Source organism: Sycon ciliatum, chromosome 13, assembly GCF_964019385.1.
Source record: "Sycon ciliatum chromosome 13, ocSycCili1.1, whole genome shotgun sequence".
Classification (NCBI taxonomy): Eukaryota; Metazoa; Porifera; class Calcarea; order Leucosolenida; family Sycettidae; genus Sycon; species Sycon ciliatum.
The window spans coordinates 14755731-14880730 of record NC_088655.1 but is presented as its reverse complement, the minus strand read 5'-3'; the positions used below and the strand labels follow the sequence as shown (position 1 = coordinate 14880730).

Sequence of the window (125000 nt, the reverse complement as noted above, 5' to 3'; positions counted from 1 at the left end):
ATCCACTAGCGAAAACGGCATCTCACTTTGCCGAAACATCTCAAGTTCTCAATTGATGATGTAATTGATGATGTAATTGATGATGTAATTGATGATGTAATCGCATAACATCTACCGGTATAAATAGGTGTATTCATTACAGGCACATGCAAGACCAATTTTGGTTGCGTGCTGGACGTCCGAGATTCACTGCGATCTGTGACATCAGGTTAACTGCGTATTGACGTCAAGAACAGTGATGTATACAACGAAATACGCTGTCCCTGACGCTATATCAGCTACCCACCGTGGTTTATGTGGTTATGGTAGAGATCGTGTCGTTCAGTGGATATAAATAACTTGATTTGGGCAATTTCTAAGATTATTCAGTGATCTAAGTGCCCGGTGTATTGAATGCCATAAACTGTGTTAAAAAAATAAAAATATTAAAAATAGAGTCAAAAGGTCACATGTATAAACTTTTTTTTGTAGGCCAGGCTAGAGTTATGCATACCGAGACTATAATAATTATATCATGCGATTTGGAGAAAAAAATGGGTCTGTCCGGGATTTGAACCCGGGACCTCTCGCACCCTAAGCGAGAATCATACCCCTAGACCAACAGACCAACTACAGAAATTAGCTTGCTTCCATCATGCTTGATCAAAGTATGCAAGTAGAATAAAGCAGGCAGGAATGGCAAAGTGCAGCATAGTGCCAGCATGCTCATTAGGTCTTGACAAATTGCAAACTATAATAATACTCACTACATGTACTTGAGCGAATGGAAATAATAGTACTGATACGCAAATTGTCCTGCCACTAATTTTAGTGCAGTTCTGAGTCCACTTTTCGAACCTGGATTTTCTCTGGCGGATATTTCTGCAGTGACCAGCCACTCAGCGTATCTCTGTGATATGGTTGTCCAATAGCCTGAGACTCACAGCGATACAGCCATCCAGTCATACATCAGCCATGTATGTAAACAGCGGCTATGCCTTTCTGCGGTTGAACAGTGATCGTACCCGACCGTCGGGCGTGACCGGGCTTCAGAACCAGAGCGATGTGGTGGGGTCTGCTTCCCGAGTGTCCTGAACGTGTGCATACACACACACACACACACACACACACACACACACACACACACACACACACACACACATACACATACACACACACACACACACACACACACACACACACACACACACACACACACAACGCCAGACAGATGCATGTACAATGAGGCAATGACAAAGTCCGAGAAAGATTGACTTACTTTCACATACATAATACATATACTTCAGTAATACAGTAAGTCATGAACGCGTACTCTACTGCTGTGCGCAATGCTGGATAGGTGGCCACATAAACCAACCGCATTCTACATGATAAAATGGTCATCATGTACCGTGCTGTTCCGAATGAAATCCGATTGTATGAGTAAATACCATGCAAGTGAATACCACGCCAGGCGCTGTGTAGCTCTAGCCTCTTAGAGTCTAGACGTGCGAACACTGGGATGTCCACTGGTGCAGGGACGGTGCAAAGTTGACTGACTTGATCAGATGTCATTCGGAACAGCACGGTACACGATGAGAGAACTACAGTCAACATCGCAAATAACGACTGCGGATATAACGACAATTCGCGAAAAAACAACAGAATGTCCATGCCCAGAGCAAAGTCACATTCAACTGTAATACATATAATGAGACTTCGGGTATAAGGACACTTTTCCGATGCCTGGCCGAGTGTCGTTACAAGCAAAGTTGACTGAACCCCACGGGCAGGGTACATAGCGAAATCAATACCAACAGTACATACCATTAGCAGGTCCTGGTCAGTAAAGTGGAGCAGGCTCAACTCGTCTGTAATGATGTAGGTAGGTGAATATTAGCAAAGGTGTTTGCTCCCCAGACCGGAACTCACGCTTTTCCGCCGACTGGACTTGACACTTGAGCGCGAGCTCCGGTGTGAGGAGCAAATGCTCTTCATGTGTAATCATTCCCGAAGTCGCTACCACTACCTCGTATTGATTTGAATATTACCTTTGGGTATTCTCAGCTGTAGAGTAATGCGTCCATTGCGTTGTTTGTGTGGCAGCCGCTCAGGGTTTGCAGTCTCGGCAGCATTGTTTGTGTGGCTGCCATCCATGGGTTTCCCGCCGGCATCATCAGGTGGATTCCGATCATCACTTGATGATTCTCTGCTGTCACCATCAGCACTGCTTTGATGAAGACCTTTATCTTGCTTAGCTGGGCTGCTAACTATCCTTTCTCCTTTCTTGTTCGCTTCATCTGAATGCGATTCAGCTTTCTTTAGGGCCGGTTTGTTTGTTCCTCCAGCTGGGCGAGTACTGCTTTTGTCTTCGTCGGACCGAGGTGTCCTGTTGTCTACATCAGCTTGAGGCTTGGCTTTGTCGGCATCTTGGTTAGGAATGGGTTTGTCTGCATCTTGGTTAGGCATGGGTTTGTCTACATCAGGTTGAGGCTTGGCTTTGTCGGCATCTTGGTAAGGAATGGGTTTGTCTGCATCTTGGGTAGGCATGGGTTTGTCTACATCAGGTTGAGGCTTGGCTTTGTCTGCATCTTGTTTAAGCAGGGGATTGTCTGCATCTTGGTGAGGCAGAGGTTTGTCTCCATCTTGGTTAGCCATGGGTTTGTCTGCATCTTGGTTAGGAATGGGTTTGTCGACATCAGGGTACTGACTGATTTTGCTTCCATCTGCTGGAGGTTTCTCTTCGCCTCCACCTTGGTACGGTGGTTTGGGTTTCTTTACCTTCAGTGGGGGAGGTGTCATTTCGTCCCCATCTGGATGAGGCTTGGTTTTGTCTCCATTTGACTTTTGTTTGGCCTTGCCTCCGTCTGGCTGAGGTGCAGATGTGTCTGGCTGAGGTCCAGATGTGTCTGGCTGAGGTGCAGATGTGTCTATATCTGGCTGAGGTTTACTTTTATCGCCATCTGGTTGAGGTTTACTTTTATCGCCATCTGGCTGAGGTTTAGATTTGCTTCCATCCGGGTTTTGTCTGGTGTTGTCTTGATCTGGCTGACGTTTCGATGTGTCTTCATGTGGCTGAGGTTTTGATGTGTCCATATCTGAATGAGATCTTGATGTGTCTCCATCTGGCCGAGGTGTGCTTTTGTCGCCATCTGAGTAAGGCTTGGATTTGTCACTATCCGAGTGAGATTTAGATGTGTCTCCATCTGGCTGGGGTTCAGATGTGGCTGTATCAGACTGAGGTTTAGATGTGTCTCCATCTGGCTGAGGTTTGGTTCTGTCTCCATCTCGGTTTTGTTTGGTGTTGTCTCCATCTCGGTGTTGTTTGGTGTTGTCTCCATGTGGTTGTGGTTTTGATGGGTCTTCATGTGGCTGGGGCTTTGATGTGTCAGTATCTGGCTGAGGTTCGGTGTTGTCTCGATCTGGCTGACGTTTGCTTTTGTCTCGATCTGGCTGAGTTGTAGGTGTGTATGGATCTGGCTGACGTTTGCTTTTGTCTTGATCTGGCTGAGTTGAAGGTGTGTATGGATCTGGCTGACGTTTGCTTTTGTCTTGATCTGGCTGAGTGGAAGGTGTGTATGGATCTGGCTGACGTTTGCTTTTGTCTTGATCTGGCTGAGTTGAAGGTGTGTATGGATCTGGCTGACGTTTGCTTTTGTCTTGATCTGGCTGAGTTGAAGGTGTGTATGGATCTGGCTGACGTTTGCTTTTGTCTTGATCTGGCTGAGTGGAAGGTGTGTATGGATCTGGCTGACGTTTGCTTTTGTCTTGATCTGGCTGAGTTGAAGGTGTGTATGGATCTGGCTGACGTTTGCTTTTGTCTTGATCTGGCTGAGTTGAAGGTGTGTATGGATCTGGCTGACGTTTGCTTTTGTCTTGATCTGGCTGAGTTGAAGGTGTGTATGGATCTGGCTGACGTTTGCTTTTGTCTTGATCTGGCTGAGTTGAAGGTGTGTATGGATCTGGCTGACGTTTGCTTTTGTCTTGATCTGGCTGAGTTGAAGGTGTGTATGGATCTGGCTGACGATTGCTTTTGTCTTGATCTGGCTGAGTGGAAGGTGTGTATGGATCTGGCTGACGTTTGCTTTTGTCTTGATCTGGCTGAGTTGAAGGTGTGTATGGATCTGGCTGACGTTTGCTTTTGTCTCGATCTGGCTGAGTTGAAGGTGTGTATGGATCTGGCTGACGTTTGCTTTTGTCTCGATCTGGCTGAGTTGAAGGTGTGTATGGATCTGGCTGACGTTTGCTTTTGTCTTGATCTGGCTGAGTTGAAGGTGTGTATGGATCTGGCTGACGTTTGCTTTTGTCTTGATCTGGCTGAGTGGAAGGTGTGTATGGATCTGGCTGACGTTTGCTTTTGTCTTGATCTGGCTGAGTTGAAGGTGTGTATGGATCTGGCTGGCGTTTGCTTTTGTCTTGATCTGGCTGAGTTGAAGGTGTGTATGGATCTGGCTGACGTTTGCTTTTGTCTTGATCTGGCTGAGTTGAAGGTGTGTATGGATCTGGCTGACGTTTGCTTTTGTCTTGATCTGGCTGAGTTGAAGGTGTGTATGGATCTGGCTGACGTTTGCTTTTGTCTTGATCTGGCTGAGTTGAAGGTGTGTATGGATCTGGCTGACGTTTGCTTTTGTCTCGATCTGGCTGAGTTGAAGGTGTGTATGGATCTGGCTGACGTTTGCTTTTGTCTTGATCTGGCTGAGTTGAAGGTGTGTATGGATCTGGCTGACGTTTGCTTTTGTCTTGATCTGGCTGAGTTGAAGGTGTGTATGGATCTGGCTGACGTTTGCTTTTGTCTTGATCTGGCTGAGTTGAAGGTGTGTATGGATCTGGCTGACGTTTGCTTTTGTCTTGATCTGGCTGAGTTGAAGGTGTGTATGGATCTGGCTGACGTTTGCTTTTGTCTTGATCTGGCTGAGTTGAAGGTGTGTATGGATCTGGCTGACGTTTGCTTTTGTCTTGATCTGGCTGAGTTGAAGGTGTGTATGGATCTGGCTGACGTTTGCTTTTGTCTTGATCTGGCTGAGTTGAAGGTGTGTATGGATCTGGCTGACGTTTGCTTTTGTCTTGATCTGGCTGAGTTGAAGGTGTGTATGGATCTGGCTGACGTTTGCTTTTGTCTTGATCTGGCTGAGTGGAAGGTGTGTATGGATCTGGCTGACGTTTGCTTTTGTCTTGATCTGGCTGAGTTGAAGGTGTGTATGGATCTGGCTGACGTTTGCTTTTGTCTTGATCTGGCTGAGTTGAAGGTGTGTATGGATCCGGCTGACGTTTGCTTTTGTCTTGATCTGGCTGAGTTGAAGGTGTGTATGGATCTGGCTGACGTTTGCTTTTGTCTTGATCTGGCTGAGTTGAAGGTGTGTATGGATCTGGCTGACGTTTGCTTTTGTCTTGATCTGGCTGAGTTGAAGGTGTGTATGGATCTGGCTGACGTTTGCTTTTGTCTTGATCTGGCTGAGTGGAAGGTGTGTATGGATCTGGCTGACGTTTGCTTTTGTCTTGATCTGGCTGAGTTGAAGGTGTGTATGGATCTGGCTGACGTTTGCTTTTGTCTCGATCTGGCTGAGTTGAAGGTGTGTATGGATCTGGCTGACGTTTGCTTTTGTCTCGATCTGGCTGAGTTGAAGGTGTGTATGGATCTGGCTGACGTTTGCTTTTGTCTTGATCTGGCTGAGTTGAAGGTGTGTATGGATCTGGCTGACGTTTGCTTTTGTCTTGATCTGGCTGAGTGGAAGGTGTGTATGGATCTGGCTGACGTTTGCTTTTGTCTTGATCTGGCTGAGTTGAAGGTGTGTATGGATCTGGCTGACGTTTGCTTTTGTCTTGATCTGGCTGAGTTGAAGGTGTGTATGGATCTGGCTGACGTTTGCTTTTGTCTTGATCTGGCTGAGTTGAAGGTGTGTATGGATCTGGCTGACGTTTGCTTTTGTCTCCAATTGGCTGAGGTTTCAATGTATCTGGCTGAGGTTTTGATTTGTTTCCATCTGGATGAGGTTTGCTTTCGTCTCCGTCTGGGTTTTGCTCGGTTTTGTCTCCAACTGGCTGAGGTTTTGATGTCTCTCCATCTGGCTGAGGTTTGGTTTTGATTTCATCTGGCTGAGGTGTTGAGGTGGCTCCGTCTTGGTGTTGTTTGGTTTTGTCTCCATCTGGCTGAGGCTTTGATGTGTCTGTATCTGGCTGAGGGTTAGATGAGTCTCCACCTGGCTGAGGGTTGCGTTTGTCTCCATCTGGATGTTGTTTGGTTTTGTCTCCGTCCGGCTGAGGTTTAGATGTGTCTTCATCTCGCTGAGGCCTTTTAGGTTGTCCGTTGTGATGGGAGAGACTGCCTTGGTCGGTGGTTGAAGGCGATCTTGGATCTGTCCCGTCTTCGCCAGTACCTATTGTTGCTGGAGCCACTTCTAGTGGCTTAGTAGTACCTGTTGATGGCGGAGTGACTTCCAATGGCTTGGTAGTAGCTGTCCCAGTAGGTCGAGTGAGATTAGCTGAGGCGATCTGTAAACAGACAGGTCAATCAAATAAAGTTACTTTAGAACGAGTCAGGTCTCGTCACCTAGGCTACCACCAATTGGCGACTTTCCCACCCAGGGCTTATCAGATATAAAGGCCCCCTCGAGAATGATAATTTTACTACTCTTTGATGACGCAATCAGGACATTGGGTTCATTCAAAGCCTGCTGAATAATTACAACGTGTGATGTTTGGGTAATGGGTGTTTCCGTGTGACCGCCGCAGTGCTCTGCACATATTTTGCCATCGTAAATTCGCAGGGAGGGAGAGGGAGAGGGAGAGAGAGAGAGAGAGAGAGAGAGAGAGAGAGAGAGAGAGAGAGAGAGAGAGAGAGAGAGAGAGGGAGGGAGGGAGGGAGGGGGAGGGGGGGAGGAGGGAAGGAGGGAGGGAGTCTAATTAATAAATGTTGCCAATCAAAGACCAACGCTATAGCCGATACGAATCTGTACATGAAGAATTGACGATGTGTGTAGATCTACTATGCAGTCATGTAGAACGTCGTATAATGCCATTTTTGGCCTCGTAATGCTTTATACTGCTCGTAATGCTCCGGGTGGTGTATAATGCTCGATATAATGCTGGCATTATCCGCCGACACCTAGAGGGAGGGAGGGAGGGAGGGAGAAACTCTAATTGTACTCTATAGTCTGTGCTACAGCGACAGGGAGGGACAGAGAAACAGGATGGAGATCGAGAGCATTGCTCCGTATTAACTTACATGCCCTGTAGTTTCTGGGTTGCCATCAGGTGTTCCCCTGTGTCCTTCCGTTCGGTTTGGGCGTGATGGTGGTGGATTCTTCACTGCAATCGTGCCCACTGGACGTTTTTCAGGATGGCGAGAGCCTTCTTTCTGTATGTGAGCTCCACTGCCAGCTTCGTGAGAGCCACTGTGGCCATGCTTGTGTTTGCTCCCTGTGCCGCGATGCAGTTTCCCTGATGGTGGTGATTGTTGAATAGCCTAAACAGCAGTACATGTACACGCATGCCCGCCTAATCTGATCAGCAAAGAGAAGATAATATCCTCTGCATACAATGATGCATATGAATAGCTGGAAGGCAAAACCCGATAAATCTTTTTTCATCATTTTTCGGGATATGGCCAAAAGGATTCATTTCATTCGCGTACAGGGTCGGTCAAGAACCACCTTTCTGCTTCCGTGGAACGCCACCACCCCATGATCAGGCGTCAGATGCGGCTCAGTCCTAAACGGTGGGGAGGATAGATCAGATCCAACAACCAGACTGTCTATAAAGATGCGGTTAAAGAAAGAACTCCGGTTATTGCAAGTAAATGCCATCGGGGGAGGGGGGGGGGCATGTCTAACGTTTGGAGCAGCCACCTTCTCGTAGGATTACTGCCGAAGCCGCAATATCTCAGCTATTGTTATGGAGTTTTTAAAGAAGAAAAAACACAATACACTTCGCTTACATAGAAAGCCCAGAAACGTCTCATACCTTGTGACATGTATGCGATAGCAGTGCTACACCCACTGCCCAAAGTACCAATATGTCTTTGAGCGATGTGAACAGAGAAAGTAACTGGGTGTCTTGAGATACACACGCCACCAGGAATCCGATTAGACCTCCGACACTGCCTGCGGACACGGTCAGCAAGGATCGCTGCCCGAGCGTCGCAGCGCCTCTGTCTGTAGCGTATAGTGCGCTGGTGAGACCTACACATTACACACGGACACACATACACACATACACACACACACACATACACACACGCACATGCAGACACATACACGTACGCACACACACACACACATGAACATACACATGCACATAGTGACACACACACACACATATGCACGCACACATACACACGCACGCACACGCAATAACTCGCGGCTGGCACTTCATGACAAGTTGTCTCATCATGCATAGTCACCAACTGCATAAAAAAAGTATCGTGTTACGGGGAAAAGGGTAAAATTCTGACAGGCATGCCACTTACATAGAGATGAGAGCGCTTCATTAGTCCCGAAAGGAATGAGAGGGAAAAAAGAAGGAACAGATCATCAATATCAGATTCCGTGAGGAAGACTCAGCAGTCTTGCCGATGCAAAAAACACCCCAAGAGACGACATGACACTCAACTCAAGAGGAAAAAAACGGGAAAATGCATTGGCCGGGAATCGAACCCTGGCCCCCCGCGTGGCAGGCGAGGATTCTACCACTGAACCACCAATGCGCGCACACTCTTGGCATCAAAGATGTGACATAACATAGCACCACTGCACAGTGCACTCTCAATAATACAATAATAATGATGCACTCTCGGTGAGTTTAAACACTAGCGACGTCTGTTCTGAGTCTTCGGACGGGTACGGGGATCCCCCAAGACAATCTGAAGACTCAATGATATCCATTACTAGGAGATTCACGCAAACTACTTCTACACTCAGTTGGGTTGTGCGGAGCCTAGAAGTAGTGGTTATAATTATGTGTTTGCGTGTTTTTCCAAGGATTTTCACCCTCTAATGCAGACATTTGCTCATTACTTTGCGGAGGCCAAACACTTTGATGATAGGAGGGTAAGAAACAGTAGCCTAGCCGTCGACCTCATCATCATTGGTTTAGGTCAAACTGCCAGTGCTCCACATGCGCTCTCTGCCCGACCCGATTGACACCAGCAGTTAAATTCTAAGTCGTTGTTGATACCTAGGCCTGGGCGGATAATGCTAGCATTATAAGTAGCATTATAGTGTGCGATTAGCAACGAGCATTATGCTAGCATTATAACACTACATTTCCACAAAAGTGGCATTATACTCAAATTATGAAAGTTTTGGCCACTACAAAAAATGGACCGTTACATGCCTTGCACATAGAACTGCACAACCTCCATAGGATTGTCCAAACTAAGCCATTTTCCATACATACTATTGCGGTTTTGCTGGCGTTATGGAGCAATAGCAGCATAAAATTAGAATTATGATCATGATTTTCTAGCATGCCGTCTACGTAGAATTACGAAACGTGCACAATACTGCCCAAGCAAGCCATTTTCCATGCTTACTACTGGTGAATTGCTGGCATTACATACATGTAGGAACAGCAGCATGTTGGGCAGACCCGAGGTTCAGTTGTCTGATGATTGCCTAGCGGCATGAAACTCAGAGTTACAACCAACCTGAACGTCCTCCGCTGAGTCTGCTATGTACTAAGCTCTGTCTCTGACATTGAGCACTCTCTGTAGCTCGGGGATCAACGGATTTGATTAGGAACAGCAGCATTATAAGTAGCATTATGATACAGTTTTTCTGGCATTGCCATTAGCATTATCCCGCAAAATAACTAACATTATCCGCCCAGGCCTATTGATACCACTTGTAGTACATGACTGTATTGACTGTTACAGTGTATTGGTAAAACGTATTCCTCCGTACAGCTATTTCGGTCATATCAATCAATCTCTTCAGTGAAGGTTGTAAGAATACCGCGGGCTGAATGTTCAGACTTGGGGCTCCAGCACAGTACTGCGAGTCTGCGAGCAGTCACGCGAACAGCCCGCACGGCATTTACTCCCTGTACTCACGCACCATGGTACCACTGTAGTCTCATAATCTTATGCGACATACATGTAGCTATCTTTGTAGGAGTCACACTGCTGGTGTTACTAATTTTTGACATCTCCATGCCATGGTGCTTTAAAAGCTAACAGTGTCGATAAACACAGTACACTATCCAGCCACGCTTGCAGGAGGGATTTGACTCCCGTGGGGAGGTCGATCGCTGCATGATCGTGGGAGGTCCTCTTAACGATCTTACTACTCCTGGTAGTGTTCTTACTACTCTTAGTAGTGTTATTACTACTCTTAGTAGTGTTCTTACTACTCTTAGTAGTGTTATTACTACTCTTAGTAGTGTTCTTATTACTCTTAGTAGTGTTATTACTACTCTTAGTAGTGTTCTTACTACTCTTAGTAGTGTTCTTACTACTCTTAGTAGTGTTCTTACTACTCTTAGTAGTGTTATTACTACTCTTAGTAGTGTTCTTACTACTCTTAGTAGTGTTATTACTACTCTTAGTAGTGTTCTTACTACTCTTAGTAGTGTTCTTGCCGTTGCGAGTATATGTATTACCGTAGACGTCGTTGCTCTTTACCGTTCTCCCTCCGCTTCCCCTGAATTCCTCGGGTGCCGCTTGAATGGCGTAACATACTTCAGGGAAAGCAGCTGCTTGCGGACAGTGCATCATTAATTATTCACTTTATGTTAATGCTTCTCCTAAGGAAGGACCACGCCCGAGAAATCGGTGAATCTAGGCTGATGTTTGCAGCACAGAACTACAATGCTGACAACTGAAATCCGACCCCTGAGCGGTGCGTTCACATTCTAGCTGTCTCTGTTTCGTAGTTTTACGATCCCGTGTTGGGTCTTTGCGATGTGAGCACACCGCTCAGGGGTCGGATTTCAGTTGCCGGCACAGCACTATGTGTGAATATCTGGACTGAGTCACCCGTGACAGTAATCATGGTAATGTACTAAAAACGTCAGTCCAAACCCTCACACCCTGTCCCTTTCGTGCAAACGTCAGGTCAGTCTCGTTTAACCAAGTTTTCCGGAGTTGCCCATGCTCAGGGCGAAACAGTTCACTGTTTTACACTGAGGAGTGAATATCCCAGGGTCCTCTCGCGTGATCACTTGCATGCAGAGCTGTGCCAGTAATATTCGATCTATTCGTTTCACCTAAATTGTAGGTAATGTGTAGCTACACGACTACACTCATCTCACGTCACAAGTTACTGTATGTGTTGGAACTTGCACGTTCTTGCATCACCTTTACCGCGGTATCTTACACATTCTCGTGGTTTTGCACTAGCGGTTACCCTCAAGCGCAAATCAATGCGCTGATTTTCTTCTTTGTTTGTCAGCTATTATTCGCTGAAAGAGAGTGCTCCTCAGATATTCTATCCATTCAACATTATCCGAATGTCTTCCGTGATGATGAAACATAATAATCATGCCGGTCAGAACCAGCTGCATGAAAGAGTATCTGTATCTGTCCCTGTATTGGAGTCTGTTTGTCGATGGTTTGGTTGCCGTGGTCGGCTGGAAAGCACATGCCGTTGTGGCGAGAATATAAGGTCTCAGAAAACTGCACCGGCCGGGAATCGAACCGGGCCATCTGGCATGGCAAGCCAGGATTCTACTACGGAACCACTGATGCATGCGTTCACGGACACGAACGGACAATGTGAGTTTGTATACCGTATACAGTACAGGTTTCTGTGGTCAATGTATGTGACAGAGAGACTACCGTCAGCGCTCTAGACACATCGACAGGACTGCATGTCCTGGCGACGTGTCTAGGAGATGATTACGTGGAGTATGCTTGGGTTTGCTTCATTAGTACAACGTGTCAATAACTGCATGAAGTACGCCGTCGCGTCAATCGCCATCAGCTATAATGCCCTGTCCATCCGATACTGCAACAAAGATTATTAGCAAGATAACCAAGGAATTCCGAAAGAGTGCGATAGGAAGGTGTATATCTCCACGCGTAGCACAATCGGAGCCTGAGCTGGTGCTGTATGTGCATGTCTCCCATAGTAGCGGTCCACCTTCTAACCTTGTAGCTGGCCGCTTGGTACTCGGTTAACTGTTCGATATGATTTTTGTGTTTCTCAACGTATAGTCGGTCGTAACGCGGACGTGCCAACTTTACTAGAACTTACTTACCCTAGTGGGCAAGTAATGTTAACGAATGACCACACATGTGGAAGATAAACCGTGCTGGATAAGGCTGCTCTTCTGAGTTTCATGCCACTGTGGCAATCTTCAGGCAACCAATGATGTCGGGGTGGCAACCTATTAACCTGAGTGGGCTTGTGTTTGTTTGTATGTGTGTGTGTTTGTTTGTATGTGTGTGTGAAAGCTCTGCATTCTGTGCATTCAGCACTCTTCCATGCAACCGTTGCCCCTTTCCTGATGTACATGTACAAGATGCCAACACGCTCACTATCGTAGCGGTACTCACAGAAGATGAAGAGCAGAATACTGGTCAGCAGAGCCCACATTGTCCAACAGCGGTCTCCCAATGTAGCTGAGCTGATCCCTGGAGCATATGTAGCAGAGTTTGCAAGATTTCGAAGATCTGTCGTTGTCCCGATCGATCCGATCGCATTACCAGAAAGCTCAGCTTTACTCTGCTAAGAAAGCTGTGTCTGAACAAGCTGAATAACCTGAAAGCACATCTTCCTGGTCTGCAACATGGAGGCTTGCATAGTTGTACGTGACACCCAGAGACACAACACTCTATCTTTCCTCTCCTTGTTGTGGTGGAGACTGGCTTCATTAGTCGGAAGAGTAGGCAGCAGCAGTGGTCGCCTGTTCAGTACAGGGCGGAGAGAGCATAATTATGGTGGGGAGTTTGCAAGCATGGCTCCGGAGTCCTGGCTCCCTCAGGATAATTTTGACCGATTGGTCTTGTGTCCCCTGTCGCACAATACTGGCATTACATGTACACGGACTAGATCATACATGTACATGTACTGGAGAACTGTGGCAAGAAAGTCATGTGCGCATGGGTAACAGCCAACAGTGAACACGTACAGTATCCCTGAGAAGCGCTGGTGTAGGTTGGGTGAGTGTTGATTACGAAGACGAAGAACCAACACAGTTTCCTGCACAGACACGCACGTCTCTTCTCCCTGCAGACCGGCAAGAGTCATTTGGACGACAGAGAGTATTGTTGCGGTTGTGGCTGCTGGAGCTGCTGTCGTAGATGCACTAACCAGGCTGTAGCAGTGTAGGGGGATGTATAGGACGCGTGGCATCCGGGACACTTCGGGATCGTCCCAACACTCTGAATTGCCCACACTTCCACAGCTGCAACGTGCAGTACTTTAGTAGTATTATTGGTGATTTGTAATTTTGTATTGGATTCTCCAAAGGCCCTCGCCTATCGAGGGGTTTTCACAATACCAAAACGGTATGCAAACTGGGAAATAAGCTGAGCGGAGAATGGGATCATTGGGATGTAGACATACCGGTAGTGTTGAGCGAAGCTCTGACTTCTAGACTCCCTGTGCCGAAAGGCGGGGTGGCCAGTGGCCACTTCCCTTTACTTGTCTAACTCCCAAGACGAAAATGACACAATCATGTACTTGATAGTAGCCGACTGGTCGAAATAAAAAATAAATAAAAAAGCTCAAGTAAAACATCCACTGCCTGTGGTCCGGACAAACAGTGTGAATCCCATGCCATGGCTATGTTATGGCAGCCGGTTTTGTTGTGCTTGATGTCGCTAGCGCTCGAGCCCGTCGACATGCAATTGCAATGAGTATGATGTAAGCAGTGGATACGACAGGTAAAGCACACTTAACAGCACGTGACATTTGGTCACAAATCATGCATGATCATGATCAGTGGTCTACATGACCTGTACAGACCAGTATGACTCCCTAGTCAGTCCAGAGTCCAGTGCTTCGTGGTCGATGGCCGCGCGTTGCTGCTGCAGGTTGACTTTTTTTAGTCAAAGATGAATCGTTTGTTGCAGTTTACTCTGGCAGCCTGTCCGACTTCATACCATTTCTGAAAGCTGACCTGCCATCTCGTGACTCGGAGGCCATGTTCAGTCCGGCCATGACCCCTTCGAGTGCGAGCTTGTGGCGGACATTTGACGTTTCATTGAAGGTTGGGACGATTATTCAAATCGTCAACAGCACGCCACTATGCAGCCCTTTTCTCTTGTACCGCTACACTGCACCAGACGCGCATCCCGCGCAAGAGTACTTCGCTCTCACCATCCTGAAATTTCGTTATTTCTGGATTCGGCTGAAGGGAAGCGCTTCCGGCAGCACGTTCCCAGCTCCAGTGAAGCCTGAAGGAGAGAAAACCGGCTCGCGTTGACGGCGGTGGTGGTGGTGTGCAGTTGAAAATGGAACGTTCCTTGTCGCTCGCTGTGCTCACAGGTAAGTAGAGAGCTGTCTGATCGATGTCGCTCTCGATGCAAGTCCAGTTCCCATTCAGTGACCAACATTCAGACCTGTATGTATGTAGGGTGTCATTCGACTGAGACCATTATTTTGTCCACGAACAAATGGTTGCGGAGCCTGGTTTTCCTTCTGCCTTGTCCTGTAGTCGGTACTAGGCTGTCCCAGCGGTTGCGCGCACCAATCCGAAACAATGAAGGCAAAGCTCGAAGGTCCGAAACTATTGGATTTCTCAGTCTATTTGTCACGCGTACCGCGTATTACTGTAATGTATAAGTACGGACTTAGTACAGTCAAACCTCGTTAGGACGAACTTCAAGGGACCGAACAAGTCTGTTTGTCTTATCCGGAGTTCTTCTTATCCAGATCTGACAAAAAAATTGATATGCATAATTATCATAATAATTATGGTTTGTATTTATGTGAAGGTGCATGCTGTGGCAAATGTAAAACATTTTTTTAAAGTACAATGTGCAATGAATTCATGACAGCATTACATCCGCCTTGTAACATGTTTTGCCAGTACAAGAGGCCTCCACTATCGGAAAAAAGTACAGCCAGCGTACGCACGGGGACCGAAAGTTCGTACTACACGCTCAGGGTTCTAGCCAAAGGGGGGAGGGGAGTAGGGGGCGCAGCCCCCCCCCCCTCCTACTCTGTTTGCACCCCCCCCCCCCCCCCCTGTGAAAATGTGCTGCCTCCCTACTCATTTTCCTATTTTTTTGTTTTCATGCCATTCAATGAAAATGCAGTCGATACAAAATGCAGTCGATAGTCAGTACTAGAGGGTTCATAAGGGCACATTTGCCTGGGGTGAAGGCAGGTGTTCGCCCTGTACGTTGCATTTCGATTTGGAAGACAGTTATTTTGAAAATGGAAAATGGGTTACTGGGTACCTGTTTTCCCTGCCCCCCCCCCCCCCCCCCCCCCACACACACCCTACTATTTTGACCTGGCGAGAACTCTGACGCTGATTTTGTTCAAATCACGCTGGAAATTAGTTCGTCTTCACGAAAGTTCGCCGTACAGTGTTCGTCTCGTAAACGAATAATTTTGACTTGATAATACGATGGCTGGCCAACCATAGGGTTGGCCCTAGTTCGTACTAAAGGAAAGTTCGCCTTATCAGTGTTCGTCCTGACGAGGTTTGACTGTACATTTGTTACGCAAACTAAAATGTACTTGTACAAACTTGAAAGCTGACCAGTGAAAGCCGCTCCCATGATGAAAGCAGCGCCGAGTTGGACTGTACACAGCACAGCCCTGTATCTTGCGAAACGCTATCATTGGAGTCACACACTCAAGATGGGAAGTTTCAAGTTGACCCTATAAAGTTGAGTGGCAACACACACTAAGGGGGCGTTAGAATTGTCTTCATCAACTGTTCGAACAAATTTTAAAAGAGATTAGTTGGAGTGTCTCAATAGAACGGTTTCTATCGTTTTAGATTTTTTCAGTGATAAGGATGTCCGATCAGATCGACCATCTCGACGTACATGTAGCTATTCCAAACTCTTCGGAACTAATCCACCTCTCCCATCGGATGAGGTTGTGGACTTTCGAGGAGTTTCATCTATCTGAAGAGGCCAATAAGAAGCCAACTGTTCAGAAAAACGAAACTCCTCGAAAAGTGAAAGAGTGACAATTCGAACTGGCCCTGAGTGGTCTCTCCACTGCAAAACATCATCCTTCTCCAAACAGTCTAGCTTGGTAGGTCGGTGTAGGCTGCGATATTCATGATGGTGAATTTCAAGGATCGGTACAGTACTAGTGTGTTTCTATGAATGGTACACTGAGCATAATACAGTCAAACATTGTGGATGACCATTGTGAGAAAAATGTGCTATTCGCGAGTCGGCATTGTTCGTGAAGCTGAAAGTGTGCAGTCAAATGAGCACTAGCTCTCAGGATTGTGTTGTTATTCGCATGTTGTTGTTAAACCCGAGATCGTTATTTGGAAGTTGACTGTTCATTCGTACCGTTTCTACTGAGTGCTGAGTGCCTTGTGGTGTACCGGTCATGGATACTTCATTCAATCATTGGTTCACTGCAAGTATATTGTGGCGTTTGTCAAGTGAATGCATGCCTTTAGCATCCGGTGCTACACCGGACAAGCGTGTTGAAAGAACGCAAACAGCTTGTATGCTTGTAGCATTGGCCATTCAATACCAACACGGTCATTTTAATGTTCACAACGCAACTATCTTGCGAGTGTCTAAATTCTAAAAGCTACCTGGTACTGTGACCTCGCACTTTATGTACACTCAGACGTCGCTTAACCGCACATATCCGTTTTCCACAAAAATATCCGGATAGGCGAGGGAACTGGTTATGTTGGATACGCATGGCATATGCTGTAAATCTGTAACTGGATATTTTCCGCCGGATGGCGAGGGATCCGGATAAAAGAGGACCGGATAAGCGAGGTCGGACTGCATAATACTTTTTGTTCATTCAATAGTTCTAGCCTATTGTGGAGCTGATGACTTTCTAACAAATTACAATTTAGTGATCGGCCACTGCCCTCTACCCCCCCCCGCCCCCCCCCTCCCTACGCACACCGTGTACCATGAACACACAAACAGTCACACACCCTAATGCAAAATCGCTGTAAATAGGTCTTTCATCTTAATCTGTATGTTTCTCTGTGTGTGTGTGTGTGTATGTGTGTGTGTGTGTGTGTGTGCGCACGCATGTGCGTGCACGTGCGCATGTGTGTGTGTGTGTATGCGTATGTGTTTTATATATGCGTGTGTGTGCGCGTGATTTTTTGATGCATTCCGGGATTCCTTTTGGTCTATCAGTACTACTCGTGGCTTCAACGCAAGCACAGACATTACCCTCCGGTGAGCTTATTACACTCTGAAATCAAAAATCTACCTGTGTGTCTACCTGTGTGTCTGCCTGTGTGTCTACCTGTGGGTCTACCTGTGTGTGTACCTGTGTGTCTACCTGTGTGTCTACCTGTGTGTATACCTGTGTGTATACCTGTGTGTCTACCTGTGTGTCTACCTGTGTGTCTACCTGTGTGTCTACCTGTGTGTATACCTGTGTGTCTACCTGTGTGTCTACCTGTGTGTCTACCTGTGTGTCTACCTGTGTGTATACCTGTGTGTCTACCTGTGTGTCTACCTGTGTGTCTACCTGTGTATATACCTGTGTGTCTACCTGTGTGTATACCTGTGTGTATACCTGTGTGTCTGCTTGTATGCTGCTATGTTCGGATACCTTCAACTATACAGTACACCAGCTGCTCTTTTTCATGTTGCTTGCCCTTCTAGACTTGCAATTTCAGAATGCTTGGCCTCATTCCCTTCTCTCACATTGGTTTGGCTTTATAGCGGCCTAAGTTAGGCACACTTGAATTGTTTGCAGGCAACCTGCCTACACTCAAGAGAGCACTGCATTTCGCACAAATCCATTGGTATCGTTAAAACGTTTCGGTCTTTATGACCATGATCAGGAAGTTAGGCATGTCTCTTTTAAACCATGTATTGTAGTTCTTTGGAATAGTTTCGCTTCTTGTTCCTTTAGAAAACAATGCTGGGTGAAGGTATGCACGTGTGTATGTGTGTATGCTTGCATGCATGTGCACGTGTGTGTCTGTGCATGTCCATGCATCTCCCCAAATCTCTCTCTTTCTCTCCATATCTCTCTCTCTCTCTCTTCTCTCTCTCTCTCTCTCTGTCCCTCTCCCTCTTCCCCTCCCTCCCCCCCCCCCCTCTCTCTCTCTCTCTCTCTCTCTCTCTCTCTCTCTCTCTCTTCTCTGCTTTTTTTGTTATTCACAGGATGTTCGTGCAGTGCCTCAGGCCTTGCAACGTACGCGTTCACCTTCGACGCTGACTGGATCAACCCGTCACCACCTGTGGGCGCACATTGGTCCTGGCCCATTGGTGCCGCACACTCACCGTGCACAGTCGTATGGAGAGATGGTCAGCTGGCCAGTGCTGGGGTGAAGCAAGTAGCAGAACTGGGCTCCACCGGTACCATTCAGAATGAGTTCACAGCTGCCAAAGTTCTGTCCACGTTCCGAGGGGATCTGCTTGGCAAACCGCTTGGCAGCACGTCTCGCTCTTTTACCGTCAATAGGTAAATTTATTTGAATGTGTGCGAGGGGGCTGGGGGGGGGGGGGTGAGGGATTGGGGGGGGGGGGGGGGGGGTGTGAGGGGGTTGGGGGAGGAGTATGTGTGTGTGTGTGTGTGTGTGTGTGTGTGTGTGTGTGTGAGAGAGAGGGGGTTGGGGGGGGGGGGGGGGAGGAGTGTGTGTGTGTGTGTGTGTGTGTGTGTGTGTGTGTGTGTGTGTGTGTGTGTGTGTGTGTGTGTGTGTGTGTGTGTGTGTGTGAGGGTATGTGTGTGATGTGTGTGTGTGCGTATGTGTGTGTGTGCGTGTATGTGTGTGTGTATGTGTGCTTGATGTTATTCACACTGCATGGACCAACGGAACGGTTCCCCAGGATTGGCGGGATGCCCAACTCGTCCCGATTCCCAAAAAGGGTGACTTGACCAACTGCAACAACTGGCGCGGCATTGCCCTCCTAGATGTCGCTGGCAAGGTTTGTGGCCGTCTCATTCAGGACCGTCTCCAACTTGTCGCGGAACAAGAACTTCCAGAATCCCAGTGTGGCTTTCGCCCTGGTCGCGGCTGCGCTGATGCCATCTTTTCCATTCGCCAGCTCATCGAGAAATCGTACGAGCACCGTCAGAAGCTGTTCTGTGTCTTCGTAGACCTGAAGAAAGCATATGATTCCGTACCACGCCAAGCACTCTGGCTAGCATTGGGGAGGCTAGGCATTCCTGAAGGGCTCCTCAATCTAATCCAATCGTTCCACGAGAGCATGCAGGCAGCTGTGCGCGTCGGTGCCAGCACTACCGAGCCGTTTGCGGTCAACAATGGCCTCCGTCAAGGCTGTGTGATGGCCCCAGTACTTTTTAATCTGTACTTCGGTGTTGTGCTTGAGCGGTGGGCACAAATGATGCAGGACAGCGACCATCCACCTGGCATCCCCATCCAATTTAGCATCAATGGCAACCTTTTCTCAAAGCCCGCTCGCCAGTCTACTGCCGCAATCATCAACGACATTGAGTACGCAGATGACGCGGTCTTGCTCGCTGAAGACCGCCCTGGTGCTGAGAAGTGCCTTGAAACATTCTGCACGGTTGCCTCTTCCTTTGGCCTCTGCGTCAACGCTGCTAAAACGAAATTTCTCGTGGCAGGTAGCCAAGTCAACATGCCTGATAGAGCCGATATGAACGTCAACGGTGATACTGTGGAGCACGTTCCATCCTTCATTTATCTGGGGTCCGTCGTGACACCGGATGCCCGCTCCTCTACTGACGTCAGTCGCCGCATAGCTGAGGCTTCCAAAGCCTTTGGAGCTCTTCTTCCAGTCTTGTCGGATCGCTCGCTGTCATTAGTCAGTAAGCGAAAGCTATACGTGGCCTGTGTCTTGTCCATTTTGCTGTACGGCAGTGAGTGCTGGACGCCCTTGAAAGCTGATAGTAGACGTTTGGATGCCTTTCATCATCGCTGCATCCGCACAATATTAGCCATCCCTCGCAGTCAGCAGCAATCCGATCGCATCACGTCTGCGCAGTTACGTCGTCACTGGGGTGACCCAGTGCCACTCTCTGTTAAGATGCGCCATCGTCGTTTAGAGTGGCTTGGTCATGTGGCTCGGATGTCGGAGGACCGTGTCCCATTGCAGCTGTTGTTTGGTCGTTTGTTGGCTGCGCGCCCCTTCTGCGGTCCCAGGCGTAGGTGGAGAGACGTTGTGGCTACTGACACGAAGTCCATTCCAAACTGGTTTGATTGCGCACAAGACCGGTCAGCTTGGCGAGAGCAGGTTCTGGTTTTTCAGCCTCCTCGGGCAGTAGAGAAATCCGTACTCTGCTCATCTTGCAACCGGGCTTTCTCTCGTCCTCAAGACAAGGCACGGCACAAGTGTTTGGCTGAGCGCCAACTTCCCGTCCACCAACAGCGTGGTTCAGCACAGTGCGTCAGTTGCTGCCGATGGTTCCGTAGTAAGGGTGGGCTTGCAGTTCATCGCTGCCAGCCTGCACTCCCTGAACATGCAGATACGGCATTGACGGCGTCTCTCGCTAGTTGCTGCTTCCAGCATTGTCAACGCTGCAATCGCTGCTTCAAGTCCCGGGCTGGTTTTAACCGCCATAACTGCAACCGTGGAAAACGTCTTGCTGCAGCCGATAGGGAATCACTGCCGCTGATCTGCATGCATTGCCCGAAACGTTTCCGACGACAGCAAGATTTGACGAGGCACCAGAAGTCCTGCCAATGACGGTGCACTCCAAACTCTGGCCCCCTCCGGGGGTGACATTGCCCAATGGGCAGTCATGCTATAGTAGTAGTAGTATGTGTGTGTGTGTGTGTGTGTGTGTGTGTGTGTGTGTGTGTGTGTGTGTGTGTGGTGTGTGTGTGTGTATGTGTGTGTGTGTGTGTGGTGTGTGTGTGTGTGTGTGTGTGTGTGTGTGTGTGTGTGGTGTGTGTGTGTGTGTCCATGTGTTTGTGTGCGTGTTGTGTGTGTGTGTGGGGGGGGGGGGGGTGTTTGTCTGCATGTACTTCAAAGTATGTATGCATGTGCGTGCGTGCATGCGCGTGTGTCGTTCTTATCTACCATATTCTCCTGACCCCTGTTGGACCCACTTGGCCGGCTACTAACAGCCAGTGCATTCCTGAGTACTTTGCTTTGATGTTCGTGAGTGAAAAAGAGAGGAAAGACCGCAAAGTAAGATTTCACTAGCCAGGGAACTCCTGTTTAACAGCGATATGTTGTGGTCCTGGAAGTCAACTCTTCAGTCTGGGAAGTTGTTGCGTGTGTCTGTGTGTATGTGCACATGTGTGCATATGTGGATGTGTGTATGTTTGTTTATGTGTATCCCTTGCAGGTATTATCCACTTGTATCTGCACTGTCTATGATAGCTCCATCTCCGGACTGGTTTGTTGGTGTGGACTCCTTCAGCCTGTGCTCCGGATCCACATGGACAAGCTCTGCTACGATTCCTCTTTATGCCTGGGATGCTGGTGAGGCTTTTCGTCTGTGTCTGTGTGTCTTTGTCCATGTCTGTGTGTGTGTGTCTGAGTCTGTGTCCGTGTGTCTTTGTCCGTGTCTGTGGCTGTGTCCGTGTGGATTGTGTAAGGGCATTGTCCAATCATTGAGTGGCGTAGCTCTCTAAAATTGCAGTACCTATGGGCATGCTCTGACTAGCCTCCCCTCCCCCGCATGTAGAACTGCTCACAGTTATGTCATGACATATTCACTGGGTTGAGGGACATGTGCAGACGGGAAAAGTGTGAAGAAACATTGACTGTCACCACCAGGAATCGCACCAGGAACCTTGACTTAATGCCAGCGATGCTCTTACCACCAAGCTATGGTGTAGCTGTCATCCCAGCAGAGACCGTTCAACATTTTTCTTCAGACTTGACACAATTTATGTCATGTTTGCTACTAAATGCTAATCTGTTGTGTGTCCACATGTGTATGCATTGTTTGCCTTACAGGCACTGACAGTGGTCTGACGTTCGGGGCGGCCAACCTACCCACATCGCCGCCTGAGAACATTGCTCGTCTGGCCGGCGCCAGGGCAGCAAACACTAATTTTCAGTCCGTGCTTCCTGCCGTGCCTCTGGGCAACTTCACGTTCCGCTTGTCATCAGTCGACAGTACAGCCACTGGTTAGTATAAGTCTTAGGCTGATACAGAGCCACATACGCACTAGCAAAGAAGAGGACCAAGGAACTACAAGTTACGCTATAATGTCTAGTAACACCACCGGTTACTTGACAATCAGCTCATGCGATAACATTGCATAGCTCTGTAGTTCCTTGGTCCTTTTCTTTGCTGTAAATTAATCCTTGGCTCTCTATCCGAGTCTATATATAGGTACTAATGTTCACCTGTATTTGTACACGTGCAAACATGTTCATTGCCCCATCCCGCGAACAGGATTGCAGGCAATCTTTTCTCATTCAATGTGTGCAGCTCAGACTGCCTGTTCGTGAGACGGAGGATGGAAGTACTTACTTGGTCCGACTCACCAAAAATGTGTGGTTATCTTTACCTTGTATTTTCTCTTACTGCCAATGGATGGAGCTGCTCCAGTCCAGGGTACTTGAGATAGTACAACCACTACCAACAAGCACATGCATCCCTCGTTATTTCTGACAGGCCTTTGCTTGTTGAGCGCGGCACTCCAAATACCACGAAGAGGTCTGTGTTTTTGGTGTGTACTTTTTCAAGTACAACGAAAAAAAAGAAGAAGAAAAAATACTAAATACCAATAGCTGGCTCGGAACCGCCAACGTGATGGGAGGCTCATGTTGATCAATTTGTTGTTGGTATTATCCGAATGGAGTTCTAGACATTCAAGCTTAGTCTATGACCCACTATACAGGACCTTAGGAGGGCAAAGGAAATGCGGCATTTGACAAATGCCATGACGTGTGCATACCGGTCACTACGCTTTTAAACAGCTAACAACGATGCAATTCTCTTGTACAGGCTGGTTGTCGAACGCCCCAAACCACCTTATGCCATCATAACTACCGGGGGAAAACTACGCATGTTCAACATTCCGGACCCGCTCCTCGTACTTCCTTCGTTTTTCCTGCTCATGCCTATGGTAGATAGTGGCCAGTGGTGCAATGCGGTTTGAGGCAGCATGGGGGTAAACCTGTACATCACTGAGTGTTCGCTCGAAACGACTGCCCCGCAATCCACTCCACTTTGCCATACGATATCTAAGCTTTTCATCCATCTGAAGGGATGTTTTCCTACTTTCTTCTTCTTGCTCATCATCATCATTACAGTGCCTTCTGGCCACATCTCGCCAACATCTACCAAACTCCATACGCTCAACAGTTTTTGTGCACACGCACATGTTGTTCAGGCGTCAGGGGCCCAGCCTCCCTGCCCATCCGACCCGCCACACACAACAACGAAACTGAACTAAGAGTTCTATACATAATTTCTTGACAAGACGGAGACGGACAGACAAGAAGACCGGACACGACGAGGTAAACTGAAAACTGAAGAAAAAGACTAACATTATTGCAGCATATGAGCATGCGCACAAACAAAACACAACGTATGACAATGACGTAACGTTACTTGGATCATGTACAAACTATACCTGCAACCAAAACCCGTCAAATATGAGTCAAAGCAGAACGCAAAACAAACCAAAATAAACGAAAGGACCACAACAAAAATAAGCCATGAAAAGTTTTTCTACCGATACACAACAACAGTGAACACCAACATCCATACCCATTAGTACGGCTTCATTTATCTTCCTTGCCGGGATAAACTTAGCGGGTCCGAGCGACAGCAATGCTCTTGCCTCTGGTGTCATCACACCCTCCACCTCGTTCTCAACCCCACTACCCTTGCGAGTCCGTCCAGTCTGGAGTGTCATCATTCCCTCCACCCCACTCTCAACCACTACCCTTGCGGGTCCATCAAGTCTGGGAGGTTCCTCTCTGGGGTCGTATTTTCTTTCCTCTCCCCTATGAGCATATTCTCCTTTCTCGTCAACCCTGCGCCGTCATCCCTCATCACGCTGTGATACATCTGATTGGCATGACCTAGCAGCCATCCAATGCATGTGGCAGGGAGTTTTCGATATAGTTGTCCCAGGGGTTGTTGGCGCTGTCTCTTCAAGCTATTTTAAATGGCACGCTACTTCTCCTCAATGAGCCTGATGGCCGCATATGTGAAGGATAGCTATGCATGTCATTCATGATCATTACGTGCATGCTGAATTGAAGTCGACATTTTTAGGGGGTGCACCCCCCCCCCCCCCCCCCATGCCCCATGCGAGCTACGCACTTGTAATTAGTTGCTACCCATGTGTCTAGGGAGTGGTTGAACCATTCTCGGATCCTGCTACAGTCAACTCCACTTATAAGTTATAACAAACTTGCATATAGCGAATTTCATGATATAGCAAACCGTTGTCCATGTCCCAGTTTGAACCCACAATGTAAATGAACTTCTGTTATAACAAACTTTGGCTATAAAGAACTAATTATCCTGCACAAATAGTGTTCGTTATATCAGGAGTCGACTGTATATACAACACTGTGCAGCCAAGTAATTGTAGACGATCTAGCTGCACTTTTTAAGATGGAGTTCGTACGGGGAGAAGCGCAGAGAATGGTATCAGAGAGCAGTGAGATGGTCTCTCCTGCACTGATATTTTTAGATTTTGCTACAGTGCAACCTGTGTAAGGCGACTGCTGCTCAAGAGCGCTTAGGGATGTGGTCACTGTGTACAGGTGTGATTTCCGTATCCAGTGTCATGTGACTGGAAATAGCACTGGTCACTGCAGTGGTCTTCTGGGACAGGTGGTTGCCTTGTCCAGGTTTCACAGTGCAATAAAACCTGTCAAGGCGACCACTCGGATAAGGCGACCACCTGTCCCAGAAGATCACTGCAACCAGGACCCAAGGATGCTATTTCCAGTCAAATGACCCTGAACAAGGAGACCACCTGGAAACAGGGACCACATTTTGAAGGTCCCTTGAGTGGTCGTCTTAGACAGGCTCAGTTCACAGTATATGAATGCGGAGCTAGGTAGCACAATAAGCTCGAAAGGATCTGAAGATCATGGCAATAGATATAACAGCGTGTCCATGCTTAATTCCTAAGAACGCTCATATCTCGCTTGTCTGGGCAGTCCGGGACCAGGTACTCTCCGCAACTCCGAGTCTGAATCGCATGCATTTCAATAGGGAAGGGGCAGAAGTCTGGCGTATGACATAACTATCCTCACACAAAAGGTAAAAGAGTAGTAATATTTCAACTACAACTCAATGACAGGGTGCCTCGCAGACAGACTTGCCCAGAACTTTGCGGGTCTAGATACGAGACAGAGATATGAGTGTATAGCCCTGGAGTGATCAAGTTAGGATCAATGTTGCACACTCACTACTCACTAGTATTGTGCAAAGCATACAGGCAAGTTCTCGCAATCACACCTCCCCCTGGCTATGTTTATTCCTTTCCATAAGTTACATGACTTTTTCAAGAACTTCTGTTCTATTCTGTTGAGCGTGTTTGTGTGTGTGTGTGTGTGTGTGTGTTGGTGTGTTTGTGTTTGTGTGTGTGTGTGTGTATTTGTGTGTGTGTGTGTGTGTGTTTGTGTGTGTGTTTATGTGTTTATGTGTGTTTGTTCGCATGTGTGTGTGTTTGTGTGTGTGTGTGTGTGTGTGTGTGTGTATGTGTGTGTGTGTGTTTGTGTGTGTTTGTTCGCATGTGTGTGTGTGTGTTTGTGTGTGTGTGTGTACGTGTGTGTGAACGTGTGTGTGTACGTGTGTGTGTGTACGTGTGTGTGTACGTGTGTGTGTGTGTGTGTGTGTGTGTGTGTGTGTGCATGTGTGTTGTTGCAGTAACTGATCCACAGTGCTCGATGTGCATTGCACCAACAACTCAGCCACTGCCCACCACAGGCTCCCCGACAACAGCCTCCCCGACAACAGCCTCCCCGACAACAGCCTCCCCAACAACAGCCTCCCCAACAACAGCCTCCCCGACAACAGGCTCCCCGACAACAGGCTCCCCGACAACAGCCTCCCCGACAACAACATCAGTGATGCCTGGTGGTGGCTGCCCACAAGACTCCATTCCGTTTGGCAAGTGTCCCACGCTGTGCAATGTCTCTGATCCCACATACAATTGCTCTCAAGGGCAGCTGTGCTGTGCGGACAACTGCGGGGGTGCGAAGTGCACGAAAGCTTGTCCAGTGCTTCGGTGTTCACCGTGTAGTGCATATGTATATGATAACAACTCCTGTCCAACATGCCAATGCCAAGGTGAGTAAGGGTGCGACACTCACAGGCTATGACAGGCACTCATGTGACCATATCCAGACAGGCATAGTGCGATGGTCTAAGACTAGCGATGTCAGGGTAAATTTCTGTTTTGAGAATCGGGCAAATATTGTAATACCATCCGATTCCTGAAGACAAGTAGAGTATACTGGCAAAGTTTGAAGCAAATCGGAGCAAATATAGTGGACTTATTCCAGTTTAGAGTGCACGGGGTAAGCGCCGCCATTGTCGAAAAGCACCATGCCTCACTGTACACAAACCAGATCTCACCACGGCACAAAATCGGTCTTGACAACAGGGATCGCGGCTCATGAATAATCTTGCGCACTGTACAAAATGTACATACCGTAGCTGTACTGTTTTTTTTGTTGTTGCTGCAAACTGTTGGAGAAATTCAAGAAGACTGTTGAAGAGTAGCCGAAGTGTAAGTTGTGATTTGGCCATTCTCCGAGACAAGAAGAGTTCGACAAGTAGATTAGGATCCTGGTGGTGGTCCGCTTTGAACTTCATCAGTTCTAACACCAATGCATTTGAAACGTTTCCGATCATGCTAGGCAGGGGCTTATCCTGCAATAGCTGCTCCTCCTTGAGTCTGTCGCATCCCCTGCTCACAGTGACCGGACCCCGAAATCACTACGAGCGGCGACTGAATATATAGACGTGTGGCCTCACGACAAGCCCAACACAACCCAGGGGCCAACCAATATAGCTGGCTTGGTCCAAGTAAGTTCAACCCCACACGATCAACAGACAAACAAAGACTGTTAGATTTACGTTGTGAGTAGTATCAAATCCGAGCTCAAAGTAAACGAAGACAGAGAGCTGAGACCGAGTCTCGACTGCTAGACTAGACTAGAGTAGACTAGACTAGACTAAAAACTGAACTGAAGTAAGAAAGAGAATGAGAGCTTCTTTTATAGGGTGCTTCAGAGATATATGGCGTGATCATTGCGAGGTAATTCCAGGAAATAGCAGAACAAGTCAAACCGGAATGTGAGCAGCCAGTCAGCAGAAATGCAGAATATATGTACGGTGATCATTCGAGAAGAAAGAGAAAGAAAGACATCGAGAAAAGAAAGACCAAATTGGGACGTGGGGAGCCCGCTCACCCACGTCAGAGTACAATGTGAGTATATGAGGGTCACGTTGGGGAGCCCGCTCACCCAACGTGCCATAGTTCAGCGGCTTCTTATGGTAAGTTCTGCTGCATTCTTGGTCTTGCTTGCGTGATACTCTGACCTCTTGCGCGGTGACGGTTTTGGTTCTTGCACACGTCTCATGTCTTGCACTTAGCTCTTGTTATACAATGTCATATTAGTCTTGGCTCTTTGCACGAAGCGCCGAGGCATCGTGGAAACCTGTAGAACGTCGTAGTGACGTGGTTTTGCACAAAGCCTGGAGTCGCATTTCCAGGAAGTGAAGCACTTCCAGGAAACGTACAACGCGAGAACCTACCTGACCAGGTTCCGGCCTTGGATCACATGACATGTTATGCCAAGAAGGCATGTCACCTATGTGGGAAAGCGCGTGTCGCTCAACCTACATGCTAAGCACGTGGGACAAGACACTGGCCAAACCACATTGTCCCAAAAGGGCATGACAGCTCAGCACAGAGCTGCTCACTAGGTAGATCCTGCTGTCACAGGACTATCAGGCAGCAGTAGTCACGTTCAGGGACGTGACAAGTCCAAGACTCGACAAGACATCTCCACCGCCGGTCCCTTTGCTGGACGAACACTCATGATGGCGTTGTATCCAGCAATGGAGTACCTGTCGCGAAAAATACTACAAGTCTGGTGCGCGGCGTGATACGCCGGTGAAACTTGGCAGCTAACTAAATTGGACGACGGGGAACACGATGGAACTAAAATCAAACCTGTATCAGGCAGTGCAAGAGATGAAAAAGGCGACTGAACATACGCTACCTTGTCGGCGGCCATACTCCCAGCTCTGAAGGCGCAGCGCGCCCGCACGAACGCGGATACGAAAGTTCATCTTCTATTTTCATGGCAATAGTCACAACCAAGCTTGTCACTGACGTCTTCAGGACACATTTGAAAATCCCGCGTGCCAAGTACTGCACGCACTAGCCGCGACTGGCGTTCTGCCGTACTGGCCTTTTGTGCCATCATTTCAGCTGGTTGCTGGGGAATCCAGCGACAAGCGTGGAGGTCACGTGGCACGGCACTCTGACATCGCTACTAAGACCATGATTGAGAAACGGACGGTACCATGTTCAAGTCCTGCTAGGATGCAGAAGGATATTTTCCAGGCGTGGATGGGTGGGTGCGTGCATGCACGTGTGTTGTTCTACAGTAAAACCTGGTTTAAGCGACCACCCCACGGTGCAAGGAAAAGCGGTCGTTAAAGCCAGGCGGTCTTTAGAACCATGTCCCACAGTGTCTGTATAGAACTGTCGGTGCATGGAAAAACGGTCGTTAAGAGCAGGTGGTCGCTAAACCCAGAGGTCGCTTACACCAGGTTTTAATGTATAAGAAGGTAGTGAAAGTATCGATCGATTCGATTGCTATGGAAATCTAAGTGAAATGGTCTTCTCGTTTGTGCTTTCTCGTTTGTGCTTTATGCATTACTGTTCTATGCATTACTGTTCTATGCATTGCTGTTCTATGCATTGATGTTCTATGCATTGATGTTCTATGCATTGATGTTCCATGCATTGATGTTCTATGCATTGATGTTCTGTGCATTGATGTTCTATGCATTGATGTTCTATGCATTGATGTTCTATGCATTGATGTTCTGTGCATTGCTGTTCTGTGCATTGATGTTCTATGCACTGTTTGTCACTTGCAGCAGCCACGACACCACCACCAGTATCTACTACAACAGCAGTAGGATATCAGATTGGTGGAGGATGTCCTGATGTGAGCACAGGTTTTGGAATATGTCCAACGAATTGTGACGTAGATGCAAACTGTACTACAGCAGGAGAGTTATGTTGTAAAAATCAATGTGGAAGTTTGCAATGTACTGCAGTATGTACACTACAACAATGTCCTGTCAAGTGTGCCATGTACACTTTGGATAGCAGAGGTTGTCAAACATGTACTTGCATTGGTAAGTCTCAAACATCCTGCAAACTGTGCAGGCTCTAAATTTCTCTTCTTTGTCTCAGACCATTGTTTCATCCGCTGTCATAACCTCTTACCTGCATGACACAGCTATTCTACAGTGCCCATTTTGTCCAAATCATATCGATAGATTTGTTCCACACCCTCCCTACCATTATATTGACATGTCAGCAGATGGGTTTCTGAAATGCAGTACGAAAATTGTGGTTGAACATGACAATTTGATGTTGAGTTCATCGCTAGACACCTGACAAAGTGTGAGGCCGTAAATATTCCTAAGGCCGACCCGTCGCACCGGCTTTGGAGGTGGGTGGCCATGGAAGGCGGTTCGGTGGCCCTCACGCGGGAGAAAATTTCAAAAATTGAAGCCAATTGCAAGAATTTCCGGGCATTTGGTTCATTTTCAGTGAAACTACAATGAAAGACTCTTTGATTCTGCAAAAAAAAACAAGAAGATTCTACGATTGGGGACAAGGATTCTTCATTGTTCACCACGTTTGCGCTGAGCTGTGATCATCTCGCTTTGTTACAGTGTGCTCCAAAAGAATCGGCCACAAAAGTGGAGTGGCCTCAGCCGCCCCAGACCCAGCGGCTGTGACGACCTTGTTTGGGCCTAGTGCATTGTGGGCAATGTCCAACCAGCCTGTAGAGTTTCAATTGAAGTCTTCGTTCCAAAGTCTGAAGGAGATGTTGCACTGTCTCTGCTGCATAGGATTTAATCTAATATGTAGTTATTGTATCACATCGCTGGGCCGTAGGAAATGTCCTTGCCTGGTGTCCTGGTCGTGACGGGAATTTATCTTCGGACTTTTGTTTCCTTTTTCCATTCCCTCAAACTAAGGAAATGAATCCTGATTTTCCATATGATGTTGTTTGTTCCTTGCAGCAGCCACGACACCACCACCAGTATCTACTACAACAGCAGTAGGATATCAGATTGGTGGAGGATGTCCTGATGTGAGCACAGGTTTTGGAATATGTCCAACGAATTGTGACGTAGATGCAAACTGTACTACAGCAGGAGAGTTATGTTGTAAAAATCAATGTGGAAGTTTGCAATGTACTGCAGTATGTACACTACGACAATGTCCTGTCAAGTGTGCCATGTACACTTTGGATAGCAGAGGTTGTCAAACATGTACTTGCATTGGTAAGTCTCAAACATCCTGCAAACTGTGCACGCTCTGAATTTCTCTTCTTTGTCTCAGACCATTGTTTCATCCGCTGTCATAACCTCTTACCTGCATGACACATAGCCAGCAATCGCATGTCATCACGTACATTGAAAATCAACATAATTTTGCGAATCGACCTTTTTTTCAGGATCACTTTTCAACGAGGACGAAGCAAAGTCGGCCGAACGAAGCCTAGAGGAAGAAAATCACCCTCTCCACTTCACCATCACGATACTGACATAGATACGAGATGAAACAACTAAAAAATCCACAAGAAAACTGTACGGCCGTCATCGCGCTGACTTAGGTCTGACTTTGGTCTGAGAATTTCTATCACGATCAAAAATGTACGAGGAGTACTGAAAAATAAGCCACAGACGTACCTTTATCGCTGTCTACTCCTTTTTCAAGGCACAAAAGTCGACTCTCCACTTTCAAACCAGGAACCAGACATACCAGTGGTCCTTTTCAGCTGCTCCACGAGCGCAGGAAATGTTCACCAAGGGGCGCAGAGCAGCATCCATTCCAGAAAAAGAGCTAAAATACGAGTGAAACTGCATGACTGAGTACATGAGTACATGTATGAGTACATGCAGAAAATAGTCAATTTAGGCGTTTCTGCTCCAAACAGCAACAAGCTTCGACTAGAAACAAAGATTACACCAAAGGATCAAACAACAACCATTTTCTGCAGTTATTTTTGCAGATGGCTTCCTTGTGCTTGGCCCAGCACGCCAAAAATCACACCTCGGAGGAGTACAAAAATTACAACTCTCAGATGTCCTCGATTGCTGGCCATGATAGCTATTCTACAGTGCCCATTTTGTCCAAATCATATCAATAGATTTGTTCCACACCCTCCCTACAATTATATTGACATGTCAGCAGATGGGTTTCTGAAATGCAGTACGAAAATTGTGGTTGAACATGAAAATTTGATGTTGAGTTCATCGCTAGACACTTTACAAAGTGTGAGTGGTAAATATTCCTTTGGCAGACCCGTCGCACCGGCTTTGGAGGTGGGTGGCCATGAAAGGGGGTTCGGTGGCCCTCACGCGGGAGAAAATTTCAAAAATTGAAGCCAATTGCAAGAATTTCCGGGCATTTGGTTCATTTTCAGTGAAACTACAATGAAAGACTCTTTGATTCTGCAAAAAAACAAAAAGACCGGGGACACGGATTCTTCATTTTTCGCCATGTTTGGGCTGAGCTGTGATCATCACGCTTTGTGAAAGTGCGCTAAAAAAATCGGCCTCAAAAGGGGGGTGGCCTCAGCCGCTCCAGCCGCCCCGGCTGTGACGACCTCGTTTGGGATTAGTGCAGTGAGAGCAATGTCCAACCAGCCTGGAGAGTTGCAATTGAAGTGTGCATCTTAAAGACGGAAGGAGATGTTGCACTGTCTCTGCTAGCATTTCATCTACATGTAGTTGTAGCTTATTGTTATCACATCGTTGGGCCATAGAAAATGTCCTTGCCTGGAGTCCTGGTCGTGACGGGAAATTTTCTGCGGACTTTTGTTTCCTTTTCCATTCCCTGAAACTAAGGAAATGAATCCTGATTTTCCATATGATGTTGTTTGTTACTTTCAGCAGCCACGACACCACCACCAGTATCTACTACAACAGCAGTAGGATATCAGATTGGTGGAGGATGTCCTGATGTGAGCACAGGTTTTGGAATATGTCCAACGAATTGTGACGTAGATGCAAACTGTACTACAGCAGGAGAGTTATGTTGTAAAAATCAATGTGGAAGTTTGCAATGTACTGCAGTATGTACACTACAACAATGTCCTGTCAAGTGTGCCATGTACACTTTGGATAGCAGAGGTTGTCAAACATGTACTTGCATTGGTAAGTCTCAAACATCCTGCAAACTGTGCAGGCTCTAAATTTCTCTTCTTTGTCTCAGACCATTGTTTCATCTGCTGTCATAACCTCTTACCTGCATGACACAGCTATTCTACAGTGCCCATTTTGTCCAAATCATATCGATAGATTTGTTCCACACCCTCCCTACCATTATATTGACATGTCAGCAGATGGGTTTCTGAAATGCAGTACGAAAATTGTGGTTGAACATGACAATTTGATGTTGAGTTCATCGCTAGACACCTTACAAAGTGTGAGGCCGTAAATATTCCTAAGGCCGACCCGTCGCACCGGCTTTGGAGGTGGGTGGCCATGGAAGGCGGTTTGGTGGCCCTCACGCGGGAGAAAATTTCAAAAATTGAAGCCAATTGCAAGAATTTCCGGGCATTTGGTTCATTTTCAGGGAAACTACAATGAAAACTTTCTTTGATTCTGCAACAAACCAAGAAGATTCTACGATTGGGGACAAGGATTCTTCATTGTTCACCACGTTTGCGCTGAGCTGTGATCATCTCGCTTTGTTACAGTGTGCTCCAAAAAAATCGGCCACAAAAGTGGAGTGGCCTCAGCCGCCCCACCCCCAGCGGCTGTGACGACCTTGTTTGGGCCTAGTGCATTGTGGGCAATAGTCCAACCAGCCTGTAGAGTTTCAATTGAAGTGTGCATTTCAAAGACTGAAGGAGATGTTGCACTGTGTCTGCTAGCATTTCATCTACATGTAGTTGTAGCTTATTGTTATCACATCGCTGGGCCATAGCAAATGTCCTTGCCTGGGGTCCTGGTCGTGACGGGAATTGTTCTTTGGAAGTTTGTTTCCTTTTTCCATTCCGTCAAACTAAGTAAATGAATCCTGATTTTCCATATGATGTTGTTTGTTCCTTGCAGCAGCCACGACACCACCACCAGTATCTACTACAACAGCAGTAGGATATCAGATTGGTGGAGGATGTCCTGATGTGAGCACAGGTTTTGGAATATGTCCAACGAATTGTGACGTAGATGCAAACTGTACTACAGCAGGAGAGTTATGTTGTAAAAATCAATGTGGAAGTTTGCAATGTACTGCAGTATGTACACTACAACAATGTCCTGTCAAGTGTGCCATGTACACTTTGGATAGCAGAGGTTGTCAAACATGTACTTGCATTGGTAAGTCTCAAACATCCTGCAAACTGTGCACGCTCTGAATTTCTCTTCTTTGTCTCAGACCATTGTTTCATCCGCTGTCATAACCCCTTTCCTACATGACATAGCTTTTCTACAGTGCCCATTTTGTCCAAATCATATCGATAGATTTGTTCCTCACACCCTCCCTACCATTACAATGACATGTTAGCAAATGGGTTTCTGATAGAAACATTGTGGTGGAACATGACAATTTGATGTTGAGCTCATCGCTTGACCCTTTGCAAAGTGCGAGGTGGTAATTAATTCTTTGGCAGACCCGTCGCACCGACTTTGGAGGTGGCCGGCCATGTAAGGGGGCTCCAGTGGCCCTCCCGCAGGAAACATTTCAAAAATTGAAGCCAATTGCAAGCATTTCCAGGCATTTGGTTTCTTTCCAGTGAAACTGCAATGAAAGACTTTTTTTGATTCTGCAAGAAACTAAGAAGACACTTTGATCGGGGACAAGGATTCTTCATTATTCGCCACGTTTGCGCTGAGCTGTGATCATCTTGTTTTGTTAAGGCCACGCCGTTTTTTTCTATGTTTCGCGCCACCTTATTAGATGAAATCAATGAGGGAGGGCGAAAAAAATAAAAAAGCCATCCAAAAAAACAGTGTTCGTGCATTGCATTTGTGTACAGTGAAGCGACGCGGCACTGTTCATGTACATGAATACATGAGTGTATCCCCTCTGCCATGCTTGTGGTCCAAACACAGGCGGCATGATGATTACACTTTGTACTTCGGAGCTTCGGCTTCGAATGTGACAGTGTGTTTGGCCTCAAATCGCTCTAGTTTTCCATAAATTCCCACACACTGTCACATTCTTCACCTTCAGGCACTCCTCGTGTAACCCCGATTCCATGTCGGACCCTGCGGGTCCTAGCGGAATCTACGATTGTGTGACTTGCGGCCCAGCTTATTACACACACATGTATAATTATGTACATGTGTGTGAGCAAGAGTTCATAACCCCCAAATATATAAATATGGGGGTTATGAACTCTTGGTGTGAGCTGAGTACAATCATGCGATAAATACATGTGCAATACCGGTATGTATGATGTAGAACAAATATTTAATTGATGTCATGTTCCTTTTTTTCCCCTTTTTGGTTACAATTACTTACTTACTTACTTACTTTCTTACTTACTTACATTTTCCGTTTTTCTGGGTTTGCATTAAATTTGTATTGCATTTTGACAAAAAATTGTTCCGTTTTTTTTAAACTCCGGCTTTGAAATACATGCGCGCGGGGGACTCGAAACACAAGATAAAAAACGGTGTGGCCTTACGTGTAGTCCGAAAATATCGGCCACAAAAGTGGGTTGGCCTCAGCCGCCCCAGCCGCCCCCAGGGCTGTGACGACCTTGTTTTGGCTTAGTGCAGTGAGAGCAATGTCCAACCAGCCTTTAGAGTTTCAATTGAAGTGTGCATTTCAAAACCTAAAGGAGATGTTCCACTCTCTCTGCTAGGATTTCATCTACATTTAGTTGTAGGGTATAATTGTTACCACATCGCTGGGCCATAGCAAATGTCCTTGCCTGGAGTCCTGGTCGTGACAGGAATTTTTCTTCGGACTTTTGTTTCCTTTTCCATTCCCTCAAACTAAAGAAATGAATCCTGATTTTCCATATGATGTTGTTTGTTCCTTGCAGCAGCCACGACACCACCACCAGTATCTACTACAACAGCAGTAGGATATCAGATTGGTGGAGGATGTCCTGATGTGAGCACAGGTTTTGGAATATGTCCAACGAATTGTGACGTAGATGCAAACTGTACTACAGCAGGAGAGTTATGTTGTAAAAATCAATGTGGAAGTTTGCAATGTACTGCAGTATGTACACTACAACAATGTCCTGTCAAGTGTGCCATGTACACTTTGGATAGCAGAGGTTGTCAAACATGTACTTGCATTGGTAAGTCTCAAACATCCTGCAAACTGTGCAGGCTCTAAATTTCTCTTCTTTGTCTCAGACCATTGTTTCATCCGCTGTCATAACCTCTTTCCTGCATGAAACAGCTATTCTACAGTGCTCATTTTGTCCAAATCATTTTCATAGTTTTCTTCCTCACACCCTCCCTACCGTTACATTGACATGTCAGCAAATGGGTTTCTGAAACGCAGTACAGTAAGATCGGGCGCCGAAGAACGCAGGGGCTCGAGCGCAGCCTAGGAAAGCTCTTAAATTTTGATTCTAGCCAGACCGTTCTTATTCACACGCGCGCGCGCGGCGAGTCGAGTGACGTCATGACGTTTGTCATGTACATGTATGTACATGTACAGTTGTGGCAAGTGAAATCCGACACTTGCCATAGGGGACAGCGCCACAACTGGACATCAATGATGTAATGCACTGCACCTAATTTGTACTATAGAGCCGTATGCATCCCAAACAGATCGAAGGGTCACACCGTAGATACACACAGTTCACAAATATGGTACACATAAGGAGTATTGGTATCTAATCCCCATTAATTTTTGCCAGCACCTTTTGAACCTTGACTGTGATGAGCACGAGTTTTGTCATCAGACAGATATTGAAAGTTGTATGTAACACATGTACTGTACGTATGCAGGGCTGCAGGGGCTGCAGACTGCATGGTGCAGTCCCCTATGCCAAGTGTCGGATTTCACTTGCCACAACTGTACATGTAGTGCAATGTAGTACATGTACTTCTAAACTAGTGGGTGTCGTAAATGCGAATGACTGTACATGTAGCAGTTACTGTTTACACGTGTACATGACATGTACTCACCTCCCATACATGTACAATGTAGATCTACGTACAATGTAGATCTAGTGTTCTTAAATCTGATAATTCTAGCCTGGACTGTTCTTAAAGTTTGCCGGTTTTCCAGCCTGGGTGTTCTTCGGCGAGGTGTTCTTCGGCGCCCGATCTTACTGTACGAAAATTGTGGTGGAACTTGAAAATTTGATGTTGAGTTCATTGTTAGACCCTTTGCAAAGTGCGAGGTGGTAAATATTCCTTTGGCAGACCCGTTGCACCAACTTTGGAGGTGGGCGGCCATGGAAGGGGGTCCAGTGGCCCTCCCGCGGGAGAAATTTCATTCAAAAATTGAAGCCAATTTCAAGCATTGCCAGGCATTTGGTTCATTTTCAGTGAAACTACAATGAAAGACTTTTTGATTCTGCAACAAACCAAGAAGATTCTACGATTGGGGACAAGGATTCTTCATTGTTCACCACGTTTTCGCTGAGTTGTGATCATCTCGCTTTGTTACAGTGTGCTCCAAAAAAATCGGCCACAAAAGTGGAGTGGCCTCAGCCGCCCCAGACCCAGCGGCTGTGACGACCTCGTTTGGGCCTAGTGCATTGTGGGCAATGTCCAACCAGCCTGTAGAGTTTCTATTGAAGTGTGCATTTCAAAGTCTGAAGGAGATGTTGCACTGTCTCTGCTAGGATTTAATCTAATATGTAGTTATTGTATCACATCGCTGGGCCATAGCAAATACCCTTGCCTGGAGTCCTGGTGGTGACGGGAATTGTTCTTCGGACTTTTGTTTCCTTTTTCCATTCCCTGAAACTAAGGAAATGAATCCTGATTTTCCATATGATGTTGTTTGTTACTTGCAGCAGCCACGACACCACCACCAGTATCTACTACAACAGCAGTAGGATATCAGATTGGTGGAGGATGTCCTGATGTGAGCACAGGTTTTGGAATATGTCCAACGAATTGTGATGTAGATGCAAACTGTACTACAGCAGGAGAGTTATGTTGTAAAAATCAATGTGGAAGTTTGCAATGTACTGCAGTATGTACACTACAACAATGTCCTGTCAAGTGTGCCATGTACACTTTGGATAGCAGAGGTTGTCAAACATGTACTTGCATTGGTAAGTCTCAAACATCCTGCAAACTGTGCAGGCTCTGAATTTCTCTTCTTTGTCTCAGACCATTGTTTCATCCGCTGTCATAACCTCTTTCCTGCATGACATAGCTATTTTACAGTGCTCATTTTGTCCAAATCATATCGATAGATTGGTTCCACACCCTCCCTACCACTATATTGACATGTCACCAGATGGGTTTCTGAAATGCAGTACGAAACTTGTGGTTGAACATGACAATTTGATGTTGAGTTCATCGCTAGACACTTTACAAAGTGCGAGGTGGTAAATATTCCTTTGGCAGACCCGTCGCATCGGCTTTGGAGGTGGGTGGCCATGGAAGGGGGTTTGGTGGCCCTCACGCGGGAGAAAATTTCAAAAATTAAAGGCAATAGCAAGAATTTCCGGGCATTTGGTTCATTTTCAGTGAAACTACAATGAAAGACTCTTTGATTCTGCAAAAAAACAAGAAGACGGGGGACACGGATTCTTCATTTTTAGCTATGTTTGCGCTAAGCTGTGATCATCACGCTTTGTGAAAGTGTGCTAAAAAAATCGGCCTCAAAAGGGGGGTGGCCCCAGCCGCTCCAGCCACCCCGGCTGTGACGACCTTGTTTGGGATTAGTGCAGTGAGAGCAATGTCCAACCAGCCTGTAGAGTTTCAATTGAAGTGTGCATTTCAAAGACTGAAGGAGATGTTGCACTGTCTCTGCTAGGATTTCATCTACATGTAGTTTTAGTTTATTCTTTTTATCACATCCCTGGGCCTTAGCAAAATTATAATTAGTGTCCTTGCCTGAAGTCCTGGTCGTGACGGGAATTTTTCTTCGGACTTTTGTTTCCTTTTTCCATTCCCTGAAACTAAAGAAATGAATCCTGATTTTCCATATGATGTTGTTTGTTACTTGCAGCAGCCACGACACCACCACCAGTATCTACTACAACAGCAGTAGGATATCAGATTGGTGGAGGATGTCCTGATGTGAGCACAGGTTTTGGAATATGTCCAACGAATTGTGACGTAGATGCAAACTGTACTACAGCAGGAGAGTTATGTTGTAAAAATCAATGTGGAAGTTTGCAATGTACTGCAGTATGTACACTACAACAATGTCCTGTCAAGTGTGCCATGTACACTTTGGATAGCAGAGGTTGTCAAACATGTACTTGCATTGGTAAGTCTCAAACATCCTGCAAACTGTGCACGCTCTGAATTTCTCTTCTTTGTCTCAGACCATTGTTTCATCCGCTGTCATAACCTCTTACCTGCATGACATAGCTATTCTACAGTGCCCACGTCAGGCGAAATTACTCGTCAGTCGGCGACACGCATTTTTCACAAAAATTTGCTTTTCACCTGCTGGGAGAGTATGCGTGTACTCGAGTCTCAACCTGAGCACGTTTGTTTCTCCTTTTTTCAGCTCCAGTATAGCTTTTTTTTCATTGCAAAGCCGTCCTCGATTGTTGTGTTCGTTGTTCAAACGAAGTGGACATTCAATCATGAAGGCAGAGGACATAGGAGCCTGATTGGAGTTTCTTGTGGCATAGGACGGCCACACAGAGACACTTTGCGATTTTCTGAATATAAAATACCGTACGCACGATGCTGAGATCATTTTGTGCGATATCAAATTGTTTGTGATCTACCACATCGAGCAGAACGGGATCCAAACACAAGCTTACCGACGGTTAGGCTGCCGACCTGACTGGATAAATGATCCCTGGCTTCACCAGACGCCAGAAGTCGGACACCATGTCCTTTGCCGCGACGTCCATCTCCAAAAAGAACTCCATCTTTGTCGCGAAAAGGCTTGAAATATTCAATATTCAACCGAGATTCGCGGACTCGCGCTTTCTCGGATCGATTAATTTCCTGTTGGAACAGTTGCAGGGCAGCTTCCCGCCACTGTTTCAACAGGCGATGGCTCCAAAGCATGCCTGGAACAAGCCATATCGAGGTTGCAAGCCACCCCTCTCAGCAAAAAATTCGAAGAAATTCGAAATTTCAATGGTGGAAGATATACTATAAAGAGAATTTCAAAAAGTATGTTTCGCGGAACGATCGCTCAACCTACGTCATTCAAACTTTGCAGGATGGTTCAGACGTACATGCTAGGCATGGAACCACAGGCGATGATGCCATAGCTGACACACAGAGTAACACACACAGCAGATTCGTGTGCACAGATACTAAATTAGTGGACGTCGTCATCTTCTTCCCGCTGATCTCGAATGTACTATGACGTGCTATTTCGCCTGACGTTTTGTCCAAATTATATCGATAGATTCGTTCCACACCCTCACTACCATTATATTGACATGTCAGCAAATGGGTTTCTGAAATGCAGTACGAAAATTGTGGTTGAACATGACAATTTGATGTTGAGTTCATCGCTAGACACCTTACAAAATGTGAGGTCGTAAATATTCCTTAGGCCGACCCGTCGCACCTGCTTTGGAGGTGGGTGGCCATGGAAGGCGGTTCATTGGCCCTCACACGGGAGAAAATTTCAAAAATTGAAGCCAATTGCAAGAATTTCCGGGCATTTGGTTCATTTTCAGGGAAACTACAATGAAAGACTTTTTGATTCTGCAACAAACCAAGAAGATTCTACGATTGGGGACAAGGATTCTTCATTGTTCACCACGTTTTCGCTGAGTTGTGATCATCTCGCTTTGTTACAGTGTGCTCCAAAAGAATCGGCCACAAAAGTGGAGTGGCCTCAGCCGCCCCAGCCCCAGCGGCTGTGACGACCTTGTTTGGGCCTAGTGCATTGTGGGCAATGTCCAACCAGCCTGTATAGTTTCAATTGAAGTGTGTGTTTCAAAGACTGAAGGAGATGTTGCACTGTCTCTGCTGCATAGAATTTAATCTAATATGTAGTTATTGTATCACATCGCTGGGCCGTAGGAAATGTCCTTGCCTGGAGTCCTGGTCGTGACGGGAATTTTTCTTCGGACTTTTGTTTCCTTTTTCCATTCCCTCAAACTAAGGAAATGAATCCTGATTTTCCATATGATGTTGTTTGTTCCTTGCAGCAGCCACGACACCACCACCAGTATCTACTACAACAGCAGTAGGATATCAGATTGGTGGAGGATGTCCTGATGTGAGCACAGGTTTTGGAATATGTCCAACGAATTGTGATGTAGATGCAAACTGTACTACAGCAGGAGAGTTATGTTGTAAAAATCAATGTGGAAGTTTGCAATGTACTGCAGTATGTACACTACAACAATGTCCTGTCAAGTGTGCCATGTACACTTTGGATAGCAGAGGTTGTCAAACATGTACTTGCATTGGTAAGTCTCAAACATCCTGCAAACTGTGCACGCTCTAAATTTCTCTTCTTTGTCTCAGACCATTGTTTCATCCGCTGTCATAACCTCTTACCTGCATGTCATAGCTATTCTACAGTGCCCATTTTGTCCAAATCATATCGATAGATTTGTTCCACACCCTCCCTACCATTATATTGACATGTCAGCAGATGGGTTTCTGAAATGCAGTACGAAACTTGTGGTTGAACATGACAATTTGATGTTGAGTTCATCGCTAGACACTTTACAAAGTGCGAGGTGGTAAATATTCCTTTGGCAGACCCGTCGCACCAAGTTTGACGGTGGGCAGCCATGGCCCGGTGGCGGGTTCCGGCGGCCCTCCCACAGGATTCTTCATTTTTCGCCATGTTTGCGCTAAGCTGTGATCATCACGCTTTGTGAAAGTGTGCTAAAAAAATCGGCCTCAAAAGGGGGGGTGGCCCCAGCCGCTCCAGCCGCCCCGGCTGTGACGACCTTGTTTGGGATTAGTGCAGTGAGAGCAATGTCCAACCAGCCTGTAGAGTTTCAATTGAAGTGTGCATTTCAAAGACTGAAGGAGATGTTGCACTGTCTCTGCTAGGATTTCATCTACATGTAGTTTTAGTTTATTCTTTTTATCACATCCCTGGGCCTTGGCAAAATTATAATTAACCCTTTGCCGGTCTAACTCAATGTTTGTGAGGGGTGGTCACGCAAATACAGGTACACACAACCAGCAATAACTCAAGAACCATGTGATGTAGGTATGGGTAAACCATATATTTTCAAAATCTGTAAGCCTGAACGCGTCCAGAAAATTCAAATATGACTAGGTCCAGGCAAGGATAGGGCCCATGGTAGCTGTTGTGTATCACTGGCCGATTATCTATGTCAGTCCATAACACACAACAAGAGCTTCGGTTGTTGTAGCTTGACTCTGGTCAAGGCTACGAGAGATCATTTCAAGTAATGAAGTCGATGATAAGAAGAAATTCGGCAGCTCTTTCACCAACCGGAAAGAGCTCTTTGTTTCGGGGGAAAACAGCAGCAACACCATTACGAGCACACTGTTACCAAATATGAATACTACAGAAAAAAGGTGAGTACGGTGCTGGCCCAATTCGGCACTAGCACCCCGAAGAGAAAATACAGCGTACAACAATACAGTACGCATAGCAGATTTAGGCGCACGATGCGCAAATAAGGAGTTGATTAGATTATTCTCGCGATTCGCGACAGTAGCCCTTCAAGTTGGGAGGAAATACAAGTGCGAATGAAATACACGCATATCACAGCACGAAGGGCATACCAAGTTCGTGATGGAGCTGAAGTCGTACGATAAACAATCAGGTAAGGGCTACGTCTTTACAAGGAATGTAGGCTCTCTACAATACCGCCATTGAACACCAACACCTCGCCATCGGCGGTACGCCAGCAGCAGCAATTCCCATTCCACGATATCGCAGTTTCGGTTTGCTCATCTCAGCGCTGCTCGCGTCAGATTCACTCTCGCTCAGATGAGTACTCAGGCGCGAGCTTACGCATGTCGTGATTCTCCCGGCCAGGCGAATCAGCTGATCGCACCTGACGCGTCCTTGTGACAGTCGCTGTCGCCGTGTCGGCAGCAAGAAGGCTTCCTCTCTGTTTGGAGAATTTTGTTTCTTCATTCGTGGACGATATATTTTTGAACTAGCAGGACTCAACGGAGCTCCTTTTCTCAACACACTACACTGCAAAACCTCCCGGGAGATCCAGCCTGGACTGGTGATGTTACTGCTCTCAGAACGCTTGTCAAACACGGCCCAAAGAGATGCACTCGCATTCTCGAAATGCGCGCATGGCGGATGGTCGTCTTTTCCAATTTCAACAAACTTCAGTCGATCGATACGGCAAAAATTTGTATGGAAAGCATGGTTGTTTTGTACATCGTCGGAAAGCCTTGGACCCCAGCTACGCGTAGAGCGCCATTTTAGCTGTCTCCTAGCAACAAGACCCCAAAAAATGAGGGCCAAACGTACCGATACTATAGTATCGATTCGCTTATCGTAGACCGGTAAAGGGTTAATGTCCTTGCCTGAAGTCCTGGTCGTGACGGGAATTTTTCTACGGATTTTTGTTTCCTTTTTCCATTCCCTCAAACTAAAGAAATGAATCCTGATTTTCCAGTGTGCTCCAAAAAAATCGGCCACAAAAGTGGAGTGGCCTCAGCCGCCCCAGCCCCAGCGGCTGTGACGACCTTGTTTGGGCCTAGTGCATTGTGGGCAATGTCCAACCAGCCTGTAGAGTTTGAATTGAAGTGTGCATTTCAAAGACTGAAGGAGATGTTGCACTGTCTCTGCTAGCATTTCATCTACATGTAGTTGTAACTTATTGTTATCACATCGCTGGGCCATAGAAAATGTCCTTGCCTGGAGTCCTTGTCGTGACGGGGTGTTGTTCGTCGGACTTTTGTTTCCTTTTTCCATTCTCTCAAACTAAAGAAATGAATCCTGATTTTCCATGGATGTTGTTTGTTACTCCCAGCAGCCACGACACCACCACCAGTCAGCAGCAAACCACCACCAGTATCTACTACAACAGCAGTAGGATATCAGATTGGTGGAGGATGTCCTGATGTGAGCACAGGTTTTGGAATATGTCCAACGAATTGTGATGTAGATGCAAACTGTACTACAGCAGGAGAGTTATGTTGTAAAAATCAATGTGGAAGTTTGCAATGTACTGCAGTATGTACACTACAACAATGTCCTGTCAAGTGTGCCATGTACACTTTGGATAGCAGAGGTTGTCAAACATGTACTTGCATTGGTAAGTCTCAAACATCCTGCAAACTGTGCAGGCTCTGAATTTCTCTTCTTTGTCTCAGACCACTGTTTCATCCGCTGTCATAACCTCTTTCCTGCATGACATAGCTATTCTACAGTGCCCATTTTCTCCAAATGATTTTCATAGTTTACGTCCTGACACCCTCCCTACCGTTACATTGATATGTCAGCAGATGGGTTACTGAAATGTAGTAGAAACATTGTGGTAGAACATGAAAATTTGATGTTCAGTTCATCTCTTGACCTTTTCCAAAGTGCGAGGTGGTAAATATTCCTTTGGCAGATCCGCCGCACCGACTTTGGAGGTGGCCGGCCATGTAATGGGGCGCTGGTGGCCCTCCCGCGGGAAAAATTTCAAAAATTGAAGCCAATTGCAAGCATTTCCAGGCATTTGATTTCTTTCCAGTGAATCTGCAATGAAAGACTTTTTTTGATTCTGCTAGAAACTAAGTAGACACTTTGATTGGGGACAAGGATTCTTCATTATTCGGCACGTTTGCGCTGATCTGTGATCATCTCGTTTTGTTAAAGTGTGGTCCAAAATAATCGGCCACAAAAGTGGGTTGGCCTCAGCCGCCCCAGCCTCCCCGGCTGTGACGACCTTATTTGGACTTAGTGCAGTGAGAGCAATGTCCAACCAGCCTGTAGAGTTTCAATTGAAGTGTGCATTTCAAAGACTGAAAGAGATGTTGCACTGTCTCTGCTAGGATTTCATCTACATGTAGTTGTAGCTTATTTTTATCACATCGCTGGGCCATAGCAAATGTCCTTGCCTGGAGTCCTGGTCGTGACGGGAATTGTTCTTCGGACTTTTGTTTCCTTTTTCCATTCCCTCAAACTAAGGAAATGAATCCTGATTTTCCATATGATGTTGTTTGTTCCTTGCAGCAGCCACGACACCACCACCAGTATCTACTACAACAGCAGTAGGATATCAGATTGGTGGAGGATGTCCTGATGTGAGCACAGGTTTTGGAATATGTCCAACGAATTGTGATGTAGATGCAAACTGTACTACAGCAGGAGAGTTATGTTGTAAAAATCAATGTGGAAGTTTGCAATGTACTGCAGTCTGTACACTACAACAATGTCCTGTCAAGTGTGCCATGTACACTTTGGATAGCAGAGGTTGTCAAACATGTACTTGCATTGGTAAGTCTCATAGTTACTCGGTAGAATGCTATGTTATTTGGTCTTTGTTGTTATATTTTCTCGAGGCACATTCAGTCTCATTGAGCCATATGTTTGTGACGTTCTAGATGCTGGCTCCAAGACCGTTTGCAACTATTTTCTGGTGAAAAGTGGCTTTATTCTTGCAGGATACCTGAGCAGATGCGTGTGTGTGTATATGTTAGCTTGTGTACCTGTGCCTGTGTGTATGTGTGTGTATGTGTGTGGGGGTGGGGGGGGGGGGGGGGTGGGGGGCGTGCATGCATGTGTATTGTTCTATGAGAAGGTAGTGAAAGTATCCTTTGCAAGGCAATTTCTTTGGAAATCTAAGCATTGTTGTGCGGATTGTAGTTATCCCGATACCACTAAGGAGAAACAAACAGTCAGGAGATTACTGTTAGTGTTGCTCTTGTTACACTTGTCAATTTTCTTTGGTTTATGACGAAGGTTTATGCGGCTTGACCCCAGGGGGTGGTGCCGGCATTCCCACGGGGATGCGGATAACTCGACCTCCAGCCGATTCCGATTCTCACTCGAGCCGTGAATTTTTTTAACATTAGGCCATGTAAAATATATTGATTGTTTATCGTCAGATTTTCCCGAGAAATCGGGGTGGACGGGAGGTTTTTAATTTTATTTTTATTATGCATTTATGGCTGTAGGGCAGGTGTTCGCAACCCCAGAGGATAATGGAAAGTGGAACAACCAACGTTACATAGAAAAAACGAAGAAAATCAGGCAGCTTATGATCAGTTTCACTTTTCAAGCCCATAGCAACTAAGTTATGGTTCAGTCTGTGGACTTGACCTTCGAAAATCTACGGCCATGCCGATTGGAGGCTGTAGACCACAGTACATACAGTACATTTACCAGTAATAAAAAATATAATAATTCGGCGGGGAGGGTGAAAATTTGGGGCAGGCGCGGACGATAAACAATCAATTTTTTTACTTGGCCTTATGTTTTATGACGAAGACAAATGAATAGAGTGATTTAGCACAAATTTCTGTCGCACATTTTCGCCTTTCAATTCCATGTCTGTGTTCTTTTGCCTTCGTCTTACTGATTGTCCTCATATTCTTGTTGCTGTAGCAACACCACCAACCACTAAAGCAACAACTGTACCACGAACTACCCAACTGGTGGCTCAAACAACTGCGATTCCAACATCAAATGTCACTATTGGTGGAGGCTGTCCCAAACAATCTGGTGGTTTTGGAATTTGTCCTTCTAATTGTGGTCCTAGTAAACCTTGTACAACAACTGGTGACCAATGTTGTGCAAATACATGTGGTGGTACAGTTTGTACAAAGCCATGTGCAGTGTTGACTTGCTCCAGTTCATGTACGGCATACACTAATGATGTACTGGGATGTCCAACATGTACTTGTGTTGCCGGTGAGTTTGAAGAACACACAGCAGTTGAGGAATGCTAGCCTCAATTCGTTTCCCAACAGTTCCAGTTGATGAAATGGGATGGTTTTGATTTTGTGCTCCTCTGGAGAATCCTTTGAAGTATAGTAGAACGTCGATTATCCGGGCGCGTCAACTATCCGGATGATCGATTACCCAGATTGCCTGGTCGGACTGTGCAATTTAAAAATTAGCCGCTTTTTCGAGGTTTTTGCTGATATTCCGCACTCGGAGCATTATTCCAGCTATGCACAAGATGTATTACAACAGGTTTGAGCTAAAGGTATAACGATAGTGCCATTTTTAGCGGCTGGAATGCACCTAGCTCCTGTTGTACTGCCGCTAGAATGAAAAAAAATGATGAAAACATGCGGGAATAGGCATGTTTTAGATGGACGTGTGACTGCTCCCTTATCCGAACATTCCTCTCATCTGAACCTCCTGTAGACTCTGGCGGCCTGCGCCCCAAAGGGTGCAGATAATCGGCACTCTACCGTACGTCGAACGGTCTTGATCCAAGGATGCTGCAAAGAGAGCAGCCATGAGACTTTCACTTAGATATCCATCGATTTTGGACACTCCAAACGATGTTCTAGCAATCTAGGTTTAGCTACACGAAATCAAAACTGATTCCTCAAGGTAATATTCCACACCTTTCTGTCTGTGCATTACCTCTTTCCTTCCTGGCCTATGTCATTGGGCTTTCTGAGTTTCCAGAGAATGTGTTCAGTTGGTAAACATTTGAATGGCCAGCTATAAATGAATGTATTCCTATTTCACTTCAAGTCAACAGATTTTCTGGATACATGACATGTCGGGTATACCGAGTCTCATGAAAGTATGAAAAACATTACACTCAACAGGCATGTCTGTCAGAGTACAAAACAACCTCCTCTCACATTCTCCTTTATCGTGTTACTCAAACTGAATTGATTTGTACAATTAAAACAAACAATTAAATAGTTATGAAGTTATGAAGTTCTAAGTTCAATTTAAATAGTTTGCAGGCAATCTGCCTACACTCAAGATAGCACTGCCTTTCGCACAAATCCATTAGAAGTATCGTAAGTGCAAGAAGTGCAATGAACCTGTATGAAGCGTCCTTCAAGATTTTAATACAACTATTGTTTTTGAATTGAATTGTCCGTGAGTTTAACTTTTTTTGTGTTCCTCTTTGTTGTGTCATAGTTGCAACCACTCCAGCATCCACCAAACCTGCCACAACTGCAGCTGTTACAAAGCCAGCCAGTACACCTGCACCACAAACTACCCAACTTGTGGCTCAAACAACTGCAATTCCAACATCAAATGTCACAATTGGTGGAGGCTGTCCCAAGCAATCTGGTGGTTTTGGAATTTGTCCTTCTGATTGTGGTCCTAGTAAACCTTGTACAACAACTGGTGACCAATGTTGTGCAAATACATGTGGTGGTACAGTTTGTACAAAGCCATGTGCAGTGTTGACATGCTCCAGTTCATGTACGGCATACACTAATGATGTACTGGGATGTCCAACATGTACTTGTGTTGCCGGTGAGTTTGAAGAACACACAGCAGTTGAGGAGTGCTGGCATGAACACATTTCACTTTGCAAATTTGCGAAAGTAGAACATAGTGGATTTGTGAACACGTCGACTGGTCTTGATGAAAGAAGCCTATGAAAAGACCATTTTGTGAGATCTTTTTCAAGATGGGTATCTGCTCATTTTTGGGGTTTCCTATGAAATCACATGCTGGGATGAGAAAGAGCATTTGGAGACTAGTTTAAAAATATGAGTATTATTTCCCCGGAATGCTATAGACAGCATGCTGTTTTGGTCATAAAGGCCTCATCAGTACAGCTACGAGCCTTAGAAGTAAGCCGAGCTGCCAGCCATGGCGCAAAGGTGGCACCACAGACATTTAGTTAAGACAACTCGTTGCTCTAGCGCCAGAGTGCTCAAATTACAAAAGGTAGCGAGCGAAGCACATGCAACAGCACAAAACAGCGAACCGACGAGATTGTTCAAGAAGACGAAAGTCGGGGAGTGGGATACCCAATCACTCATGAGTATAATTTATGATTATTCCCGTAGCTGTGCAGAAGGTGTTACTTCATTAGCCCCATCCCTCACACAAACAAGTCAACAAAGAGGCATCTTTGGATTGAGGAGTGCTGGTTTCGAAACAACTGGTTTGAAGCTCAAAGTAGAGCTGTTGTTAGCTCAGAGCAGAGCTGCAGTTAGCTCATAGCAGAGCTGCTGTAAGCTCAAAGTAGAGCTGCGGTTAGCTCAAAGTAGAGCTGCTGTTAGCCCAGAGTAGAGCTGCGGTTAGCTCAAAGTAGAACTGCGGTTAGCTCAAAGTAGAGCTGCTGTTAGCTCAAAGTAGAACTGCGATTAGCTCAAAGGTAGAGCTGCTGTTAGCTCAAAGTAGAGCTGCTGTTAGCTCAAGATAGAGCTGCTGTTAGATCAAAGTAGAGCTGCTGTTAGCTCAAAGTAGAGCTGCTTTTAGCTCAAAGTAGAGCTGTGGTTAGCTCAAAGTAGAGCTGCTGTTAGCTCAAAGTAGAGCTGCTGTTAGCTCAACGTAGAACTGCAATGCTAAATGGATGTAATATAGCGCAAGGCAGAGCCGCAGCAAGTAGCTAGATAACACCAGTTGTGAGAGTGGACCCATGAAACCAGCACTCCGTTAGCTAAGCACTATTGACGCACAGCAAGGGTCAATTAATGTCAGCACAGGCAAGCATTGCGCAGCTAGAGTTCAGTAGCTCATTACTCACCCGAGTTGGGGATCATGGCACCCATGACACGGCAGCAAGCCGGGACGATAGCTGGCGCTTACCGCTTGTTGTAGTCCGGATGTAGCATAGACACGCATCGCTCTTTCCACTGACCTGCCACTCGGAAGGAGTCGGGGGCACTGGCCATAGCAGTGGTGGTGGCTGCACCAACGTGGACTGAATGCCTGGAGTAGTTCTACTGGGATGGTACACCGGCCGCACAGACAAGAGACCGTACTGTTACTGTGAATGACTGCCTGGTCAGCTGCTGTCTGTTCGAGAGTACGAACGAGAGTTGCTCCGGTCCCTCGCGACGAGTGACAAATGGGTAGCTAACCATGGCACGGACCGGGCAGTACGGCGGTACAGACGGGCCAATGTCACTAGTAATGCCTTTACCGAATGGGTCCGTCTTGGATGAAAGCAGGAAGAGTTGCAGGCGTCCGTCACCAGGGGAGCTAGTACAGCCCCGTGTGACGCCATTAGTGAATTCGGCACACAGAAGAAATCCAAAGAAGCAGCATGGCGGCTTGGCAGAGCAGCTTGTCATGGCCATTCAGGATACTACTTTTCCGGCGTGTATCCGTCAGGTGTCGTAGGATTGGCATAGTTATAGGAAGGCGAGGGGTGAGTACAGCCGTACCATGGCATCGCTGGATTCCCTTCAACACCCTCTTCAGAAGCCACACATCTACTAAGGGGCCGGCAAACCCATTCTCAAGATGGGCTTTACGCACCACACTCACATACACAGATACAGTTCAGGGCACACTGATCATACTTGTAGTAGTTCACGCATGAATGTGCGTCCAGGAACGATGACTCGGGCAGCAAAAGCGAGCTTCCCCAGGAGGGACTCGAGTTGACGCTGGCCAATGCTGCGCTCGCTGATAGTAGCCATGAGTGGCGCATGGATCTCGGACAGCTTGTCCTCTGGTGGCCGAGCTTCGTGGCGCTCGCAGTCTAGGACAATACCAAGGAAGGTCAATGGTGGTGATGGCCCTTCGAGCTGGGATGGAGCAAAGAGGAATGCCGAGATACATGAATGGCCGGAGGGGGATGGTGAGTTGCTGGTTGGCTGCAGCCAAACCAGTGGAGATATCGAGAAAGTCATCGAGGTAATGAAGCCGGTGATCTATAGCAAATTCGTGCTGCATGATCCAGTTGACCGAGGCCGAAAGGCACAAAGCGTTCGTAGTAGTAGGAGCTTTCCCAGCGAAGTCCTGACGCCGGACTGGGATCTGCCGAAATGCACTGCGTACATCGAGCTTGGACAAATACACAGGCTGTGGGCATGACATGATGATGTTGATCGCGTTGTCAATGCTCGCGTAGTGCAGAGAGAGCGGCTCGGCAGGAATGCTGTCGTTCGCGCCGGTGTCTTCCGGACTAGACAGATGGTGGATCATTCGCAGCTTGCCGTTCTTTTTGGGGGTGGCACCAATACCAGAGCGGCGCATGAACTGAAATGGAGGTGACGAAAATGGGCCTGTGGTCTCGCTGCGGGCGCAGGAAGCAGCTAATTGCTCGGCTATAAATGCCGAGTGAGTGAAAGCCGAGGGTAGATTATTAGAGAAAACCGATATGTCGTGTTGGCCGGCAGATCCAAGAGTAAAGCCACGGCGCAGGCCATGGAGAACATACGCAATACATGATTAATCTGAGTGGCTACGTAACAGGCGGGCAAAGTGGTCAGCTAGCAGTGTGGTGTCTGCAGAGTGTATAGGAAAGAATCTACGTACCGAGTCAAGCGATTCAGTAGCCATTCTGCTAGGAGCGGCGGGGTGGGGGATTGGCTCCGCGCTGCTGCTGGTTGCACATGATGCATGGGTGGTCCTTGCCACACTGGCTGCAGGTGTGGGAGAAGCGGCACGACGACGAAGAACAGCGACCTCCATTGAAGTTGCGGCAGATTTCTTGGCCGTCGCTGGTATGGTTGCGACCACTGGAGGTAAATGCGCATTTTGGGTGTGCATGGCCTGTGAAAGCTATCTGCCATAGGTTCACGTCGATGGTGTCCAACCTCTTCGTGCCTGGTTACTGGGCCACGAGCATCCGCAGCTGGCGGTCGTACTCTAGCCACGCGCTTGGGAAGAACTGGCGGTTAGCAGTCAGGATCAACTGCTGGTACGCAATCAGGTCAGCAGTTCAGCAGTGCGGTGCAGGGCAGCAGCCGTGATAACAAACATGTATGTGGTCTATGCCTCGAGCCGGGTACCTACATGACTGTATAATTATCGTGAACCTTGCGACGCACCTGCTTCGCGTCATCCGACTCAACGATATTCAGCTGGCTATCGTTATTCGGGCTGTGCACCAGTCGCGGAATGTTGGGCCGGAAGTGTGCAAGAATTTCAGGCAACAAACTTGAAAAATCTACGAACTCCCCTCGCAAGATACTTTCTTGCACAGCCTTGGGCACAGCTGGTGCAGGTGGCTGATCGGGTGGGTTACATGAGCTTGGCCTGGCGTAGTGGCGGTAGCAGTCGCATTGCCTTGGCCTTGGGTGAGGAGCGGCACAATGCTCTCCGATAATAATATAATGGCGGCCGACAAAGCCGACTACACCTCGTCCCGTACGAGAGCGCAGATTGTTGCTTACAAGTACTAGCACAGCTAGTACACCAGTAACGTCTGGCGCTAGCCAGGGTCCACACAGCTTTAATTCCCGTAGCTATGCAGAAGACGTTACTTCAGTAACGTCTGGCGCTAGCCAGGGTCCACACAGCTTTAATTTGGCGTTTGTTTGTTTGTTTGTTTGTTTGTTTGTTTGTGTCACACTTGGCGCTATCCCGTATCTGTCCCGTACCGTACCGTACCAGCACAGAAAGCTGGCCACAATATTATTTGTTTGTTTGTGCCATCAGCATGCCCGGCGCTATCCCATACCTGTCCCGTACCATCAAGAGTACGGTACCATCAAGAGAATGAGTATATATACGAAGTGTATGGGGGAATGCATTCAGGCCGATAGTGCAGTAGCATCTTGTGTGGATTTGTGTGCGAGGCCGAGATCCCACTGGCAGGCTGGCTGGGCCGCCTGTCGACCAGCCCGGGATTCGCATGTAGGCCGATAGCATAATAATTGTAACGTATATAGATGTATAGCAGGGATTCGTATTATGTAAACGACTCCCTGCTGTATAGGGAGATTTTCTGGAAAGAAACACGAAGTAGGGAGACGAGGAAATGCTATTAGAATGGACTTTAGTTGCCGAAGAAAAGACAGGATGCGTCAGCAAAAACATACTTTGTAAGAGAGATCCCGTCATCTCCAAAATAATCCTGAACGGGCGAGTCAGCGCCGGTCACAGGAAACGTCGGAAGAGAGATCCCGTCGACTCCAGAACGTCCGTGATCGGCATAGTCAGCGCCGGTCACTAGGGGTGTGCGGATAATGCTCGAAAAGGTGGCAGATTCTGCTCGAAAAGCAGTGAAATTGGCAGAACCATACAAACCTTATGGCGGGCAATTCCTCGAATTCTGCTCCATTTCTTTATCCACATACCAAACATGCATGAAACTTACACGAAAAAGTACCGAATTCTGCCAATTTTTCTGCCGGAATTATCCGCATATGCCTACCGGTCACAGGAAACGTCAGGACAGATAATAACTTCGACTCCAGAACGCTAGCCAGGGCCATCACAGCTTTGACACGTTACATGCATGATAAGCAAGCAAAAAAGCATAGCGTAGGGCCCTGAGCTTCCAAGCTCTCTCGTTTGGTATGTGTTTGTTTGTTTGTTTGTGTCACGCCTGGCGCTATCCCATATCTGTCCCATACCGTACCATCAAACATAGCTGTCCACATACAGCTGGCCGCAATATTCAAATAGGGCTTTCAAGTGCAAGATCATAACGTGAAGCAACTTGGAAGAATGAGTATGAATGCGAAGTGTATCGGGGGAATGCATGTAGGGCGATAGTGTGGGTTCGAATCCCAGGTTGTGCCTGAAAAAAGGAGAATTGAAAAATTTATAACATCCCTATGCTTTTTTTGCCTAGGTCATTAAGGCGGTAGATGGTGTCGTATTACCCTCGACCGTACCTGTCCCGTACCGTACCGTACCATCAAAGACGGCTGGCCACAATGCATAATTCAAATAGGGCTTTCAAATGCAAGATCATAACGTGAAGCAACTTGGAAGAATTAGTATGTATGCGAAGTGTATCGGGGGATGCATGCAGGGCGATAGTGCGGGTTCGAATCCCAGGTTATGTCTTTAAAAAAAAAGGAGGAATTTATAAGAATTTATAACATCCCTATGCTTTTTTTGTCTAGGTCATCAAGGCAAAAAAAGCATTGCGTAGGGCCCTGAGCTTCCAAGCTCTCTCGTTTCAGACATTTTGGTCCTGTTAGCGAAGAGTGCAATGGTTTGATCCCAAGCCACTTTAGTATAGCATTGTCTGATCAAACACATTCCTGCATTAGGTTATACTTTTATGAATTGGGCATTTCCCATTTGCTAATCTGTAAGTGATTTCAGACAATGTAGTGAACTGTCTTTTCAATGAGCCAGCTAAATATGTATCGTGCCCATAGCCAACATCCAGTTGGTTCATTGCTATTGTACGCATTTCCCTACATCTCTACCATGTGGAAAAGGCGTATTCGGCGGTAATTGGTTCTGACTTTTCCGTCTTCTTCTCTTTGTTGTGTCATAGTTGCAACCACTCAAGCATCCACCAAACCAGCCACAACTGCAGCTGTTACAAAGCCAGCCAGTACACCTGCACCACGAACTACCCAACTTGTGGCTCAAACAACTGCAATTCCAACATCAAATGTTACTATTGGTGGAGGCTGTCCCAAACAATCTGGTGGTTTTGGAATTTGTCCTTCTAATTGTGGTCCTAGTAAACCTTGTACAACAACTGGTGACCAATGTTGTGCAAATACATGTGGTGGTACAGTTTGTACAAAGCCATGTGCAGTGTTGACTTGCTCCAGTTCATGTACGGCATACACTAATGATGTACTGGGATGTCCAACATGTACTTGTACCGGTGAGTTTACGATTTAGTTTTGGTTTCCTCTCGTAGCAGTATGCATGATTAAGTAAAGCAAAGAAGTGTCTAGAGACCGTTTTGGGCTGTGTATAATTGTGTGGGAGATGAAGTAGCTACAGTGGAGTCTGCCCCTGAGGAAGAAAGGTGTGTAGAAACTTGTGCTATAGGAGAACGTCTGTGTTCCCTATTTAGTCAGCAGTGGGATAGATGGCTGGGTCTGGGTCGACCTTGTCATTGCTCATCAGCAGAGGTCAGATTGACTGGCCGTACTGCCCTACACGAAGCCTAGTAACCACGGCAACATTTCACATTGACTCTGTCTCAAAGCATGAAAGTCAAATTTCTCTGACTCTGGGAGGAGACGGTGAGCTTTGCAAAATGGCAGGTTACTTTGACACTAGTTATGCGGAAAAAGATCAGACCGTGGCTAGACTAGACTAGACTAGAGCAGGCTAGACCCTGAGACCAGACTAGACCAGGTTTATATAATACATTATTATTTAAAATCTTGTAGGACGCATCACGCAGCTTCAAAAGTAAAAAATTAGTTGTGAGCAACACTGGCTCGCGCTCAAATCACTGCTTTTCACCAGAAAAATATTATATTTCAACGTTTCGGTCATGAAATAACCATCATCAGGAATGAAGTGGGCACACCGGTTAGGATGGGTTAATAAATGAGGAGCGCTGCGAACTGATAACAAATCACACCTGCATGCACTATGACGAGAGAGAGAACAAAATATATAGTTGCTTGTGTTATTGAACTCGGATAATGAGCCGATATTATCCACGGCTGTAACAAGATTGTGTTATTGCTTGTGTTAATATTGCCATAATAACATCCTGGTCTTGTCTTTCATTTGTCTCATTTGTGCTTGAAATTGTGAGCGCAACTATACATGGCTAAAAGGATTGGGCAAGACTTTGATGACATACTCACGGAATCCAATGGTTTGGGCAGTGATAGTTGTCATTATCAATGTGCATCTTTGCTTTTGTGTGTGTGTGTGTGTGTGTGTGTGTGTGTGTGTGTGTGTGTGTGCGCGCGCGCGCGCGTGTGCGCGTGTGCGTGTATGCGTGTGCGTGTGTGTGTGTGTGTGTGTGCATGTCTGTGTGTATGTGTGTATTTTCTCCACTTCCAGTATTGACAACTGCACCACCTACCAAACCAGCGACAACTGGACGAACTTCTACCAAACCAGCTACAACGGGACGAACTTCCACCAAGCCATCGCCCCAAACCACTGTTTCACCCACGACGACGCAACCTTCAGCCACAACACCGGCCAGCCAGATTGGTGGTGGATGCCCTGTCGTGCAGGCTGGTTTCGGCATCTGCCCCACAGACTGCAGCCGGGATAGTGACTGCACTACGGCTGGACAGCTGTGCTGCAAGAATCAATGCAGAGGTTTGGTGTGTGCTGCGGCGTGTGCCAGACTGACCTGTGCACTGGCCTGTGCTACCTTTGCTACTGATACCAGGGGATGTCCTGTGTGTGCATGTTCAAGTAAGTCATGCTGCATGTGTCACACTTGCTGTTGACTTGCCTGGAATCATGATCAGAAAGGAACTAGTCACACACCTACACGTACTTTTAGCTATTAGGTATGTCATTGCGATCCAGGAGAGAAGGGTTACATCAACGGTAACCTTTTCTTTTTTTATTATTCAAGTTCACAGAGACATGGAATGTCGCATGTGAACTCAGCTTTTGTAAAGGAAAGGCGCTTGATATTAATCTATTCATCATCGTTATCGCCGAAGTCGAACCAACCTCTTCTTCACATCTGACTCTGTTTGCCTTTTTCTCGGTGTGTCACCAGCTGCGGCTACAAAGCCCTCTACAACACAGGCTACAACTAACCGCCCTACAACCGCGCCTAGAACCACTGGACCAAGAGCAACAACGGGAACAAGCACCACGAATGCAATGACCTCCGCAGCTGGCCAAAGCAGCGGAGCAAGAACAACGGGAGCATCGATGACAACTGCGTCTGGGACGATTGGCACCAGGATGCCATCAAGCCCGTCAAGCTCAGGTCCTCAGGAAATGACACCCAGCATGTCTCGCCGCACTACAAGAAGTAAGTTGGCAGATGAAGCACAAATTCAACTAGTTATGCAGAAAACAAGCTCAGATGGCGTATCCTTAAGTGCACTGCAATGATGTTGTTCTAACTATGGAAAAGAACAACTTACCAGGCGCTGAAGTTCTATCTGTGTCACTTCTAAAGCATGCTCTTTGGCAGCACATGCGAGTAATATCTGCTCGGTGACACATCGTCGCAAAGTGAATAATATTTATACAGCTGTGTTTTAATGAATGGAATGTGTAAGATAACTTATTGCTTAGCAACTGGTGGTTTTTGTGGACATTCATAATAGCGTAACTTGCAGTTCCTTGGCCCTTTTTCTTCTATAACTTATTGTGTATGTGTGCTTTGTTCACTTCCTCACATCACAGTACCCGTTGGAACGAGCGCTTCAATGGCACCACAGACACCGTCTCCAACAACAATAGTTACTGAAGCAACTAGGCCGCCAACCACAATCCCTGAAATGTGAGTTATCCCGCGTTCATGGTCAGCAGGTTGCGTCTAGCATCGCTGCGACAGCCCATGGTCAGACAAGCACACAGACTTGATTTTGAAGGAAAATCACGAAATTCTTGAGCTCTTCTATTTCTGGAAACTCATTGTGTTTGTATAATTCCATTCTTCAAGTGAAAATTTGGAGTCAAAAAATCAACGGTATGGGAAGTAAAATTATGGCTAGGTCTCTTGAAATCTAGATGGATTCTACATTGCGCAGAGTATGGATTAAAAAATAATTATGCCGGTATATACCGTTACGTCTGCTACAAACGCCCACCCCATTTTGCAAGATCTGCTGGCCTGTACGCACTGACCCCATGCACTGTCACCCCTACTGAACGAAAGTGCATCTCACACCGTAGCGCGAAGAGCGCCTTGCTACGGTAAACTATGTCTACTGTCCTGGATTCAAAATTTCTTTGGGCACTAGCTACGAGCTAGCTCGCAATGATTTTATGATGTTGGTTGTTTTTTTTCGCAAATCCAAACGGGAGTTCCTTCTGAACAACAAAGTAGCGAAGAACAGAGTCCTGCAGGAACCAAATACACTTCTGACGGTGTTTCAAACCATCATTTCCGAATAGCACAAAGGCAAAGGGTTTTCTCGAGCACTTCCGAGTTTTCAACAAGTTAGCAGCGACTTTGTAGGTGTAGCTTCTGTGACATCTCCTCTGTTCGACTTGCAACTGCTGGGACCGGTCAAGTCGTTGAATGACACTTCGTCAGAACAATCATCGTCCCGTTCTGAAAGCGCGACATTGTGGCACTGCAGAAATTTCATAATTTGAAAACCAGATGGATTCTACAGCATTACCACATGGAGAACGAAATAATAACAAAGACGACTCATTTATCGAATGAAAGGAAATCTCAACAGAAGTTTTTCTTTGCAGCAAGATAATGGCAATCGCTTTTGCAGAGCCTCCTGGTAAGACATAGGCAGTTTGTAGTCATTACAGTCGTTCTCGTACGCATTCGACCTTCATGCCAATTTTCTACAACTATATTGACCTGAAAAAGACGAAAATAGTATGGACCCGCTGGGGTAGACGTTTGCTGCGAAGCGGGCGTTTGCAGCGGACTTAACGGTATATCGTGGCCGTTTCCGAAGGTAACTCATGATGGACGCTAGCACCCGATAAACCTAGCGGCAGATGCAGCAGGGATCTATCGAGTATGGGTAAATAACAGGGTATAGATTGGCATGTAAAACCCAATCCTGGTGGCTGGTTTAACCCATTCTGTGCCGAGGATGAGTATACGTTTCCTGTTGCAGCTACAGCAATTGGCTGTAGACGAGTATACTCATCCTGCAGAGTATATGTACTTCTCGAAACAGAACACAGAATATGATGCCACGTTGTGTGTAGATGGAAGTCAAGGCACCGGGTGGATTTCCCTGGCGTAGTCTTGGTTGCTTTGACTTTCATGTACGTGTTCACTTACACATGAACTCCCTTCACACCCATCAGATCAGATCAGATCAGATCAGATCAGATCAGATCAGATCAGATCAGATCAGATCAGATCTGGCCATTAAAACAAGGAACATGAGGTACATGAAGAATGTTTGTGCATACGTTGGGGGTGGGGGTGGGGGTGGGGGTGGGGGTGGGGGGCCATGGCGCTATGCCGGGTTGTCTTCCCTATGAATACAGACCCTTTTCCTCTTGAATCCTGGCTACTCAAGCCCACACCACAATACATTCCATGCAGCTGTGTGTTTTTTCTGTCTAGTTTGAGTACTAGACTATACCATAGATTAGTGGTAGAGCATTGCTGGCCGTAAGCAAGGGTCTTGTCCCCGGTTCAATCCGGTGGTGACAGCCCGCAAGGCCCTTGTCCCCAGTTCAATCCCGGTGGTGACAGCCCGTGCAGTCCAGACTTTTCCCGTTTTCAACTATCTCAAACGTTTGAGTAATACTATGAGTAGCATCAGGCTATCAGGTGCGGCGTCATTTCCTCTGTGCTGCGATGATGAGTCCACACAGGGCGAAACAGTTCTGTCCGCAGATTGAGTACTATGAGTAACATAAAATTTAATGTTTGTTCTGACTCTTTGGTCTCACTCTGCAGAGCTATCGGACACGATGTGGAGGTCACTCTTGTCCTGTCAATAGGCTCAGCTGCCGCTCTAGATGGTGTTAGCACTCACGAAGATGAATTTGTCAAGTGAGTAACGTGTACTGAAGTACCGCAACCGCCCAGCCTTTTCATGCATCCAAGCCTTGATGTTGTGCCTCGTGCTAGCTGTCGGTCTGTTTTTCTTGACCCTTGTCGTGTTGTCTATTGTTGGCTGTCCCCTTCCCGTATCCATTCAGCATATGCGAATCTGCGGGCATTTATCATGTAGAAATTGCTGACATTGCACCGGAAATGCGATTAATAATAATAATAATTAGCGTTGTGAAGAAAAGGCATTTTGTAGTACACAAAGCATACACACCATGTCCACTTGTCAGGCTTTTCTGCTCCAGTCCATTTCAGTGCGAAGAGCTGGAATGCGAAATCCGCTAAATCAGTTTCATCGCTTTTTGGAAAATGGGTCAAAACGGATTCATTTTATGGGTGGTTTATATCTGATTCATATTCGAGAACCAGTTTTGAAATGCTTCTCGTCACATTTTGAATGTGATAATTTGCCTGCTGGCACCCCCAGACGTTTTGTTTACACTGAGCTGAAAACTGATTTTCTCATATTTTGTCCCTTGGCATTTTTTGCCCTCCAACTCTTCATATGATGAACAATCCTGCAGATCAGGTGTCTCGTATCGAGTGTATATTCTTCAAACGGACTGTAAATGTGTTTGATTCGTAATTGAAGAATACTGTCACCATGATTGTTGCCATGACAACTACTCCGCCCATATCCAGGTATCTGATATACTGCATCGTGTGACTTTAGGCCTGCCGTCATCTCTCTTTCTCTCTCTCTCTCTCCCTCTCTCCCTCTCTCTTTGGTGCCTGTTTTGTTCTTGTACATTCCATGTGCAGGTTTGTTATTGCACAACTGCAAACCAGCTACGGTCTCTCAAGTGAACAAATCGACGACGAAGGCAAGGTACTGAGGAAGGTTGTGTTGTGCTTGTTTGAAATGTGAAATGTGAAATGTGAAATGTGTGATGAAATGACTACAAACAATCCTCTATCTTCTACAGGGGCATGACAGGGCAGTGGGGAGTGGAATAACCCGAGGGTCCGGGATGTCCCACGGGGCAAACACATCGGATTTTTCATCCAACAGGGCAAGTTGTAGCACTCTTTTATTGCTTTTTTGGACGAATTGTGCGGACCATCCTGCTGGCCTGAACGGAAGGTGGGGAAGACCATGTTCGGACTGGTCGTACCCTGCTTCTAGTTTCCCGTAACTTTGTTATTGTCAACCAGACGATTACCCAACCCACTGCACTTGTCCATCACCATTTCATCTTGGGCACCCTGTAAGAAGACCTTTTAGGGTCTGTTGGGAATGCCCAAGTAAAATAATAAAATACAATACAATAAAAAGAAAACGGACCAAGGAACTACAAGTTACACTATAATGTCCACTAACACCACCAGTTACTAAACAATCAGCTCATGCTATAACATTGCACGACGCTGACCGACCGTACTGACGTTCTACAGGTAACTGGCAATCAGCTCTAGCACATCTTGGATGCGCACTCCAACAGCCTTCCAACTTGGAATGTTTTAAGTTATAGAAATAACATATTGTCCAATGGTCTTGCCAGTATCGTCATCGACATGCATGAACATCCGCCAACGTCCTTCACAGCTGAGACTTTCAGCTCGTGTTTATCTTGGTTGCGCTCACCTTCCCCTCCTTATGTTATTTCTATAACTTAGAACCTTCCAAGTTGGAAGGCTGTTGGAGTGTGCATCCTAGATGTGCTAGGGCTGTTAGCCAGTTAGTTGTAGCAGGGGCGTAGGAAGCAGTTTAATATTGGTGCGGCAAAATTGTGAGAGGGGGTCCGGGGGTCCTCCCCCAGGATGTTTTTGAAAATTGGCCCTAAAAGGCCATATTAATGCTACAGAATAATATGAGAAATAAGAATATGCATGCTGATGATACACCGCATTGTCGATGTAAAACATTGTACCTGTACAAGAGTCGACAAGCCATCAACAAGGTTGAAATGTAAAAAATAAATTTAAAAAAATCGAAAAGTATTGGTCCGGCGACCGCCGGGCCTGCCGGAGTGGTTCCTACGCCCATGTGTAGAACGTCAGCACCGTCGGTCAGTGTCGTGCAATGTTATCGCATGAGCTGATTGTTTAGTAACTGGTGGTGTTAGTGGACATTATAGCGTAACTTGTAGTTCCTTGGTCCTTTTTACTTTTTATCCTTGGCTCTCCATCCGAGTTCATTCTTACGATACAAATACAAATACAATACCATTGCGGCAAGTAAATTGGCTAGTGGTGGAGCAAGCCGAGGAGTTTCCCCAATCTCTGAGCCTGTTTTAGCTTTCTCTCAACATCCACTCTCTGTACACTGTTCTGTGTGTGTTGTTCATGTTGATAGTTCAAAGTCTCCAGCAATACTGCTGCAAGTCACACGGTGCAAGTCACTGTCACCATGAAGGCTACCAGCAACCAGGACACTGCACCGTTTGAAGTCGCAAGCCGTATACAGTCTGATGTAAGTCTAAGCAATCATTTCACTGCGTTAGTTTTCCCGAGCTGTTTCCGTGATTTGCTCCGTTGTCTTTACAACATTGGCAACTTGTACGCACCCAGTGCAGAACTAACATGACCCAGCATCACAAAACAAGTACACATACACGCGCACGCGCGCGCACACATACACACACACATACACACACATACATACACACACATACACACATACACACACATACACATACACACATACACACACACACACACACACACACACACACACACACACACACACATACACACACACACACCATTGACCATTGGACGCCCATCGCCAGAGGCGATGATAGCGATGCTACAGCAGAAGCCATAGCAACTTGTGCTGGGATTGCACCATTCAACAGCTTGCAAGGCTGAAGAATTGACCACCACTATTCAGCCTGGTCTACACCACACAGCTTTGAAGTGGCTTTTTTCTGGCCAGTGAACCCCTACTTTTTGGTCTTTTTTTCTTCTTTTTTCCCGCACACACATCACACCACATACTCCGGCATGCACTGGCTGTTGGTAACCACCCAGGAGAATGAAAGAAAAGTCAGGAAGAGTCTGAGAAAGAGAAGAAAGACGTGTGTGACCATAATCGTCGGGAATCTAACCCGCAACCTATCGATTGGAAATCGCTGCACATACCACTGCACCATATGGGACACACACACACACATACACACACACACACACACACACACCTTTGAACTTTGACGCCCATCGCCGGAGGCGATGATAGCAATGCTACGGCAGAAGCCATAGCAACTTGTGCTGGGATTGCACCATTCAACAGCTTGCAAGGCTGAAGAATTGACCGTCACTATTCAGCCTGGTCTACACCATACAGCTGCTTGAAGTGATTTTTCTGACCGGTGAATCCCTATTTTTGGTCTTTTCATTTTTTTCCCGCACACACATCACACCACATACTCCGGCATGCACTGGTTGTTGGTAACCACCCAGGAGAATGAAAGAAAAGTCAGGAAGAGTCTGAGAAAGAGAAGAAAGACGTGTGTGACCATAATCGTCGGGAATCGAACCCGCAACCTATCGATTGGAAATCGCTGCACATACCACTGCACCATACAGGACACACACACACACACATACACACACACACACACACACACACACACACACACACACACACGCACACATACAATCTCACAATCCTTGCCAACGTCCAGATGAATCATCTCAGTGACTACTTCAGCACATCTAGTTGCCTTGCCTTTACCACAGACAATATCCATATTCCTTGCTGTCCACAGTAAAATCTGTTCACGTGCTCAACTTCCGTAGCTACAAAGCTGAGCTTTGCACGCACCTACACATTCCAACTCACTGTTCTTTTGTCCAATGAGTGGCTGGACTTCAATGACAAGAACTTTACTTGCATGTGAAGCTTTCTGCCTATTTTTGAAAGTACAGTCAGACCTCGCTTATCCGGTCCTCGTTTATCCGGATCCCTCGCCATCCGGAAGAAAATAGTTGGTTACCAATTTACAGCATATGCCATGCATACATACAGTATGTGTGTTCGATTATCCGGTTCCCTCGCCTATCCGGATATTTTTGTGGACAACGGATGTGTGCGGTTATGCGAGGTCTGACTGTAGCACTTCCTCTGCTTCGAGATGTGTGTAATCACGTACAGTCAGACATCGCTTAACCGCACACATCCGTTTTCCACAACAAATATCCGGATAGGCGAGGAAACCGGATAATCGAACACACATACTGTATGTATGCATGACATATGCTGTAAATTGGTAATCAACAATTTTCTTCCGGATGGCGAGGGATCCGGATAAAAGAGGACCGGATAAGCGAGGTCTGACGGTATCGTAATAGTGATCTGTTTATCATTTTCTTTCTTTGCATCTAGGTTGAAAGTGGCCGGCTCACTCTAACAAACTTTGAGGTAGGATCCCAGTCCTATGCAGTCCGTCCAGCGCAAGCGTCCACACAGGTCACTGATGATGTCTATGAACCAGAAGAGTCCAGCTCCAATACAGGTGCGTCCTGGGTCAATCACTTGCGTAGTCTTGTGTGACACATGCTGCTGGCCAAGACTGTCTGTTGTAGCCGATCATTAGATTCCAACCATGTCAGGGATCTTTGCAAAAGTGTTTTGCCGTCCCTGGAACGAACATTGTTCGTTTGGGGGGGGGGGGGGTTGGGGGAGAGAGGAGGTACGAGCCAATATCACAAGTCGACCAACACTGTACATATGACATGTACATGCATGCGATTTTCGTCGTCCAGCATAGCAAGCTGTGTTTGTTTCTGGGGAGGGGAGGGGGGGAGGGGAGGGGGAGGGGGTCCGAGTACGAAATGAACGATGTCCGTTTCATGGAAGACAAACAACTTTTGCTAAGACCCCATACTACTGCAGTCAAGTTCCAATACCCAATGTACAACGCCTATGCTTTTGCATAGCTTATGCACAAATGTCTCACTCAAGAACAGTTTACAGGTTTGTGAACCAATGGCTGTAAAAAATAATGCCGAAATCTCTCTGCAGATATCTCCATGTACTTAGTACGTGTGTGTGTGTGTGTGTGTGTGTGTGTGTGTGTGTGTGTGTGTGTGTGTGTGTGTGTGTGTGTGTGTGTGTGTGTGTGTGTGTGTGTGTGTGTGTGTGTGTGTGTGTGTGTGTGTGTGTGTGCATGGATGAATGTGTGTGTCTGCTTGCACATGTGTGTACCTGTGTGCGTGCCCACGTGTGTGTATGTGTGTGTGTGTGTGTGTGTGTGTGTGTGCGTGCGTGCGTACGTGCATGCGTGTGTGTGTGTGTGTGTGTGTGTGTGTGTGTGTGTGTCGAATATATGCGTGCGTAGGCGCTATTGTCGGAGGAGTTATTGGCGGGCTTTGTGGAGTGGTCGGCTTTGTAAGCCTAGTCTACTACCTGAGAACAGTGAGTGCAGTGTATTCCATTGCTATATGCAGTGGGACATTGTATTGTTCTATGCATTGGGACATTGTATTGCGCTATGCATTGCTACACTGTATTGTTGCATTGCATTGCTACATCGATTGCTACATTGTATTTCTCTGTACATGGTATTTCTCTATACATTGTATTTCTCAATACATTGCTCTATGCATTGTTACATTGTATTGTTACATTGCATTGCATTTCTCTATACATTGCTACAATGCCCTGGTGCCCTGAGAATGTCCACGACTGTGTTTCCATTGCTTCTACTCTGCTTACGACCATGGCGACTAGAGTCTCATCTGATGATTTGCTTAGCAAGAAAGGAGAACGGGAACAAAGTTAAAGCACACTCTATCTTCAAATATGCCATGCTGTCTGTTTTGTCTGTTGTACCCCTCCCCCCCCCCCTCCACCCATCACACACACACACACATATACACACACACACACGCACACGCACACACACACACACACACACACACACACACACACATTTTTGTTATTACCGTTTCTGCTAATATAATTGTATGTAGTCACTTACTCATGCTCTCTGTGTGTTCTACGTAATACAGAAGGGAGACAGTCGCCATCGCCATCGCAAGGGATCCATTCCCGTAAGTCACTATCAATGTGTGATCACATGTATTTCTAGCTGTAACGTATGCTATAATACTGCGCCAACATTTGGAGCAGCCATCTTCTCAAATGCTTGTGGTAAAGAATTTGCTCATCGTGTCTCTGGCCGCTAAAACTGTTTTATTCCTATCATTATCCTCATGTCTCAATCTCCTTCACTACCATGGTCTCACACTGCAATGGAGATTGAGACATGATTAATTGGCTGCAGGGGAGCCTCCGCATAGTGAAGACGGTATTATTCTCGTGTCTCGTTTGGAATGTGCTTCCTCAGATGAGATCTCCCACGATTTCCCAGTCAACAATGACCGGCTCTCTCCAATTTGAAGCGGATGCGATCACCAACGAAGGGGCCACGGATCACGCCACTGTATAGGCACACAATCTAACATATGAGGTTTTGTGCTGTGCACATGCGTGTGTGTGTGTGTGTGTGTGTGTGTTTGTGTATGTGTGTATGTGTGTGTGTGGATGTGTGTGTGTGTGTTTGTGCGTGCGTGTGTGCGTGTGTGTATTTGGATGCGTCTGTGGTAGTGTTTGTGTGGCCGATCATTGCATCTGAAATGCAGTCCTGGCCGGCAGTGATTGCCAGGATCGCCTTAGGAGAACACTAAATGTTTGGCTGTTCACTATAGATCAAGCCACGCAATAGTCATCCTCCCTGCATTAGTGCATATGCGTATCGTGCCTGCTACAGAGTAAAGCCAGCCATTCCTATCGACAAGAATAGAACTTGCTTAGCTAAAGCTGGTGCAATCCGTTTAAAAGAATGTATGCATATTCTCTAAGACAATTTCACTCGGTAATGTTCTATTGAAATGCAGACAGCACTTTAATAGCCAGAACTGACATACATACATAGATTATTGTTGTGCACGTGTGTTTCTCACTGCAATTGCATAGCCGGTTGTAACACGGACGTGCGAACTTTACTTCTTTTCTTACGTGTGTGCTTGCGAATGTGAGCGAAACGATTCTACTTTGAAGAAGATAATCATGTTAGCGTAACGATATGCACCTGATCACATCCATTGATTTTAATATTATGAGGTTTATGTGTAGTCACATGACCTCAACTTATGACATCATGATCTGGATTTGGATTTCTATTCAATTGCAACTCAATTCACAATATTTTAATCTAAGCAAAATCAAATTTCATTCAGGGCAATTTGTTTATGAAGCAAAGAACACTGCGTAAAAACATTGCTTGCTCTGTGCATCAAGACTGCACAACGGACAGTTATTACTAGTAAGGTGTACGTGCGGGTTTTCCTGATGTGGGCAGTGGTAGAGATCATCATGTGCTGTCGGGAACCCATCATGCGGCGTTCACCAAATTCTAATTTGAGGGTGGAGGGGAGGGGGTTATAGTTTTGGCCATTGTGCAAGGTATGAATGCTTTTTAAAGCCTTCCAAGCTACCTTCTGAATCTCTCCACCGTGGCCCTTCCAAGGGAGATCCACTTGTCCGGATGTTGCGGACTTGATGAGTAACCGTCACAGACAACTTACTTCAAGTTCCTAGTGCCAGTGCATGTGTGTGTGTGTGTGTGTGTGTGTGTGTGTGTGTGTGTGTGTGTGTGTGTGTGTGTGTGTGTGTGTGTGTGTGTGTGTACACCCGCACGCATGTGTGTGTGCGTGTGTGTGCGTGTGTGTTTCTGGTGGGGTCCCAATTTGGGTTTTGCAGGACCTGGACTCCAGGCCAGGTCCAGGGGGATCGCCCATGCATGGTCATAACTACAGTGCTGGCAACTGAAATCCGACCCCCTTGGCGGCGTGCCGCGCCGCCAAGGGGGTCGGATTTCAGTTGCCAGCACTGCAGTATTGTAAAAGTAAATAAATTATTAATTTTTGTGAAACTGACACTGCTAAAATTACGTCTCCTTGTGAAATGTAAGGATTGGAGTAACTTCGAGAATTTTCACCTTCAAGTGCCAGTTTGCAATAGAAAGTCTCTCCCTTTTTTACATTGTAGTCTCCACTCTGTGATGAATATGCATCGCCCCAGATACATGACATTGTAGTGTATGCAGAAAATGGTGTGTACCTCATCCAGCCTAGGTTCGTAAGGATTTTAGTTGCAAATTGCTCATGACGTTGTCGGAAGGTCTTTTTGACGGAACGAGCGCCTGAGGACAGCGACGTAAACAGAGAAGAGTTGCGTCGGAAGTGACTGCTACGGTAGGCCGGGCTCGCCGCAGTGCTAGTGTTCGAGAGTAGTCTACTAACAAGTTTTTGTAGTATAGTAGGCGGCGTTGTGCAGTGCCATGCCCGCTCGACCCCAGCAACGGAGAGGCGCTGAGCAGAGAGCAAAAACACTATGGCTAGCTGTGCCCGAACTCGGAATGTCCTCGCCAAGCACACTGGACACATGTCTAGTTTCGTCTCTTGTTCGCTAAGGCAGCTAATAGTAGTACTGCCGGGACAGTCAGTACAGGTCATGAGACTCATTGCATGCACTGGGCCAATGATTCCGCTAGGTATGCTCTCCGGAATTCCATTTCGGAGGTGTTGACTTTCTTAGCAACTGCACTGCCTAAGGCAAAGAACCGCCACTCCAGGACGTCTTTGGATAGCGACGAATGGGGAACGTCTTTTCGTAGAGACCTGGCTGGGAGCACAATGTCATACACTTGTAGGTAGGCATGACGTGAAACTTGCCTCTACTGTGTATTTCATATTGTTTTTGTTTACCACAAGCACAGTTGCTCAAACCTCATAATTTGATAAGTATGAATTTGTATCATTCAAGCTCTTGTACATTGGCAATAACTGTTACAGTCGACTCCTGATTATAACGAACACCATTTGTGCAGGAGAATGAGTTCTTCATAGCCAAAGTTCGTTTTAGCCGAAGTTTGTTATAACAGAAATGAACTTACACTGTGGGTTCAAACGGGGACATGGACAATGGTTTGCTATAATATCTATAAAATCTAATATTATCACAAAATTGGCTATAATTATGCGAGTCCGTTATAAGTGGAGTTGACTGTGTACACACTCATTAGAGTAATGTTTGTATCACACTGCAGGACCGTAGCACCCTGTCCAGTCAGGCCTTTTCGGGCCATGCCGGTCCGGGCCTAATCTTGCAACACATGACCCACCCAATCTTGCAACACTTCCCAGACCTAATCATGCAACACTTGACCCACCCAGTATGTGTAAAACCGGTTTTCCGCCACTGATGTTCATTAATTTTACTGTCAAGTATCTAATTTGGCCCAACCACCTGAAATCTCGCTGCTACAACCCAGACTCAGCCAGAGTGACTGTAGGGGTATCTTACAAAATGATCCACAGCTTCGAAAAATCAATTTTTGTTCCAGGAGGGGATACCCCCTCGTACCACTTCCTGCAGCCCTATGCTGCCCCTGTGCAGGATATGCATGCTGGTCTTGTATAGGACATGCAGTGATGCATTTCCACTGATCATCTCTGTGTAAATGCATGCTAGCTGAAGCTGGGTTGGTGGGTATGTCGCTAGTTGCACTGAGCTGGGTAGGTGGGTGTGTGGAGCAGGAAGATACCCTGACTTTCACATGAACTGAGGGGATCAGCAAGTCTGAAACATGGTCCATCTTTTCTAGACTTGGTGTGCCGGTCCGGCGGACCTGAAGTACACAAACAATTGTCAGCATACCTCCAAATTACGAATACTGTTAAACACGTAATTTTCGGTGTAACTTTAATTTCGGCGATTTCGGTAGAGAAACCAGGCACCTAAATTTAAATTGCACCCAAAAGGCACTAGAGTATGCACTGTATGTGAAGGGAATGCTGGTCACCTAATTCGAAATTACACCTGAAACCTGGCAGGTCCCTGGCACCGAAATTCTGATGCACCTAAAATGACATGTTTGACAGTACTAGTAAGTGAACACACAGGACGTTCATGTCGAAACCAGTGTTCCGGAAATGTTTCTTGAAATAATAGCTGTGCTGTTATGCGCACTCAGGAGCTAGGGGGTGCAAAAGATATGATGCTTTCAGAAGGTAGGCTGGACACACAGAATAAATGGGCAACCGACATAATGGTAACCACAGGGAACTAGATCCGGGACGACGACGTGAGGATTTTGCAAACCGTTGCAGAAGCGAAACCCTCCCTCACGTTCACATCACAGTTGGAACCTCTTGCTTGCATATCAGACATGGTGACCATAATGGGAACCATCACTTGTGGCCTATAGTTGGTTTGGAAGTAGTGAGGAATACTTGAAATGGAGAACTCCATCCAGGGTCCCAAAGTTACACACTGTGTGGGAAAGGTTTGTGTTTTCGGAAAACTTAGACTTAGACTTAGACTGCATACTGTTCACATGCAAATAAAGGCCAAATTGGCTCAGCATCTAAATGTTTATGGTATCTGGAATGTGAAGAGTCTTCCGGACTACCTACTGAAAGTTACGCGTATGTGTGTGTGTGTGTGTGCGTGTGTGTGTACATGTATGTGTGTGTGTACATGTATGTGTGTGTGAGAGAGTGTTCGCGTATGACGTGGTTTGCTTGGCAGGAAAAAGTGGCAACCAGAAGAGCCGGACCAGTGATGCTGGGATATCTTCATTGGAAGAAGGCTAGCTGTATGGCGGCATAGCCAGAAGGTAACATCTCTATTTGTAGATCATCATGGGAGAATCTCTGAGATCGTTAAGTGCGTGACCATAGTTTGTATACCTCTGTTCACCTGATATCTCAAACCAAGTGGAAGCCTGACGGCCATTGTTGTTGGCTTTGGTGATTCACTCTTTCTTCCTTTTCTCTTTCCCTGTTTCTCTCTCTCTCTCTCTCTCTCCCGTTCTCTTTCCCTGTTTCTCTCTCTCTCTCTCTCTCTCTCTCTCTCTCTCTCTCTCCCGTTCTCTCTCTAACTTAGCTAAGTTTCCTCCAGACTGAGACCCAGGGTGTTGCAAGCATCCATAATTGCATGTATGCTGATCGTCTCTGTTTTGCCTGTTTGTGTTTCTGCAGGTTGGTGAACAGCAGCCATCAGCAAGCCAGCAAGAAGCAAGCCGGCGAAGAAAATTCATGCGAAGAAAATTCTACAGTATTAGCCATCCCGAACCCCGACCACCATCCCCTACCAGAAAAATTACTTTTATAGCCTATCCTGCCTCTGAACTTCACACCTGAAATGATTGGTCAACTACCCTCAGCCAATCAGAGTTGAGCTAGTGCCTGCTGGCCTGTCATTAACGGCAGGCGCTAGCTCTCACACCTCGCAGTCTGATCCGTCTGATGATAGTTTAGCAATCACTTTCCTACGGAACAACTAAGATGTTGACAGCTTCACAGTAAATGTTGCTTCCAACACCAGTTGATTGTCGTGATTTTGAGCATCCACTATAGATGTACTTCAAAGTACATTGTCCCACCTGGGCCCCACCACCCCAGCCAAACGTCATGCACACTCACAAAGCACAGGGAAAGGGAGAGGAGGAAAGCAGGAAAGCAAGAAAGCAAGAAACGATGTTCAAAGTACATTGTCCCACCTGGGCCCCCACCACCCCAGCCAAACGTCATGCACACTCACAAAGCACAGGGAAAGGGAGAGGAGGAAAGCAGGAAAGCAAGAAAGCAAGAAACGAACACAAAAAAATGATAACAATAAAATGGCTAAGTGGGAAGCATCAAAAGGTCTGTGGCTGACAATAAAATGGCTAAGTGGGAAGCATCAAAAGGTCTGTGGCTGAAGGCAGGAAAACTTGACTGTGGCCATAGAAAGAAATAGGCAAAGCCAGTACGGTACTACCAACAGCAGCTCACAAAGCAGTGAAACAGCTAGTGGAGAGGAGGAATTCATACAAAAAAATGCTCGAAAAAAGTGATCACACAAGTATAGGGCAAGACTGGCAGCAATGCAATCATAGACACCATGGAGAGCATATAGTTGCTTGTCTTTGGTCAAATCATGGGCACAAAGTAATACAAGATATGCACAGTCCACTCATTTTAAATGTTTGTATGCCGCGATATAGAATTCCAGACCCACTTCCCACGGATTCAGGGTCTGATTCAGGGCAAGACAAACCTCTCAGGGCATAGAAGGAGAGAGCAGGGAAGGAGAGCAGTCAGGACATAGAAGGAGAGAGCAGGAAGGAGAGCAGTCAGGACATAGAAGGAGAGAGCAGTCAATGAGCCACGCAATCCCCAGCGGTCCCCGCCATGTGCCTGTGGATTGTCGCTATGTGTGTTTCTGAGCAAACACAGGCGACATTGCGGCTACAACGCCAACTTGCTGCTAAACGGGTGGCTGACATACATACAGTGGCCTGCCTTTAGAGGGATGTAGTCGCTGGCTCATCTGCAATGTTTCACTCCTCAAGTCCTTTCTCCCTGAGAGACTGATCGACTGAGCCGGCACTGCAGGGAACAAAGTACAAGATACAGAGGGAGTGATAGAAAAATATTCTGTGACCGACGGTAAAAATAGAAGCCTTCGGAATGACCGAGAGCGAGGTGGAGAAATTTGTTCAAAGCCCATTGGCTTTTGCAAGTCTTGAATGATTGAAAAGGAAACTGTTGTGTGTTGATTATGTGAACATAAATAAAATAAAAAAATTCGACGGGTTCGCGTACCGGGCAGGTCAAGAACAAGGAGTCGTACAACTCCCTGGTCAAGAACCACCTAATGAACATACACTAGCCGAAAAATCTTGTATATCTAGAACGGTCAGGAATGAATACATTTCTCAATCATGCTCCTTTGGATGATTTTATCTTTTTTCTTTCAGTGATTAGTGTAGTCCAGAGCCCATTTGAAGAGGTATGGTCAGGAATTTCTTAATGTGTGCAAGCTCCACTGCAGCCACTTCATTACCTGGGAAACCTTACACACACCATCTTCAATCCAAGCGGTCTCTTCGCTGCAAAGTAAAATAATTATCTCAATCGAAAATGTTGTCGAGATATTGTAATTTGCAGCGAAGAGACCGCTCGGATTGAAGATGGTGTGTGTAAGGTTTCCAAGGTAATGGTCAGGAATGAAAGTTCAAAAAGGATGAAAAAATAAATAGATTTTGGATCCTGAGATTTGAGTACCGATACACGTCACCTGTGCCAAGTCAGCCAAATCACACTATGGCGTATACGATGGGCTAAATCAGTTTTCCACAATTGATAACTTCTAGTCCAGGTTTGGAGAGCGAAGGAGAGAAAGAGAGAGAGCATAGTCGAGCGGGTGGAAAGGAGACCAGAGGACAGAAGGAGAGAGAGAGAGAGAGAGAGAGAGAGAGAGAGAGAGAGAGAGAGAGAGAGAGAGAGAGAGAGAGAGAGATAGAGAGAGAGAGAGAGAGAGAGAGAGAGAGAGAGAGAGAGAGAGAGAGAGAGAGAGAGGGGGGGGGGAGGAAGGGAGGGAGGGGACAGTGGGAGAGAGCCAGACAGAGAGAAAGAGCTGGAGAAAGCCAAACAAAGCGGCAGCGAGCCACAGGGGGCCATATCGAGTGGAGCAGGAGGGGAAAAGACCAAGAGAGAGCAACAGAAAGCCCCAGAGATCAGCTCAAAGAACTAAAGAACCACATATACTCACATACAATGTTACTTCCACAGAGAGCCAGACAGAAAAATAGTACTCGAAGCCATAGAGAGGCCGCAGAAGGAAAAAGAGATATCCAAGAGACAGAGAGTCAGAGAGGCGCAGACGTAGGTGGGAGCTACGGAGGGCCGCAGAAGGAAGGACCTTCGCCAGCTGACCATACATGCAGCTCAGATCAGCGATGAGATCTGTGGGTGAGTGCCAACTGCAATCAATAGCAACTGTGACGGGCAGCCCTGGAGCACCCCCACCCCCACCACATACACACATGGTTTACCGACCATTCACCGAATGACAATTCACCGAAAGACACTTCACCGAAAGACACTTCACCGAAAGACAAATCATCGAATGGACAATCCACCGACTGGACAATTCACCGAAAGACACTTCACAAAAAGACATTTCACCGAATGGCTATATCACCGACAAGACAGCTCACCGAAATTCTACTGTAAATTGTAATGACTGGTTCGTAGTCAGGCTAACTTCACCGGCGCTGAGTTTTGCAGGGCTGAAATGCTGGCACTGACGTACTGCCACTACTGGCGCTGGTTGCACGTTATGTGGCAAATGTACACTGTACAGTCAGACGTCGCATAACCACTGAGTGCATGTGTCGGGTTTGCGTGCAAAAATTACTACATTTCCACGGTTAAGTTGTGACCAAAATGACCGAACTGGCAAGCACAAAAATTACAAATATGGAAGAATAGCTCTGAAAAGCAGCGAGTTTTTACTGAATCAATCCCTTATTCCAATCATCACCACTGGTAAGAGTAAAACACTGTGTTAGCTGGTTGAAACATCAACAGTAAGGGTTCATTTTAGTACGTTTTTGGGTGAAAAATATGAGACAATCAAAACCGTAATGATTAGCTAGATCCATCGCTTTTTGGTATAATCGTTTCAACCCTAGTAAACATTACACAAACGTGTAAACATTACATGGTCAATGAAATCCGATAAAAGCTCTGTGGTAGCGAGGTCTGACTGTATATCAACCAGCCTTCTATCGTCAAAAATTCAAAATTCTTCAACGTTGTGGAGTGATTGCAACATTTTCGCTGCTTGTCTATTGTTCTTCTTTGATCTGCTCACCTCTGTAGACAAATGGAGACCTCCTCGATAGGCTTAGTGGCCTCTGGGGAATCCTTGAAATATATTTAAAAATCCAAAATTCTCTCCGTCCTTCTTTGTTTTTTCTTTCTTTCGGTGAAATGTCTGTTCGGCGAATTGGCCGCTCGGTGAACTGTCATTCTGTGAGTTGTGCATTCGGTGAAATGGGCATTCTGTGAACTGGGTATTCGGTGAGCTGTCGTTCGGTGAGCTGTCGGTCGGTGAACTGTCGCTTGGTGAACTGTCGTTCGGTGATATGTCGGGATACCCATTGTTTCACGTTTCACTCGCCCCTGCCGTCTGTGTATGTACATGTACTTGTACATGCTACGACTCCCTGGCCGGCCTACACGTAATACTGTTAGGTCAGGGCCGTAGCACCTGGTGCGGCAGGTCCTCCCATGGCCGGACCTTATTTAGAAAAAAGTTGACCCACCCAAATTCATGCAAAAGGGTGTTTTTTTAATATTAAACGTTCATTTCCTGTCAAGTACTCCGCTTCGCCTGACGGCACCTGAAATCCCAGCGCTACTGACAGCCCTGTATAGTGAACTGTATGATTGTGCAAATGTACTGTAACAGTGCAATACAATGATGTCATGTACACACAATCTCTTATTGCCTATTGGCGATGGTGCCGCCATCGTGAGAATAAGAATTCAAACACATACTGTGACATAGACATGACTAGTAGTACCCCGTACCTTATCCCCTTCCAGGTACTAGGTCATCATCCATTCAACTTCAGACTACATGTATATCGGTCGCGCGGGCGGAAATCACCTTGTGGGCAATCAACTCGGCAATAAGGTCATCATCCACGACCACCACAATCTCCTTTGTATCTCCGCATGGCTCGCTGCATGCGGCGCACTTAGCAGGCGGACGGGACGCTCATCCATACCATAGACTAGTCCTCCATGGTCACACATGGACCCGCAACTCCCTAATGCCGCCAGTCACTCAGCGATAGATGCGCACTGCACTCCAGTAACGACCGCTATCTGAGTCGTCTGTCCAGTCCAGAGCTCAAGACTCTTAGCGGTTAGCAGGGGGTAGCGCAGAAACACACTCAGCTAGCTCGCGAATAGAAATTAGAATGGCTTAGCGGAGTCCAGTGTACCTGGTGTACCGCTGCCAAGCTACATGTAGTATAGTACTGTAGTAGTGATGGCGGCAATCAAATCAAGTAACTGTTACTCGTAGTATACCAGTAAACTCGGTCTCCAGAATTTTTTATTACATTTTCGACAGAATACTGATACTGGTGTCGTTGCAAGACCGAGCCGGCGAGCAAAACCTAATTCCAGAGCCGGCGAATCCTGACCAGAACCAAAACAAGTCATCACCGTCAGCCTACTGTCAACGACGCTGCCGCCTGGCCTGGGCCAGTGCAAGACTGACGTAGCTTGTCATCTGCTCGAACAGCACTAGCGGAAAGGCTGCAAAACTAGAAAAAGGGTAGATCTACAAGTACTAGCAGCATCAACAGACTCAGTAGTCTTCGTTCCAACAAAAACGTTACATGAGTGGAACTAGAAATGCAGCGGAAGCTTTTCAATAATAAGTCATGCCGGTCGTGACGATAATAATATTTTTACTGCCACATATCGTAATCATTCGGCATGGGAAATCAACACTCGGTAATCCCCGGCCGGGTAGATCTACCCAGGAACAGCGCTGATTTGCACCTAAGTCCTTTACTTTCCAGTTACCTGGTTACCATGGTTACAGTATCATGACAATCATACTTCATATTCATTGTGCTGATCTTCTGTCCCCGGGGAAAATTGCGATTCCGTGGCCGCGTTTTTTTCCGCGTTTTCCGCGATTTTTTAAAAGACCGCATTTTCCGCGATTTTCCCGCGTTTTTTGAACTTTTTTGTTGCTCTACACGTACACACAGTGCACTGTTCGGTCAGCAACGTCTCATCGTGGCGGCTTTTTCCTCAAATATGACGAGTGCTTACACCAGAGACTTGTAACTGATTGATTTCACTACATACTCACTGAAAATTGCCGCACATCAATATTATTCACCGCATATTTACCGCAAATTTACCGCAAATTATGCCATATTATGCCGCGTTTTTCCCCGCGTTTTTTGCGATTTTTTTCCGCAATTTTCCCCGGGGACAGGATCTTGCAATCGAAGGGTGTGATGATTCGTAACAGAGCCTTTGTTAGCTGCACAGACGCCTAGCGCTGAAGTGATCGTCAAGCTAGGGCTAGTTCGGTAGATATCTTTCCAGGACTGGGGAATACTACATGTACTTAGGGAATGATATTTAGTTGTTCGCTTTGCATAACAACTGCGTAATGAGTGACCGTGGAGAGAGTCGACCTTGACTGTCCGCATTCAAGCAAGCTTCCTTTCGTTTTCTGGGACTTCTTACCGAAACATAAGCCTCCCCCCCCCCCCCCCCCCCCCCGACTACAACAAGAGCGGGTACGGGGTATTTATCTTTATAGTGGAGAACGTTACTACCGGTATACTCGTTAGAGGTTGAGCCGGAATCTTCTATTTTTTCTTCAAACAAAAAACAATTTTAAAATGTGACAAGGAAATCCTGCATCCGGTACGAGTACTACTAGTACTCGCTCGCTAGAAGTGATGGCAAAACAAGAAAAAAGAAAAAAGTCTTCTACCATTGTAAATAGGTGTGTGTGTGTGTGTGTGTGTGTGTGTGTGTGTGTGTGTGTGTGTGTGTGTGTGTGTGTGTGTGTGTGTGTGTGTGTGTGTGTGTGCGTGTGTGTGTGTGTGTGTGTGTGCAGGCAGGCAAGGGAGAGGCGTGCGTTCCTTGCCGTCGAGAAAATCGAGTCGCGCTGAAAAACTAAAACGCACATCACATGCTCGCAGCAGGACAGCAGCTCAGGATCAGTAGTAGGCGTGTGTGCGCGGCGGTGGGGGTGAATGTAGCAAATCAACGCGGGGAACAGCTGTGTGCACGGCGAAGATAGCATGTACATTTGCATTACAGGCTTTACTGGCCTGCGTACACGTCATGTCAACAAGTAAAACAAGTATGTAGAAATCACAGCACTCTTTAAAACAATCAACAAAAAAATCCATAGAAAACATTTGACATAATAATTATGTTGTTGTAGTTGTTGTCATTTATCATTTTGGACATGAACTGTTAGCGTGGTTCATCACTGTGCCTGCACGGCCCACTCATCCCCGCTAGTACTACCCCGCTAGTACTACCCCGCTAGTACTACCCTGCTAGTACTAGGACTAAGAGAAATACTATTACTACAACAGCTCATTAATACGTACACATACATAATAAATTTTAAAAGCACAGAGAGGGAGAGAAAAAAGAAGCCATGATTGAACAGCAGAGCCATGATCTAACAGCAGGTACAGCAGGTACAGATGAATAGCATCACTGTATAGCAGAATTATATTACGTGAAATCTTTCAGGCCCTATGATGGCGGCTCAGAGTTGAAACTTGGCGGATTTTCGCGCAGTTCAAAGCGTTCGGACATCAAGAACTGATTGATCAAAACAAACTGAAGAGTTGACAGGAGAAGAAGGGCGCGTACGTGTAGCACTGTCTTCGTGTGATACTACCTTCTTGAATGTGATCGGCCTGAGGCTAATGGTGTGAACCGCCGCCCAATGATGAACTTGTATTCATATCTCACGGATCTGAACAGACAAGAGAACAGACAAAGAACGCATGTGAACAGACAAGTACCCGCACGCACAGACACACACACACACACCCGTTCATGCATGCATGCATGCACACGCACAAACACACACATACACACGCATACATACACACATGCACACATGCACACATGGACACACACACACACATACACACACACACACACACACACACACACACACACACACACACACACACACTGGTCTACAGCATTCTTACGAGAGAGTCTAGGTCGAGCGCCGGTGGTGGCAGTGGCAGGATGCTGTGCACCAGGAGGAGGCAGCATACTCACTGGCCTAGGTAGACCGGGTAGATGATATCGTGACGGTGCGTAGCTAGGTAATGCTTGACCAGCAGCCGCTACTGGTACTGCATGCTGATAACCTGGACCTAGCAAGGAGGGTCGTGCACCGCCCCGGCCAAGATTGCCTGCTGCCAAATAAGGATTCGCCTGCCGCTGCGTAAGAGGAGAGTAGGCACCAGAAGCAGCAGCAGTAGCAGACGCGTTCCGATGTGGCAATGCGTGCATTCCCGGCATTGTCATTGCCTGAGGAGCAGCGTGTCTTGGACCTTGTGCTGCTGCTGTTGCATTATGGTATTGGGCATAGTATCCAGGAGGTATGGAGCTGTCGCGGTGGTCTCTTGTCGATAGCGACGATAATGATGGTGTTGGGAATGGTTGTGTTTGTGCGTGTGATGCCATATCACTGCTGGTACGTCGCTGCTGCTGCTGCTGCACTGTCTGTGACCGGGTCTGAGGTCTCCTTTGCTGTGCCTGTTGTGCTGACAGTGTACCGTCTTGCTGCTGCTGTAGCTGCTGCTGTCGCTGCTGCTGCTGTTCGTTTTGTTCATGTGCGTGCGAGGAACTATCTTGCTGCTGCTGCTGCTGCTGCTGCTTGGGGTGCTGTGGAAGATCATCCTGCTGTGGTGCAATTGCCGGTGCCTGCTGTTGCCGCTGGTGACCAGGAAGCGGTTGCTGCTGTTGCTGCTGCTGACCATCGGTTAGCAGTGGATCGCTGGAAAGCGCAAGCTCATCTAACTTGCCCAACACAGCCCTGTGCTCGTGCGCAAGATCACACAACTGGTCATGATCCTACAGATGTAAATAAACACATACACACACACACATATACACACTTGTACTTGTACTTGTTGCTCACTGCCAAAACTGGTCACGTGGGTCTCCCCGGGAGAGGGGAGAGAGACTCAAAAGGAATCTTGGAAAGATGACTCAATTGGCTATTGAACCGCCCAACGGCCGACACCCCCTGAAATCCCCAAAACTCTGGGTGGACTTGAAAATGATCCCACTTATGGGCTCACCACACCTCAGTAAGTGGGTGAGGACAAGGTGCAGAAAAAGGATTGACGGCATCAGGGTATCCGTCCTGGGATCCAACTGCAGGTACCCCTGCCCCCAGTGAAGGTAATACTTGCTACTAGTGTGGGTGGCTAAATCAGAGTGGATCTGATACAAGCTTCACTAGCACCATGATTACACAAGAGTTAATCTAGCCAGAAGTAGTCCATGATTAACAGGTATGTATACTTCAAATAGAAAGTATATGAACCCTGAAACCAACAAAGGTGGTAGGTACAACATTACACCTTCAAGCAGCCGAGCCCGTTGGCAACAGACCCAACACTATCCGGCATAAGTGTACCCACCAACCGAACTAGCTGGCACACACACACGTGCACACACACACACACCACACGGCATATCACATGTATCAAACATATGCAGGTTGAACAAGCACCGTGAAAGCCAACGTGTACTTCCGTAACAAACATAAAGCACAAACATTAGACAGGTTATCGCCATGGAAGCCTATGGGTCACACATGCATACTTGCTGCTTGCCTACAAGACTATCTGTCAATCACGTCACATGGCTCAAGCGTAAAGCAAACAATACAGTGGGAACAGCGTACATATACGAGGAGACAGTCGGCACCGCTAGTCAATGTCGTCGGGCGTGACTTCCTGTTCTGTTGTGAACCTCACGATTTAACCAGGCGACTGGTGTACGCATGAGCACGTGACCGCTTACTCGCCCGTGTTCAAATGGGAATAAGGGCCGAACGCTGCATCGTAGCCTTTTCGGACCAAACCAGTCGACGCAGCGTCCAAAAGACATATGAACCAACCGCGGTCATCCATGCTTTTATGAGACGGAAACGGCGCGTTTAGTGACATTTTGCATACAAATCCCCATCTAGAAGGGCGCAGTCACTCAGTTTCGGTGGAAGTGGCGAGTTCGATTGGGAATAAAGGAGGAAGGGAGCGTCTCAGGTTCCCACGCCTCTGCAGATGATTGTGCGCCTTTGGAGCTCGCGGGTGTTGATATAGAGTGTGTCCCCAACTTTAAGTACCTAGGCTCCATCATACAGTGTGGCGGGTGATCGTCTTGCGTAGATGCTCGTATAGACAGCACTTTACGGGTTTGTCGTGCATTGAGGAGTTCCGTTTTTAACAACCGGCACCTGGATACCCACATCAAGAGATGCGTGTTCAACGCTTGCGTGATGTCGCTATTGCTTTTCGGCTCCGAGTGTTGGACACCTCTCCAACGTGATTTGCAGCGCCTGTCCGTGTTTCACACGAGATGTGTGAGGTCGATTCTTGGCGTATCCCGTTCACAGTGCTGGAGGGATCACATTTCCAACGTACAACTGTTGGAACTGTGGGGTGATCCCGAGCCTCTCAATATCAAGGTTGCGAACCGCCGGCTGGAGTGGTTGGGCGATGTGGTCCGCATGGAGTCGGAGAGGATGCCGCGGCAGGTCCTATTCGGGACAATACTTGCTTGTCGCCCGGCCCATGGTCCTCGGCGCCGCTGGAAGGACTGTGCAGTGTCCGACCTCAAGTCCCGTGATGTATATGATAGCTGGTATGCAACTGCACGGGAGTCTCGCGCCGAGTGGCAGTCAGTGTACACCTCCACAGACGCTGATGCATCTTCTTCGCACAGCGGCCTTAGGGATGCGGCTGCTGCACACAACTGCTCTGTGTGCAAGAGGTATTTCTCGCGCCCCCAGGATCGTGCCAGGAACAAGTGTACTGTAGAGCGTGCAAAACCAATGAATGAACAGCGCGGAGCATGTTCGTGTGATCGCTGCGGCCGTTGGTTCTTGAGCCGTGGTGGCCTTGCCCGTCACAAAAGTGTGGCTCAGTCCCCAGCCGCAGTGGAACCGTGTTGTGGCGCCCACTGTGCGTCCTGAGGCCTCTGCTTCCGTTCGGTCCAGGGCAGGAATAGACACCGCAGCTCAGGTTCTCCCCCGGTCATACGCCAGTCTCGTGGTAACAGTCGTAGGTGACCTGAATCCTGGCGACCTCTCGTTGTTTGTGTCCCGTATGTCGTGGGACGGCATTCTCCACTTCTCTCTCCGTTGCCACTCTGAGGCCCACGTGACCCTTGTGGCAGTGGCTCGACAGGACAGGACAGGCGTGTGTGTGTGTGCATGTGTGTGTGTGTGTGTGTGTGTGTGTGTGTGCATGTGTGCATGTGTGCATGTGTGCATGTGTGTGTGTGTGTGTGTGTGTGTGTGTGTGTGTGTGTGTGCGTGTGTGCGTGTGTTCGTGTGTTCGTGCGTGCACATGTGTGTGGGGTGGGGGCACATACAGGTGCGTCAAAGACTTACCGCTTGCTGGAGTGCCAGCAGGTTTCTGCGATCAGCGAGGTGTTTAGCTTGCCGATCCAAGACATGACTCATTTTGATCAGAACCTGGACAAGTTGCCCTGGGTTAACCACAGAGTCAGTCATACTTGGCACAATGCCTAACTGACGCATTACCCGCTCCTTCAGAAGCGTAACGAGATCACCGATGTCCATCATAACGTGGTTCTCCTGGCCGAGAATTGCACGCAGATGATCTGTATGTGCACATGAATGCACACACGCACACACGCACACACACACACATGAACACACACACACACACACACACACACACACACACACACACATGCACACATACACACACACGCATACACACACACGCACACATGCACACCCACACCCACACATGCACACACACATGCACACACACACATGCACACACACACACACACACACACACACACACACACACACTTGTACTTGTACTTGTTGCTCACTGCCAAAACTGGTCACATGGGTCTCCCTGGGAGAGGGGAGAGAGACTCAAAGGGAATCTTGGAAAGATAACTCAATTGGTTATTGAACCGCCCAACGGCCGACACCCCTGAAATCCCCAAAACTCTGGGTGGACTTGAAAATGACACCACACCTAGCAAGTGGGTGAGGACAAGGTGTAGAAAAAGGATTGACGGCATCAGGGTATCCATCCCGGGATCCAACTGCAGTCACCACTGTCCCCAGTGAAGGTAATACTTGCTACTAGCGTGGTTGATTAAATCAGAGTGGATCTGATATAAGCTTCACTAGCACCATGATTACACAAGAGCTAATCTAGCCAGAAGCAGTCCATGGTTACCAGGTATGTATACTTCAAATAGAAAGTATATGAACCCTGGAACCAACAAAGGTGGCAGGTACAACATTAAGAGAGCATGTCTGAGAATACCAAAGTATGTGTGCAAGTGGATCTCTCCGATTTCGCTCAAAATTTGCAGGTAGGTTCCCTTTGGGGTGTGGATCGATTATGCAAAGCCCTTGAAAAAGTTTCTGAAGGGAACCTTGAAATTTGCATACCCCTCAAAAATGGCCGAAATATCACATTATTTATGGGTCTAGAAACGAGTCACGCCACAGCGTATACGAACAAGCTATGAACAAAACTCCATCAAGCCAACATTGCCTCACCTTAGAAGAGTTCCTGGAGCAGTACCGCTTAGCCACGCCAGCATCCCAGAAGACGAGGTCCATCACCCCCTGACGCCACAAATGATCGTCTTGAAAATAGCCAATTTACAAGCGCTGGCAAAACAGCCAGCTACGTTCTCAATTGGCCAGAACTATACACCGGCAGATAGTAGAACACCTCTTCTAGCGCTGAGGACATGTCCCCCATCTTCCTTTTGGGGTTTTCTTGAAATAAACTTTTTTGAATTTTTCCACTCGACCATGCTGAAATACGGCCAAAGTCATACCTGCGCAGGAAAGCTCGCCACTCCGCGACGTCTCCTCAGCAATTTCTACTCCAACACTACTCCCAAGGCCGCAGAACAACATGTAGTGTTGACTCTGACAAGGAAAAGCAGCGGTGATCACTTGTCACTCCAAACGACAAGCTTCTCCTTGCGCCACCAATAATTTTTTGTGCGACTGTTGCTGAAAAAGTGACTGAAGGCCTGAGCGCAGTTTTTGAATTTTATTGCAGGATGCACGGTGAAATCACGTGCCTTGTGACGCAAGAATGCCAAGTCGCGTGGCCCACGGCTCACGAGATTTCAGAGTCACCTTTGTCAAGTGCGCTTGTTACTCACCTTGAACGCCCGTTGGTCTGGAAGTGATCACACTTGTGTTGTTACGGCGCTCAAGAACACGCTGACCGTGTTGTAGGCCTACGAACCGGGACTTTCCCTGACCATGTAGGTCGAAGACCAGTGAAATGATGATGAAATCACATTCTTTATGATGTAAGAAATCTCTCATGCAGTTCACGCGACAAGTGCGTGCAGCCAGTGCATGCTTCTCGCGTGCCAGTCAACACAAAGGGACCGAGCTAGTCGCTTTCGTCGAGCATCGACATGAAAACAAGGGACTTTTACTGTTGGACTATGTTCGGGATTGCAGGAGGTAAGTGTGAAAGACGAATAACTCTCCATGCTGTACGGGGCATATTCCAACGGCTTGCTGCCATTGCAACACTCCTAGGACAGTTTGTGGGGGTTCTCAGCAGTTCAAGCAGGAAATGAAGCTCATCTTACCTCTGCCATCATGGTCTGTTCCGAGTAGCGTTCCAGGCACATTCGCGATCGATGGCCGCGTAACGTGATGCAGGAAGCGTCATCCTACGTCACAGAGCACGCGATCTCACCGTGCATCTTGCAATAGAATTCAAAAACTGCGCTCAGGCCTTCAGCCACTTTTGCATCAACAGTCGCACAAAAAAATATTGCTGGCGCAAGGAGAAGCTTGTCGTTTGGAGTGACAAGTGATCACCGCTGCTTTTCCTTGTCAGAGTCAACACTACACTTTGTTCTGCGGCCTTGGGAGTAGTGTTGGAGTAGAAATTGCTGAGGAGACGTCGCGGAGTAGCGAGCTTTCCTGCGCAAGTATGACTTTGGCCGTATTTCAGCATGGTCGAGTGGAAAAAGTCAAAAAAGTTTATTTCAAGAAAACCCCAAAAGGAAGATGGGGGACATGTCCTCAGCGCTAGAAGAGGTGTTCTACAATCTGCCGGTGTATAGTTCTGGCCAATTGAGGACGTAGCTGGCTGTTTTGCCAGCGCTTGTAAATTGGCTATTTTCAAGACGATCATTTGTGGCGTCAGGGGGTGATGGACCTCGTCTTCTGGGATGCTGGCGTGGCTAAGCGGTACTGCTCCAGGAACTCTTCTAAGGTGAGGCAATGTTGGCTTGATGGAGTTTTGTTCATAGCTTGTTCGTATACGCTGTGGCGTGACTCGTTTCTAGACCCATAAATAATGTGATATTTCGGCCATTTTTGAGGGGTATGCAAATTTCAAGGTTCCCTTCAGAAAAATTTTCAAGGGCTTTGCATAATCGATCCACACCCCAAAGGGAACCTACCTGCAAATTTTGAGCGAAATCGGAGAGATCCACTTGCACACATACTTTGGTATTCTCAGACATGCCCTCTTAAACCTTCAAGCAGCCAAGCCTGTTGGCAACATACCCATTACAATCAGGTATAAGTGTACCCACCAACCAAACTAGCTAGAACACACACACATACACACACACATAGAGAAAAAACACACGCACGCACACACACACGCACACATGCACGCACACACACACACACACACACACACACACACACACACACACACACACACACACACATAATGACACACCAAGTCACCTTCAACATTAGCATCAGCATTCCACGTCGGTGTGGACATCTCATCACCGCCACTGCCATTAACAGCAGTAGCAACACTAGAAGACGGCTGCGGTGGCGCTGGCTGATCCATCGGCGGCAGCATCTGATCATAATGAGTAGAGTTGACACCTGTGAGCGAAGGGTCACCACCCTGGTGCATCAAGGAACCTGCGGACGACGACGCATCGCCGTTGTTGTCGGGCGGCGGCGTTGCCTGCATGGCCTGTTGTTGTTGCATGAAGCCCTGCGGTGTGAACTCAGCGGCACTTGTGGACAGTCTGCTGGGCACCGGGCGCACACCGCGCTGAAATTGATAATCCTGCTGCTGTGCAGATAAGGCTGCTGCTGCTGGTGGCGGTGGGAGGCCTAAATTCCCTGACAGTTCAAGACTGCTGTCGTGGAGAATATCACCCAGATCATCCAGTATGTCCCTTTCCGGAACTACTGCCACACTGTCAACAAAACACAGCACACACAAGCATCCGCACATGCACATACATGCATGTATGCACATACACACACGTGCACACACACACACACACACACACACACACACACACACACACACACGCATGCACACACACACATTTTTTTTACTGAATACCACAGAACCATCAGATGCTGCACAGCGGGGCGGTGGCATATTGGATATACACACGCATTCACGCATACACACACACACACGTGCACACACACACACACACACACACACACACACACACACACACACACACACACACACACGTGCATACCGCACCATTGAGAGAGATGGAGAAACGGGGTAGAATAAAGTGAGGGGGACCTCTGTTCATAGACCTCGGACCACCTTCGGGTTTCTTCGAGGCGACTGCTGAGCGTTTTCTGATTTTGATAGACGTTTTGATTACATGTTCTAGACTCGAGCAAGAACTCACGGCATTACAATAATTTGGGCAATTTCATGCATGATGGATTACAATCTGTCAAATGTGATTCGTAAGGTTCACGTGTAAAGGTGTGACGAGAAACTAGGGTAGTCCAGGATAATCCGGGGTGACCCGGGGTAATCCGGGGTAATCCAAGGGTAGTCCAGGAAAATCCGGGGTAGTCCAGGGGTAATCCGGGGTAATCGGGCTGCGCAAATACCGCATTTGCTGGAAAATAACGCGCACCTGAGCATAATGCACATCTCTCTTTTTTTGCCAACATCTTGGCAATTCAAGGTACAGTCAACGACTGCGGATATAACGACAATTCGCGAATAACGACAGAATTTCCATGCCCAGAGCAAAGTCCCATCTAACTGTAATACACATAATGAGACTTGGGGTATAAGACACTTCGCGAATAAGAACACTTTTTTGATGCCCCGCCGATTGTCCTTAAAAAAGCAAAGTTGACTGTATATCCGGAGTATAATGTGCAGCTGCTAGATTGGAAACATACCCAAGGTCCAGTGCCACTTCTTCCACTTTAGACTTCATAAGCCAGCCATCTGCTAGCATGTCAAACAGATCCTCAACCTCCCAGCCAACCAGCACACCTGAAATACGTGCACACATGAGCATGTACACACACGTACACACATACACACACGCACACACACACACGCATGTACACACACACACACACACACACATGCACGCACACACACACACACGTACACACACGTGCACACACACACACACCCAGGTACACACACAACAGGAGACAAAAGCAAACAATTTTACACACATGTTCCATACAAGCCAATCTGGAGGCTTGAGATCCGTGGACAACGAGGCTGAATTCCCTTGATTTAGACCGTTTTCCCTGGACACCAGTTTTTTTAGCGCATCCATCATTAGCAGATGTATTTTTGAACTCAGATGGAGAGCCAAGGATTATTTATAAAAAGAAAAAAGGACCAAGGAACTACAAGTTACGCTATAATGTCCACTAACACCACCAGTATCTAAACAATCAGCTCATGCGATAACATTGCACGACACTGACCGACGGTACTGACGTTCTACAACTATATTACGTTATCGCACGAGTTGATTGTTTAGTAACTGGTGGTGTTAGTGGACAATATAGTGTAGCCCAGAGACCGAGCAGAGACCGAGCAGAGACCGAGCAGAGACCGTTTGAAGAGTGTTGTGAAGATGTATGGATATAGTGGATGGCTACAGTGGAGTCTTCGCATTTTGAGAAACTTGTAGTTCCTTGGTCCTTTTTACTTTCTATAGATGTATTTTTTTCACTAGTTTGAGGGAAGGACACAAACGGGAAATGTATTTTTATTTATTATTTTATCTAGTGCGCGCTACTGCATGCTGTGTCACTACTTACAATGGATCTAGAAGTTCAACCAACCACTGAAAAAGCGTCATAAAAGGAGAACTTCCATTTCAAAAGTTCCATCTTTTAATGCCTGGACTTTCGCAGGACATCCCTGGACTGTCCCGGGACAAACACCCTATTCCCTGGACTGTCCCGGGACAAACACCCTATTCCCTGGACTGTCCCGGGAAACCCTGGACGGTTGTGTTGTATGGTGTTGATGTGTTGATGAGTCCAGTGTGGTACAGGAAAATGGACGTACAGTCAACTTTGCGTATAACGACACTCGGCCCAGCATCAGAAAAGTGTCCTTATTCGCCAAGTGTCGTTATACACAAAGTCTCATTACCGTATTTCCCCGATTAAAAGTCGCACTCGATTAAAAGTCGCACCGCCATTTCCAGGTTTGAGCAATATTGTTGCGATATATTCACTTCAGTAGTAAGTCATGCTCGATTGTAAGTCGCACCCACTTTTTTACCCTGACTTTTAGTGTAAAAAGGTGCGACTTAATACGGTACATGTATATACAGGTAGAATGGACTTTGTTCTGGGCATGGAAATTCTGTCGTTGTTCGCGAATTGTCGTTATATCCGCAGTCGTTATTAGCGAAGTTGACTGTATACATGAACGCATGCTCACACGCATACGTCTGCACTAGTGCACATACACACACACAAACACACACACACACACACACAAACACACACACACACACACACACACACACACACAAGCACAAGCAAAGCAGGAGTGCACTAACCCAATATCTGATGATAGTTGAGAGGGTAGAGCTCCCGAACATCAGGTTCCAAGTAAGCCCAGAACATCCTCTTTCGCTTCTCGGGGTCTGCCGCCCGAATCATTTGTATAGAGGCTTGGTTTCTGAACGAGAAATCAGACATAATAGGCATGAGCCCTTGCAGAAGCGAACATGCAAGACATGTGTGTAGCATTATGGGGAGGGGAGGAGTATATGTGTGTTGGGTGCATGTGTGTGTGTGGGGGGGGGGGGAAGGGGCAGGGCCAGGGGCGGGGGAGGGGGATTGTGTGTTGGGTACATGTGTGTGTGTGTGGGGGGGGGGGGGGGAGAGGGGGTGCATGTGTGTAGCATTATGGGGGGGGGGAAGGGGCAGGGGCGGGGGAGGGGGATTGTGTGTTGGGTACATGTGTGTGTGTGGGGGGGGGGGGGGGGGGAGCATGTGTGTAGCATTATGGGGGTGGGGGTGCATGCGTGTGTGTTGGGTATATGTGTGTGTGTGTGTTGGGTATATTATGTGTGTGTGTCGGGGGTGTGTGCATGTGTGAGGGTGGTGCATATACAGGGGGTGCATGTGTGAGGGTGGTGCATATACAGGGGTGCACGTGTGTGTCGGGGAGGGGGGGGGGGGAGGAGACTGCTGCTGATTCCAATAATCACATCTCAACAAGAGTAGAAGGTCGCCAGCCTCCTCCCAATGGAACGTGATATCAAAGAGAATATTACTATTAACCATCGTTACGATTACTACTAACCATCGTAATATTACTACTAACCATCGTAATATTACTACTAACCATCGTAATATTACTACTAACCATCGTAATATTACTACTAACCATCGTAATATTACTACTAACCATCGTAATATTACTACTAACCATCGTAATATTACTACTAACCATCGTAATATTACTACTAACCATCGTTACGATTACTACTCACCCAGGTAGTGTGCTGGCCCGTGGAAGATCTCTAGGCTGGCAAGTAGCAACAGCAGTAGGAACCGACAACAGCAGCGCCAGCAGCCACACCACCACCACCACCACCACCACCACCACCACCACAGCCAAAACCAGCAGCAGCAGCAGCAGCAACAAGAGCAACAACAGCAGCAGCAGCAGCAGCAGCAACAGCAACAACAGCAGCAACAGCAGCAGCAACAGCAGCAACAAGAGCAGCAACAGCAGCAGCAACAGCAGCAACAGCAACAGCAGCAGCAACAAGAGCAGCAACAACAGCAACAGCAGCAGCAACAGCAACAGGAACAGCACATAAACAAGAAGGATGTGAGAGTTTTGATGATTGAGAACTATTAGCCTAGTACTGATTTGGGGATGCTGTCGTTATCATTTCACTTGCAACTTGAAACGTGATTGGTGTCACAACACCATAGACAACCCGAACATAAAGATGTACGAAATCGGAACCATCCACTAGTTCACCTAGTGTGCCAACCGCACCGCCAATGTGAGCTATGGGGACGTTCGAAATGCTGCTCTTTGGCACGCACAGCCAGCTCTAGTACATTTTTGAGTTTAGATGGTACACAGTCCAGGACGTTTTTATGCAGGGTTGGTATCATGATATGTACTTTGCACACTTCGGCTGGAAAACGTCACAAACTGAAGAACAATCCAGGCTAGATTTGCAGAATTAGGAACACATGTACTGCTTTGTATGTGGTGTGCTTGCATGGCATGATGCTCTCCATGATCGTGGAATATGAACAAAGCGACTAGCATTTGAACATTTTAGAGAACAATGGCAGGCTGCGCCTTGAGTCCCTCCGTTCTTCGGTGCCCTATACTGGTGTGACTAGTGTAATAAAGACATCGGTTGGTTACCATGGTTACAGCAGGATTGGATGAACTGCAGCCTGAGAGCTGTGCATGTGTTGCATGGTTCAACAAAACAACTTGCAATGCTGCACTGCAGAACAAGTCGACATTCAACTCAAAATATGCTACAGAAAAAAAGAGACAGACAGACGGACACTGAGAAGGAGAGAGATAGGGACAGCGGCACGGGGGGGGGGGGGGAGAGAGAGAGAGAGAGAGAGAGAGAGAGAGAGAGAGAGAGAGAGAGAGAGAGAGAGAGAGAGAGAGAGAGAGAGAGAGAGAGAGAGAGAGAGAGAGAGAGAGAGAGAGAGAGAGAGAGAGAGAGAGAGAGCACCATCATACTTCACAGACGATAACATTAGAGCAATCCTTCTCACCATGTACTCCGGGTCCGTCGCATTCGCAATCATGTCACTAGATTAGACAACAAGAACATGAAATAAACAGGTGTGTGCACAGACACACAAACACACACACACATACACACACATACACACACACACAGAGAAACACACACACACACACACACAGAAACACACATACACACACACAGAAACACAGAAACACACACACATACACACACACACACACAGAAACACACACACACACATACACACACACACACACACACACACACACACACATACATACACATACACACACACACACACACAGAAACACACACACACAGAAACACACACAGAAACACACATACACACACAGAAACACACACACACACACAGAAACACGCATACACACACACACAAACACACATACACACACACACACACACACTATAATCTGCAAGTGCATAGCAAAGCCTGTTGAAGAAATTCGCAAACAAAGACACAAGGATCAAATCTCTCATTCAAGCACGGTTCTTAGAGAGAGTGGCACTCAGGCAACAGAAAATAACACCACCGAAATATATCTGGCACATGAGGAAAGAATGCCAGATACTTCTAAATCCAGACCAGGGATTGTGGGTAAAGAATACATGTACCATACACATACCACAGAAATGCGGGCCCTGGAACATGAGAAAAGAACACCCATATCTACATGTACATTACCTCATTGTCTCGTTGTCAATGTCCAGTTCTCCCAGTCACATACACATCAGTGCACACTGCCACACAATGCCAGCACTATACTACACTACACTGAACTCTGAGACTAGACTGTGTCTTTACTCCCAGACAAGGCTGTACTACTCTGAGACTAGACTGTGTCTTTGCTCCCAGACAAGGCTGTACTACTCTGAGACTAGACTGCGTCTTTACTCCCAGACAAGGCTGTACTACTCTGAGACTAGACTGTGTCTTTACTCCCAGACAAGGCTGTACTACTCTGAGACTAGACTGTGTCTTTACTCCCAGACAAGGCTGTACTACTCTGAGACTAGACTGTGTCTTTACTCCCAGACAAGGCTGTACTACTCTGAGACTAGACTGTGTCTTTACTCCCAGACAAGGCTGTACTACTCTGAGACTAGACTGTGTCTTTACTCCCAGACAAGGCTGTACTACTCTGAGACTAGACTGTGTCTTTACTCCCAAGACAAGGCTGTACTATTGTAAAAGCCATGTTCATAACGAAGTGTTAACTCTAACGAGTTAACGAGGAGAAATCTGTCGTTAAAATAGAAATCGTTATACAGAAATCGATACAATACTGTTGCTATTGAGCGTCGAGAATGAGTAAGAATCGTTACCTTTGGTACACGTAAACCAGTCAATTCTAGGAAATCGTTATAAATGCGCACCGTTAGAATAATGGCTTTTACAGTACTCCGAGACTAGGCTACACTGCTCTATCTCTCTATGTCTCTCCGAGACTAGGCTACACTGCTCTATCTCTCTATCTCTCTATCTCTCTCAGACTAGTCTGTACAAGTACTACATGAACACACACAGACACACAGACACACACACAACAACAACAACAACACACACACACACACACAAACAAACACACACACACACACAGACACACACACACAGACAGACACACACACACACACACACACACACACACACACACACACACACACACACACACACACACAGCAACCGACTACAACCAGGAGGAATCTTCTCTGCAGCTCACCTCTTGCTAAGCATTTCGCATCAAAGCACCCATCAGACAGCATCACAAGTTCACAAGCCTACCAACCACCGGGCACACATGTTGGCAATGGAATGACGCTGAACTATGCTGTTACTATTTGTAGTGGAAAGTGCCTGGGGTTACCCCAGGGGAGCGCTAAAAGCTGTCGTGCTAATTTAGCACAGCAGATAGAGAGTAGTCACCCGGCATACAATGTATACTCCCCCAGAGGTCTGAAGTAGGGCTGAAACAATTATACCGATAAATCGCATATCGATCGTTAAGAGTGCAATCGATAATCGTTAGTGTTCAAAACGAGTGCTAACGGTTTTTTATGCATGCACATCAGTGACAGTATTCTAGCCCTTGTACTCCATCCGATAGTGAAGACGAGTACAATCATGTACTTCTAAGCGCAGTAAAATTTATTATTGGCTTTGAAAGAGATCGGGAGAGGAGACTTTGTCTTTTCGGTTCATTTGTGGGAGAGGTCGGAGATAAGAGCAGTTGCCAGCGAGTGATGACAAGATACTTCACTCTAGAAACAACATGAAATTTTCTAGTTCATGTTGATAAATCAGCCAGATGTCAACAGTGCGGAGCCACAATTATGTACCGTAGCAAAAGGTATCGTGGAATTTCTTCATAAACTGGTGTTCGAAGTACACGGGTAGAGCAGACAAGAATCGACAAACCAATATATCGATCGTTAATGATATTGGTCGATCGTTAGGAGTTATTGAATGATCGTTTCAGCCCTAGTCTGAAGACAAACAAAGGTCTGAAGACAAAGGGTGATACTGACAGACAAGGTAAAGGTGTCAACAATTCATAGTGACGTGATGGGACAAGTACAATCAGTCGCAGTATCTTTGTTTTTGTGGCACGTGCAATAACTAACTTTTCTGGTGTTAGACTGACTGCTGTTTTTTGCGCCCCCCCCCCCCCCTTTTCACACGTGCTACATGTTCCTGTCCCAGCCATGAGCGCGTGTCGTTATCACCTGACCTTGTTATCACTTTTGTCACTTAGGGTATGCCACGCTTCTATGCAGAATGAGCGCAATTGCGCCAATTTAGCCCTGTAAAGATCAGTCTATTCTTATTATTCTTTCATTCAACATATGCCTCCACTGATGAGCTCAGGAGGAGCGAAGCAGCTGTCTGGAGGGTCATTGTCATTAGAGAGGTTCTGCTATACGTGAAACGTAGAGAAATCACGTAGAGAGCAGGTGTCTGGGTTAGAGTCTACGGCTTCGCGTGTTTTGGGTCCAAATTTCTACGCGGAGATGAGGTTCTCTACGTTGTGGCACACGCAAAGAAAATGCGTACGGATCTGCTGGGTAGCATTCGAGTGCAGGCAGAAAACTGCCAAATGTGGAAGGGGAAATTCCCAGTGCACATCCCACGTGACTTCTCCACGTGAAACGGAGAGCAGAACTGGATTTCTTTACGTTACGGGAACGCGAAGAGAGTTTGTTTGTTTGTTGTTTCTTCATTTTACTTCACCATATGAACAGGCAAGAGTTCGCGTGATTCTTTGCGTCGTGTTCCCGAAACGTAGAGCAGAACCTCACTAATATCAATCTATATACCGGAATTGTCCTTGCTGTGGTGATGGTGATGTGAGTGCAGAGTTTGGATCGGCCAAGAGCGCAATGTGGTGGTGTGGTGGTGTGGTGTGTTGGATTCCATAATGGCCGGGTCGTCGCTACTTCTTCTGTAACAATATTGTGCAATAAAATGCAGTGTAACAAGTCAGCCATTTGACTTACTGCATACTGGAAGTCTTCTCACACAGAGTGGCAAAGTCTTCGTTCGTGTCGCTGTAGAACCCAGCTAAGCGGCTGCTGCGCGTCAAGAAGTGATTCCAATGCCCTCTGTTGTTGCCCACGGTGATCAGCGTCATGGCGTTACCAACGACAACCAGCCACTCTTCGGCACGTGTCACCAGCGTGTTGAATATCTGCGGTGGAAAAAAATAAAAAGACACACAAAAAGACACTGTGTACAGATGCTCACGCACTTTTACGCGTACACACACGCGTGCACACATATGTTTGCACGCGGTCATGCACGCACACACATGCACGCATGCGCGCACGCACGCACACACACACACACACACACACACACACGCGCACGCACACACACACACACACACACACACACGCACACTCACACACACACACCTGGTCCTGATAAAACACTACCATTACGGTCACGTGTACCCTTGCGGGGCCGACAATATGGAACGGCGAGCGACGGCAGCCCGCTGAGAGAGAGGTCAGGGACTCAGGAACCATGTTCGAGAGAGCCATCTCTGGCAGCTATATGATCTGGCTTATCATCGGAAACGATTCCTCTCACGGCTGCCGCTTGAACTGGTCCATCATTCTCCACAACAGAGCGAACACTCCATGAGCCAATGCTGAGAGTCGTTCCAAGTCGTCGTCTTCGTGCGGTAGTTTGCTCCACTCGCGGGCTTGCAAGGCCTCGCGAAGGACTCCGAGGTGGGGGCGACGAGGAGAGTGTCGGCATCGTAACTATACGACCACACACACACATACACACACACACAACACTCTACCCCTGAATTACAACGGAAGAGAGTGGTTATGTTTGAGAACGCCTCGTTACTACTTCAACACAGTGCTGCAGCACAATATTAGAATGTAGCCTAAAAAAATCCATCGTTAACTCAAGAAACCTTACTGCGGTGTTATTTCTTCTCCGCTCTGTACTAGAGGAATAAAAGATGGACGTGTGATGGCAGGGTGGTTAAACTCTGTGCTCTCAAGGTGGAAAATTTGCAAATTGTTCAACAGTCGACTTGTCACACAGCTTCCAGTCCACTCTTACAGAAGATTCGTGTGACCAGCCTGGGCGTGTAGAATGGGTACATAAAATCTACAGCGCTGCTCCATGAAATCCAGTCACGTCACTCGAGTATGCGCCGGGGCGTTGCGCAGCCCTAGACTTGCGAACACTGGGCTGGGAAATGGTGCCAGGCGCAAACTCGAGTGACACGACTGGATGTCATTGAGCAGGACTGCATATGCCTGTACAAGTACGTGAAGACTTGAGTTGAAAGCAGTGCAATTTGACGAGTGGATGATAGCCCATATGGCATAGTTGAACGTACCTTCGGTCCAGACAAAAATCCAAGCATAGGATCATCGGGATTGCGGTCCTTGTCGGAGCCACACGTACGCACTGTGGTTGCTATGACAGCACGGAACTCGTGACCTTGCAGTGCTCTCATCGTCATTACACGGACCTGAGAAACGCATGCATATACACACACACACACACACATGCACACACACATACACATACACACACATACACACACACACACACACACACACACACATACACACACACACACACACACACGGTCACAGATAGTACAACTCTGAGCTCCGCTGACTAACAGACCTAACAAGGTCGAGTACAGCTAGCTGTCCAGAGAGTCTGAGTGACAGCACTACGTATGGTGGAGCAATGTCACGATTAATAAACATATCGCATGACAGCATGCAGAGAGTAGATATGCCTGAATGCACACGTGCACAAACACACACGTACACACACACACTCACGCACACACGCACACACACACACACACACACACACACACACCTTGACCTTGACAAACAGCTGCCGTTAAACGGCTAAGCTGCCCTCATGAGGAGGGGAACAAAGGAGTAGCATCACGGCGTCGCGGCAGAACATCCGACCTCATGCCGCTGCAGATCCTGCTGTCTGCGATATCTCTCGCCGCACGCACAGCAGAACTTGAACTCAAGACGCTCCCTCGCTGTTGGTCGCTTGCCACGCTCGCAATTGTGCCGTTTAAATCCAGCAGCAGATCGAAAGCACACACACACACACACACGTACACACACACACACACACACACACACACACACACACGTACACACACACACACACACACACACACACACACATTGAGAACTTGCAGCTTACAGAGTACAGTTTCTTGCGCCGCAGTCCACCGCGAATGAGCTCAACTTGCTTGGCATACGGTGTGACCACTCCAATCTCATCCTGTTGCAGTCCACCATCAACAAACTTGCGCACCTAACGACAAGGACAATGTAGAACAAGAACATAATATATTTTACACATACGTGTCAACATATATGAAATGCTTACAGTGCAATTAGTCATCCTTGTAGCTATAAAAGAACATATCAGCAGTTAGTATAAGAGCTGACGTTTGACTCCCAGTCCCACCAGCAGCATCGATGCCATGCACTGCTAGTACACGTACTGAGCCGATGTTTTTCATGCTAGACCGAATTTTGCAAACGCTTGACACTTTAGCTCTGAGCTCTTCTTCTTCAGGTGTTTCTCCTTATCCAGCACCAGCGGAACGTGGACGGAACAATTACTCTCAGCGCGAGCAGCAGGTGCGCCGTTGTTCTGACTGTGGACAGACAGGGCATCTGGTGCATGCCTGCCCGGACTGCACAGAACTTCAGAAGGACCAAGGAGGTGCAGTGGCCCTCAAGGACGACGGCGATGCCAGGGAAACTAGCCGAGACTGGCCATACTTGGCGAGAGCCAGCCCCTCCCGCTACTAGTAAGCCAAGCATTTTGTGTCCTTCGTGTCTTTGTGTTCTGTGTTTCCATCCATTGGTGTTGTTGTGGAGTTGAACTGAAGAAACCAACCACTCCAAATGCAATGTACAATCTAACAGAACTGTGGCTTGAAAACAAACAACAACAAAATGAGCGTTAGCATGCTAACGCAAGTTAGCAGCCGGCCCAGCGAGCTGGTCCGATTTGCGCGCATGTGCAAGTCACGCGGGCATGCGCCTAAAAGATCCCGCGCAAGGTCTCTTGCAGGGTCATAACGGTTTTTGACTTTCGAGCTTGCAACTCGCAGAACATTTTGCTGTGATTTCCGATTTCCCTTCTGCGCTCCAGTATTTCGAGCCATGGATAATCGCAGGAAACGCCGCAGCGAGGCCAATGCACCTGCAACTGTCGAGCCCCCCGTGGTGGCTGCAACTTCGTCTGGCGTGCCGAAAAGATCTGGCACTGGCGCCTGCATGGCCACTGCCGCCAACGCAGCCAACAGGCCCCAGCCGAGCTCCGGACAGCAAGGACACATCCACAATGCAGGCCATGATGGCGGAGGAGGTTCAACGCGCTGTATCTACTGCTGTCACCCCAATGCTGTCCAGCCGCTGCCTCTCCTCGCCTTGCCTGGCTCAGCATCGCCGCCTGCCATCAGCAACCCGGACCCTGCTGTGAACGCAGCAACGACCGGCATGCAGCACCAACAGCCCCACCAGGTGAACCTGACTCTACCACGGGCTCTCCTCGATCGCATACAGAGAGATGAGTTCGTGGACTTTGATTATTTGTTGCCCGATACGATCGCAGCCAAGTCTAGTGCAGTACCGATGGCATTCCAACTTCGTTCATCCGGCAGCTCGTCCGGCGCACTAGCACTGGTTGAATCTGAGCCCAGAACTGTTCGTCGTAGGGTGCATGATTTTAGCACATGGGTTGAGGCCTGGACCATATACGTGAATGGTTTGCGTTCTGCTGCTCCTCACCGTCTTCATGAGTGCCTATCGTACCAGGCCACGATTGCCGTAGCCAATCGTCAGTTTCTGCCCGAAGCACGGCGGACGCGCTGTCGTTGTGCGGCGCCTGCGAGGCGATGGCGTCGGGCATGCCGTCCGTGCGCGCCCGCACCAGCGATGCATTGACGTAGTCGGAGCCACCCACCGCCGGGCTCAGCACCACACGGCAATTGTCGTACGGCAAGATGTCCTTGTAGCTTTCCGTACGATCGTCAGCTCCGCTCCACCACTGCTTCACAGCATGGCAAGAAACTAGATGTCATCGACATCAACCTGTGGCAGCAGCTCTGCTTGACCGGGAAGGTACGACCCGCCTGCCAGCAATGCAGCCTAGTGCACCCACCAGCATTTCCATGCCCCTTTTCGTGCCAACCGCCAGTCCAGCAATGGATTCGCATCCAGGACTGCAGCAACTAGCCAGCCCATACGCCGCAACTACAACGCTGGAAAGTGCCAGTTCAAGCAGTGCTGCTTCGCTCACATCTGCCTCCGGTGCCGAAAGGACTGGAGCATCCCAGGTCTCAGCGCACACGGCCCAGCCAGTAGCTGTGTAAGCACCCGTATTGACTCGGTTCTCGGTAGTTGTACAGGCACTAGCATCACTCATACACCATCCCAGTAGTTGTACAGCAGGGGCGTCGGAACCAGTGCGGCAGGTGCGGCCAAAGCCGCACCAATAATTTTCGATTTTTTTAGACGGGAACCGGCCTCTCAGTACTCTTGTATGGGCAGAATTAGAACTAACACAATGATACATTCCAATTGTCAAACGAAGTCGAAATTCTAAAAATCTATGCTTTTTGCAGGCCTGAAAAGGTGTGGGGTATCTCATGCATGCATAAAAAATGTACGGATATTCGCATATTCTTTTTTCTCATATTATTCTGTAGCATTAAAATATGGCCTTTTAGGCCCAATTTTCAAACAAAATCACGGGGGAAGACCCCCGGCCCCCCCCCCCCCTCTCACACTTTGGCCGCACCAATGTTAAACTCCTTCCGACGCCCCTGTACAGGCACTAGCATCACTCATAAACCCTCCCAGTAAGCACCACTGCTGACTCTATAAGATGTACTTGCATAGACACTAGCAACATCCATACTGTAAGTGGACAAATTTTCGGCACATTCAAATTTCAGCCTCCCAGAACTAAAACACATGTTCGGCCTGTACTGCTGCCGCCTGTATACACTGTCACACTGAACCTTGCAAAACTAAATTTCGGCCGCAACAAATTTCCGGCCAAACATGTCCAGGCCGGAAATAAATATGTACAGTCATGGTCTTAGATTCGGCTTTTGATGTAGGCTTCACTGGCGACCGCTCAACTAACTGTGAGTCACAGAATTTACCCTCTGCACATGCTAACCCTAACTTTATTTCTGCACAACGTCACGCTTCCTGCAGCAGGCATGAAACAGCTGGCCCATTTCCTGCACCCCCTTTTCCCGTTTACGCGCTGCTCTGGTATAGGGCCGCTTCCTAAGAAGAACGGGGAAATTACGCATGATACACCATTTGTCCAGTGTGCCAGAGGGTCAGAGTGTCAATGATTCTATCCCAGCAGACCCCTTTTCTCTCCATTATCATCGGGCATTATGTCACTATTGACGATGCTGTTAACCTTATCATGCACTTGCCTGCCCCGGTGTATCTTGCTAAGCTTGATGTCAAAAGTGCATTCCGCCAAATTCCTGTCCGCCCAGAGGATCTGCCCATAGGACAACGCTCAAGCCCGGCCATATTTGACTCCATCGCATCCGCCAACTGGTTTTCTGCATACATGTACTTATACATTTAGCATTAGGCGGCTCCATGCGGAGTCATTTGGCGGCTCCATGCGGAGTCATTTGGCGGCTCCATGCGGAGTCATTTGGCGGCTCCATGCGGAGTCATTTGGCGGCTCCATGCGGAGTCATTTGGCGGCTCCATGCGGAGTCATTTGGCGGCTCCATGCGGAGTCATTTGGCGGCTCCATGCGGAGTCATTTGGCGGCTCCATGCGGAGTCATTTGGCGGCTCCATGCGGAGTCATTTGGCGGCTCCATGCGGAGTCATTTGACGGCTCCATGCGGAGTCATTTGGCGGCTCAGCTACGAGCCATCTAGTGGCTCCAAGCGGGGTCACTATGCGCTTGCTTCGACACTTTAACCAGTTTCTCGTGTCAGCACTCCCGGCGTAATCCAACATAGGCGGGGGGGGGGGGGGGGATGCTAAATGAGCGTTAGTAGCCAGCCCAGCGAGCTGGCCCAATTTGCGCGCATGAGCAAGTTACACGGGCATGCGCCCTAAAAGATCCCGCGCCAGGTCTCTTGCAGAGTCATTGCTGTTTTTGTAAATAACCAGTGGTGAGCACAACATTGAGGCTCCAAATTATACTGTTGCTTCTACCTACCTACCATCCGTCCAATCAAACAAACAACTTACCTGCCTACGTACTTACCCACCTCCCTACTGTACAGGCAGAAAATTTCGTCGGTCAATAATTTCGTCCAACTCCAAAGAAAGGGAGTTCGTCCGGTTGTAAATTTCGTCCATGGATCATAAGAGTGTATTGAAAAGCTGGACAAATCAACATTAGTCCGGGATTTAATTTAGTCCAAAAGCGCCTTGGACGAAAAAGACGAAATTAAATTCCAGACGAATATTTCTGCTTATACAGTATCTGCCTACCCACCCATCCACCAACACCCCCCCCCCCCCACCCCCCCCCCCCCCCCACACACACACACACACCTACCGGTCACCCACGCTACCCACCTCTTGTATGACTGCTGTTGATTCATCAGAGTTGAAAAAGGACGGCGAGTCTGAATTGCGGCACTCTGACCCTGACACGTTGATAAACGTCAACGGTGATCTATCCTGCGGTCCACCGGCTTTCTTAACATGACAGTGGCGCACACGCCCCTGGTAGAAGAGATCCGATGCCAGTTCTAGGATCTGACACACGCACACAGACACATGCACGCACGCATGCACACGCACGCATGTACGCACACACACACACACGTATGCACGCACGCACGCACACAAGCACGCAAACAGTATAGTCACGGAGGTCTGATGCTAGCTCTAGGATCTGACACAGACCTCAGACTTGCCCATCGCGGAAGCGATGATAGCGAACAGCTATGTTAGACATAGCAACTTGTGCTGGGATTACACCATTCAACAGCTTGCAAGGCTGATGACTGACACAGACACACGCACACACAGTATACACGCACACACATACCCCCCCCCCCCCCCCCCCCACACCACCACCACCACCACCACACACACACACACACACACACACACACACACACACACAAACACACACCAAGCACAAAACGCATGGCATTCACTCACTACACTGTAGAGGAGCACATTGAGCTGCTCAGCAGCTGCTTACCTCGCGCACACAGCGATAGTTGAGCAGCAGATCAATACGCAGCATGGGCACAGCTTCATACACCGGGTGAAAGTAGAGACGCTCCAGGACCGAGCGATGGAGATTGTACTTTCTTGCAATGGAAGACTGAACGACTGGCTCAACCTGTACACAAAGAATGATGACGATGACAACAGCGATCGTCATAGCAGCACCAACACCAGCAGCAGTAGCAAAAACAGCACCAACAACACCAGCAGCAGCAGCAATGACAACAGCAACAGCAGCAACAGCAGCAGCAACACCATTAACAGCAACAGTAGCAACAAAATACCAAAGCGACTCCTGTAGAACGGCTTATTTTAGTGGGCATGAGTGTTTTTCAGTTTCAGAGTGAAAAAATAGATAACTAGAACTGAACTGCACATACGCTTGAAATGTGCTTAGATCCATACAAAAACTGGATCCAAGTGGATCCAGTTTTGAATTTTTGAAATTGTTGCTATGCTGTGACGTAGCACTTTCAAGCCCTATTGGCGCGGTACGGCAAAACTCTAGTGAAAACACTCCTTTCCTTTAAATCGCTAAAATTTCACCAGCGCTAAAACTAGCCGCTTCACAGTAGTCCAGACGTGTGCCGAGGTCTGCCGAAAGGTATCCCCAATTCCCTGGTATCATTTACGGGCGGTTCAATTGAATTCTGGACTAAAATTAAATGTGCATCATGTCCAAGAATATCTCGTATACCAGTACTCCAGTAAGGTGATATGGTTCACAGGGGACACGACAAGACAGCAGTGTAGCCCGAAGACCAGCAATAAAGAATATTTATTCCCGTAGCTATGCAGAAGACGTTACTTCAGTAACGTCTGGCGCTAGCCAGGGTCCACACAGCTTTAATTTGGTATTTGTTTGTGTGTTTGTTTGTGTCACGCCTGGCACTATCCGTATCTGACGGCAAAAAAGCATAGGATGTTATAAATTTTTCAATTCTCCTTTTTTTTCAGGCATATCCTGGGATTCGAACCCGCACTATCGCCCTACATGCATTCCCCCATACACTTCGCATTCATACCCATTCTTCCAAGTTGCTTTACGTTATTATCTTGCGTTTGAAAGCCCTAATTGAATATTGCGGGCAGCTGTATGTGGCCAGCTGTGTTTGATTGTACGGTACGGTACGGGAGACGGTGTCGTATTACCCTCGATCGTACCTGTCCCGTACCTATCCCCTACCGTAACCGTGCCATCAAAGACGGCTGGCCACAATGCATATTCAAATAGGGCTTTCAAATGCAAGATCACAATGTGAAACAACTTGAAAGAATGGGTATGAATGCGAAGTGTATGGGGGAATGCATGTAGGGCGATAGTGCGGGTTCGAATCCCAGGATATGCCTGAAAAAATAGGAGAATTGAAAAATTTATAACATCCTATGCTTTTTTGCCGTCAGATATGGATAGCGCCAGGCGTGACACAAACAAACAAACAAACACACAAACAAACAAATGTATGCGAAGTGTATCGGGGGATGCATGCAGGGCGCGCGATAGTGCGGGTTCGAATCCCAGGTTATGTCTTATTAAAAAAAAAGGATTTTTTAAAGAATTTATAACATCCCTATGCTTTTTTTTGTCTAGGTCATCAAGGCAAAAAAAGCATAGCGTAGGGCCCTGAGCTTCCAAGCTCTCTCGTTTTTTTTAACGGTGCATGTACCGTAAAGTACCGCTGATCCGACCCCCACGCCGTGTCGCTTTCCAGCTGGTTTTTCGGCAGGGGGCAGGAATTAGATCAAGGCTCTCAAGTGCAGCACTACTGCAGTATGTACAAATACACGGAAGATCAGACTTGGCGTGCTGCAGTATGCACATTTTCATCCACATGCATACGTGCACTGGCAGCCTGTGGCAGGTATTGTGTACAGCAGTGCATGTATTGTTTCAACATCGTATTTCATTGTATATGCTGAAGTCGCTTCACAGGTAGAAGTTCAACAGGGGGCGGATCAATGGTACTTAACGACAGTGTTACTGTAGTATGCAAACACAAGAGGACCAGCACTGGTATACGGCAGAGTGGCGAGGGGGGGGGGGGGGGGCATTCACCTGCATCGTGTCGCCAGCCAAAACAATCTTGCAGCCGAGGCTGGCAAGAGACAACGGTATGATAGCACTCGGCTCAATCATCTGCACACACACACACAGACACAATAACACAGAGGCACGATGTAACACGGACACAACAACACACACGCACAGGGTGTAACACGGAGACAGAACAACAACACGCACGATGTAACCAAGACCCAATGCACATGCACTACAGCCACACCGGGCGCTGAAGAACAGGCTGTCTACACACAGTGTACGATATCTGTACTATAGTGGACAATGTGTAAGCGCAGGATGAGACTGGAGAAGCTGGTATCTCAAACATGTCACGCCACAACCCTGAAGCGGAGGCCCCATTCTGCGGCGGTCAATGTTACTGGTCCAGTGGTGGATGTACATACACTCACGCACGCACGCATGCACACACACACACACATGCACGCACGCACGTATATACACACACACACACACACCACACACACAAACAGATATAGTGCTGTTCTGAGCGATACCTGAGCAGTTTCATCAATGATGATGTGCGTGAAGTGAGTCTTTGGCACGCCCATGAAGAGCAGCTGGTCAGCAGAGCTGACGGCAGTCACAACGCACTGGCACGCTAGCAGTTCATTCACATCCGGATACACAAACTGCTTGCCACCCTCAGATACCCTACAGCACAGGACGATCAAACATACAAAGCATCAACACCACCAGCACCACCAGCACCACCAGCAGTAGCAACAGCAGCAGCAGCAGCAGCAGTAGCAGTAGCAGTGGCGGTAGCAACAAAAAAGAACACACACACGCATACACACAAATATTCATTAGTTCAGGGAATGGAAATGGGAAAAAGTCTGAAGAAAAATTGACTGTCACCACCAGGACTCGAACCAGGGACCTTTGCTTGAGGCCAGCAATGCTGAGCTATGACAGCCGAAACAGCTTGCTGTCTACAGCATAGAGCTATGGACACGAATAGTAAGGGAATCGAACATGATATAAAGTACATTGCTGCTCAATGAAATCCAGTCGTGTCACTCAAGTACTCGCCGCTTGCATCATTTCGCAGCCCAGTGTCCGCAGGTCTAGGGCTAGCCGGCTGCGCAACGTCCGGCGAGCACTTGAGTGACACGACTGGATTTCATTGAGCAGCAATGTACTTTGTATCATGTTTGATTCCCTTACTATTCGTGTCCATAGCTCAATGCTGCGGACGCTGTAGTATGTGTAGAGGTGTGCACTGCACGTATAGTATACACATGTGTGTGTGTGTGTGTGTGTGTGTGTGCGTGCGTGCGTGCGTGCGTGTATTCAGTGCAGCGTACAGAACAGGGCAGAATTGGGAAGATGAAGCCTGCAATGGCTACCTGAATATGTACATGTACCTTGTGTTGCGTGGTGGTTTAGTACTGATAATTAGTAGTAGTAAGGATGCCTCAGCTTGCCTGCCTACACAATGGGACCCATGCAGCACTTCAAGGAAGTGCTACGCAGCCATGACATTCGTGTACAGTCAACCTCATGAATAACACCCTCGGGCCTAACAACAGCTCGTGAATAACGACACAATCTTCACACCTAGTGACCATTTGACTGCATACGTTTAACCTCACGAATACTGTAGAACGGGTAATTTTAGCGACGTAAAAACCCTAGCGAATTTAACGATCGACTCATATTCGCTGAATTTTCAAATCGCTAATCCGTTGAGAAATTAGTAGTGCACTGGTGATCCGTGAGTAAAATCGCTGCAAATCGCTAAAATAAAACGTAGCTAACCGGTTGACAATGGGAAAACGCTAAAATTTATAGTCGCTAAAATTACCCGTTCTACAGTAAGGACAGATCGCGAACAACGGCACTTTTCTCATGCGCCATCGAGGGTGGTTATTCACAAGGTTGACTCCAGCAGTAACTGGCTCCTGCTGTTGCTGTTGCTGTTGCTGTTGCTGCTACTGTTCCTCTACTCTCTGCTCCACCACACTTATCCGGTATACAGTACTCATCTTCCCGGCTGCATCTTCAGGGTCTTGGCTGTAGGTGAACCTGGCAAACGCAGTCAACCCCTCCGACCATACCCCATCTATTCCAAGCAACGTGTGTTCTTGCTTAAAAGGTGTGTGTTTGCATGTGTGTGTGTGTGTGTGTGTGTGTGTGTGTGTGTGTGTGTGTGTGTGTGTGTGTGTGTGTGTTCGTGTGCGTGCGTGTGTGTGAGTGTAGCTACACATAAGGCGTAGTACATGGGTATGTGAACAGGTACTAACTTGCAGTATTGTCGTATGCCCACATCCACAGTGTTGACACGGCGTGAAGGCGGCAGAAAGCGAAGCATAGACAGCTTAGTTCCGCCTAAACCTGTGCAGTACAAACACATGCGTGTTCACGTACACACAGACACACAGACACACACACACACACAGACACACACACAGACACACAGACACACACACACACACACACACACACACACACACACACACACACACACAGACTCAGACACACAGACACACATAGACAGACAGACACACAGACACACATAGACAGACAGACACACAGACAGACACACACACACAGACACACACACACACACACACACACACACACACACAGATGTTTCCGTCCACTGGTGACAAATCGTCTTCCATATGCAATTCTCTCGTCATTAAGTGTCTAAGTGTGGAGACGGCATGGGGCTGGGAGTAGGGAAAGGGAAATCCCCAGACAACATAAAGCAACCACCAGAAACACACACACAGACATAGACTGAATACAAATATATGTACAGTAAAACCTGGCAAGGCAACCACTCTGACAAGGCAACCACTCTGACAAGGCAACCACTCTGACAAGGCAACCACTCTGACAAGGCAACCACTCTGACAAGGCAACCACTCTGACAAGGCAACCACTCTGACAAGGCAACCACTCTGACAAGGCAACCACTCTGACAAGGCAACCACTCTGACAAGGCAACCACTCTGACAAGGCAACCACTCTGACAAGGCAACCACTCTGACAAGGCAACCACTCTGACAAGGCAACCACTCTGACAAGGCAACCACTCTGACAAGGCAACCACTCTGACAAGGCAACCACTCTGACAAGGCAACCACTCTGACAAGGCAACCACTCTGACAAGGCAACCACTCTGACAAGGCAACCACTCTGACAAGGCAACCACTCTGACAAGGCAACCACTCTGACAAGGCAACCACTCTGACAAGGCAACCACTCTGACAAGGCAACCACTCTGACAAGGCAACCACTCTGACAAGGCAACCACTCTGACAAGGCAACCACTCTGACAAGGCAACCACTCTGACAAGGCAACCACTCTGACAAGGCAACCACTCTGACAAGGCAACCACTCTGACAAGGCAACCACTCTGACAAGGCAACCACTCTGACAAGGCAACCACTCTGACAAGGCAACCACTCTGACAAGGCAACCACTCTGACAAGGCAACCACTCTGACAAGGCAACCACTCTGACAAGGCAACCACTCTGACAAGGCAACCACTCTGACAAGGCAACCACTCTGACAAGGCAACCACTCTGACAAGGCAACCACTCTGACAAGGCAACCACTCTGACAAGGCAACCACTCTGACAAGGCAACCACTCTGACAAGGCAACCACTCTGACAAGGCAACCACTCTGATAAGGCAACCACTCTGATAAGGCAACCACTCTGATAAGGCAACCACTCTGATAAGGCAACCACTCTGATAAGGCAACCACTCTGATAAGGCAACCACTCTGATAAGGCAACCACTCTGATAAGGCAACCACTCTGATAAGGCAACCACTCTGATAAGGCAACCACTCTGATAAGGCAACCACTCTGATAAGGCAACCACTCTGATAAGGCAACCACTCTGATAAGGCAACCACTCTGATAAGGCAACCACTCTGATAAAAGGCAACCACTCTGATAAAAGGCAACCACTCTGATAAGGCAACCACTCTGATAAGGCAACCACTCTGATAAGGCAACCACTCTGATAAGGCAACCACTCTGATAAGGCAACCACTCTGATAAGGCAACCACTCTGATAAGGCAACCACTCTGATAAGGCAACCACTCTGATAAGGCAACCACTCTGATAAGGCGACCACCTGTCCCAGAAGACCACTGCTACCAGGACCAAGGAATGCCACGTGCAGTCAAATGACCCTGGATAAGGAGACCACCTGGTAACAGAGACCACATTTGCAAGGTCCCTTGAGCGGTCATCTTACACAGGTTTCCCTGTCCAGTGAAACCTATCTCAGGCGACTGCTCAAGGGACCTTGCAAATGTGGTTGCCGTATCCAGGTGGCCTTCTTGTCAAGAGTTACTTGACCGGCAAGGACATCCCTAGGTCCTAGTTGCAGTGGTTTTCTGCGACAGGTGGTCACCTTATCAGAGTGGTCGCCTTGCCAGGTTTTACTGCACACGCAGGATTACAGCAGTGTCGGGCGCCGAAGAACGGATCGCCGAGGAACGACCAGGCTAGAATTTCACCAAGCACAGCATACCAATGTATACACGGTGACTCAACTGTGCATAGACTGTAATACATGAAAATAAGAACGGTCTAGGCTAGGAGGCTGACCCCCCCCCAGTTCTTCGGTGATCGACAGTACTGTAGCCATGGCACCTACGCATAAAACATGGCTGCAGCCTTTTTGCGGCTCCCATACTTGGCAGGTGCATTCAGCCCTAGAAGTATATGTGTGAGTATGACTGCACATAGTTCATGACCTTTCATGCAGGGCTGGTATCACAGTGTGTACGGCTGAAGTGGACTTGCCACGCAAGACCAAACGATGGGCAAATTATGCATACTAATGTAGTATAGGCCAAAAAAGTGTTACTATCGATATGAGCAATTTGAGTGCCTGGTGAAACCTGAGAATGGGAATCTTGTCTTAGGAAAGGGAATCCTACACTAGTAGCTCCCATTCGCCGATGTGACCTTACCCGTCCACTTGGCATGCAGATCTTTGACATAGTTATCGGCTGTGACGTTGACGTGTGTGCAGACGAGTACTTTAGCTGCCGGCAAATACTGCAGAAGAAGGAGCACTGCTTCGACGAGCGAACGGGTTTTTCCCGTGCCGAACGGTCCAGACAGAATGGTGGGAATCTATCAGCAACAGGCACAAGAGCAACACATTGACACTTGCTGAGTTTGTGTGAGCTTCATACAAGAGCACATAGACATGAATGCACGCTTGCCGAGTTCTTTCTGTTGCATTGATTCTGGCACATAAGACTGTATGATAAGAGTCACTACACGTTAATAGAACTGTGTGAACTTCATACAGAACACACAGCCATGAATGCACATACGTACACACACATGTGTGTACGTACGCGCGTGAACACACACACACACACACACTGACACACCATTGGACCATTGGACGCCCATCGCCGGAGGCGATGATAGCGATGCTACAGCAGAAGCCATAGCAACTTGTGCTGGGATTGCACCATTCAGCAGCTTGCAAGGCTGAAGAATCACTGACACACACACACACACACACACACACACACACACACACACACACACACACACACACACACACACACACACACACACACACACACACACACACACACACACACACACACACACACACACACACACACACACACACACACACATAGATACATACATACATGTCTGTTCTCCAGTTTGAGCATGCTATCGAGAACAGCCTGTTGACTCTCGTTCAGCACATTATGCTTGATTTCGTTCTCAAGACCTCTCTCATTGAGGATCTTCGGAGCAGCGGTCAGCATTTCTTCCGGAGCACGATCAAGCCGTGGGAAGACAACGTCGAGAGATAGCTGATCGATAGCATGGTGATAGCGGCGGAAATCATCGCGATACATGCTGAAGCGAATGTCCACTTTCACATTGGAGCTGTAGCCGTGCACGTCCATGAAAACACACACGTACGCACGCACAGACGTGCACGCACGCACGCACACATACACACACACGTGCACACACACATACACATGCACACACACACACACATCCACATCCACACACACACAAACACACACACGCACACGCACACACACACACACACACACACACGTAATGGCCAGAGAACATTCTTTTCGTCACTTCCGTTGGTTTGCACTATGACGCACTCAGACTTCAACTCACCATGTAAAGCGGTTACCAGCCATCAAACATAGCTGTGCCTCCATGGCCGTGGGTGTACGAGTGTGTGTGTATGCGTGTGTCTGCTTAACACTAGCTGCGGCATGCCAATTCCTACTATGGTCTTTCAAGCAATTCGGGGGCCCTCGAGAAATAAACACTTTTAGGCGCGTTTCGTCTCCATGACGCAAGCACCGTATTTCCCAATATTATATTTTTATAGACCCACCTTTTATACTCGACTTAAAAAAATGCAAAGAAGGGGAGGCCGTCCTACCGGTAGGACCCAAGAAATCGCTAAAAAAACGCAAAGAAGGGGATGCCGTCCTACCGGTAAGACCCAAGAAATCGCTCTGAAAAATTGCTTTCGGTCGAGAATTTTCTTGAAACAATTGTTGAGGTGAGGTCTTTTTAAGGCAAAGTAATGGCGCAGAATGCAAGACTATGTCCAAAACATTACATGGGCCGCGATCAGCTAAAACATGTCTTTGGGGTTTCGTAAAAAAGTTGGGAAATGACGAAATGAAAAAAATGTTTTTTTGGAGCGCGTTCACTCTGCACTTCATTCAAAATGATTCATGATGTGGCGATCATCTTCTCAAATTTTGTTCAAACACTTGTTTGGCGTTCTACTTCAAGTAGCTGGCGAGCAAAGACTGACAATGTCCGCATCTAGTGATACTAGAGCAGCTCGCAGGGCCAGACGATCGCTGTGCATGGCCCAGGTTTGTTCAGGTGTCTGCAAGTCCGTGGCGGCGGGTCTGCAGAGCGACGCTGACAATTTGTTGGGATCTCATTGATGTTGATGTCGACAGCGAAGCTGAATCGTCCCCGTCGTCTCCAGTAGCGAAGAGGCACAAGTTGTGGGCTAGTACATAATCATTTAGGCGGCGAACCGGCTGCCTTACGACGTTACTTGCGTTCAGCTCTCATGAGGCGTCTGACGCAGTCTCGGAAACGCAGGCGACGATCGAAAGTGTCACTGCCAGAATCGAAAGAGTATGCAAGTGCAACGCCGTCCAGCGCATCGTGTTGCTTTCCAGGAAGAACTTGGGCCATGCCTTTGAACTGATGCCGTTGACATGCTCAAGTCAGTGTCAACATCTTTAGTTCCGTTGTATTGTGCTCCGCCACAAAAGCCACTAAGTAGTAGTTTGTCTCTTTGTGTCAGACTGTGCGAAAACTGTCATTTTCTATTTCAAAGTACATAATATTATTTTTGAAAGCGGTGTTTGTGGCACTTGTAGACTACTTTTCTGCCCTGTATCACCTTCAAGAGGTCAAGTAAGGTCCGAAGAACTGTTTTCTGGAGGAAAACAAAATTTGAAAATTTCACCCTAAGACATGTTTTAGCTGGTTGTGGCCACATTATGATTGTGGGCTATGCAAGATGCCGGCTTTGATTATCAAAGCCAAGTTAGCCCACGCGGCCACATGCGCAGTGATGGTCTCATGATGCATATCATTAAAGGGGAACTACACCCAAAAATCAAAACTTCATGGTCCGTAGAGTTTTGGACGCTGAGTCGAATGGTGAAGGTCCCACTTCGATCCGACCAAGCGTTCTTGAGATATATCAGTTTGCAATTGTCCTTTTCGGGTCCGTGCCGTGACGTCACAAACCCGTGACGTCATTGAGACTTGGTGATCCTTTGGCCAGATCCAGAAACACTGGGATTTCGCATCTTCTTTCTGTTTGTCCATGGAAGAAGAGGGTATTTGTGTCATCATGGCTTCTGGCTGTGTTGTTGGCTACTATAATCTTACTGGTAACCCCCCTGGGATGAACCTGCACCAATTTCTGAAGGATTGTGCTTGGCACAGGCCGAGCAGTGCACCATAGCAGCTATCAAGCGACATAATTATTTGCTTGACAATTTAGGGACTACAATGTAAATCCTTCGCGTGTGTTCCAGCCATTTGGCAGAGGAGGATTTTCAGGAGGAATATTATGGCACTCATCCGATGCGGACGCTGGTGGATGAAACTGTGGTGCGTCCTTTTTCGCACGCCACACTGTGAAGTGTCAGTCGAAAAGCGGAGGTGAGTGCAATATTTCAAAAACACAAGCTACTGTATGTAGTTCTTTCTTTCCCAAAGCATTTGTAGAATTGTTTTGGACTACATCACTACGAAATGTGAAGCTTTCCGAAACCGGCCTGATGAGGTGGACGGCAGTAGATCTCCTGTTTCCCTAGGCTATGCTGCGTGCGATCGATGAATCTGTCTGCGATTGCTGTTCTTGATTTTACAGGAAGAAGATCAAGAGCGGCTGTACCATCGGTCGCAGTGACTCACTGTTGAGCTACGACCACTGCCACCGCCCCAAGGTTATAGGAAGGACTGTTTGCAGCGCCAGCGCCTCTAGCTGGCATGTTTTTTTCCTGTATGAACACACAGTATGTACTGCTGATAAGCTACATCACGCAATGACCCGCAGTTCAAGGAGAGAAGATAGTCCACATACCGGCAACGGTGTACACCTATTCGGGAACTCGTTGGGTTTTCTCAGTATGGATGCAGATGAGAGCCAGACATTATTATTATTGTGTGTATGCGTGCAAGCGCGTGAGTGTGTGTGTGCGCACGCGCGTGAGTGTGTGCGCACGAGCGTGAGTGTGTGCGTGCGCGCGCCCGTGCGCGCACGTGAGTGTGTTTGCGCGCACGCGCGTGAGAGACAGACATTATTATTGTGTGTGTGGGTGCACGCGCGTGTGTGTGCGCGCGCACGCGCGTGACACTGAGTGTGTGTGCGCGCGCACTTGCGTGAGTGTGTGTGTGTGCGCGCACATGCGTGTGCTTTTGTGTAATGTAATATAACATTCCAAATATATTCACGTCATCTATTCTGTGTTCTCCTTTATGTCATTCTCTCCCCATTTGCGGGAGGGACATGGAATGACAAGTAGTAGATGCATTGCCGTTAGTGATCCTGCGGGATGTGTGGGTATGCAACCAAGTGCATGAGTGCGCGCATGTGTGCGTGCACGAGCATGTGCACAGGCACTTGTATGCTTATGCACTCGTGTGCGCACGCGCTTGTGAAATTGCGTGTCTGCGTGCGTGAGCATGTGTGACTACTATACTATGTGCCCACCAAGGTGAGCACATGTGCGTGCGTGTGTGTGGGGCGCAGGCGGATATGTGCACACATTTTAGAATGATTATCAAGGACAGAGCTGTTCCGGTAATGCAGTCATGAGACACCACAGTAGGGCAAAACGCACTCAATATGCTACTGTGCTGCTGCTGCTGCTAGAGTGCACAGCGTAATTGTTGGTACACAGCTACGTGAAATACAAGAGAACGTCTCAGCATTCTGTAAAGACTAAGTGATAATGCAAAAGGTGAGAATGTATTTCGCCACAATACGAATTGAGTGCAGTCCACTTATGTGAGATAAAGCACAAGTGAACCGATACACATTGCACGACTTGCACGGAGATAATGCTAGCCATGTTACGCAGCAAACTCCATGTACAGGAGTACGAGTGAGGAGACTATTGATCTGAGTACTGTGCGAATACAAAATTTCACACAATTTACGATATGAAGAGAACGATTCGATTTGTGAGCATTACGTAGGACTATACTGTGAAAACACTTACGGATTGTCAGGGTTGTCTGAGCTGCTTTGGCTGCCGCTTCATTTCGAAATAGCCCAGCCAACCGGTTGCCAGATGTTGCTGATGGAGAGCGACTTCTCCAATTGCAGTAATTTCTGCTTCATCCACATTTACAGCCCGATTGGAAGCCACCGCTTGCGCTGCCATATCCTTTCCTGAAAATTTCGGCTCATGCCCGAAGCCAAACATTTTCAGCTCAGGCTCTGAGCTTTCAAGCTCGTCTGATACGTCGGAATCGCTCATGGTGAGGACGTCTTTGTCAGAACTATTCCTTTCACATACGAAAATACCTGTACTTCTGAGCTTGGCCCAGGCAAGCAAGTCTCAATGACGTAGAAGGGTGTGTTGGGGTGTGTCGCGGCCGCATGACGTCATGGCGCGTCCCCCGAAAGTACAATTTAAACCGAAGATATCTCAGGAACGCTTGGTCGGATCGAAGTGGGACCTTCACCATTCGACTCAGCGTCCAAAACTCTACGGACCATGAAGTTTTGATTTTTGGGTGTAGTTCCCCTTTAATTATTATTCTGTGCCGAGTATGGTCTGTAATTTGCATTTTTTGCATTGCTGCTTTTTGTGTGTTTGTGATGCGTTCAATCGCGGTCGGTGCTTTTTTCGCTCCTGCCGATTTCGTCATGTGTGCTCCTCCTGTGGCGCGGGGACCATCCACGCAGACAATGTATTGCCTCCGGCGTTGCCAGCAAGTCCACGTAGCGTGCCTTCGGATTCTCCCTTGTCTGAGCATCGCCCGTTTACTCCTGTTCATGTCCGCCTCCCTGGCAGATGAGCTCCAGTCCCATCCTGACAGGGATTTCGTGGCAACACTCCTCAATGGCCAGCCGCGACATGGCTTCCGTATTGGTTATACTGGTCCCCGCTCTTCCCTCGTTTGCTCTAACCTTGTTTCCTCCTATGACAATCCTGATATTGTGAGTGAGTACTTGGCCAAAGAATGTGCTCGTGGCCATACAGCTGGTCCGTTCCTCCGGCCTCCCTGTGTTCCATTTCGTTCCGCTGGTATCGGAAATGGCGGTGCGGCTTTCAATCGAGTGTCACTTATACTCTGGGGAAATACGGTATTCAGATCGAAGGAAAGCTAATGCCAACAACCAACATACTTTCAAATTAACTCCAATGTATGTATGTACTACCTCCGACAAGCGAAACTTGGTGCGTTTTTTTTTTGATTTTTTGTGTTGATACCAAAACTACTTCACAAGGCTGTGAGGTATGACCTACTTAGTGGTTGTAGCTCCATGCAACCGGGTGCAGGAAGCCAAGCGACGAGCTGGTGAGTGGCACATGGCTAAGACTTATCAGTCAGAGGCAAGCGTGTCTCTCGTGTACCAGCAAAACTGTGCGCACGTCCCTTCTGCGAAGGAGAATTGTCATGCTTTCGCGTTGCAATGCAAAACCAAGGAGTTCTCTCTCTCTCCTCTTGGTCACTCCGCCAGCACAGAGTCCATGCGTCCATGCCAAACAGTACTAGCGTCTTTCAACAGCCACTAGAGCGATGCGTCTCTGGTGGCTAAGGAAAATCGCCAGGAATTGCTGCAGGCAATTTTGCACAGTTGGCGAGAATACCCTGCAAAACAGTTGGAGTCCAGGCGCTTGTGGAGGTGTTGCACAGTCCTTACCACGTCAATCTGGATAGTGGCGGCGGAAACGACTACCCTCGACACCGTGGCTGGAGCACAGCACACAGGAGCGACATCGAGATTTTCAGAGCGATTACAACAGAGGTACTTGCTGCAACTGAATCCGCTCTAGTCGCACTTTCGTCTCCAAACAGGGACAATTCCTCTCCAGAAGAAAGTGCGATCTCTGAATCAGAGGAGAGTTGTTCAGCCTAACAGATGTCTCTAATGTCCTTGTTGAGCAATACAAAGTTGAATTGTGGTGAGTCAATCAGGTTTGATTGTAAAGTGTGATTTATTTCGAGTAATTTGAAGTAAAAAAAAACGCGCCAAGTTTCGCTTGTCGGAGGTAGTATGTATGTATGTACCGTATTATCTCTAATATAAGCACGGTCCTTTATTTTTTCAATGTACCTCCGCCCCGTGCTATTAATGGAGACGTTCCTTTATTGGAGACTGTTCCATTATTATTTCAACCTCATTTCAGAGGCATGTTGCCATGCCAAATTCATGTATGACGCACACATTTCAGGTTTTTTTTCGCCGGTACAGATAATGAATTTACACAGTGTGCTTATAATGGAGACTGAGCACTTTATTTTTTGAATGCCGCCCCAAGGTGTTCTATTATTGGAGACGTGCTATTATTGGAGACTGTGCTTATATTAGAGATAATACGGTATGTATAACCCAAAACCATTCTGGTGGTAGGGGCGCCATGTGTGTCATAAGGCAGCAGCATCAAAAAAAACAGAAAGAGAAGAAGAAGAAACCTAACTATACTGATAAACAAGCTGCCTATACCTATCACGATCAGCAGCAACGAGAGAGAGAGAGAATTGTAAGATTCGTTGGTCCAGCCTTTGATGTTGGTGAACCAATTGTGGCGGGGGCGACCACGGGGTCGTGATCCAGGCACCATTCCATCCAAGAAATAGTGGAATTAGCTATTCTGATGCCTTGCTACATGATACTAATCCAATAAATACAATTAAAATAGAAGAAATCACAGGGAAACGAGTTATGAAGCAACTATCCGCGGCTGTAACCTTCCCCTCATTGGTCCTACCATAACCTTGAACCTTCCAAGTTGGAAGGCTGCTGGTTTGCGCACTGGAGGTGTGTTAGAGCTAGGTGCCAGGTCGTTGAATGTCTCAGTAAACCTGTCAGTTTTGTGCCCTGTTATCGCACTTTTTGACTGCTTATCATCTTGTTACAGTCGTGGATAGTTGCTTCATAACTCGTTTCCATGTGATTTCTTCTATTTTAATAACCAACATACCCCAATGTTTGGCCAACCGCACTTTGTAAATTAGGGAGCAGCTCAGCTCAAGTGAGTCAAAACTTTCAAAAGCATTAAAAAGTTGTACTGATGTCGCCGGGTGCCGGGGTTGGTGTACAGTCTGTAGCTGCTACGCTAAGAATTCGCGCAGTGCTCAACATGACTAGAGACCGAGGGGAAGATTCACAGCATGCCAGGCCAATACGCGCACTTCTGACGTTCTTACCATTTTTCCACAGAGCTGAGTGGCAACTTCATGATGACAGCATTACTGCCCAGAGCTTCCAGGGCTGCTTCATAGACGACTGGCGATGATTGCTGGTCATCAGTGATAGGACGGATGAGAGCTGTACACCACGTACTATACACATACATACACACACACACACACACACACACACACACACACACACACATGCATGCGCGTACACACACATACATACACGAAAACACACACACACACACACACACACACACACATTCACTCGTGCACACGCACACGCACACACACACACGCACACACACACACACACACACGCGCGCGCGAGTAATGGCCAGAGAACCTTCTTTTCGTCACTTCCGTTGTTTTGCACTATGACGCACGCAGACTTCAACTCACCAAGTAAAGCGGTTACCAGCCATCAAACATAGCTGTGCCTCCATGGCCGTGGGTGTACGAGCGTGTGTCTGCGTATGTATGTACATGCGTGTGTGCGTGTGTGTCTGTACGTATGAGGGTAGCATTGTAAAAAGTATCTAACAGAGAGGTTAAGTTACACGTTTTTTGCCTTTTTCAAAGCGCGGTGAAAATCTCACGTTAGTGTATATTTTAGTCTTTTTTAGAATATCAAATCTTCCAACAAACTCGATAAAATTACGGAAACTCACACAAATTCGATCGGGATGACCAAGCGAAACTTTCAAAAACCCACGTCACGAACTTACGTGCGGGACAGTCAACTCACGTAAAACACGTCAAATTTTACGTGAGTTTTTTTATGATAGGAAGATAACATTAATAATAGTACACAGGTGTGGAAAATATGTCTCCTGAGTGGCGAGAGTTTTAAGGGCGATTCACAATACAACTTTCTGCGACGCGACACGCGATTTGCGACAGTTGCGACAAGAAACTGCCTGTCGCGAGCTGTCGCAAGGCACCTGTCGCAGAAGTTGAAGAAAGTTCAACTTTTGCGACATGCGACACGTGACATACACAAATGGAGTACAGTTTCGACCATGGGTGCACGTGCAGTGCACGTGCATAGTACTACTTGTGCATGAGGATGTCGCAAACATGAAGAATATTGTGGACCGTGTGTCGCTGTCGCAAGTCGCATGTCGCGTCGCAAGAAGTTGTATTGTGAATTGGCCTTTACACTAAACCACAACTGGTTTAGATCCGGCTTTCAACCACCGCCAGCTCCCTGAGCTCATTAGCTGGACGATGGTATGCCGACCGAGACCCACGCATACACATGACAGCGGACCGGAGCAGCGCGAAAGATAGCCTGCAGCGCACATATGCAACATGGTGTGCATAGGGCATGCTGGAATCAGCCCTGGCAAGCAAGCCACAGAGGCGCTCAAAGAGCCTTTCACATTCAGGGGAGGCAACACCAGAAGTTGACAACACCAGCGTGAGTTTTTTGAATTTTTGACGTAAAAGTTCACGGACGTAAGAATTTTACGTGAAACTTAACCTCTCTAATATTGACTGAGTACGAGGTCAATATAGGAAATAAAAGCCGAATAAAAGACCTCGGCTTCGCCTCGGTCTTTTACGAGGTTTTATACCGACCAAGTACGAAGTCAATATTAGATTTATCACGACAAACAGTCCGTATTTCAAATTCCAGAACGACAACCTCATGAATCCCGGTTTTATGGTTGCACAACCGTTGCACCATCACCTACTCGTACAGTGACCATGTACAGTCATGTACTGCAGAGGCAGAAAATTTCGTCGGTCAATAATTTCGTCCAACTCCAAAGAAAAGGAGTTCGTCCGGTTGAAAATTTCGTCCATGGATCATAAGAGTGTATAGAAAAGTGGGACAAATCGACATTACCGTATTTCCCCGTAAGTTAGTTCTCCCCAATGACTTAGTAGTACCCCCTATAAAAAATACACTTTCCACTGCCGAGGTTATCACCCCGAAAGACAGTTCTCCCTCCCCCCCCCCCCCCCCCCCCCCCCGAAAGATAGTAAGTTTGTACCCGCCCTACATGTACAGACACCGAACAGTACATACAGCATATGCACGGACACTAGAGTTGCGCAGACTTCCCACTGCGTGTCATTTACCCCGATAAAAAAGTACTCCCTGAAAGATAGTACCAACCTCGAAAGTTAGTACTCATGTGGCTGCTAAGTTCGAAAGTTAGTACGTACTAACTTACGGGGAAATACGGTAGTCCTACATTTAATTTAGTCCAAAAGCTCCTTGGACGAAAAAGACGAAATTAAATTCCAGACGAATATTTCTGCTTATACAGTATGGGCTACTGCATGCTGCTCGCAATGTGTTGCACAACCCGGCAAAGTACAGTCACCATGCATTGTAGGCACCATTCAACTGCCCTGCAACCCATAAGCAGTCAAATATAAGCAGTCAATATAGCCCTAAGGAGTGAAGTATGCAGAAATATTTGACTGCTTGGGTATAGCGATAATCAATGGGAGTCAATACTAAGAGAGTGATAACAACAACAGTAGCATATCGCTGCATGCTGCTGCTCAAATCATGCTACTCCAATGTGTGTACTCCCAAGTATGTGTGTGCGTGCGTGCGTGACAAATTCTCTGGCCCGTGAAAAAGACGTTAGTACGCTTCTCCAGCTGCGTTCTAACCTGAGTGAAAGCTCATGATCATCGATATCCACATTGAGGGTGACCATGCAGAGACGAGCATCTTCAACACCCACAGAAACCATGCGACCTTTGTCGATCTGCATACTCTCACCGAACTCCATCTCCACACCGTACAAGTCAAATCTACACAACACAGCCAAAAACAAACACACAACGTGCACACACACGGACGCACCACACACACACCATAGCGCATCATAAACCAACAACCACTTCACACAGTCCACCCTGATGGAAACCGATCAAGCGATCAACGGCATTCTAGCAGGGCATCCGTAAGAATAATTGGCAAAACAACACGCGGGGGCGTCGGAAGGTATTTTAGAGTGGTACGATCAGTCACCTGAAGTACAATAATTTTACTTGTGCGGTTGGGGTGGCTCCTTTGAAAATATTTCGAAATTTAGAGCCCAAATCAGTGATATTTATTGATTCACACGCATACACACACGCACACACACGCACACACACACACACACACACACACACACACACCGAAACAAACACACACACACATGCACACACACACACACACACACACCGAAATAAACACGCACACACACACACACACACACGTCGCGTCCTAAAAACACCATACAGCAGCAGTACATGTACCTCTGAAAGCGTGCTCTTCGCTCGACTTCCTCAATGAACAGCAGTATGTGTAGGCAGCCACGGTAATTACGCTCCGTGAGTTCGTTCTCCTGGTTGTCAAATTCACCCTTCTTCAACTGATCATGTATTTCACAGGGTATAGGATAGGATGGCAGATCCGAGTGGCAATCCAGTGTGCTCGTGGCGTACGCCACCAACTCAAACTGCTCCTCCCAAAACAAACTCCTGCCAGCAGCACATACAAAGAGAGTACAAGCAGGGATGTTTTCATTTAGCCAGCGGAGAGGGCTCGACACAATAACGTGGAGCACTGCCGAGTACACAACAGGCACAACGGAGTTCGTAGCAACTCAGAGTGTCTTGCACAATACAATCATCGGTTGCCACTTGCTTTGTGCCTTTTGCGTGTACAATGAAACCTGTCTAAGACGACCGCTCAAGCGACTTTCAAAGTGTGGTCTCTGTTACCAGGTGGTCTCCTTATCCAGGGTCATAGCATATCCTACTAGCTCCCCTCCCCACCCCTCCCCCCCCCCCCCCCCCTCCCCACCCGACGTCTAAAGGGAGGGTTCAATACTGCACAACCAATCATTATGCAACCAACATCCCCTGTAAAAATCCCTGCAAGTTCATTCTGCATGGCACCTGAAAAGGGAGCTAGTCGATAATCAGACTATGAATTGGGATCAAAGTGCATCCCACCGTTTTAGGAGCCGAGTCTGCGCATTGATCCTTGGGATCAAAGTGCATCCCACCGCTTTCGGAGCCGAGTCTGCACCTCGATTTTCGTGGGTTTTGGCACTAATACAGATGCGTCTTGATATTCAGATGTAATCTGTGTGGTATAGAGTGGGTGGGTGTTGGAGGTCGGGGTCGCATGGCTTTGCCACATATGTGGGTTGGGCAGTTACCCGGCACAACTCTTGATCTGGTGAACTCACTCACTGTGTGTGTGTGTGTGTGTGTATGCGTGTGTGTGTGTGTGTGTGTGTGTGTGTGTGTGTGTGTGTGTGTGTGTGTGTGTGTCTAACATAGCTGTTCGCTATCATCGCTTCCGCGATGGGCAGGTCTGAGGTCTGAGGTGTGTGTGTGTATGCGTGTGTGCATGCACGTGTGTGTGTGTGTGTGTGTGTGTGTGTGTGTGTGCATGTGTGCGTATGTGTGCATATATGTGTGTGTGTGCACGTGCACGCGCGCGCGCGTGTGTGTGTGTGTGTATATGTGCGTGTGCGTGCATGCACGCATATATGTGTGTGTGTGTGTGTGTGTGTGTGTGTGTGTGTGTGGTGTATTGTTGTATCTGCCACCTTAGTTGGTTTCAGGGTTCATATACTTTCTATTTGAAGTATACGTACCTGTTAGCCATGGACTGCTTCTGGCTAGATTAACTCTTGTGTAATCAATGGTGCTAGTGACGCTTATATCAGATCCACTCTGATTTAGCCACCCACACTAGTAGCAAGTATTACCTTCACTGGGGGCAGGGGTAACTGCAGTTGGATCCCAGGACGGATACCCTGATGCCGTCAATCCTTTTTCTGCACCTTGTCCTCACCCACTTACTGAGGTGTGGTGAGCCCATAAGTGGGATCATTTTCAAGTCCACCCAGAGTTTTGGGGATTTCAGGGGGTGTCGGCCGTTGGGCGGTTCAATAGCCAATTGAGCCATTTTTCCAAGATTCCTTTTGAGTCTCTCTCCCCTCTCCCGGGGAGACCCACGTGACCAGTTTTGGCAGTGAGCAACAAGTACAAGTACAAGTGTGTGTGTGTGTGTGTGTGTGTGTGTGTGTGTGTGTGTGTGTGTGTGTGTGCGTGTGTCTGTGTGTGTGCGTGCATGTGTGTGTGTGTGCATGCATGTGTACACGCATACACGCATACGCATAGACAGTCTACCTGCTGTTGATGAGAGTTGCCTTGGCGCGCTGCTCCTGGCTTTTCAGCCGGGTCCTTGTGCTGGCCACGCTGTCCTGTGAGAGTTGACTTTCCGGAGACGTGTACTCCACGACGATGGGACGGCCAATCCGGAAACCCTGAAACTGGAACACTACGATTTGCCTGGTGTTGGCCGTTTGCGGTTGATACACTATCTGAAACATGTTCCCAAGAACACAGAAGAAAACTAAGTCACAATTCGCTTGAGATTCAGTGGGTGCGTTCGACTATGCCCGCGGATCGATGTCGAATTCATCCACGAATCACCTCTGGCTATGCACACCGCCCCATGTGAATAGGGTGAATGGATTCCGAACGGATTCCAGAGCTCGTGAGTCATGACATGGAATCGAACGACGAGAGATTCCATTCATGAATCGATTCATGGCAGTAATCGAGCGCACCCTGTTAGACTGAGAGTTTTCAGCATCCGTCGGAACGTCACCACCCTGAAAAGATCTAAGGCGCAGATGCAGCAGCTCCTGAAGCGGCGGGCTACACGCACCACCACACCATCATGAAATGCAAGACCAGCAGCGTCAATCACCACTCTATCTCAGCACTAACCCTGGCCACAATCACAACGCCAAAATTGTTTGTTTGTATTTATTTTGATTCATGAAGTTGGTGGCTAAGTTCTTATTTTGATTCGCAAATTCAAACGGGCATAGAACCCAATAACATGAAAGCGAAATTGCAACCTACAGTCGACTCCTGATATAACGAACACCAATGTGCAGGGGAGAATTAGTTCTTTATAGCCAAAGTTCGTTATACCAGAAATGCACTCACACCATACAAGCAGCATGACACTGTCATGACTGGCAAGTGGCCCATGACAGCATGAGTGTGCTTGGTTTACATGCGGCCCTACAAGATTTGGTTCGCTATAAACGAAACCCGTTCGCTCTACAGGGTCAATTTGTATGGGTTCAAACAGGGATACGGACAAGGGTTCGCTACTGTAAGACATGTATATATAACGAGGAAGTAAATCTAACGTTTTGACGGATGCCATTTCTTCGTTATAATAAGATCCGTTGAGGCCATACTGCTTCATGTTGTGTGGATATGCCGGAATACTGCAAGATCGTTAACAAATCTTCTCGTTAACGTACGAATTCTGGACGATCGTTAAATTTGCGACTCGTTATAATAACATGTCTTACAGTATATCACGAAATTCGCTATATGTGCAGCACACCATGAGCGGAAAGTTGCCTCACACCCAGGCATTACACTGCACACGGCGACACCAGAGTGCTACATACCCCTCTAACCCAGACACAAGTACCGTAGAAACGATAACATTGGCAACAATCCCATGGCAACAGGACCAGCATCGATGGCGACAGCAACACTCATTTGCCTTTCCTCTGTTCCTCATCTTTCCTTCCACAGGAGAGCCCCTGGATAGCCTTCCACAGGAGAGCCCCTCGATAGCCTTCCACAGGAGAGCCTCTCGATAGCCTTCCACAGCCTTCGGTCAATCCTTAATCCTTTGCGTGCTGAGTACGAGTTAACTCGCGCTTTATGCATGACCTGATCCACTACGTACGAGTTAACTCGCAAAAATTTCGCGCGATATATCGCAGTGCATAGACCAATGCACAAACTTTCATAACTTCGTCAAACATAAACGCATTGCGACAATCTATACACCGTTGGAAAGGTCTTGACCTCATCTTTCCGCGGATATAAAGTTCTTCGCGATAGGATAAGAATTTATTGAGCGGCGACAAGATGAACACGGAAATCACGGCCCAGAGTGAAGGCGAATTTTTTTGTTCATGACTTCTTTTTGTTGAGGAGCGTGCCGGGGATTTCCCTTTGGCACGGCGCATGGACATCAAATGAAGCGCTTGGATCTCAGCTTTGCAGCGCAGTTCGAATTGTGAACATCGGTTGAATTTGGGCAAGAAGCCGAACAAGAATGTGAAATTGAGTTGTTGTGCCGTTCCGAGACACGGTGGAGTAGTTTGGAGAGGACGTGGAAGTTGCCCTGATGTGTCTATGGACCTGAGAGCTGCCAGGATGGATTCGCTTGGTCCTGATCTTTCCAACGAGCCCAGGACGATGAAAATCCATCGAGGTGGAGTGAAATGAGAATAAATTTCGTTCGGAGCTGTGAGTGCATACTCCACCAAGAGAGTGAGTGCGCTGGAAAGCCAGTGGATTGGAGAAAAGGGGCTCAGCATGCAAAGGGTTAAGGTGGCTCATACCCAAATCGGAAAAAAACGGCCCCCCTCGATTTTGTTCAAAATTGCACAGCTCTGTTATCCTACCAGGATATTGTCAGTCCCGAAAAATGGGAAGGAATAAAAGACTTATTCATAGTTTTTTTTAAACATCAATCAACATCAATCAACATATTCAACACAAACCTTGATAAAGACAAATGTCTTGGCGGAGATCTTGGACTGGATGAGAATGCCTTGGCCGCTGGAAACTGGATTGTAGGTCTGTTCCAGCTTGCCGTTGCTGTACTGTGCCGCCGACTTGATCGTTACGTTCTTGACTTTGGATTCGGCCAGGATCACGGACTGCAACATGCAGCTGCCACCATGCTGTGCAGTTCAACAATACGACAGGCAAAACAACTTTTGTTTTAAACCCGACACAACTACCCCCACGGATGTAAACAACTACCCCCACGGATGTAAAACTGATACAATGGCAGCAGCCAGTGGTGCTACTGCCTCTTTTTTCTTTTTTCTTTTTTTCTTCTTTTTTTACTAGAAAACACAGCCCTACTAATAATCAGGGGAAGAGGACAACTGAAATGACACTGGACAACAAGACAAAGGGGAGTAGGGGCGATGTGCCTCTGGAAACAGAACACTTTGTGACGCTTGTATTCACATCCGAAGAAGGGGTTACCGTGATAACAAGTGTTGTTCTATGAAAGAAAACAACTTCAACACAATGGTTGGATGCGTACTTCTTTGAAGTGTTTACACCAGTGAACAAAGATATCGGCATTGATTGAGTGTCACTTGTGGTGACAGTCGCTAGATGCCTCGCAGTCACTTCACTAGAACTGACAGGTTAACCGAAGTCTATTTTATTCCCGTAGCTATGCAGAAGACGTTACTTCAGTAGCGTCTGGCGCTAGCCAGGGTCCACACAGCTTTAATTTGGTATTTGTTTGTTTGTGTCACGCCTGGCGCTATCCCGTATCTGTCCCGTACCGTACCATCAAAGACAGCTGGCCACAAACAGCTGGCCGCAATATTCAAATAGGGCTTTCAAATGCAAGATCATAACGTGAAGCAACTTGGAAGAATGAGTATCAATGCGAAGTGTATTGGGGAATGCATGTAGGGCGATAGCGCGGGTTCGAATCCCAGGTTATGCCTTAAAAAAAAGGAGAATTGAAAAATGTATAACATCCCCATGCTTTTTTTTGCCTAGGTCATCAAGGTGGTAGACGGTGTCGTATTACCCTCGACCGTACCTGTCCCGTACCGTACCATCAAAGACGGCTGGCCACAAACAGCTGGCCACGATATTCAAATAGGGCTTTCAAATGCAAGATCATAACGTGAAGCATCTTGGAAGAATTAGTATGTATGCGAAGTGTATCGGGGGATGCATGCCTGATGGCGCAGGGCGATAGTGCGGGTTCGAATCCCAGGTTATTTCTTAAAAAAAAATTATAACATCCCTATGCTTTTTTTTGCCTAGGTCATCAAGGCAAAAAAGCATAGCGTAGCGCCCTGAGCTTCCAAGCTCTCTCGTTTTACAAAGATGGTATGTCTGCCTAGCAAGGGTTTGCATGTGTTGCTACTGCTGTTCAAGCCACCAGCTTTCCCTTCTTGCTCATGCTGCACTTCAGGTGGTTTGGACCGACTTGAACAAGTATTTATTTTTTAATTTTTGTTACCATATGTCAAACACAACCCTACATACATTGCATGAGTTATGAAAGAAAAAGGGAAAAAAGAAGCAGGAACAATTAATAAACCCCATTACACTTTGACCCCATGACCCGTTGACCCATAACCCGTAACCCCATGACCCTCGACCCCATGACCCTTGACCCCATGACCATTGACCCCAACAACTATGAAGAGTACTGTAAAAACCATTATTCTAACGAGGCGCATATATAATGACTGCCTAAAATTGACTGGTTTACGTGCACCAAAGGTAACGATTCTCACTCATTCTCAACACTCACCAGTCAATAGCAACAATACGTGTCGATTTCTGTATAACAATTTCTATTTTAACGACAGATTTGTCCTCGTTAACTCGTTAGATTTAGCACTTCGTTATATATATGGCTTTTACAGTATACAAGTCTTGACCAGGACAGGTACTCAGGTACTGCAAAATCGGGAATTTTCGGTAGCGTAATATTTTCGGTATTTCCCAACAATCAACAGTTCGGAAGTTTACCGAAAATAATCTCCACCGAAATGTTCCGGTTTTACGTAGTAGTGGTAGCCAGTGCAGGCTAATTTTTATTTTTCAAGGAAACCCTTCGAAAATGGTACCAATCGATTCAGCATGGCATTTTCATTCCTCCTGCAAAGTTTCAGCTGATTTGGAGTCATGACAAGGACGCTATGGCGATTTGAAGATCGAAAAACTTCACTTTTGT

The 125000-nt window shown here is 47.2% G+C and overlaps 3 protein-coding genes, 2 long non-coding RNA genes and 2 other non-coding genes across 17 annotated transcripts in view; 2 read left to right on the top strand and 5 right to left on the bottom strand.

Moving 5' to 3' along the window:
• Positions 1-151: 151 nt before the first annotated feature.
• Positions 152-12987, bottom strand: LOC135829199 (cell surface glycoprotein 1-like). The gene is made up of 6 exons (XM_065341606.1): positions 12473-12987; positions 7939-8156; positions 7202-7441; positions 5841-6468; positions 2031-3590; positions 152-1070 (listed from the first exon to the last, which is right to left on the bottom strand). Exons 1-6 carry the CDS (start codon positions 12510-12512, stop codon positions 949-951), a joined length of 2808 nt encoding a protein of 935 aa, XP_065197678.1. The 5' UTR covers positions 12513-12987; the 3' UTR covers positions 152-948.
• Trnap-agg (transfer RNA proline (anticodon AGG)) lies at positions 536-607 on the bottom strand. The gene has a single exon. It is a non-coding gene; the product is annotated as a tRNA-Pro (tRNA).
• Trnag-gcc (transfer RNA glycine (anticodon GCC)) lies at positions 8610-8680 on the bottom strand. The gene has a single exon. It is a non-coding gene; the product is annotated as a tRNA-Gly (tRNA).
• A 1203-nt stretch (positions 12988-14190) lies between the features above and the next one.
• On the top strand, positions 14191-65984 carry LOC135830149 (mucin-2-like). 11 transcript variants are annotated; one of them, XM_065342553.1, is made up of 30 exons: positions 14192-14408; positions 17234-17275; positions 18218-18518; positions 21333-21469; positions 21950-22123; positions 25842-25917; positions 25963-26264; positions 29097-29360; positions 30261-30524; positions 32139-32402; positions 33306-33569; positions 35246-35509; positions 37190-37453; positions 38359-38622; positions 40487-40750; positions 43271-43555; positions 44461-44724; positions 45835-46140; positions 47344-47688; positions 53582-53923; positions 55072-55437; positions 55754-56014; positions 56395-56491; positions 58601-58696; positions 59519-59585; positions 61053-61169; positions 63084-63213; positions 64039-64115; positions 64712-64753; positions 65050-65984. In XM_065342553.1, exons 1-30 carry the CDS (start codon positions 14375-14377, stop codon positions 65149-65151), a joined length of 6075 nt encoding a protein of 2024 aa, XP_065198625.1. In that variant the 5' UTR covers positions 14192-14374; the 3' UTR covers positions 65152-65984. The 11 variants fall into 11 exon arrangements, with proteins under 11 accessions (XP_065198622.1, XP_065198624.1, XP_065198623.1 ...); XM_065342550.1 differs by having other exon boundaries at positions 14191-14408; positions 25842-26264; positions 30264-30524; XM_065342552.1 differs by having other exon boundaries at positions 14191-14408; positions 25842-26264; positions 33309-33569.
• A 734-nt stretch (positions 65985-66718) lies between these two features.
• Positions 66719-70031, top strand: LOC135829643 (uncharacterized). Its single transcript, XR_010555879.1, has 3 exons — positions 66719-67416; positions 69297-69384; positions 69749-70031. It is a non-coding gene; the product is annotated as an uncharacterized LOC135829643 (long non-coding RNA).
• Positions 70032-70208: 177 nt separating this feature from the next.
• On the bottom strand, positions 70209-74898 carry LOC135829633 (uncharacterized). Its single transcript, XR_010555876.1, has 2 exons — positions 74135-74898; positions 70209-71140 (listed from the first exon to the last, which is right to left on the bottom strand). It is a non-coding gene; the product is annotated as an uncharacterized LOC135829633 (long non-coding RNA).
• A 1038-nt stretch (positions 74899-75936) lies between these two features.
• The window catches only part of LOC135829347 (probable helicase with zinc finger domain), a 53525-nt gene continuing 4461 nt past the window's right edge, over positions 75937-125000 (bottom strand). Inside the window, exons 3-25 of the mRNA XM_065341753.1 lie at positions 122776-122958; positions 120353-120546; positions 118460-118684; positions 117824-117967; positions 115196-115330; positions 107929-108175; positions 107224-107389; positions 104521-104611; positions 102769-102925; positions 102251-102331; positions 100166-100309; positions 99529-99711; positions 95136-95249; positions 94288-94422; positions 92918-93108; positions 89412-89448; positions 88139-88173; positions 87197-87318; positions 85554-85650; positions 84108-84580; positions 80757-80989; positions 77332-78205; positions 75937-77087 (exon numbers count right to left, since the gene is read on the bottom strand). Coding sequence (XP_065197825.1) covers positions 77080-77087; positions 77332-78205; positions 80757-80989; positions 84108-84580; positions 85554-85650; positions 87197-87318; positions 88139-88173; positions 89412-89448; positions 92918-93108; positions 94288-94422; positions 95136-95249; positions 99529-99711; positions 100166-100309; positions 102251-102331; positions 102769-102925; positions 104521-104611; positions 107224-107389; positions 107929-108175; positions 115196-115330; positions 117824-117967; positions 118460-118684; positions 120353-120546; positions 122776-122958 — 4269 coding nt within the window. The 3' untranslated portion in view covers positions 75937-77079. The remainder of the gene's footprint in view (positions 77088-77331; positions 78206-80756; positions 80990-84107; positions 84581-85553; positions 85651-87196; positions 87319-88138; positions 88174-89411; positions 89449-92917; positions 93109-94287; positions 94423-95135; positions 95250-99528; positions 99712-100165; positions 100310-102250; positions 102332-102768; positions 102926-104520; positions 104612-107223; positions 107390-107928; positions 108176-115195; positions 115331-117823; positions 117968-118459; positions 118685-120352; positions 120547-122775; positions 122959-125000) is intronic.

Excerpts from the sequence above, each read along its gene's own strand:
- LOC135829199 (XM_065341606.1), bottom strand. The coding sequence starts at position 12,512 with ATGTGGGCTCTGCTGACCAGTATTCTGCTCTTCATCTTCT. Across the intron at positions 8,157-12,472 it reads TATTCTGCTCTTCATCTTCT|GTCTCACCAGCGCACTATAC; the intron begins GTGAGTACCGCT and ends TGTAATGTGTAG. Across the intron at positions 6,469-7,201 it reads ACCCAGAAACTACAGGGCAT|ATCGCCTCAGCTAATCTCAC; the intron begins GTAAGTTAATAC and ends GTCTGTTTACAG.
- LOC135830149 (XM_065342543.1), top strand. The coding sequence starts at position 14,375 with ATGGAACGTTCCTTGTCGCTCGCTGTGCTCACAG. Across the intron at positions 29,361-30,260 it reads TCAAACATGTACTTGCATTG|CAGCCACGACACCACCACCA; the intron begins GTAAGTCTCAAA and ends TGTTCCTTGCAG. Across the intron at positions 32,403-33,305 it reads TCAAACATGTACTTGCATTG|CAGCCACGACACCACCACCA; the intron begins GTAAGTCTCAAA and ends TGTTCCTTGCAG.